The sequence below is a fragment of the Acartia tonsa genome, chromosome 7 (assembly GCF_053477335.1).
Source record: "Acartia tonsa isolate MP-2025a chromosome 7, ASM5347733v1, whole genome shotgun sequence".
Classification (NCBI taxonomy): Eukaryota; Metazoa; Arthropoda; class Copepoda; order Calanoida; family Acartiidae; genus Acartia; species Acartia tonsa.
The window spans coordinates 12,297,971-12,417,265 of NC_137266.1; the positions used below are offsets into that span (position 1 = coordinate 12,297,971).

The following is a 119,295-nucleotide window of genomic DNA, read 5'->3' on the forward strand; positions in this document are numbered from 1 at the left end:
TACTACTTCACAGCCGGCTGTGACTTGGGTTGGTTTGGTGGCTGGAAGATTACATATGTACTTTAATAAAATTTAACAAAGGGAAAAGTACCTTTCGCAAAATTCAGTAAAGTTGTAAGTAAGATTCCTGTCAAATGCACTTATTGGGTTAAACTGTTTTTAAATATGCGTTTAATTGTACTATGCGTTTTTCAATATTAAGAACAGTTAAACTTAATATGAGCATTTGACTGTACGCTTTCTCACAATTTTACGGAATATTGCAAAAGCTACTATTCATTTTATAAAGTAACTGGCATATCAAATCTGTTAATTTTTCAGAAAGGTTCGGCTGTTTTGGCCTATTTTACATAAAACAATAAATTCAAAAGTTGCGTTTCTATGCAAGCTTTGTTATGGAAAATGCAAGAATTCATTTGATATTTACACAATTTTGATATTCATACAAAACAGTCATTACTAAAATAATGATAATAGCCACTCTGATGTTTTGCTACGTGTTGATAATAATACAATAAATTCTTTCGAAGGTCCACAAATAGTTGTCTTAAAAGATTGCGTTATAGTATATGATATAAATAACAATAATGATTTTTTCCTCAAAAATATAAAATACTTAAATAAGCCGACTTTTTACAAATCAAAATTAACCTAATGTATTGTAAAGTTTCTTTTTGAGACAAAAAAATGTGTCCAAACATATTTTTGAAATAATGTTTGGAGTAAGATATTTTACTACCGGTTTTACACGGACACCTTAAAAATATCTTTTGTTTCCTTTATGCTTTTGTATTCATATTATTTTCATACATTTATAAAGATGAATAATGGTTGTAAATAGTTTCCTTATTTTAACTAAAATTTGATACTCTGTTATCTATAATACAAAGTAGTACGATGTCTATCTGTCTGTCTGTCTGAAGCTTAAGATCTCAGTAACCACTGAACCGATTGGGCTCTACTTTTCAGGGAATATACCTGCTGGTCCTGGGATGGTTTTAAGCTATTTTCTTGGGAGGTGGGACACCCCCAACCCCCCCCAAAAAATGAAAACCCTCCCCAAAACAAAACAAAAATGTTTTTTACTTTTTTTAAAAATCTAAATAAAACAAAAATAGGTTGATTAAACCACTTGGGGCAAAGTCCGTAGAGGCTAGGGGCGAAGCCGCTAGTCTTATATAAAGTAGTAAGGCTTTTTTGGTCTGAAGCTGAATATCTCAATAAATACTTAATCAATTTGGGTTTTCAGTCTAGGGAAGCTTCACATAGGTTTTGTGATGGTTTTAAGCTATTTTATATTTAAGTTTTGGAATGGTTTTAACCTATATTTCTGCCCATTCCTAACCCTACAAGTACAAAGCCCTAGATGCTAGGGCCCAAAATCTAGTAATGTATAAAAGAGGGCTATAACCATTTTACGAAAGCCGTTTGCACTAATGTACAATATATGGAATTTTGTACAGACATTCCCAAATTATAAAGAAGTTGCACAACAAAGATACTGTCCTTTTTGATGCAAATCTAAAATTAATTCATCAAGAAATCTCAAAAATTAATATTTTTTGACCTTAAGATTTCACAAAATGCAGAGTTGAATTAATAAAGCTATAGGCAAGAAAGGGGTTTGTTTAATTTTGCACAATATGCAGTTATGATTTAGGTTATGTAAAAAAAGAAACAAAAGATGTTTTATAATTCAGGAATGTAAAGGGATAAGACAATGGCTGTTAAATAGATGTACATCCCCAATGATGATACACAAAATTAACCCTTCTCTAGATTAAACTTGATAGTTAAAAGTTTGAACACTTGACCTTATTTACCAATCAATTAGATTCACTAAAGTCCCCAAAGCCAACGAATAAGAAAACGTTATTATAAATCTTTAGGGACTAATGTTATAAAGAGTCCATTGTCCCCCCTCTCTCTGTTTATAAACCCTTTACATTACATTGTTATTCTTTTTATAAGCATAGCTAATCTATCATTAGGGGATGTCGTACGCTTTTTGTGATTTAATCTTTACAGGGTGTCTGTAAAAAATGACCTCACTAAACGCAGAACCGATATGGTTTTCCTTTACAAAGTAGCTTCTCATAGGTTACCTCCACCCTCCAAACTTTAGAAATAAATGTTAAGTGGAGGTTCGACCCACCTCCTTACCTCAGGTGCTCCTGAAGGCCTTTAGTGGCATAGCCGCTGTTAATAACAAAAAGTAACGATTTCACTAGATGTACATATTTTTATTCTCAAATTTTACAATCGTTTTTAACTGTACAATTTTGTGTTATATATATTTATCCCTGTCAATCTGGTTTTTGGGGTTTTTGTAGTTTTGGTGGGATTAAGTTGGTATGTTGATAGTCAGTTTGGATTTATTTTAGCTAGGTGAAAGAACATTGTGGTTATGCCGAGAACAGGAGATAAGTTATTTTATAAATTTTATTATTTTACTAATTATTTTTGAATTTAAAATTCTATTTCGGATTTAATTCAATGTGTTGCACTTGTTTAACTAAGAAACTAAGGAAAGAAGTAAGATAATGTTTCCTTTTTAAAAATATATATATTGTGTGTGTACGAAGTTTATATGTAATTGTGTATAAATATTTATGAGAATAAACTGAAAAACCCTTGATTTTTATATGTTTTTAGTAAAAATTATCTGTTTAATGAAACGGTTAAGTAAATAGTTAATATAGATATTTTTACTTTCAAAAAATATTTTGTGTTTGTAAGGTGTATAGCTAAGCTTGAATAAAAGAAATTGTTGTGCATGATTTTTAAAAATTGTTTGATTAACCAAATTTTAAGCAAAAAAAGTTTTTCTTTCAAATTTGGGCTAAGCAGTCAACAAAAAATATTCTAGGATAATGATTAAATCTAATTAAACAAATCTAATGTGTTAAAATTTGTTATAGGCAATAGTGCAAGAACACAATTAAGCCCGGAACAAAGCAGTGAGCCGCAGGATAATTGTAGTGCTTCACAAGGACCTGAAAATCCTTTAAACATAGCCGGGGGAATGCCTTCCCTTCGTACAAGGTCTATGAGGGGGGTAAATACTGGTGGAGTTTCTGCAGGGACTTCAGGACGTCGTTCCAATAGGCGAAGACAAGATGTAAGCTATGAACATGCCCAGCCTATTTCTGACGAAGAAGAAAATTCCCATGAAAGCCTAAAAGCATTTTTAGCCTCCCAGGTTCAGAGCTTAAAAGTTAATCTTGAGAACCACGTCAAAGAAACCCAAGCACAGTTCCTAAAAGATATATCAGGGCATTTAGCGTATATGGACAAAAAGTTTTCTCAAAAAAGTGAAAGAAAAGTTTTGAATAGTGAATATAATCAAAAACATTATGACCGTTTACAGTCTTATAAACATTTTGTATTTGAAGCAAAGTACGCTCTAGAAAATGAAAATCTAGAAGGTGTACGCGTACATTTAGACGCTTGTTATGAAGCATTTTTGTCCTATGAGAGAGAGATTATACTGGCAGATAAGGCAGAGAAGAGAAAGACGTACGTTCCATAGAGAGACAGATATTAGAAGAAAAGCGATGGACAATAAAGAACAAATCGCCGCTATTCTAAATAGGTAATAATTGTTTTTCCAATGTATTGCTAGGGTTTATGAGGATATTTACAATAAAATATCATTATTGTCAAAATATTGAGGGCAATTAATGGAATGAAAAGGACAATGGCATATTTAGAAATTAATTGTGTTTTAAAAATAGATTTGCAAAGTTAGAATATTGATAATTTTAGTCTACATAATATGTAAGTTTTAATTAAGTGTATTTGTTGGTAATGGAAATTATGTATAATATATTGATAATAATTTTTATTTAGAAATGTTTCAATCTCTCAAACTAGGAATACTCTACTTCATAAGGACAGGGGGAAAAGAAAACTGATTAATCAGAGCTGCCACTTCCAAAAATGGCTAGGATACAAAAAGGTAAAAGTTAGAGTAGCTTTGCTCTTTTCTATTTATTGATATGTCTAGTATAGAATGAGTATACTGTATAGTGAATGAATTTAGGTTTTAAATAAGCTATATTATAATATAGCGTAGCTACTCTAAAGTCTGTTTCGAACACCCAACTAAAAAGAATATGGTAAATTACAATTTTATGAGGTTATTGTATAGATATTTATCAAGTATTCTTAACAGTAACTGAACGTCATCATAATGTTGGAATTTAAAATTAATTTTAACGTCTGGAATATGATCTTATATTTTATTAAAAAGGGAAAATACAATTTTCTGAGAACAGTAGTATTATGATAGATTACTGATTTTTTGGTTTTGATTACGGTTATTCTGGATTATTGTCGAGAATACATATATGTTGGTTGAAATAGCCGTAACTGGCCAGAATGAAATAAGATATATTTTCGTTGCTAATTAAACTCATGCTATTCATGTACATATTCAAATAATTTTAAGGATGCAGTTACAATCTTTTAAAAATTTTCTGTGCTTTTCTAGGTTTCAGAAAGAGTAACAACAGCAATATTTTTAAAATTGTTGAGTCTGAATTATATTTCTGAATTTTAAATTAATTTTAAAGAAATTTATATTTTTAGGGGGAGTAAAAGAATACCTGAACTTAATTAATTCAACAGGGTGTCCCACAGTGGATTTGGAGGAATTGGCCAGTTCTGTTGGGATAAAAGAATCGGATTTTGACTTGAGGTCAGCTACCGGATTATTGGATTACTCTGGAAACCTTGATTGTAGCATATTGTTCAAGGCAAGATTAAAGGGATTTGAATCTTAAAAATCTGGGATTAACGTATGGAAACAATTCGCTCTAGTTAATTCACTAGTTTTATTTTGAGTGGATAAAATTGAATTGTTTATTCGTCTAATAAATAAAGTAGAGAATGACAGCTCATGGTCTACTATTAATCAATATATAAATGGGGTAAAATTTTTTCATAGATTACTTTTAAAAAGTTTTGATAATCCTTATGTTAATGAGCAAATCTTGCAATTTTTAACGAAACATTTTCGTAAACCTGAGAATAACAGAAGGCCTTTATTAAAAGATGAGTTTGAAAGTATGATTTGTGTGCATTGGAAGCAAAATTTTTATAGTTTGATATTGAGAAATTTATGCTTAATGATTTTTGCTTGGATTGGGTTTTTAAGATATGATTATGGTTCTCAGTGAAATGGAATAATGTTACTTTTGTAAATAATGTGATAACTTTAAAATTGTTTGATGCGAAGAACAATAAGAAAAAGAGGGGCCAGACTGTTAGATTTCAATTGATAACTTTATGAAAATCGTACAAGAATTATTTACTGAAAGCAGGATTTTATGGTAAATTACATGGCGACTCTGTTTATCTATTTTTCTAAATAGATGATGGGTAATGTTTGTATAAGAAAAGATTATCTTATGCACATATGTATGGATTGTTGGTGGATTTATGTAACAGAGCAGGAGTGGACACCAACAAGATTATTACGCATTCTTTAAGAATTGGCAGATGCACAGAAGCATCATGGAATGGAATTCCGGACTATGTTATGGATTTTTATGGCAAATGGGCCCTTAAAAGTACATCAAGGGCTAGATATCAACGGGTTCTGGAATCTGAAGCAATTTTAGTTTCAAATGTGTTAAACTAATTTCCTGTTTTTACATATCATTCTCATCAGCTTTGTTGGTTTGGATTATCTATCTAATTTTGTGTTTGTTTTGAAAGCGTAGCTTCTCTATAATTGGTTCGTCAGGGAGAATTAGGTATAACATTAGTTATTTATTCTTAGGATAAATAATTTTGTGTTATATATATTTATCCCTGTCAATCTGGTTTTTGGGGTTTTTGTAGTTTTGGTGGGATTAAGTTGGTATGTTGATAGTCAGTTTGGATTTATTTTAGCTAGGTATCCCTCCCTCCCTCCCTGGCTTATTTAAATAAGGAGCTAGTCCAGTAGGCCATCAGCTGATCATATGATTTTATGTGTTATCTATTGATTTTTAATTGTATTGTATTTTAATTGTATGAATAAAAATGTGTTTTATGTTCACCTAGACTAAATATATGGATTATCTATCTAATTTTGTGTTTGTTTTGAAAGCGTAGCTTCTCTATAATTGGTTCGTCAGGGAGAATTAGGTATAACATTAGTTATTTATTCTTAGGATAAATAACATATAATATATTTTTAATGAACATTTCCTTCCTTAACAAAGAATTTAATCAAGGCCTTTCAAAATGACTTTGTAGATTTTCAAAATATGAATTGTACATTTTCCGTGTATATAGCTAGGATGAAATAATCCATAAGTAGCAAAGCATAAAATAAAACAAATATTTTATTAATACTAGAGTTCCAATCAAGGAGAATAAAAAAAATTAATGTTAAAACATTATCCTAAGAAAGCTAAACTTATATTTCAGTCAGGTAAAGTACAATCGTCCAAAAGATTATAAGTTTACATTATGGAAATTATTATGCGTCAAACAGGGCAAGGAAACCGAAGATGTTTGGATACTACTATGGGAAGTACATCATCAATGTTTCAAGTTTCTAAAAATCTGTGTACAATTGTTGATTTTATAAAAAGACAAACTAATTTAGAAAAGACAAATCTAATAAAAGTTAAAACTATTTTATATACATTAAACATATATAGATACTAAAACTTTATATATTTTCTTTTTTGAACAAGGTGTTGTGTGATATCCTAGATGCACCAACAACACCAAACCAGATATTTCTTTAACAACATATATTTACAATAACCACTCCAATACATGTAACAAATCAATGATGATGTTCATGGATCTAAAATAATGTTAATTAGACTATTTAAAAGATAATTAGATCAAAATGAAATAAACCAAATTAAATAAAGAAAATTCTTACTTTTTGGTGGGCTTCTAGTAAATTAACATATCACAAAGATATCACAAAATATATGTAGTTATGCACATTCAATTATAAAAAATGTGTAACCTATATTTAAAATACCCTTTCCCTGTCTAATTCTGGGTTGATATATTTACCCCTGAAATAGACTGGATGAACGGTTATTCAGGTGAAAAATCCCTGAATATAAAAGCCTTAAACTATAATTAAAATATCAGACGAGATTCTGATAAAAGTAAATTGAGTGTGCATTCTACTCACTGGTACAAAAGAGTTAGCCACACTGAATTGAAGGTGTGTACGATAGTACTTTATATAGCCAGCTAATGTTTTGATTAGAACTGGTTTTGAATAACTTAAATAAATAAAATATTATAATCAAAATATGAAATATACATAAAATGATACACTGCAAATTACTTTCAGTTTTAAGTAAAATGACGTTAAAATTAACTTTAAAATATATAAATAATATGTACAATTTCATAGACTAAAATCATAGACAATGTATATGTAACATAGCTCGGAAATTGTACAACACAAGGACAGTCATATCCTGCTATAGAAATTCAATAAATTAAATTCACAGAATGCCTTTTGTCTTTCTGTTTGTATAATATATCTATATTTGTATATGCCCGCTATGATCTCATAAATGGCAGAATGTTCTTTGCACAATTTTTAGGGAAGAATATGACTACCCCTACAAAGAATATGGCGTAAGGGATAATCCCGAACACAGTAATAGTGTCTGACTGATTATGATGTAACAAAAAAAATTAGCCAATGAGAGGCCGTTATTGACAATGGTAAAATTTATAGTGGCCTCTCATTGGCTATTTTTTTTGTTACGTCATAATCAGTCAGACACTATTACTGTGTTCGATAATCCCATCAATTTTTAAAATAAAAAAAGTAATTGCAAAGGTAGTGAAAGGGGTTGTTGGCATCCTTTTAAGGCTAGAGACTAGGGACGAAGCCCCTAAGCTTTTGAAAATGTATAGCAAGTCTTATTTTTTATACGTAGAATATATGTGGAATTTATACAGTAACAGGATCTGTTATGGTCTGTGTTTGTGTCAGTCTGTACCGAAGGATCTCTGTAACCGCTGAACCGATATGGTTCTCCTTTACAATATAGCTTATCATAGGTCCTGGGAAAATTTTTAATTTTTTTGGGGGGAGGATGGTACCACCCCACTGAGATAATTCGCTTCTAGAAAAAAAATAAATGAAAAAATAAAAAAACCTTTTTATTTTAAAAACTACAATTGGACCCTAGGGGCGTAGCCGCTAGTTGGATTAAAACAAAATAATGGAGTAGCTACGCTATTAGGAAGAAAAAGTAAGAAAGAGACTAGCTATAAATCTTGTCTTAACAGAAAATGTAAAAGTTAGATACACTTCGGATATTTCTTTGGCGCTGTCCCATTATTCTTTATTAGAATTAGTAATCATGATATTTGTAAAAGGGTCGCTTTTAGAGGATTATCTATTGATTGAAATTTTCAAAAATAGGTGTGGAGATATAAAAGTAACAGGATGTCTGTCTGTATGTGTAATCTCTCTAGCCGCTAAACCGATATGGTTCTCCTTTACAGTGAAGGAATTTATGTGAAAGTACAGCAGAGACAAAAATTTAAGTTGTGAAATCAGGCCAAAAATTGTTTACAATTGAGAAGATACATTTTCAGATTCTTAGTCCTTATTTCACAAAAAAAGTTTTGAAACCCAATTGCAGTTTATAAATTAGTTTTCCAGGACTCATTCTGGTTTTAATTTAGTTCTTTAGTTAATATTTAATTTTACTTTTCTAATGGCTTGTTAGTTTATTTTTAGTAGCGAGACTGTACTGTAATTTTCTTCCGTCCGTCAGTCTGACTCGCTATTAATGTGATTTACTCGGTTATAAAAGACAGACGGCTGAAATCTTTTGTAAAGAATATTTTTAACCATGAGCATCCAATATAAATTGATACAGGTCTCTAGGTCCGTCTGTCGATCTGTCATGCTCATGGACATTGAAATTCTAAAGGGAAAATGTGATTTAAGCTGTTCTTTCCAAAGTTAGACATTAACCATCAACTTTTCTCGGTCTGTCAATCTATTTTTAATACTCTTAAAAACTGTAACTTTATCGACTGAAATAAAAGATGTTAGCCCCTGCGGGGGGCTCTAACCCTGCAGGGCAATCTTTACCATTTACCTAACCTTACCTAAACTAAAATAACATATTAAAAGCAACTGTGAAAATACGACGAAACGCTTCTTAAAACCGACAATACCCTAAAATACCTTCGCATGGATATTGTCATACTTGTTTTTATCTTTTACAAAATTCCTACATAATTAAAAATTTTTTGAATAAAATATTCTTACGTTGACATAATACCGACACAACTTTTTGACATAGTATATATTATATACATTTGATGTTTGAAATCAAAAAAGTTTTTCTCTTTTTCAATTAATTTGGGCAAACTTAACAAAAACTGCACTAATTCGAAACTATAATAGTTATACATTTTTAACTTTTCCATTTAACTTTTTGATGTAGCCAAGGATTTTAAAAATAAAAGCGCAGCTACTCTTAAATCTGGATATTTCCCGAGATCTTAAAGAATATGAGAATAAAGATAAATAATACATTCTAAGTGATGCTAAAAAAACGTACCCTCTATATAGATTAAAATTATTTGTTAAAAAGTTGTTTAATACTAGTTTAAAACCTTCAGATTAAAGTTCAATAAAAGTTTTTTAGCCAATAAATAAGATAACGTTATAATTATAAAACTTTGGTACCAGTATAATATTCACCTGATGCTTTTTTATTGCTACGCTTAGTAATAATCCTATATTTTTTGATATTTAAATGATGTCTAGATAAAAAAAGGAAAACACTATCTACATGTCTTTTGTGGCATGAACGGCGGACCAAATAATATCCGAGAAAGCCACATTTCCTCCACAGCGTTACAGATTGACATACAGACAGACATCGTTAGCAAAACATATAATAATTCAGTGATAACATTTTGTGAAAGTGATAGTTCCATGAAGTGCATTTTATAAAAATGATTTTAAGCATTAGTTACAAGTATACCATTAAACATATAGAATTTTGTTTTATAATAAACTAGGGGCTTTGGGGTTTAAGAGGTGATTAAAAAAATTATGGCGAAAATCGTAAAGGACCATGGAAATCTCCTTCAAAAAAAAAAAAAAAAAAAAATGGGGGGGGATTTTTTGGTTTTTGGGGGGGTTGGGGGTGTCCCACCCCCCAAGAAAATAGATTACCACCACAGGACCAATAGGTAGATACCCTAAAGAGTAGAATCCGATCGGTTCAGTGGTTACCGAGATCTTAATGGACAGACAGACAGACGGACAGACAGACATCGTTCTACTTTGTATCATAGACTAGCGGCTGCGCCCCTAGCATCTAGGGGCGCTATATTGAGAGGGCAAAAAATAGTCTAAAACCATACCCAGACTTATTTGAAAAGAATAAATAAAGAGGCTTCACTGTAAAGAAGAACCATATCGGTTCAGCAGTTAGTGAGATCCTTCGCTACAGACAAAAACCTTATTACTTTATATTATAGGATAACAACAATTAGACATAAATAAATTTGTTGTCTTGTCATGATGTTTTTGTGAAAATAAGCCAGCTACACAATTTTATGGTAGAAAATTGAAATTCTTTCAAATACATGGCTCTATAAGTTTAGTTTAAACCATTTTGAACAGGAAAAAATATGCAGTTCACTACATTCAAATTTGAATGGATTTCGTGCAACTATCCATAGACGTCCAAGTGGGGATTACCCCCCCCCCAATTTTTTTCATTTTACTTTTACCCCCCCCCCATCTAAAATTTACCCCTACCCTGGGGGTGCCCATTTAGGAGGGGGTATTTACCCCCCCAAAATAAAAAATCTCTAACAAAAAAAATTTTTATTAATAAATATTTAATAAGATTCAAATTACTCCCCCAATTACCAAAAATTTTACTCCGGGGGTAAATTACCCCCCCCCCCCTTAAAAAAATTTAAACCCCCCCCCCCAAAAAAAAAGCTTGGACGCCCCTGCAACTATCCCTAATATCACATTACTAAGCTACCAATGGAAATATCCATTCTTGATATAAACCAATTTATATTAAAATTGCTGCATTTTTAATCTATTTTTGATTCTTTCTAAATTGTTATACAAGAAATGGATCAGTTATATAACTTTCAATATTTGTGACAATTGAAATTTTCTCTATTGTCAAAACTTTCTCAAAAAGTTTCCAGAACTTTTAAAGTACACTGGTGATTTTTATATAACATCTATGAAAAATCGGAGATAAATAAAAGAAAAACAAGAATGAACATTAAAACATTTTTTATCTGATGAAAAAAAGGCCAATAGATGCAAATATACTATATACAAATCCCAATTTACGGAACGACAAAAAGTGTGACACACAGTAATGTTTTCTTCGAAACAACTGTTTTATAGCTCCCTAGGGCCATAATAATGATAAGAACCATTTAAAAATAGATTGGGGAAAGAAGTATTAAAATAACAAAAAAGTAATAACATGACAAATACGAGGCTTCCCTGAAAACAGCAGACCATTTGAGATCTCGTTGAACAGACTTATAATTGTCTAATGGTTATGCCCCTAGAGGCCTGCTTCATATTCAATTTTATTTTTAAAAGAAAAAAAGGATTGATTAGTGATTACCTAGTTTGCTTAGCAAATGATATGACTATCTTATAACTAATTGCCTTCTATAATTATGTAAAAGTTTGAACTCAATAATTCAAAGATGATTCTAAAATATTATAAAACAAGGAAGACAACATCCATAAAAGCGAAGCTCTGAAACGGTAGAACAAACGGACATTAACATTTGTTTAGTGTCTGAACTGAATAATCAGAATATAAAAGTAAAAGAGTCAAAACAAAATTGTAAGTAAATTTGTTTAAAAACTTCCTTATACAGGAAAATGGAAAACTTCTAAAGGAATCACCATGCAAAGTTTGAAATTGATAGGAGAATTCTAACATGCCTAAATTAACGAAAAAAGCTATCCATCTGTGACAAACGGTCGTACGGACGGACGTACGAACTGACCCTAATTATAAAAAAGCTTCGCTTTTAAAAACTAAACCCTACATCCGGAGGGTATCTTGCCGTGGTTGGGGTTGTATACACAGTGCTGAAATATAAAAAAAATATTAGAGCATGTAAGTAGCGGGATTTGTCGTATTTTCACTGTAGCTTTTGATAGGTTACTTTGGGTAAATGTTAATGATTGCCCCGCAAGGATAAAGCCACTCACAGGGGCTAGAAATAGGAGAAAGGCTACTGAGAAAATACGACAAAACCAGCTACTTCGTTTTCTTTCCATGATCCAAATTATTAAAAACTTAATTTTTAACTAATTAAATCTGTTTGTAGAATTTATACAATCGATTTGTATTGCATCGTATTATAGACAGCTTTACGCGGATATTGAAATGAAAAATTATAAGATTAAAGATTATAAGAGAATCATTAGTATTAATATTGTCTCGCTCTCAATATAATACTTTGTTACTGAAGAAATCTTAAAGGAATCGACGTCAAAAATCATTAAAACGAATCTAGCATTCTAAAGTTTAGGGTTGTACAGACGGACATATCGTAATGTAGAAAAGCATCGATTTTAACAAGGACACATTTGCATAGCAAACATCTGGGAGGGAGCTGGTATTGGGCTGTTTATTACATTAGTCCCCAAAGATTTATAATAACGATTTCTTATTAGTTGGTTTCACAACTTTGGCGACTTTTCAAGAATTTTATTTGTTTCGTTCATAAATTTCAGTGTACCAACGTTTCAATCACTAATCGCAATTTACAGAAGGTGTACTTTTGTGTGTCATCATTGGGTATGTACAAAATTGTATAAGTCATTGTCTTATCCCCTATGATCCCTGGCAAACAATACTGACATAAACTGATTATAATTGACATGTGGCAAGTATAAATAAGTGTATATGTCACAATTATATCTGCCAAATTATTGACATGATAATTTATGACAAATTTGTTCTATATTTGGTGTCTAAATGTAAATATACCAAATTTACACCATATTAGAAGCATAAAACAAGGATGACAACATCCATAAAAGCGAAGCTCTAAAATTAGAAGGAATGATAACCGAGCAATAACTCTTGTTGAGTGTCGAACTTAATAAGCAAAACATTAATTTCTAAGACTAAACAAAATTGTAAATTTTGTTGCAAAATTGCAGGATAGAGTAAAAAGACATACTTTAAAAATTTTGGATTTGGCTTTAGAGATGCCTTTCCTATACTATTGTACCTTGTTGTCCTAGGAATTATTATAACAAAAATCAGTTAATTAGGATAATTATTATATTACATGCCAAATTAACTACAAAGTTATTTAATTATCTACAGCTAGGCAACTAACCCCTTGATTGTACGACATTAGACTGTAAGTCCTTACTGTGCATGCATGGTAATTAGTTGCGCATGTTCAGTTCATGGGCCAAAGCATTCTCCTTAATCTAACTATTTAAGTCATACGCCTGACATAGCAGCAGTAGATACCGTTTTTAACGTATCGTAACCCGGCACCTTTCCGAAAGCATTTAAGATACATTTTGTTTTAGTGATGACTATTTTTTCTTTCATTTCCATATCCCTGAATCTACTTCCTTTAATGTCAAACTTTATAGGAATTTGTATCAGACCTCTAATTAATGATTTTTAATAAAAAATAATGTGTTTTTAAAGAGCTAATTATAGGACCAGACGATTTAAAAAGGTGTTTCAGTATTGTCTTGTCCAAATTAAAGTAAATGATTATTGTTTCTTTTATATCCTTATTATCGATAGCATAACTACTCTATGATTCCATGGATCTAAATGGATAAGACAATGAGTGATAAATTGCTGTACATCCCCAATAATGACACACAAAATTATCCCTCGTGTAGATTACAATTAGAAGTTGAAACGTTTAGACACTCAACTATATGAACAAACCAATTATAATTCATTAAAGCCTCCAAGGTTGTTAACCAACGATTAAGAAAACATTATCATAACACTTAGGGGAGTAGTATAATTAAAAGCCCAATGTCCCATGCTATTATCCACATTTTCTTCGTTTTTGAAAAACAAAGCCAATCTATAATTAGAGTCTGTACGTCTAATGCAGGAACTTTTGTTAAAGGCATGAAAAAATTTAATAATGAATTTTAAAAAGGTAAGTCGCTTATTGTTTCACCTTAATAAACTTCGCTTTTTGTGAATATTGTCAACCTTGTTTTTTTTAAGCGAAACTTTTCTCTTAATTAGAGAAGGTCCGTCCGTCACTAACGGTTAGCTCTTTTCAATTTTTAAAATAATGATTCTTAGAACAACAAGGTACAATAATATAAGCAAGGCATCTCTATAATCAAATCCTAAACATGAAAGAATGTCTTTTTACTGTATCCTATTTTTTGAGCTTTGCTTTTATGGATGTTCTCATCCTTGTATTTTTGTTATTTATGACTGACCTTGTTTTGGGGGGAAGGTAATCTTTAGCTGGGGGCGTATACGCACTTTTAGGGGGAGCGGTGTAATCATTTTTTTGCGACAGCGGCGGTAGACCATATTCATTCTTAGGTGTGGACGGCGACCCATACTCCGGTTTCGGCGGGCTATAGCTCGGCTTTGGCGGTCCGTATTCAGGCGCCGGCGTTTTATATTCACTCTCAATTGATTTGGTTGGGATTGGCGGAGGAACATATTCTAATTTTGGCGTTACGTAATCACTAAGAGTCGGCGGAGCGTAATCCTCTTTTGGGGGCGGGCTGTAGGCGGGTTTTGGTGGCGGTCCATAGTCCTCTTTGACAGGCGGCTTGTAGACAGGCTTAGGTGATGGATAATCTTCGGCGGGAGACTTATATTCTGCTTTCGGCGGTGGGCTGTATAATTTTTCTGGCTGTTTGTATGTTACAGGTTTCGGGGCGTAGCTGACGCCATGTGGGGCCGTTGGGGATGGCGGGGGAAGGTACTCTTTCTTGGGTGGGCCATAGCTGGTGTCTGGGACGCCATATTCTGTTTTGGGGGGAGGAGGCACGGCGTAGGTGCTTTCCTGGGGAGGCCCGTAGGAGATTGTTTCCTTAGGGGGGCCATAGGCTGCTGTAGGGGTGGGGGGTGAATACCCGCTTACTGGTTCATCTCCTGACAATGAACAAGAACAATGACAAGAAAAAAATGATTAATGAAAATATTTTAACGTACATTTTTTAACGCAGAAAATCTTGCATTGAATTGATAATTTTACGGCCAAACTATCTCCAAACAACCTACCCTTTGATTGGAAGATAATTGTCTAGAAGTCCTAACTTTGCATAGTAACTACGACAAACGGATATATCCCAATTATAGAGTAGCTGTCCTACTGAAGAGTAAATTTTACCTTTAGGTGGTAGGTATCCTTTTTGGGGAGGAACATAGTGATCATTTGGGGGCAGATAGTTCCCTCCTGGTCCCTGGCAGTACAGTTTATATCATTTTAATGAATAAGATGGAATGTATAAGAATAACAACTATATTGCCTCTAAGTTTTTGGATTTTTTTTACAATGCTACCAATTGACCCAAGCTTTATTTTCCCATTAAGGGGCGAACATAGAGCCTTTGACACATTAAATCAAAACATACATTTATTTTGACACCCCCCTAAAACCAAAACTTAAAATGGAGGGAGGGGGGGGGGGGGACCGATTCCCAAAGCCAAGATTGATAACTCGAGACAGAAATGATATAAACTATTCCTGAGCTCCAACTACAACTTCATGATGACCACTGTGTGGACCAATATGCAACTGTGTATCTGGTTTGTCCTTGTTCTTGATTATGATACTGTATTATACAAATCATATTTTCTTCTTTCTATGCACTGCACGTATACTTCCTTGTTTTACGGCAACTGCAGCATATTATTTGTCGTTGTGAAGGTGATGGGTTCGAATCTCAACCCAAACTCGCCCCATAACTACTTTTAAAAATATGCGTACTGCTGCTATGTCAGATGCGCGACATTTAGAGTAGGAGGAATTACTAGATCTAAAACAAGATCAACTCTTTACCATGTATCAAGAAGAAAAAATAAGACTGCAGGCAGACAAAAATGATGCTACCCAGCATACGTAATAAAGCCTGGAATTTTATCCAAAATTGGACAAGAAGAGATGTCATGTACATAACTCAAATTCTAACAGGACATGCATGTGTTAACAAACACCTTAAAGAAATGGGGTTTGCTGACACAAAAGCATGTGAACATTGCAATGACCCCATTGAATCTATTGAACACATCTTAGGAAATTGTCCCAAATACAATCAAATAAGGGTAAACATCTTCGGTAACAACATTATATTAGCTAAACACTTTTGGGAACTCAATCTGAGGGATTTAGTAAAATTCTTCAAGAAAACCAAAAGATTTAGCTACTTTGAATAAGTATTAGCAACCATAATGTAAATATATATACACACTTATTTTTAGGTAAATACTGTATATACTGTAAGCTCTATTGAGAGAGGAGGAGTGAGAGAGAGCGGGGAAGGTGGAGAAGATGAGGTATGAGGTGACGGACCTAGAGTCTGGCCTTGGTGATCATCAAGTTGGCTGTGCAGCCCAGGAAGATCACCACCTCACCCGAGGTTATCAGGTTACCATGTATCAAAGGGTTGGTTGTCTGCAATAGTTATGATGCCTCTGCCTAAGGACCTGCTATTTAAGGTCTGGCGCAATATTGTTATCAAGAAGCTGTTGAAGAGGTATTAATCAAGTGTATACATACAGGTAGTTTAAGATCTTTGTAGCAGATCAGATGTACCTCTTTATCCCAGATATTTACACACAACTAATCCTATGTTTGCATGTAAATGAGTTACAGACAACAAACTCTTGATTGCACGGCCCTTGTGTGCAAGTCTTGAGTTTGCATGGTACTTAGCTAAGCCTCCTTTTTGGGCATTTCTGGTAAAAAAAACACCTCCCAAAAAAACACACAGCTATTTTTGTTAATTTTTACTTCAATTAAATAAGATCAATACAAAATAGCGTCATTGTTAAGAATCTTTGTTTCAGTCAAACTCAAAGTAAGTTTATGAGAAGATGCGCTGCAAATATATATACAGGGAAAAATATTAAAACAAGGATGACAACTTCCATAAGTAGCGAAGCACAAAAAATCGTCAATTGGAATACGTAGATTTAAAAGGTTTTTACTAAAATCAAGAATAGAATTATTGGATAAAAGAAACATGAAACCTTGTTTTATTTTGCATGATGACGATGGTCAAAGTAAATTATATTAAAGATGCTCATAACAATGGGAAAAATTATTTTTATACAGATATCCCATAAAAGTTTGAAAATTGCATCAAAATATACAAAGATATGGGGAAATATGTAAAACATATAAAAATAGCCAAAAACCTGATAAAAGGCAGTCTGGCCGTTATGGTTGTTTTATTAAAACGACAAAAAATTTAATTTTTAAATCCTTAACTTAAAAAATTTGGAAAAAAGTGTTAAATATATAAAAATAGCCTAAAACCTGCTAAAAAGGCAGTCTGGCCGTCATGGTTATTTTGTTTAAAAGACAGGAAATTTAATTTTGATATATATAACTGAAAAATTTTGAAAATAGGACTATAAACACTGAAGATATAGAGAAAAATGTTAAATATATAAAAAAACAGCCTAAAACCTGCTAAAAAGGCAGTCTGGCCGTCATGGTTGTTTTCTTTAAAAGACGGAGAATTTATTTTTGATATCTATAACTGAAAAAATTTTGAAAATCGGACCATAAACACTGAAGATATGGAGAAAAATGTGAAAAATATAAAAATAGCCTAAAACCTGCTAAAAATCGGTCCGAACGCCAATGATGTTTTATAGTCAATTGTGCTCCTTAATGATGGGAATGTTGTCAAAAAATTTCAGCATTCTATCTTTTATAGGAGCTGAGTAAATCCCATTTCCCCCATAGCGTTACGGACTGACGGACTGACGGACTGACTGACTGACGGACCGACCCTAATTATAGAAAAGCTTCGCTTTTAAAAAGAATATGAGAAAGACATTTTATGTAAAAACAGACAGAAAATTTTTACTTTCCCACAAAATGCATATAAAGCACTGATACCCCCCACCCGCCCTATGTTTGTAAAAACTAAAAATAAATTGAATACAAGTGGAAAGGGGGAGTAGTTTTGATAGGGATGCGGTGTCCCAACCCGGCAGGGCTAGCCAGGACCTAAACTAGCCTAAATTAAAGTAAGAAAGAATTTTTTTTATTTTAAATTAAATAACGGGGGGAGGGGAATGAGACACTTTTATGGAAATTGCTGAAAAAATTAGATGAAATATCTTGTTTTAGTTTTTACAGCATGACAATTTTATTCAATAAAAACACAATCTCCATAAATTGAAAACAAGTATATTTATTTACTATCTAACCAGCCATCCAAATATCAATAACTATTAGCTAGAAAAGAACGATCATATTTTAAGAGCGCAAAAGTAACAAGCTAACAATAATTCTAAAGCGAAGCTACTCTCTGTGTCTCTAAGTCTTTTTGTATGTCTTTCTCGAAGTGCAAGTACAAAATTTTCCTCCTTTTCTAAATGGATATAACTTTAAGCAATTATGTTGTAAAATCTATAAGTAAACTTATTTTAGACTTAGAAAAATCAGCTTTATCAACAAATGATCAGAAACTAGAATTAATGAGTAGCTGCGCATGTATAATTTTACACATACAATAGATTATTACGCAAGATGGTCAATCTGACAAAATAATCCATTCACCTTAAAAAGGAGTTTCTAGCAGACGAAGAGGTCAAGAGGAAAAAAAAGAAAGATTTAATTTCCCTGCAAAGCTTGTTCTAAGAAATTCAACTGTTTATAGCTTATTATTTGGATGAAATGAACAATTAAAGCGGTTTCTAACTAATAATGTTGTAGAAGTGTCCTTATATTGTGTTACAATTGGTTCAATTTAAAAATTGATCATCAAGACTTGCTATATTTATTGTAAAAACATTCTATATATTGTTTTCTGATTTAAGAAAGAAAGAAAAGTTTTTTCATATGTTTTGTTTCTGTGAACAGATTTATAAAATATTGTCAAACTATTTTAGATTAAATTTTGTCAAAGATAAAAAGATAGGTAAATGATAATCAACAGCTTATACCGACAACGAAATTAATTCGGACGAAACCTATACCTGTTTTTCAGGGCAAAACTTATTGGAATTGACGACCTTTTTACCTGACCCCCAAATATTATCTTAGATTTATTTCGCTTGTTGGCTATACCTTATTCATTGAAAATCAGTCTAGGAGTATTCTTACAGCTAATATAGTTTCAGTAATAAAGCTGCCTTATAACTATGGTATGTATGTATTATACCCACGACTGTAGTGTTATAAATCATAACTAAATACTTTTAAAATGTTTCCTGCTATGTCAGGTGCGACATAAATAGTTATAGTAGAGGGAATGCCCTGGCCCAAAATCGGCGCAACACATGCACAGCTAAGACTTCCACTCAGATGTCGTGCAATCAAAGAGATGGTTGTCTGAAGGAAGTTTGACCACATAATCATGCACATAATTAAGCAAAGTTTGATCTCTTGGTGTATCCCGTCCTCAAAGGCTATAAGAGGGTTTGTATCATTATTTAATCTTCCAAAGTTCTTCACAAATAAACTACTCTATTTTAAACTAGCGGCTACGCCCCTGGAGGCCCTAGTGGTACTTTATTTATAATACGATACCTATCTATGTTGCGTTTAAGTTTCTACGATACATTGCTATGTTGCGTTCAAGCCTCTATGCGTAACTTTTTGTGATTTATCTTGGGAGGATGGTGGTACATTCCCCCAAAATAGTTATAAACCTTTCCAGGACCTATGAGAAGCTACTCTGTTCAGGAGAACCCGATCGGTTCAGCGGTTAGCGAGATCCTTCGGTACAAGCACACAGACAAACACTAAGACAAACAAACATACATCCTGTTACTTTAGTATAAGGATTTGTTAAACAAATGGGATTGGGGGCTTTCTGTGATCGTTAGGCCCTTTTAGGGAAAGCATCAAGCTTATTTTTTTTTTTAGTATATTGTATAAAAATATGCTAACTGGGCTTCATTGCTTATTTGAAATTCAACTTGACTTTCTAATTTCAACTTTCATTTTTTGCTTTTCCCTAAAACTTGTATTCTTGGCTAGCTATATAGGTTACATATAAAAGTTTAGAAGGCAATTTTTCTTCAATAAATCAGAACAAAACGAGTAAAACTTTTTACCAGGGCTGTAAAGACTTAGAGTTTTTAAAAACGTTTTTTCATAACGTTTGTTTGGAACACATATATAAAGAAACACTTCCCTTTATTTTGAAATAATTTCAAAATAACGAGGTTAGTTTTTCATTTGTAAGAGTGATAAGTCTTAGGTTAGGTTATATTGAGTATTTAGTAGCCCCCGCAGGGTTAGTGCAACTCAGATGTAGGCCCAGAAGGGTTAAGGAACTTCCCCTGCTCAATACATAAGTGTGAGTAGGGGGTCCTGTGTTTGCTGAGCAAATTCTGTAAAAACAACAAGAAAGCATATGTAGATAATCTAGAGCTACGCTACTTATGTACTAAATAACCCTTGATAGTTTTTAAATAGGTTTGAACCTTATACCCCCTTGCCATTATTTCTCAGGGAGGTAGGGGACATTAAATTGTTTCTTAAACTAGTCCCCAAAGTTTTAAATAACAGTTTCTTACACGTTGGCTTAACAACGTTAAAGACTTTATTGAATTTTTAATGGTTGGTTCATTAAGTTGAGTGTCTAAACGTTTCAACCACCAATTGAATTTTGTGCATCGTCAATGGGTATGTACATCAGTTAATCAGCCACTGTCTTATCTCTTTAGATCCCTGGTTATTTCTTTAGTTTTGATTGTAGAATAATGATGCAATGAAAATATTAATTTTCCTGAATCTATGTTTTGGAAATGTTGGATTGTATTCTGTTTCATATAAATCTTTCGGAAATGTTGGATTTTCTTCCGGAGAATAGCCCTGAAAATATAGATTTAATTAGGTGCGGGTAGAGATGGGTCATCGGAGTGTAGCCAAAGTTTATTATTTACTTAATCCTCCGTTCTTTGGCTTAAAAACTTTGGGTACTTTTATTAAATATTGATGGGTTGCTTCAAACTTTTCAACCAATAACTTTGATATACAAAAGAGGCAATTTTGTTTGTCATCATTGGGTGTGTACAGCATTGCGTCGTCAATTGTATAATGTCCAGAACATTATTTTTGTATGAAGTTGGGTAATTACGAACAATAGAATCATTTTTTTAAGTAGCAAAAATTTTTTTTACTATTTATAATACTAATATGAAAAGCATTAAGGTTTTTGTCTCAACCAAAAGATCTCTGTAATGATTGAACCAATTAAGTTGTACTTTTCATGGTGAGATAAAATATCACTATTTTGATTTGTTAAGTGTTTTATATTCTCATTAAAAAGTAAATTTTTCTAAGGAACGTTTTTTTCTTTTTAATTTTTTTAAAATAAACAAGACATAATAACTCAAGGAAACTATGAAACTAAAAATCATGAATAAAATATGTTTTTTTTTATATCTTTCAATACTAATATTTGTTTTCTCATCTGTTTTGACATTTTTAAAATCTTTATTTCTTTCCCTGGTGAAATAAAAGTATGGAAGTTAGAAAGGTGCTAATATGATAAATTGATCTCCAAGTGGGAAGAAAAGTAATAAAAACAATGAGACATGTTTTTACTAAAAGCCATGGATAAAGGAATACGCGCAATTTAAACATGAGCGGTATGTACTCTCCCTACCTTGATAAACAAATTATCCTTCCAATAATTTAAAATTATTGGTACAAAAGTTTGGATACCTTCAAGTTTGAACCAACCAATCAAGATTTAGTAAATTTGATTTTATTTCCCTTTATCTAAGGAAATAAGGTCAATACAAAGATATAATTAAAATCCGGACTTTCAACTCTATAATTATATTTTTGTCTATAACTATTAACTTTTCTAAATTAAGGTTTTTTGTCCGTACGAACCTTATTCTAGGCGAATTAGAATCATCCTCTCAAATTCAAACCTTACTTTATTATTTCTGTGACAATAAGGAATAATATAAAGATATTATCTAATTTAAAAGCTTAAAAGGTCATACTTGTTAGCCAAAACTTTGTCTTTAAAATAGCTTTAAAAGTTAATTGATATCGTCTTGGCTAATACAATGTATAATAATCGATTACACTTATAAGAGAGACTAAACACGGATTGGTAAATTGGTTATTTATTAATCATCTCCCTATTTCTTATCTGTTATTCCGTCATTGCACTTTCCCTTCCGGGAAATAGAATATTAGGGATCATAAGTACTGAGGCAATTTCTGTACACTTCAAATTTTGATAAACAAGTACCCCTTCTGTAGATTAGAATTATAGGTGGAAAAGTGTGGACACAAAATTTGATAAAAGTCCCCAGAGTTTTTAAGTAAAAAATGGGGAAAAAGTATCTACCCCTAACTGAGATGGATTCTTAAAAAAAAAATTACCCCACTAATCGCTTTGTTATATTTTTGTAGATTTTTAATGTGATTTTGGTGGATTTTTCACGAAAACAATTTTGCCCCACTAAGCGATTAGGGGGGCAAATTTTTTTAAGAATCCGCCTCTGATCTAACTGGCATTGTCCTACCCCCTTCCTGATAAATAAAATAATATGCTTTTGTTCTTATTGTAGTTTATATAGTTTTATAAATTTAATTTAATTTAATTATACTATTATTAAAATATATATAAAAGAATTAAAAGCAAAGCTACTCAACAACTCAAACTGTCAATTTTTTTTCAATTTTGAAAATTTGAGTACTCCCTCCCGTCAGAACAACTATTTTAGGCTAGTTTTAGGCTAGGGAGCCTAGCGCTGCGGCTAGGAAGGCAAGGGGGCCGAGCGCTGCGGCTAGGCAGGTAAGGGTGCCGAGCGCCGCGGCCAGCGTTCATAGTTCTGTTGGGGGAAGTGGGGTTTTTCGAATTTTCAAAATTGAAAAAAATATTAATTTTATGATCTTAATTTTAATATTCGTGGAAAATTGTCTGTAACATAATGCTATGCATGATTTTTCAGCATGGCTGAGAACTGGTTCTAATACAGTGGATATTAATCGGTTTCGAATCCATAGTGAAAAGTAAATTACAAAGACCAATAGGCATATACTTTATATAGATCAATCTGTCTAACTACCTCCCGGTTTAAATGCGGTTAAAATCTTTTATGGAGTAAACTACACATTTTCTTGACTAACAAATGAGATAGGTATCTAAAATCTATCATTAATAGATCCCCTTTACCAATGAAAAACTTTGTATCCTTTATTGTCCGTCCGACTGAATCTTATTTTCACAATCATGACTTTTGCCACTCATGGATGATAGCATCCTTGTTTTAAATATATAATTAATCTACTGTAATTATAGTATCACTTTTCATGCGGTTTTAATTCCTAATAAAAGTTATTTATGATTTAATTATTGTATTTTAGTAACAATATGACATATAAAGCCTTTATTAATTCCTAACTTAAATTACAATTTGTAATGATTAACTTAGCACATTTCTTAAATATACTTTTTTTAAAAGTGTAAATCTCTAAGTTTTATGTAGCTTCATTTTTCCAACTATAAGTGTGCAAAATTGGGAGGGCCTGTCTACCTCTTTTTTTATACCCGTAAGAATACAACCCTCTAGCAAATCACTGTGCACGCCACTATCTCAAATGTTTTAATATGTTTGAATATTTTTTTACATCTTATATGATAAATCCTACAATATAAGGTAATAAGGTTTTTTTCATCTGAAGCTATCACTTTAGAAATTTGTACGTTTTAAAGAAGCTTGATAGATATCCTGGGGATGGTTTTCAGCCATTTTCTTGACTCCCCCCCCCCTCCCTAGGGACTCCCTGGGGAAGCAATAAGTGTAAAATAAAGAGCAGCTTTGATATAAAACTCCATCCTATGATAAACATCAATTTATCATTCTTTGAATACTTAAAAAAAGATTGATAGCATTTTGTTAAGAACTTCATTAAATTTTAAATGTTGCTTATTAATCTAAATGCTAAAACACATCTGCTATTATCTTGTGTTAATTATTGATCTAATATAATATATACATAAAAATGATAAATAGATAGTGGTTAATATAACTTTGGTTGTTGATTAAACATGGAACTGCGTAAAATGAGAATTTGGCTGAATGCGTGTATGTATTTGTGAATCGAGTAGAATATCTAAAACCTCTAAACCAATAGTGGATTGAAAACCCTGCCTTATTGATGATTCTACATCAACAGGTTTGTCTATAATGTGCCAGTCACTTGTATGCAGTACCTTACAGTCGACATAATATCATTTTCATATCAAAATTTGCCAGCTTTGACAGTAAAATGCTATTACGACCGGCTATCTGTTTATTGCTTTTTCTGGCAACTTTATTTTATACATTAGACTACTTTAGGGGAAAGAAGGTGATACTAAGTTGTGAATTTATGTAATATATCATTCTTGTTCTAATAATAATGATAAAAAAGAAGGAAAAACGTGTTAATAGTCTTTACATTTTGATCATTTAAGTTGTAAGAAATAATTTATTATTTTAAAATATTTTGTTTTCAAGGTTCAAATTCATAATTAATACACAGTTCCAACACGAAGAGAGGAGACTTTAGACTGTAAATTATGCTGGTACCCAAAGTTTGATAAGCATTTTGGTTAAAAGCTTCGGGTACTCATTTGAAATTCGAATATGTTGGAACAAACAACAGTGTCAAAACTTTTCAATTTCCCCTAATGTTTTTTTGTTTAAAGAAGGGGGGTAATCTTGATTCTCATTTTTGGGAACATAAACTCGTAAATTGTTTTACACATAAGCTAAAGATCTCAGAAATAGCAGTTTCAAATGGGACTTACTTTTCATGGAAGCTTAATAAATGTCATGGGGTGGTTATAGGATATTTTGCATGACATCCAATAAAGGCTAAATTCTGCTAAATTGAATTAACAAATGTAGATGTATAAATCAGACAACTTCTTTCCCCTAATGGCGGAGACCCTTTTCATCAGCTAGCAAATTGGTGCTTATTCTTTTGTATGGACTCAGCCGTGTTTATATTTCCTGGGCTAATAGCTGATTTCAAAGACGCAATTCAAAATCGAGACAGGGTCCCTGCCATGAGGAAAGAGTTACATATAGCGCCTGCCCCTCTATTCTTTTACTTTAATATTGACTTAACTAAAGTACAACACATGCTGGAATGATAAATTAATTCTAGCCATAAAGGTTAATAATTAGAATAAAGCTCCTTTTTGTTGTCTGGCGCGTGACAACAACAATTTATGTAAAAATAAATATTCTAAATATTTTTTCATTTGGGCGGGGGGGGGGGGACATTACCCCATAACCCGACCCCCCACCCCATCATTGACATTCTAGTTTGTTGCAAAGGGACTAAGACCAACGTGTTTTAAAAATCACCCATGTGACGTCATAAAAATAAGGGATTCTCCATATATTTTAGGGGTTTTCTTTCCCACTTTTCCTCTCATCTCCCTCATTTTTATGACATCACATGTGTGATTTTTAACACACTTTGGTCTTTGTCCGCAAAAGCAATGTGCCAAGAAGCTTCCACAAAAAATCTAGAAAAGGTCGACCTCACTCTTCGAAATGTTCCTAGAATCCACTATAGGCGCATCCACTATTCCTTTATATAGAAAGTAACAGGATCTGTGTAATTTCTCAAAGGTCCTGCACTGGGAAGGTTTATAAGTAATTTTGGAGGAGGTTAACACCACTCTCACAAGATAATTAGCCCCTAGAAAAAATACCCCCCTCCCTAAAAACATATTTTTAAAACTTTTTCTTTATAACTACAATTGAAAGTCGACTACCCCCTCTAACGGCCCTTACAGGCCTCTAGGGGCATATGAGGTAGTTATAGATAAATATATAAATAAATATAAAAACCTCTTAATGGAAATCTTACCTTTGGAGGCTTATAATCATAACCAAAAGGAATGCTTACTGCGGATAAACTAGGTTCCTAAAATAAAATAAAAATAATATATTTCTTGTGAAGGACATCTTCAACCTAAGGTCAGGTCAGCTGAATTTTAGTTTCCGATTGTATATGTATCACCCTCATCCTCTCCTATATTTATAAAAAAAAGCTTCAAACTTCCAAAAAAATCAAGTTTGAAAAATCAAAATTTTAAATGTATAATATATAATAAGTCGTCTTATTATTTATTTTCAAATTAATAATGATGTAGCTCAAAATAGCTTTTGCAATAGTTGGGTTATCTGTCGTACAACCTCGGAAATTAGGGAAGAAATAGTAATCAATGTTCAGCTGATCTAATGTCATGGTATTTTTTAGTGTCATCAAAGTTTTATTTTAGTTGACATGCTGGTTGAGAGTCTTTGCGCAAGGATTAGATACCTAAAAATCGAAATAATTGATTAAAAGTAATTAACCAACATTATCAATGTGTGTAGATTAGAATTTAGAATTAACAAATGATTTAATCTCGAAACAGCGTAAAGTGCCACCATAAAAAGACCTCATACGATAAAATAACCAATGAGAGGGCAGTATAAATTTTACCATTGGTCAATTACAGTGTATGCTGGCATCTCATTGGCCAACTTTATTGTATGACGTCATTTTTTTGGGTCTCTTTAAAAGGACTCTCCACAAGAAAATCAAATTTGGATTTTTGAAAATCTAAATTTAATTTTCTTGTGGAGAACCCTTTTAATCTGACTCAAAATATGCATTACAATGTAACCAATACCTAGGCATAAAACATTACTATGCATAGTTAAGACCTACAGAAAAAAATCGTTAAGTCAAAGGGTTGGTTTACTGATCAATGTTGTTATATAAAACGTCCCCTAAAATATTTATCATGTAAATAACATTTAATATGAAATTGATTTTGATATAAATAAATTTGCTAAAAAATAAACACTTATACTTAAAAATATACAATAAAAAGGAAATAGTTAGTTGAATAAATAAAAGAAAAATGTGATGTGGTCAAAATTTTATTAAATTTTAACAAGCTTGTAAATACTTTATTAATCTTAGGTTATTAGAATAGATGCTTGTCTACAATTATGGTACGTCCGTTTGTTCGACCCGTCATCGTAACGGATAGCTCCTGTTAATAATACATTTTTGATTTTATAAATAAGTGATTCCCATGACAATCTGGACCTAATTTAAAGCATAACATCTATAAGAATCTCTAAGGTACATAAGTTTAAATGAAAAATTAGCATTCTGTAAATTATTTTGTTATTTATCTATCAGTTAAGTGTGTACTCCATATTATAATGTTCGTTTTTTTCAGAGATTGTAATTCTTGTTTTTATATCTTTTAATAGTGTCTAGACTATCCTTTAACCTTTTAATCATTTATAATTATAAATTGGAAATAATAAAGCAATTTGTTTTGGTCAAATAAAAATATCAAGCCTTCCAGATATTGGAGGAGTGATTAATCCATTTACACAAGCACACTACAACCTTATACGTTAGTATGAACCTATAGGCCTTCCCCAAAAAAGTTATAAATCTTCCCATAATGAATGAGAAGCTATGTTGGAAAGGAGAATCATTTAGGTTCATAGGTTACAGCGATCCTTCGTTAAACACAGATACTTTGTACAATACAAGTGGATGCGCCCTTAGCGTCTAAGGGCTCTGTATTTGAAAATCTAAAAACCATCCCGTTACCTATGTAAAGCTTCTTATTATAGGATACTTCTTAAAATAGGATAAATTTTATTTCTAAATTAAAACATTTTGTTTTATAAAATAGAATTCAATTAGGTGACCAAAAACAACCATTAAACTTACATTGTTCTTTTTTCAATTGAAATTTTAAGGCAACACTTGTTGAGGAGTTTTCAACATTCTAATCATAAATGTATTGTTTCTGAGAATTAATCTCGAATCTCTATTGCAATTGAACTTAAATGACTTTAAAAATAAGCTTTGATATTCATATAAGAAAGTAGTATTAAAAATAGACATCAAATAATTTTGCGAAGATTCCTGACAAATCAAAATGACAGACACCCTTCGGTTGTCTGTCCTCTCAGATGCTATGTTAAAGCCTATTAAGATCAAGACAGAGAGGGGTCAATGGGCTGTTTATTACAGAAGTCCCCAAAGTATTGATGTTTTCTTATTTGTTGGCTTTACAACTTTGGGGACTTTAGTGAATTTTAATTGGTTATCTTATTAAGTTCAGTGTTCAAACATTTCAACCACTAATTTTAATCTACTTAAGGGGCAATTTTGTATATCATCATTGGTGATGTATATCAACTTATCGGCCATTGTCTTACCCTGATTAAAATCTCTTTTAGAGATTAAAATTATATTTTTGTTTTACTTTTTTTCATATGAATGTTGCCATCCTTGTTCAAATTTTGTTCTAACAGATATTCAAATCTAATTGATATGAATAACATACATTATACAAGAACAATTAATCCTTAAAATTTAGCCAAAGGGTAATTCTTGGTTAGGTATCAATTATACAAAATCAGTGTGTATACACTTCCGTATATGTGAAACATTATTAGAACTAAATATTATCATAATTGACCCTTCATGCAGTGATAAAGAGGGATAGCCCAATGCCCGATAAATTGATGTACATCCCCAATGATGATACACAAAGTTACCCCTTAGCCAGATTACAATTAGTGGTTGAAAGTTTGGCCACTCAACCAATCAAAATTCTATAGAATAGTCAAGATTGTTAAGTTAACGAATAAGAAAATGTTATTGTAAAGTGAAATAAACGGCCCAATGTGATACCCATCCATGCCCTTCATGCGTTACTTTACTATTGAACGTTTACTTGTTACCAGTAATTTCTTTTAGCGATTATGAAACACTGATTATGCACTGAAAATATGCAGAAGTTAATGCCAACGACCAACAAAACAATTGTCCTGTAAAACTGCAAAATATGTTTACTTCTCCGTATCACAGGCACTTTTTGGTAATCCGAGAAAGGGTAAAATAACTGTATCTCCCCATCGCAACTGCCTTGTGCAACCTTTCTATTGGGTCATTGAAAATCAACCAAAATGGTGATGCTTATGTGGTAATACGACACCCAGACGGACAGGCCGTTTACAGAGTTGCTTCGCTGTGACTTATGATAACAAACCCCCCGCACTAATCCTATTATATCACCATCCATCTCATGACCGCTGTTGACCCCGCACCCAGCGGTCAAACTAGCCTGCCTAAATGTGGGGAGGGGACTCAAACATGCAACTATCACGAGTCCCTCACGCGCTTATATAATCGGGAGGCGTTGCCTCCCCCTTTACCATCGCTGCCCCCACAGCCTGTCTACCGTCGGGCGCTAAGCCCTAGCGCCCCACACCCCCTTCAAACCTAACCATTGTCATATTTTGTTGTATATATATAGTAAACATAACTTGTAAATATTATTCAGTTTAAATATATAATTTCTGTATGATTGAATCCTGCTTGTTTGTTTGGTAGAATACTTAAAGGCTAGGGCTCGTTGAATCCGAACTCGTTACCCCGTGGGCCAAGAACGCACGGCTTACCAGAACTTGGTGTCAGCGTGTTTCAATCGAGCCTTACAGAAACTAGCCTATTCTACCTCTGATTGGACCCTTTGGCAAGTAAGGGGACAATCAGCCGCCAACTGACCCGTGAGACGGCCTTTTTAGGTCGAATTTCCATCATTTTGAACGCAATATGTGGGCCTCTGGCCTACGGCAAGCAGATTTAGCCTGCTAAAAGCGCCAGTTAAGACGCTTTTTCCGTGTCGTGTAGGAGTAGCGCTAGGTGCGCAGCCACGGCAATCGGATAATTTAGCTCAGACGGCTACAGAACTGAGTCTAAATTGGCAAGTGTAGCTGGGACAAGCCCCAGGACACCCAGGCCAAACCTACGAGACAGACAGCTGGGTGCTGGTCTCCCTAAGAAGGCAATGTGTGGCTGCGAAGCTTCAGCACACAAGTAAGCCCTACCACTGCGACGGATAGCAGATTTTGAGCCACAGGCACGGCAGGACGGGACATTCCCTGCCGCTGCCTCCCAGGATTCGAACCCGAGGCGCTGCAGGACGGGCCATTCCCTGCCGCCATTTTCGGGATTCGAACCAGCGGCGCTGTAGGACGGGTCATTCCCTACCGCCGTCACCCCTCTGAACCTTGCAGGACGGACATTCCCTGCTGCCAGTGCTTCCAGAATCACACCTAGAGCTCCTAGTGATAACAACACATAAGTGTGCATAAATGTCAACCAAGTGATAAAAAAATAAATATAAAATTGTTGACCAAGTGATAATTAATAAGCTCTAGTGATTCGAAGCTACAGTCAAAGCCACCATGGTAAGCGATACCACCATAGCTGCGGTGCGGCCACCACCAAAGTTTCTGCCAACCCCAGCCGAACGAGAGGCCCCCTTGTCTCAAGGGCAGGACCTCCACTTCCCCTGCCATGTCAGGGTGAGGTTTCCTACTCCTGACCCTGCCCAGCATGTACAGGTTGATGCCATGATTGATTCTGGCAACCGTGTACCAGGGTCTGCTGTAATTTCTGAGCACCTCATGCACGCAATGGGAGTGCAACGCATGTTGATTCCGGACAACACCCAGATCCTGACTGCTAATGAGGAAGGCCAGCCCCTCCAGGTAATCGGAAAATTAAAAGAGTTATATATGGCAGTCTCACACACTCTTATACTCCATCTATACCACGTGACTGTGGTCCGGAATCTCTCACACCCTCTGAACCTAGGAGGGTATTTTCTCAAGGAGTTCGGAACTAGGCTCTGTTTCGACATGCAACCACCTTGCTTGTGGGTGCGTGGGGAGTTTATCCCACTCCGTGGCGTCCCCATTGACCGGGAGACAGCCGAGAGAGAGCTAAGCTATGAGGGGCCTCTGCCAGGCCCCCTGCCTGAGCAGCCGCGTGTGGTTGAGAAAGGCACACACTGGGTGGACGCTGAGCTCAACGCACACAAGGGAGCTAACCTGCTAGCCATGGGGTTGCCCCCAGTGCCCAAGGTGCCAAGGGAGAGCCTGCCAACAACGTTTCCTGAGATTGCCAGCCCTCCAGAACCAATCTTCTCCGCCGACACCTTTATCAACGGCCAGCCGTGTCCACCTGGCCCCCTCTACCTGGGACCTCCAGCCAGTCCACCAGCCAAGCCCGAGTCCAGACCTGTCAAGTCGCGGTCTGATGTACCCGGAGCCACACTCAACTCTCAGGCCCCAGCCTCTCCCGGCGCCGTGCCCGTCAAGTCGCGGCCGGACGCCCACGGAGCCAAAGCTGGACCCAGCACTTTGGCCTCTCCCAGCGCCGAGCCCGTCAAATCGTGGCCGGACGCCCCCGGAGCCACACCTGGCTCCGACACGTCAGCCCCTCCAGAAGCCGAGCCCGTCAAGTCGCGGCCGGTGGGTCCCGGAGCCAAAGCTGACCCCGCACCAGCCACGTATAGGCTAAGCGCTGTCACTCCAACTGATGGCCAGCCACCCCAGCTCCGCACAGCCAAGCGGGTGGTCCTGCCTGGCCGCGGGGTTATGGCGGTCCCTGTTGAGCTAGTAGGCCATCGCACCAAGGATGCCATTCAACTAGCTGCCCCAGAACAGAGGTTTGGGGAGGATCTTGTTATTCCAGAGGGCCTGTATGCCCACAGGCCTGGCTCTGCCACTGTGTTTAGAGTACTGGTGGTCAATGAGGGGGAGGTGCCCCTCTTGCTGGATGCTGGCCTCCCAGTGGCAGGGGAGCTGGTCAAACCTGACATTTTAGAGGTCTCTGATACGCCTCCCCCGCGTCTCCACTCGTTCCAAGAACCTGCTGAGCCTATAGACATGCAGGAGTTGTGGGAGGTCCTGGAGATGGAAGACAATGAGTTCCTACGCAAGGACCCCTTGCTCAAGAAGGAGGTCTGGACTATGTTGTCAGAGTACAGGGACGTCTTCTCCAATTCTACCCCCGGCTGCACAGATGTGGTTGAGTTGCAGCTGCGCCTCAAGCCAGGGACCCAGCCGATCCGCCAGAGATTTAGGGATCTGAACCCGCGGCAAGAGGCTGAACTGGAGAAACAACTGGACACCTGGCTACAGGAGGGAGTCATAGAGCCGTCAGACTCCGCCTGGAGCAGCCCCCTGGTGCCCATCAAGAAGAAGGACGGGAGCACCCGCTGGGCCGTTGACTACAGAGCCCTCAACAAGTGTCTGGAGCTGGACAGCTACCCCCTGCCTAGGATCCAGCAGTTGGTGGAACGAGCTGGCGGGCACCGTGTCTACAGTGCTCTAGACGCGGTGGCCGCATACTACACCATCCGTGTGTCCGAGGACAGCCGGCCCTGCACCGCCTTCACCACCCCCAGGGGCTTGTATCAATGGAAAAGGATGCCACTGTGGGCTACAATTGAATCAAGACAAAAGTAAGTGCCGAGCCCTGGGACCTATGTAGGGTGAAAATATACATAAATCCTTGATGATTCCAGGTGGAGACAAAATATTTTAGCGGGGTCTTTTGGTTTTTTTTCAATTTAAAGTTCTGAAAAAAAATTGAAAAAAATATGAAAATCTTGAATAAAAAACAAACAAAAATTGATTTGTAATATTTTTTTTTATTTAAAGATACAAACAACTTATATAAATACTATAAGCTTTAAAAAAATCACAATTTTCAAATTTAGACTTTCAATATAAAGATTTGTAGAAAAAACCTAACAACAAATTCTAACATATTTCTGATCAACATAGCAATAAAACGTCTTTTGCAAAATCTTTATCATCAAAAATAAATAGCACTTACTAAAGACTTTTTTTCATTTAAACTTATACTTTTCACATTATTTAACTTTAAAGATTGATTTTTTTTAAAAGAAAGGTTGCGTGATTTTTTTATTCATAATTAATTGCATAATTTTGAGATTCAGATAAAAAACTTTACTATTTTATATTAATGGATAATCTTCTAGCAGCGGCTACGCCTCTAGAGGCATATGAGGCCCTTAGGTTGGGGGGGAAGTCGAACCCCCCCTACAATTACAGTTTTTTTTAATGAATAAGTCAAAAACATTTATTTTGGAGAGTTAATTCTCTTGGGAGAGTGGTGGTACCCTTTCCTAAAATAGTTATAAACCTTACCAGGACATATGAAAAGCTACCATGTAAAGGAGAACCATAGTTCACAAAGACTCACATAGAACGTGTTACTTTATTATAAAGATACATATATACACAGAAACTCTACAATCAGAGTATGACTGTTTGTTCATCCGTCTGTATAAAAACAATACAGAATATATTTATTTTGCTATAGCAGCTACGCCCTTAGAGGCCTTTAGGGGCACTTAAGAGGTGAAGAAGGGGTTGAATTCAACAACTATATTTTATTTTAGGCTTAAAAAGAAAAAGTTTTTTTTGTGTGTTGTGGTCCTTTTTTAAGGGGCGATTTCTCTTCTCTTTCTCAAAAAAAGTTATAAACCTTTCAAGGACCAATGAGAAGCTACATAGTAAAGTAAAAAAAGAACCATATCAGTTCTTAAGCATCAGAAAGATGGACAAACAGACATCAATCTATTTTGTACCATAAATAGTGCTTTAAAGCAGGGCGAGAAATATCATCTGGAAAAAAAAAAATTTCCTATCGTTTAAAAGTTATATCCCTGTATAAAAAAAAAGGTTGTCCGTGTGTTTTTTCTGTCTGTGCCTGAAGTTCTTGCTAACCGCTGGACCAATTTGGTTCTTCTTTATTGACCTATCTTTTAGACTGTTATAGGATTAACATATTAAGGAGTAGTTTAGTGTCTATTAATCCTTATATAAAAGTAACAGTTTCTGTGTCTGTCTGTTTGTGTGTGTGTGTGTGTGTGTGTGAGGGTGTCTGTCGGTACCGAAGATTCTTTGTAACCGCTTAACTGATATAGTTCTTCTTGGTTCAAGTTTTTCATGGTCCTGAGAACTTTTGAGTTTAGAAAAAATTAGTTCCTACCCAACATTTAAAAAAAACTTTTTCTTTTACATACTAAAACTGAAAGTAGGGGAGGGGTCAACTTCCCCCCACTTATCAAGGGCCCCTAGATGCCTCTAGGGGCAAAACCGCTAGTGATAAAATAATTTTTATCTTGAATTATGATTAAATTGTTCTTTTTCCATTTAATAAAATATAATTGTAATTATCAACCTCAAAGAATATCCAGAATTAGGTAATTGGATTTAACAAGGGAAAAAGACAACATCCATAATTAGTGAAGCTTCTAAGTCTAAAAGAATACAATAAAGAAAATAGCAAGTGTAACATACAGATACAAAGATGTATTAATCAGAGCGAGATGGGACAATAGGCTGTTTATTAGACTAGTCCCCATAGTTTAATATAGCAATTTGTTATTCGTTGGCTTAACTACTTAGGGGACCTGTTGCGATTTTTGTTTGGTTGGATTATTAAATTAAGTGCCCAACATTTCAACCATTAACTGAAACATACAGAAGGGTTATCCATGTATCATATTTGGGAATGTAAATCAATTTAGCGGTCATTGTCTTATCCCTTCAGACCCCTGAATAGTAATTAACAATGATCAATGGTTCTTTTTTTTCTATGTAGCTTCTCATTGGTTCTTGGAAGGTTTATAACTTATTTTGGGAGGGTAACTCCACCATCCTAGGAGAAATCAACCCCTAAAAAAGGACCCCATTTCACACACAAAAAATAACTTTTTCTTTTTAAGTCTAAAACAAAAATCTAGTTGTAGAATTCAACCACTTTTTCCCCTCTCAAGTGCCCCTAAAAGCCTCTAGGGGCGTAGCCGCTAGTACCAAATAAATATATTCTGTAATGTTTTTATACAGACGGATGAACAAACAGACATACTCTGATTGTAGAGTTTCTGTGTATATATGTATCTTTATAATAAAGTAACACGTTCTATGTGAGTCTTTGTGCACCAAGGGATCTCACTAACCACTGAACCAATATGGTTCTCCTTTACATGGTAGCTTCTTATATGTCCTGGTAAGGTTTATTACTATTTTGGGGAAGGGTACCATCCCTATCCCAATAGAATCAACTCTCCAAAATAAATGTTTTTAACTTTTTCATTAAAAAAAAATGTAATTGTAAGGTGGGTTCGTCTTCCCCACCAAACTAAGGGTCCCTATATACCTCTAGAGGCGTAGCCGCTGTTAGTAGAGTATCCAATGATATAAAGCAGTAAGGTTTTTTATCTGAATCTCAAAATTAGGCATTTAATTATGAATGAAGAATCGCGCAACCTTTCTTTTAAAAAAAATCAATCTTTAAAGTTAATTAATGTGAAAAGTATAAGTTTAAATGAAAAAAAGTCTTTAGTAAGTGCTATTTATTTTTGATGATAAAGATTTTGCAAAAGACGTTTTATTGCTATGTTGATCAGAAATATGTTAGAATTTGTTGTTAGGTTTTTTCTACAAATCTTTATATTGAAAGTCTAAATTTGAAAATTGTGATTTTTTTAAAGCTTATAGTATTTATATAAGTTGTTTGTATCTTTAAATAAAAAAAAATATTAAAAATCAATTTTTGTTTGATTTTTATTAAGGATTTTCATATTTTTTTCAATTTTTTTTCAGAACTTTAAATTGAAAAAAAAAACAAAAGACCCCGCTAAAATATTTTGTCTCCACCTGGAATCATCAAGGATTTATGTATATTTTCACCCTACATAGGTCCCAGGGCTCGGCACTTACTTTTGTCTTGATTCAATTGTAGCCCACAGTGATGCCCTTTGGCCTGGCTACGGCACCGTCTGTCTACTCCAGGTTTATTGCAGGGGTCCTAAACCCACTAGGCACAGCCAACCTCCAGTCATACCTTGACGACGTCCTGACCTTCCACCAGGATACCTGGGCCCACCTGGCCAGGCTCCGAGAGGTCCTGGAAGCCCACCGTAGGGGAGGGATCCGCCTCAAGCCAGCCAAGACCAAGTTGTTCCGATCCAAGGTGGATTACCTGGGCCACACCCTCAGCCGTGAGGGGATAGCCATGCAAGAGGACTATATTGACCGTATCTTGGACTGGCCAGCCCCTAGCACCCCCAAGGATTTGCTGGCGTTGCTGGGGTTCTTTGGATACTACCGCCTGTTCATCCCAGAGTATGCAGACCTCACCTACGAGATGAATCGGCAGAAGACGGCCAAGGCCCTAACCTGGACGCCTGAGATGGAAGCCCAGCTGCTGCAACTCAAGGACAAGTTCCGCAAGGCCCCCATCCGAGCGCCGCCTAGGTTTGATTTGCCAGCGGTGTTCCAGCTCACCACAGATTTCAGCAGCCGCGCCATCTCTGCCATACTGAGTCAATGCCAGGAGGGCAAGGAGAGGCTGATTGCCGCCGTGGGGCGCAAGACAACCGACCCTGAGACGCGCTACCCGTCCTGGAAGGGAGAGATGGCCGCCATCATGTATGGGATCCGAAAATTCCACGGCATCTTGTCCTACCGCAGCTTCCAGATCAACACTGATTCCTCTGCCTTGCTACAGATGAAATCACTGAACACATCCACAGGGATGGTGGCCCGCTGGCAGGAGGAGCTAGCGGCCTTAGACTTTACCGTCTGCCACAGGCCTGGCACCCAGAATACCAACGCCGACGCCCTCAGCCGCCGGGAAGATGACAACATGCCAACGGCTAGCGCCGAAGAATTAGCAGAGCAGGCTGAGTATATCCACAACCTTTGCCAGCTAGGGGAGGCCGCAGCTAGCCGGCCTCCTGCCGCCCGACTGGATTCAGCTAGAGTATTGGAGGCCCAGACACAGGACCCCCTCCTGCTCCGTGTCCGCCAATGGGTGGCTGATGGCAAAGCCCCAACCAAGGCTGAGCTGCGTGGCAAGGAACGAGACGAGCAGCAGTACGCCAGCCGCTTCCCAGCCCTGGGGCTTGACGAGCACGGCTGCCTCACCACCACTGACCAGACTCTGACAGGAGAGAGGACGAGATACCTGCTGCCTTCGGCCCTCCAGCAGGACGCGTTCTTTCTAGCCCATGGGACCCCCATGGCTGGGCACTTTGGGATGGACGCAACTATCGCCCGCGTTGCCATGCACTTCTGGTGGCCCAACCTGGCCCGTGACGTCCGCCTGATGGTACAAACCTGCCCTGAGTGTGTCCAGAAAGTTACCAAGGAGAGGCTGAAGCAGGGGATCCACGTGCCCTCCCGCCAGGGGTATCCACAGCAAGTCCTATTCATCGACCTGGTGGGGCCACTGCCAGAGACCCCAGCTGGGAACCGCTACATCCTCACCTGCCAAGATGGATTCAGCCGGTTTGTCAGCCTCTACGCCATCCCCAACAAGCGCACCCTCACGGTGGCTGAAGCCCTGTTGCACCGCCACCTGGCCACGTTCGGATGCCCCCTGAAGATCCATTCCGACAATGGAATGGAATTTACCGGCCAGGTATTCCAGGAACTGGCCTCCAGGCTTGAGATTGGCCTGACACATCCACCACCCTACAACCCGCAGTCCAACCGAGTGGAGAGGTTTCATAGGACGCTCAACACAGGCATGCGCCTGTTCCTAGACAGAGACGATAACAACTGGGAGCCACACCTGCCTGCCATCGCCTTTGCCTACAACACCAAGGCCTGCAGATCCACTGGCGTGACCCCGTTCCTGGCCTTCTTTGGGAGAGAGGCCAAACTTCCGGTGGACATGGTGCTACGGCTGCCAGAGACCGAATATGCTTCAGTTCCAGCCAACGTCCAAGCTCTCTTGCAGCGCTACTATGCAGTGTATGATGCCATCCAGCAGAAGGAGGAGGGAGCCATCAGGAGGAGCGCGGCAGCTTACGAAGGCACGGCCAAGTATGAGGTTGGAGACTTGGTCTGGTACCTGGCCCCCCGCCTGGTGCCAGGGAAGGCAGCCAAGATTACCAAGAGATGGACTGGCCCCTGGAAAGTAGTGAGGAAAGCTACAGAAGTCCATTATGTCATTAAACCTGCCTCTCCCGTAGCCAGGATCTCAGAAGTTACCGCGCATGTAGGCCGACTGCGCAAATACACTGGAGATGTGACTGCCCACCAGATCCCAGAAGACATCCAAGTTGACATGGACGGCGACGAGGATGCCACCGAGTTGCCAGTTGGAGCGGCGGCGCCCGCAGCTAGCAACCCAGGAGAGCTCCCAGTGCACCAGCCAGCCGCAGCCGCCCCACAGCCTAGCGGCCAAGATCGTGACCCAGTGGAGGAGAACCTGCAGGAGCAGCCCAACGAACCACCGCCGCCGCCGCCCGCTCCAGAGCCACTCAGAGATGCCATCTGGAACCCTGACGCGGACATGGAGAACCTGCCCGCCAGCAGCGAGCCTGTAGGAGAAGAGCCAGCCACTGCGATGGAAGAGGCCGCCCCAGAAGAAGAAGAAGAAGCCATGTGCCCCCTGCTGATGACAGCCATCCCCATCCGGGTAGGAGTTAGGAGACCAAGCAACCTGAATCAAGCAGGCGCCCCCATGGAGTTCTATGCACCCTTTGCCATCACCATTCCACCCCTAGGAACCACCAGAGTCTGCCTAGGCCTCCGTGTCCAGCTACCAGCCGCGGCAGAACTGATCCTGCAGACGAGGCAAAATTTCCAGCGGCGAGGCTTGGCCGTCGCCAACCCACGCCTAGAAGCCAACCAGGAGCTGACAATGCTGATCACCAACCACAGTCAGACCGAGCAACGAGTGTCCCAGGGAGCCTGTGTAGCCCGAGCTGTCCTCCATCGAGCTGTGCCCCAAGAACTGCCTGTCCGGCGCAGGCATAGGCTGTCGTATCCCCAGGTTCAAGGCCTGGTGGCTCAGGAGCCACGCAACCCTTGAAGGGGAGGTTGTGGTAATACGACACCCAGACGGACAGGCCGTTTACAGAGTTGCTTCGCTGTGACTTATGATAACAAACCCCCCGCACTAATCCTATTATATCACCATCCATCTCATGACCGCTGTTGACCCCGCACCCAGCGGTCAAACTAGCCTGCCTAAATGTGGGGAGGGGACTCAAACATGCAACTATCACGAGTCCCTCACGCGCTTATATAATCGGGAGGCATTGCCTCCCCCTTTACCATCGCTGCCCCCACAGCCTGTCTACCGTCGGGCGCTAAGCCCTAGCGCCCCACACCCCCTTCAAACCTAACCATTGTCATATTTTGTTGTATATATATAGTAAACATAACTTGTAAATATTATTCAGTTTAAATATATAATTTCTGTATGATTGAATCCTGCTTGTTTGTTTGGTAGAATACTTAAAGGCTAGGGCTCGTTGAATCCGAACTCGTTACCCCGTGGGCCGAGAACGCTCGGCTTACCAGACTTATATTAACACAGCCAAGTAGCAGAAAAAAATTAGAAGAAGACGAAAGAGGTCTTTGAAAAAGAAAGAGAGGTAGTTGTCTGTATATACATCTATACGATAGATCTGTTTAAGACACATATCTTATATTTTGGCAAATAGATATTGAATTACTGAATAGATTGTCCGTAAAATATTTTCTAATGCTTAGAAATTTTAAATTCGATGAAAATCAAATAAGATACTCAAAATGAACAGGGCACTTAAAAGTTTTACATCTACACATAGAGAAACTTTATTGAGACCATTGATTCAGAGGTCTTTTTTTATCAAACATAATAAATAATAATTTAAAATGTTTAAATAAGAGTAACCAATTTTATACAATTTCTATGTTTCTGAATATATGTTTAATCTTATTTTTATATTTTAAGACGATTTTAAAATCATATCTGTCATAAAATAGAAACAACTGCTGTATATTTAGCCTAGTGATTATAGAGTAGCTGTGTTCATATTCCAATGAACAGTACAAAACAAACATTAGTTTCGTCTAGTATCAAGTAAAAAGTATTGAGATCTTCTATATTCAATGCCAAAATATGTGCAATATGTTGCTTGAACATAGATTTCAGTAAAAGTACAGTACATATATTAAAGTAAGAAATATAGAGAACTCATGAGCTATATGTAACTATATACAAAGCTTTAAACAGCTACTGAATTTAGAAAGCAATGTTTCAAAAAAATCTTACTCGTCTGCTTGCAAAAAGTTCTTCAAGAAGGGGGTAAGGTAGTTGTCTTGAATATACATCTAAACTTATAAATCTATTATTTATATAAGTAATGGATTCATATTCAAAGGAATGAGTTGTCTATTGTCATAATTAGTGCTTTATTGACGATACCTTTAAAACATTAATTTACTGTTCATCTTTACTTAAACTTCTTGTAATCGATATACATTTACTTTTATGTTGCACCATATATTCGTTTACTGTAATGAAATGGTTATTCCAGCTGGCTAGTATAACGTTTTTACCTCCATTCGTTCCTTTCCCCTCAAAATATCACCTCCTACTGGAGGAAGCACTAACCAATAAATAAGGAATAAAGTAGCAACCTAAATTGACGACAAAATTTATTCTGTTATAACATCTACCTATTTTATATCTATTTTTGTACTGCTAATGTACAAATATTGTAAACCATTTTAGAGATCTTTAATACAATGCATGACATAAACAATTAATACAAAGGTCTGCTTTTGTGGTTTTAATACTATTATTTCTTGGATTTATGAATTTTACTCTTCTTCATAATTATTACTTATATTTTTTATCATATTTCCTTATAGTCAACATTAATTATTATAACAAGGATGACAACATTCATAAGTAGCGATGCACAATGGATGTTTCAGCCCTCTATCTTAAATAGGAGCCGAAAAAATCATGTTTCCCCCGATGGATCGATGGCAATTTGGAATTTTGAAGTAGCTTTGCTACTAAAAAACTTTTCCTAAATTTTATCAAAATATATTAAAAAGTGTGTATGTTATTTTTCTCAAATTTACATGATGTTTATTTTGGTTAGGTTAGGTCTAGTAAGGTTTAAACAGCCACACCGCAGGAATATCAGTCTTAGAGCTCCAACTATTTTTTTCAAATTAATTTAAAACCTTTCCTAATATTTACATAAAAACCGAGAAAGATATCTTAACTGACAAACAATAAAACCTTACTACTTTAAATTATAAAAGGATATGATTTAAAATCTTACCTCTTGATCATAGCTGTTATCCGAAGAATGAGGGAAAGTTGGATTGTCCGCCGGGTCATACCCAGTCGGAACATTATAGGTATACCCATCTGGGATGTTTTGGGATGGCACGTCATAACTTGGTGAGACAGCCTAGAAAAAAGTTTTATATTGTAGTATCATGCATATCTTGTCTGTCTGTCTGTCAATTTGTCTGTATGTCTGTCTGTCCGTCTATCTGTCTATATCTTTATCTCTCTGACTGTCTATCTGTCTGTCTGTTTGTCTGTCTGTTTGTCTGTCTGTATGTCCTGTCCATATGCCTGTTTGTCCGTTTATCTATCTACCTGTCTGTATATTTGTCTGTCTGTTTGTTTGTTTGTAGGTTGTCTATCTCTCTGTCTGTCTATCTATCTATCTCAGCTATCTACCTTTGGTACAGGGAAGGTAGGGTTGATATCTGCTGAATATCCTTTAGGAGGACTATAGTCATACCCACTTGGTAAATCTTACAAAAATCACAAATCAATTTCTTTTCAATATATATTGTAGGTCCCCCTTTTTTCATTTCTATATATGTATACTTGGGAAATTAAATCACAACTGATATTGAAATTTTTAATTGACTACTCTTTAAACAAATCGAGATATAAAGAGATGAGACAATGGCCAATAATTTGATATAAATCTCCAATGATGATACACTAAATTACCCCTTCTGTGGAATACAATTAGTGGTTAAATCATTTGGGCACTGAACTAAATGAACCATCCAATCAAAGTTTTCCTCAAAGCTGTTAAGTCAATACAAAAAGAAAAGCTTTATTATAAAATTTTAGGGACTAGTGTAATAACCCGCCTATATCCCCTCCCTTCCTTTGAAAAATAATTGATTGAACTTGTGATTCCTTGATGGGGGTAGTCAGTATCAACAGCTGTTGGGGGTAAATACTTCTTTCCCTGAAATTTTAGATATGGAATATACGTGGATATTATGACAATGGAAAAATTGTCTTAAATTTAGGTTGCTAACATGGACATAATTTATTGGTAAGTCAGTTCATTCAGTAAGAGGGGAGGGGAAGAATTAAGGGGGGTGAATTGGGGTTGACGTGTCATAGTTTTAGCCAGTTATAAGTTTTATTATTTTTACCTTATTTGGGAAAGTAGGATTAACATCTGGGTTATATCCTGGAGGAGTCTTGTAATTATAGCCAGACTCACTATCCTAAAAGATAGATAATCAGATATCTAGAGAAAGATATAGTGATTCACTATCCTACAAGATAGATAATTAGATACCTAGAGTTAGATATAAATATTCACTATCCTAAAAGATAGATAATTAGATAGCTAGAGATAGAAAGACAGATATCTGATAGAATAGAATGGAAATCAAGTTATTGAAATACAGATATAAAGAAAACAGTAGAATGTAGTACAGAAGTTTACATATAATTGATGTACCTTTATAGTCTCAGAGGCTTTGTATGCTGGGAATGTAGGATTTTCATTGGGATTAAAACCTGACGGTATCTTATACCTAGAAATAAACTTGATAATTTACTAGTTGCTTCGGGAAGGTCAGCAAAATAGCCTAAAACCATATCAAGACAATTACAAAGCTTATATAAAAATTAAAACCCATTCAGACCAACAATTTCCGAGATCTTTAGCTTCAGATAATAGATTTTAACAGTTGTTATTTATGATATACTGGTGATTATTTTCATGAAGATACCCCTTAACAAAGAGCATCCATCTTATAACTTACTTTGTCCGTCAGTCTGTCAGTTATGCTACAAAAGACATATGAATAGAAAAAAAGTTTGGTCATTTTACTTTTTTTACATGATCACTCTCTTTTGTTTTCTTTTTTTAATACCACATAACATCGCTTTTTGTCCATTTGTTCATTTATGATTTTTATTGTGTTTCGCTACTTATGCATGTTGTCACCCTTGTTTGTTCTTTGAAGATTAAAGGTGTAACCTGTAACCACTAGGACTGTCCAGTATGGCTGCTTCATACTTCACTGGAAAGGTTGGGTTCTCACTTGCTTTGTAACCTAATTGTACATTGGAATATTTTACTGTATTTATATTATAAAAGATCCAAACATATTAAAGTTTATTTCATGTTATTTGTATTTGCACTGAAATAAATTATTCTAAAAGTAACATAAAAATAGAATTTGTAGCCTTATAATCTTATAAGTATTCGGATGTCTGACTGTCTTTAGATTCAGATCCATGGTAACCGATGGACCGATATGGTTTTCCTTCACATTGAGCCGGCAGCTTTTAGGTCCAGGGAAGGTTTATAACTAATTTGCGAGAAGTTAACTTTCTCCTCCCAAGATAATCGCCCCTTCAGAAAATATCTCCATCCAAAAAAACTAGAATGGTCAGTGGATGTTCTAAATTTCCACACCATCTCAAATCAAGTGCCCCTAGAGGCCTCTAGTGGCCGTTAGTTTTTATAATAATGAATATGCATGAATTTACAGGGTCAAAAGTTGTACCTTTTGGAGCTAAATAATCATATCCTTCTAGATTTTTAGGAACAGCGTAGTTGAACACCTTAATAGGCTCCTCTACAGGAAAGGTTGGGTTGATGTCTGGATCATATCCATCTGGTACCTAGACAAACAAATATATGGTGAGGGTTGATGTCTGGATCATATCCATCTGGCACCTAGACAAACAAATATATGGTGAGGGTTGATGTCTGGATTACATCCATCTGGTACCTAGACAAACAATTATATGGTGAGGGTTGATGTCTGGATCATATCCATCTGGTACCTAGACAAACAAATATATAATGAGGGGTGATGTTTGGATCATATCCATCTGGTACCTAGAAAAACAAATATATGGTGAGGGTTGATGTCTGGATCATATCCATCTGGTACCTAGACAAACAAATATATGGTAAGGGTTGATGTCTGGATCATATCCATCTGGTACCTAGACAAACAAATATATGGTGAGGGTTAATGTTTGGATCATATCCATCTGGTACCTAGACAAACAAATATATGGTGAGGGTTGATATCTGGATCATATCCATCTGGTACCTAGACAAACAAATATATAGTGAGGGTTGATGTCTGGATCATATCCATCTGGTACCTAGACAAACAAATATATGGTGAGGGTTGATGTCTGGATCATATCCATCTGGTACCTAGACAAACAATTATATTGTGAGTGTCGGTGGTTTGTTTTCTTCCCTAAGCCTAATAACAGCGGAGGCCTATTTCTGCGGTGCTCTTGATAGTTATAGAGTACCTTCGCTACTTATTATAATTATTAAATTGTTACTTCAAATTTTATAGCAAAAACATTAGATTATATGGATAGATAGATACCTTATAATCATAAGAATCAGGAAGCGCAATAGCGGACTCTGGCGGTATATATTGGTACTGAGGAGCGGGTGGTGCTTCATATGACGATTTGGGGACCTCATACGAGTCAGGCTTGTTGGGGGGCCCATATGTGGGAGCTGGTTTTTCCGGGGGGCCGTAGCTGTCCTTGGGTGGACCATACGATTCTTTTGGAGTTCCATAACTCTCTTTAGGGGGTGGTCCATAGCTTTCCTTGGGAGGTGGTCCGTAACTTTCTTTGGGGGGAGGTCCATATGAAGGTTCAGGAGCTTTGGGTAGTTCATACGAGTCTGTGGGTGCATTGTAGTCGGTTTCAGGTATACCATATCCAGTTTCTAGCATTTAGTTTAGTTTTAATCAAGGATATTGGGATAAGACAATGGGAAATAAATCATTCTTCCCCTCAAATTAATCCTTTGGCAGATTTAACGTATTGTGGAAAGGATGGAGGAGGAAATTGGAGTTGTATTGTTCCCTTAATTAAACTGCTAATGGTAGAACAAGTTCATAAAGTTTGTGGCACGATTTCATTTATAAATAATTCTTGTTCTGGTTTTAATTTAATTGTCAAAGGTAGAATCAGTAAAATAAGCATAATAATTTTTTTTCTCGTATTCATTCGAATCCGGTTGATAGGAACCGGTTCTCATCCATACGAAAAAACTATGTCTAGCATCGAATTATATCCAGCTTTCTACGAATATAAAAATGTACAGTCATAAGATTAAAACCAGTTTTTTAACCGGTGCCTTAGGCACCTCGGGGCTAAAATAACTGGTTTTAATCTTATAATTGTACATTCTATATCCGCGGAAAGCCGTTTATAATACGATGCGAGAAATAACTATTCTTACTAATAATTAATTGAAAATACACAAAAACCAGGAATTTAAAGGGATAAGACAATGGCCGATAAATTGATGTACATCCTCAATGATGATACACAAAATTAGCCCTTCTGTAGATTACAATTAGTGGTTGAAACTTTGGACACTCAAATAAATGAAACAACTAATCAAAGTTCAATCAAAGATGTCAAGCAAACGAATAAGAAAACATTACTATAAAAACTTTGAGGACTTGTGTAATAAACAGCCCAATGAACACTGCAATAATTTGTAATGGATATGCTAACTTAAATTGTGAATAGAGTCTAAATAAATGCCTGGCTCTTTCTTTCTTGGTGGGATGTACAACTCTTCTGGGGTGTAGATATCATTTGGGGGAGAGTAAAGCTCCTCGGGTACTACATATCCTCCAACAGGTCTTCCAGATTTTACCTGGAAAAAATATTTAATTATTTAATGTTAGTTAATGTTTGTTGCAGGGATCTTAAGTGATAAGACAATGGATAATAAATCAGTGTACATTTTACATCCCTAATGTTGATAAACAAAATTAGCCCTAAATTATACCTAATCATCATGCAAGGTTTAAAACCAATAGGACAATTTTAACTTGTCTAACTGTTCCGGATGTACCCTAATCAAAGAAAAGCCTCGCTTTAAAACTATTTAATTGAAAGTTTTTTTTTATTTAATTCAAAATTTTCATAAAAATTCTTAAAAATATAAAGTTTATATAATTCTAAAAATGATGAAAAGAAGCAAAATTAAATTAATTTTAGTACAAGATTAAAGTCAATGAAAATTTTATTCATTTTAAAATTTTTAGATTAAAATATATTTTTTTTATGTTATAAGACAAAATATGTAAAAGAAGTGTGTTTAATTTTACAGATATTTTAATTCAAATCAATCATTTTTTTTTCTCACAAATAACATAAATATTAGATTCATAAATAATAATAATTCTTTTATAGTTTTTTATATTAGATTTTTAGTACAGAAATTTTCAAAATTGAAAAAATATTTCTGAGAGAATAACGCCAGATTTTCTTATTGTAAAGTTATTTTAGTCTTATTTTAGTCTCCATATATGACGTCAGACGTAGGGACAGACAACAGTTATAGATTAACTACGCTTCTAAACAAGGATGACAACATTCATAAAAGCGAAGCTCTGAAACGGTAGGACAAACGAACATTAACACTTGTAGAGTGTCAGAACTTAATAATTAGAATATAAATGTATAATTTTTATTTGTGTGGAAAAACTGCTTAAATACAGGATAATATTTAAGGATATACTTACATTTTTGAGAATTGATTATAGAATTGCTACCAAATTCAGGTAAATTGGATTGTTATATAACATAAAATTTTTTTGTTAGAATAGTTAAAAATCAACATGTTCAAAATGGACGTACGGACATTCTGGTAACGATTATAGAGCTGCTACGCTTTCTAAATCATACCTAACTATTACAGGAATAACCGTTCATAACGTTCTAGTATATGAAGTTGTATAGTTTGTTTATCTATGGCTTAAAATTTTGATTACTACTGAACCGATTGTCTTCTATATTTTAATAAACCTTCTTCAAATAGGTCCTGGGCTGAATGTAAGCTAATTTATTTCTAGATTTTATTTTTAGTATGGTTTTAGACTATTTTTCTGACCTTTCATCCCCTAGTTACAAAGTAGCTGTGCTACTTAAAGTTACATAATAAAAAAGCTATTAAAATGACATATTTTGTAATAACAACTGACAGACACATTAACTAAATGATTCTTTCTGAAGATTATTGGATAATTAATTAATTTTATTTTTACTCTTAATCCCAAGTTTCTCTTTAGCAGTTTTACTTTTTTTTCTTTTTACTTACATATTATATTCACTCTTTGTTTCTATCTTTTCTCTTTCTGTCTGTCTACCTTTTTCTGTCTCTTCTTGTCTTTCTGTTTGTCTGTCTCTTTCTTTCTTTCTGTTTGTCTGTCTCTTTCTTTCTTTCTGTTTGTCCGTCTCTTTCTGTCTTTCTGTTTGTCTGTCTCTTTCTGTCTTTCTGTTTGTCTGTCTCTTCTTGTTTGTTACTTCCTCTTTCATTTCGATGTATTAATTAGGATTATTCTTTTAAATATACCTTAACCTGTAAAAACTGTTCGCATTCTATTGATTTGCAATTTATAGAGTTAATGACACAAAACCGACATGATTTTGTCAATTTTTCATCGACTATGATATCTTGATAATTTTTAAATGCAAATTAGATAAAAAAAAGTTGTTATAATAAAAGACTATTAAATTAGGAGGGAAAATTTAAAAGTTTTTGTATTCGACTTTAAAAAAATTACCTGGTCGTATTTTTGTTCCTCTAAAGATGCCATATGATATAAAGTTTCATCTGGGTCTGGTAATTTGTAATCTAAATAGATGGTTGGATAGCAAGAATTATAGGTAATAATATCAGGGATAAGGGATAGGAAACCTGGCCATAAATTAGGTCTCGGCCTGGTTTTGAAAGGGATCATGCAACTTTTACCATTTGCCTAATTTAATGACCTTACTGGCGGACGGCTCATATTGGCTACCGCTCTAAACCAATAGTGTTCTGTGATTTGGGCTTATTTTGTATCAACCAATCACCAATTGGATTCACTATGGTTACGCATACAAATTTTTATAGAAATTCTGATTTAGGTTACATAATATTTCTTATTCAGAATACATGATGTAAGAAATGCCCCCCCCCCCTCCCTCTAAAAAAAGCTATAAAAATTAGCTCACCTGTAATTGGACTCTGGTATTGCTGAGGTTGGGGAGGACCATATCCGCTTTTAAACCTAAATAAATACATTTTAAATTTTGCTAAAAATGTCTGTAATTGGAAACGTATGCCCGACTGCAGAGCCCTGTGATATTTGTTTAATTTTAACAATTTTGTATTGATCTTATCTTTTGATAGTTTTAAAATTGGGATTTTTTATATAATTTTATTTGTTTAAAGTTACATTTTGGTTAACCAAAGGTTGCAATTTTAGTTGTGTGCAAAATAATTTTAATCTAAAATTATCAATGAAAAGTAGTAAGAAAGAAAAATTTAGAGTGAGAGAGAGAGAGAGTAATAAGAAGATTAAAGAAATATGTAGATAAAAAAATTTAAAAAAAGAAAAAGATGATAATTTACGAAACCAACAGGAAAAATATAATATAAATGAAAGATAGATAATAAAAAGTCTAAATGTATGTTGTAATATATTAATATTTTGAAAAATTGGCTCTTGATAATATTCGAAAAACAAACCAAGAAAGGTTGCAGAAGTTTTACTTTAACAGAAAAAAATGGTAAAACATAAAAATGTCTTGTAGAGCATATCCTTATTTAGAAAAGTTAAAAACAATAATTGGCAATTTTATATACGAATATTAGTTATTTATAGCATTGTATTATAGACAGCTTTCCGTGGATATTAATATGCAAAATTATAGGTTTAAAACCAGTTCTGTAAGCCCCGAGGGCCTGCGCATACAAAACTGGTATCAATTTTATGTTTCTTATTTTAATATTTGTGGATAATTGTCTGTAATTCGATGCTGTACATGATATTTATAGGGTTGGGCCGGATATCCGGTGTGGCCGGATATCCGGCCATTTTCAATATCCGGCCGGATAACGGATATTGAAACTATCCGGCCGGATATCCGACTCTATAATTTTTTATACTTTACACCAAAAATCTCTGCTTTTTAAAATCTTAAATGGCTATTTAATTTTCTGAAGAAATTTTTTTTACTACTTTAATATCTGGTAATTTGGCCGGTTATCCGGCCGGATATCCGGTAATTTGGCCGGATAACCGGATATTTGCCGGATATCCGGCCGGTTACCGGATATCCGGCATTTGAAATCAGCCGGATATCCGGTATCCGGCCAAAAAAGTATCCGTCCCAACCCAAATTTATAGTAAAGCTGGGAACCGGTTTCAATCCATCTGATATCGAAAAAAAATACTGGAAAAAAATATTTACCTGGAATAGTTTGCAAAGATGGACTCCAGTTCACTTTCTGGAATTGAAATCTTGGCGTCCAGCTTTATGGGGATATCTAAAGCTTTAGGCAGTCAACTTGACACTCAGTTTTTATAAAACACATTTTCTACCCATTTTTCCCGCAACTCTGCCTTATACGGTTAAGAAATTAAATTGAAATTATTATCTTTCTCTTTTTATCTGTTAAAAATGTTTACTTCTGAACCTAAAAAAGGGTTAAGTGCGTTAATATATTAACAAGGATGACAACATCCATAAGTAGCGAAGCACAAAAAATCGTAGATGGGAATACGTACAGGTAGATTTAAAAGGTTTTTACTAAAATCAAGAATAGATTTATTGTATTAATAAATATGAAACCTTGTTTTATTTTGTATGATGACGATGGTCAAAGTAAATTATATTAAAGATGCTCATAACAATGGGAATAGTTATTTCTCGCATCGTATTATAAACGGCTTTCCGCGGATTGTACATTTCTATATTCGTAGAAAGCTGGATATAATACGATGCTAGACATAGTTTTTTCGTATGGATGAGAACAGGTTCCTATCCACCGGATTCGAATGAATACGAGAAAAATTATTTTGATACTGATATCCCATAAAAGTTTGAAAATTGGATCAAAATAAACAAAGATCTTGGGAAATATGTAAAACATATAAAAATAGCCAAAAACCTGATAAAAGGCAGTCTGGCCGCCATGGTTGTTTTCTTAAAACGACAAAAAAATTAATTTTTAAATCCTTAAAAACTTAAAAAATCGGACCATATACACTGAAGATATGGAAAAAAGTGTTAAATATATTTATAAATAGCCTAAAACCTGCCAAAAAGGGAGTCTGGCCGTCATGGTTATTTCCTTAAAAGACGGGAAATTTAATTTTGATATCTACAACTGAAAAAATTTTGAAAATCGGACTATAAACACTGAAGATATGGAGAAAAATGTTAAAAATATAAAAAAAAACAGCCTAAAACCTGCTGAAAAGGCAGTCTGGCCGTCATGGTTGTCTTTTTTAAAAGACGGGAAATTTAATTTTGATATCTATAACTGAAAAAATTTTGAAAATCGGACCATACACTGAAGATATGGAGAAAAATGTGAAAAATATAAAAATAGCCTAAAACCTGCTAAAAAGGCAGTCTGGCCTTCATGATTGTTTCTTTAAACGACAGGAAATTTAATTTTGATATCTGTAACTGAAAAAATTTTGAAAATCGGACCATAAACACTGAAGATATGGAGAAAAATGTGAAAAATATAAAAATAGCCTAAAACCTGCTAAAAATCGGTCCGACCGCAAATGATGTTTTATAGTCAATTGTGCTCCTTAATAATGGGAATGTTGTCAAAAAATTTCAGCATTCTATCTTTTATAGGAGCTGAGTAAATCCCATTTCCCCCATAGCGTTACGGACTGACGGACTGACTGACTGACTGACTGACTGACGGACGGACAAAGTGAATTATAGAGTAGCTTCGCTACTAATTATTTAGACAAAGACCATTTGCTAAAAAATTGTGTCAAAAATCATCCATGTGACGTCATAAAAATGAGGGATTATACATCTCTTTTTTAGGGTTTTTCTTTCTCACTTCTCCTCTCATCTCCCTCATTTTTATGACGTCACATGGATCATTTTCGACACAATTTTTCAGCAATTTGGTCTTTGTCATTATTTATCAACCAATTTATTTAGAATGATTGTTTTTTCCATTATACTGTCTTTTTATTATATCTAAGAACATGATGTAGATCAACCATTATCAAATCCCTGAAAATATACATATGACAACGCAATAATAGAAAAATGAAGTTATTACATATTAGGCAAGTTATTTATGATTATATCTTGTATATATCGAAAAGGGGGTTTCAGAATCAATTTAGTAGAATTGACTTGACTCAACAGATTTCTTGGTATGTAAGTAAATCCTTTTCTCTAAATACTTTGAAAATCTAGACAATATTTTAGATCAAGTGTAAAATTGGATAACAATCCTAAGTAGATTTTAGATTTTATGGATTTATAGGTACAATACAAAAACTAATACTTTTATTGGGTAATAATTAGATGGTTGTTAGTAGATCTGTTACAATTGACTGACCATGGAAAAGCTCTTAAAAAGCCAAAGACATAATCCTCTTGTATTAAGGGATAACTCATAGGCATAAATAATCTAATTCTAAAAGGAAGTATTTAAAAGCAGCAATTTTACAGCTGGAATGTGATCTAGTTATTTTCCAGTATGGCTTGGAAACTGATTAATCTCAGTCACACTGTAAAATCTTGTATCGTATGTTTTATATACAGTTTTCTACGAATTAAAAAAAAATCATAAATTTAATACCAGTCTTGTTAGCTCGGGACTACGGCCCTTTAGTGCTAACAAAACTAATTTTTAATCTTACAATTTTACATTTCTATATTCACAGAAAGCTGATTATAATAAAATGCGATAAATAACTATTATCAAAGCAGCTGCAACAATAGCTGCAAATCCTTGCAGCAAAGTACACTTCCTTGGTTTTCATCTTAGTTTTTGGCACATAATAATATTGGTTTTATTTCATGTTCTTGCTGACTAATAACAATCCTAATGACAACAAATTCTAGAAGGTACAAATTACTGAACATTGTTTTAATTTAAACAATAGAGGAGCTAATAGTTTTACATAAATCATTCTTTGGAAATTTAGCATTTCCCCTCATTGAGAGGTCAGTTGGTTTTTTTATCATATTAATAGTTTTCTATCCTCAAAAACTACTTGGGTAATCTAAGTAGGCATTACATTGGTCTGGGTGTTTTAGACAATTCTATTCTAAAATTTAATTCTCGGATGGTTTTCAACTATTTTTCTAGACCTTCTGCTCTTTCGAATACAGAGCTTCTAGTTGCTAGGTGAGTTGCCAATAGTTTTTAATTATAATAAAAATTTATTATAAACAAAAGTTGATACTTTATTAGATCCTTTATGAAAAACTATTGAATATTTCATAAATGATATACTAAGCTATACTTCTATGATATAATTATTCTTGTTTTGCAATAATGATAGCTTCTGCACTATTTAAATAAATTATAAACAAACATACTAATTTTAATTTATTAATTGTTTGTTTGTTTTATTTAAAACAAGAATGGCAACATCAATAGTTAATTGTATATCCTATTATAAAAAGCAGTAAGGATTTTTGTCTTAAATTCAATAGTGCAGCAACTATTGAACACATTGAGTTTTCCATTTTAGATTTGAGGGTGTTTTATTTTTAGAAATAAGTCTTGGTATGGCTTCAGGCTATATATCAGCCCACTTCCAACCTCTTAAAATACATAGACCCTGGATGTTAGGGGTGCAGCCATTTGTCAAGAATAAGTAATATAAGTGGCTATAAGTAATTTTCTAATTTAAAAAGAAGTATTCAAATAACATGAAACCTCTTCTTTTAAGGAAGTAATGTTAAAATATATAATATTGAAAAGCTTTGCAACTAGAAAATAATATTTCAAATAGCACTGTACTTTTTATATTTCAAGTTTCAATAAAAAGTTAAAAACATTTTCAATCCATTTTCTTTCGTAATACAAACTTAATAACTAGATGTATGCTATTTTTTTCCTTTAACTATCAGTTCAAATAAATTTTGAAAACCATTTTTTTGGTATTTGTTTTATAAATACTAATTGAATATACAAACAAATTTTATATTCATATTATTTTGTATATTTTAAATGTTGTAAAATTTTTATTAACCAATTTCTCTAATTACTTGTGGTTATACTTAGTTGAAAATTTTTTATGTGTGTATTTAAAAAAAATGTTTTTCTTGTTGCCAGCAAAACTGAAACATAGTTGTCCAATAAACTCTTGATTCTGTGCACAATCAAAATCAAAATTGGCATTATAAGATCTAGGCTATTTATAAAGGTGTACCAAAAATTATAATCATCACAATTCACTTGTAGAATATCACAACAACAATCTTTAAAAATATTTGTTCATAAAAGTGCTTTAATACACAATGAAATGATAAGTTTGAGCCACAGCAGAAAATTCTCTTATGACACTAATACCTGTTGCTATATTCAATGTTTAATTTTGTCAATAAGATTATTATTGGGCCATGATGATACATTTCTACATGGGAAGTTAGTGCTTTTAGACAAAACCAGAGGAGTTTGTTGTCTGATTCATGTTGCTTTACATAGTATCCTGGAAGATGCCCTTAGTCTTTAGAAGGATCTAAAAATCTCTCTTTTTTTGTACACCTGTATAAAAAACTTCAAATTATCTAAATCAATGTATTGCAGCTAGTCTCAGCAGTTTTTTCATTCTACAAATATTATTGATTCAAGGTTGAATTAGCTTTATATAGAGTTAGAGTTTTGCAACCTATATTTAATTATTGATTCACGACACTGGAATAATTTTTGATTTAATTAAGAATGGCAAAGAAAAGGATCATATACTACAGGCCTACTACTTTTCAATTTTGTGGTTGTTCATTTCTTTAAGTCAGGTAATGTTAGGTTATATTGATTACTGGGTCAATTTATTAAATAAGGGAAGGGGGGTCTCATTGCTCATTAGTCACTTAGAGGGAGAGCACTATCATGTGCTCTTATTTCCTTTCCTGGAATAAACTTAACTAAACTAAAATCACTGGCCAGGTTAAAATTCATAGAGTTATCAATTTATGAGTTTAAAACTATTGAAATGAATCACATGTTGCACTTGCTTTTCAATGTTTAGTGACTTCAATATCAATTTAGAAAAACAATCCCCAAAATATTGGCGGAATAAAATCCTGAATTATATTTTTGTCTTTGTTGTTGGAAGTGTAGCTACTTTATGAATATATATTTTTTACCTTTTTGAACTTTAGTTATAAGAAAAAATATTTTTAGGTGGGTGATCCCTCTTGGGAGGGTGGTAATACACCCCCCCCCCTAAAATAGTTGGCCAATAAGAAGCTTTACATTACTGGATTATTGTATTAGCGGTCAGCGAGATCCTTTACTAAACACGCAAACAGACAAGCATTTTATTACTTTTATATAGGGATCATTAAGGATTTTTGATAATACCCTTTATCTATATATATTCATATGTACATATATGTAATGATTTTCAGTGCTGCATTGCCAAAAGTCATGATTGTATATCATTGATTTGTTTCCATTCAATTTACAAAACTATCTCTAACTCTAGCTGGGATAATTAGGTAAATAAATTTTAAACAGAGTAACCTAAAATGCCAAGCAAGGATGAAATTATTAATAGGATCACAGCATATTTATTATCTGGTGAGAAAGAAATTAAGGTCAAGAGACAGTTTTTCCTGTTGTGAAAAATTTTACAGAATTAATAGCTTTTGGCGATATAAATAAAAACAAGAATTTTAGATTAAGCATTTTATAATATTTTTCTCAAAGCTTTATTTTGGATACTTCTTTTACTTTTTTTCATATATAATTTAAGTGTCGAGTTTAACCTAGAATATAGTGTCAATTTTGTGGAGTTTACTGTTTAGATATTTCTCAATAAGATAATGGACAATTTTTACATTCTAATGATGATAAACAAAATTACTTCTTACCTATACAAATATTCCTACTTGTGGGAATATTTTGGATGTATGATTTATGTGTCAAGTTTAACCTAGGGTAGAGTGTCCATTTTTGTGGAGTTTGCTGTTCAGATATTTCTCAATTAGGGCATCATACACATAAGAGCTAAAAATAAATATATGCTTTTATATCATTTGCAATCTTTCAGTCTAGATATCTAGATGTCTATTTAATCATATATCTATCCATTTGACATCTGTCTATTTAGAAGTCTCTTTATTTTCCTCATTTGAATTCTATCTATCTACGTTTGTCTTCTTCTATCTCAGTATGTCTGTCTATAAGTGTATATATGAATGTTGTCCATATATATGTATTTCTTTTTTTGTTCCTCATCTGCTTTTTGATTGTGTTTGTATAATTATGTGTCTGTCTATTACTCCTAGTGTCTGTCTATCTCGGAAAGTTTGTCTATTTGTCAGTCTAAGTACGTCTGTCTTTTCTGTCAAGGTATGTCTGTCTATTAGTCTATGTGATTGTATATATGTCTTTTTTTGTTCCTCATCTACTTTATGATTGTATTTGTATAATTATCTGCCAATACCTCATAGTGTCTGTCTATTACTCCTAGTGTCTGTCTATCTGTCTATCTCGGGAAGTTTGTCTATTTGTCAGTCTAAGTACGTCTGTCTTTTTATGTCTTAGTATGTGTCTATTAGTCTATGTGAATGTATATATGTCTTTTTTTGTTCCTCATCTACTTTATGATTGTCTGTGTATAATTGCCTGCCAATACCTCTTAGTGTAAGTCTATCTGTATATCATTCCCTCATATTGTATGTCTATTAATCTCTCCTAGTGACTGTCAATTTGTCTATTACTACTTACTGTGTGTCTCTTACTCCTTGTCTATGTCTATCTGTCTCAATATGTTAATATTTCTATCTATTTACTGTCTTTCTATCCAAGATATCTATCTATCTATCTATTTTACATTGACATCTGAAGAGTGCAAACATTTACGAAACAATTTGTAATGTCTGAATAAATATGTTAAATTCATATTTTGTTTGTGAGTTAACCTCTTATATCTATCTATCTATCTATCTATCTATCTATCTATCTATCTATCTATCTATCTATCTATCTATCTATCTATCTATCTATCTATCTATCTATCTATCTATCTATCTATCTATCTATCTATCTATCTATCTATCTATCTATCTATCTATCTATCTATCTATCTATCTATCTATCTATCTATCTATCTATCTATCTATCTATCTATCTATCTATCTATCTATCTATCTATCTATCTATCTATCTATCTATCTATCTATCTATCTATCTATCTATCTATCTATCTATCTATCTATCTATCCATCTATCTATCTATCTATCTATCTATCTATCTATCTATCTATCTATCTATCTATCTATCTATCTATCTATCTATCTATCTATCTATCTATCTATCTATCTATCTATCTATCTATCTATCTATCTATCTATCTATCTATCTATCTATCTATCTATCTATCTATCTATCTATCTATCTATCTCACCTGGCATCAGGGTCATCTCTCTGAGAAACCAATCCATCATCAAAAAAATAATTCCAGAAAGTTGTTGTTTTTAAAAACGGGAAAGAAAAAAATAATTCTTTTATATTTTGATATAATAAAGTAAAAGGATCTATGTCTGCCTGTTTATTGTTTGATTGTACTAAAGTATTTCGCTGACCGCTGAACCAATTTGGTTCACCTTTATCTTCCCATAGGTCATGATAAGTTTTATAGCTATTTTGGGGGAGAGCATTCGCCATGAAAAAAATATAAAGCTGACCTTACCATAGATTGAAAAATCATAACAAAAAACTGACTTTATAACGTACAGTTTTTTTTATTTATTGAAAATTGTGTTACTTTCTTTTAACACTTCCTAGTAAATAATTTGACGTGATAAAAATAGTTAGTGTCAACAACAAAATATGTTGTTTAAATCTTTGAAAACAGAGTTCTAACAGATTTTGTTAAAATTTTAATATGGAGTATCTGAGGCTTCTATATTCGGGGGGAATTCTCCCCCCAAATCAAAGTGCACGATTTTGGTACATTCATAATATAAATTAGATTATCAGCATTCTAGTAGAGGTATCATTAATCATTATATGGAATTATCAAAAATAATTTCTTAGGTTAAGTTGTGCTAGGTGATTGCCCCGCAGGGTTAGATAATTTGCCCCTCAGGAGCTAGAAAAAGGGGAAAAGCTACTGTGGAAATACAACAAAACGCCCCTTAAGAGGCGTTGCCACGAAAAAGACTAAACCCATTTCTTTTAATTCCAACAAACAATGATGATATCCTTCATGAAAGGAAGTTAATCAAACAATTAAACAATCTGACTTATTATAAAAAAGCTTCTCTTTAAAAAGATCCTTTATAAACTAGCAAAATGAATTCGAAGTTTTCACTAGGATATTATCTAAAACTGTGAATATCAAAAAAGAATTCTTTTCTGCCTGCAAAGTAAGGCCATATCTAGAGTTTCTTAGGTTTCATAAGTCTTTTATTTTCGACAACCCAATTACTTCTTTAAAATTTAAAAATAAATACCTATCAAATATATTTTTTTTTTTTGGGGGGGGGAGGAATCGAGCACCCCTCATTTTTATTTTATTTATTTTAGTGGGGGCAATTTTTTCCTTGGGACGATTTTTCTTGGGAAGCACTAGGTACCCTCCATAAGTAAAAATAGATATAAACCTTTCCAGGACCTAAGAATAGCTATCATTTAAAGGAGAACCATATCTGTTTAGCTGTTAGCGAGATCCTTTGGTACAAACAGACAGACAGTCAGAGACCCTGTTACTTTATTATAGGGGTATCATTGGTAGGTGTTGTAGTTAAAAAGTGTGCTAATATTTATAATTATGTATATTGTAGAAACACTAACATACTAGCAAGCAACAAAACACATATGGTTAAATTTATAAACCTACCTATCATTTTCATATGAAAGGACACTCTTATGCTTAAATTTTGTTGGATTATTTATAACAAGATTTAATTTGAATGAAATTATAATATAAAAGAAAAGCAAGGTATGATGTTTATCTAATCATTTATATGTAGTAGTAGTTCAAGGACTTCAAACAGAAGGGGGAGAGGTATAGATTTTTTAACTTGCGGATACGCATCTAGGGGCTCTGTATTTTAGCCTAAAACCATTCAAGAACATAAGTTAAGCTTCCCTAAAATGGAGAACCTAGTCGGTTCAGTAGTCATCGAAAAATAAGTTACTGACAAAAACCTTCTACCTAATATTACATTTATAATGTTGCAATATTTTGTTAAAGAGTAGCTAGGCTACTGTAAAAAAATTAAACTAAAAGTGCTTATAGAGTAGGTGCACTACTTTGAGGACAATTTGACAGTTGCAAATGGATTGACACGGTGTTGTGGGAAAATATTTCACGACTTTGCTCCTAGTTATCTTTCTATCTCTTTATATTTGTCCTAGCGGCTGCGCTCCTAGAGGCACTTTTATGAAAAGGGGTTGGGAATGGGAGCCCAAACTTATATTTTAAACAAGGATGACACCATACATAAAAACGAAGCTATGATACAGTAGAACAAACGGACATTAACACTTGTATAGTGTCAGAACTGAATAATCAGAATATAAAATATAAGAGTCGAAGCAAAATTGTAAGTAAATTTGTTGAAAAACTGCTTCATACAGGAAAATGTTTCTAGACATACTTAAATTTTTAGGACTTGATTATAGAGTTGCTTTGCTTATAATATTTTACTTTGTTGTCCCGTGAATCAGTATACCACAAATCAGATCAATCGGAAAATTAGATCATATAAAAATTGGTGTTAAAACAGTAAAATAATCAACATGTTTAAATGGACGTATGGATTTTCTGGTAATTATTATAGAGTTGGTAGGCTTTCCAAATCGTACCTAACTACTACATGCATAGTTTGAAATCGATAGGAAAACTCTAACATGCAAAATTAACAAAAAAAATATCCGTTCCGGACGGACGTACGGACGGGCCAACCGTAATTCTAAAAAAGGTAAGTAATAAAACCTAGGGAAGGGGAGGAGGTTTTTTTGACTCACCTTCCCGAGTTATAGAGAAGCAAAGCGAATACCTAGAAAAACTACGTGGTAAAAATCTATTTCGTGAAAGTTGAAAGAGTAGCTATTCCCTAAACCTATGAAAAATTTGTTAATGTGTTGTAGAAACGAATTTCACGACAATTTTTGTATTTAAAGAAACACAATCAAGCTTTGAAACATTTAATAACAATAAGAAACAACAACACCAATTCATTTAATATATAAAACTTTTATCTTTTCATTCGATCTGCTGATTTATAAAAAAACGAGGTCTTTATATAATTGACTTTCAAATTTTAATTATGCCTATTACTATTTTATACTCTACTAGTTGCTACGCCTCTGGCCTCTATGGTAAGCAGGAGAGGTCAAAATAAAGTATAAAACCATCCTGAGAAATCTGGACCAGTATTTTCCGAGATTTTTAAGCGTTAGACGAAAAATCTTACTTATTTAAACAATAGTATAAGTTTATGTCCTTTACTTAGTGCTGCTTTACTTATGAGCACACCAACATAAAAAAAGCATAAAAGGGAGGAAACGTAGGTATCTTTATTATACAAGTCCCCAAATTTGTATAATAATGTTTTCTTATTCTCGTTGGCCTTAAAACTTTGGGGACTTTGATTGGTTGGTTGATTCAGTTGAATGTTTAAACGATTCAACTACTAATTGTAATCTACTGAAGGAGTAATTTTGTGTAATTGAGGATGTACATCAATATATCGGCCATTGACTTATCCCTTTAGATTCCTGGCATAAAATGCATATTATAAATATCAATGGTTTTATTAATCAATAGGCTTAGCCAAACATAATTAAGATTCCTTTGCCTAGAGCTCTCTAAATTTGGCATGTTAAACTAATCAGCTATTTTGTAGGGTTTCCAAATTAGTTAGATTTTAATCTTTATCATCGGTCCAAAAAGATCTTTTACTTCTAACATTTTTGAACAATACTGAAAAAACAGATATCGTATAGATTGGAAGGACTGATCGAGAGTATATTATAGACAATTTTTTCCCAATAATAAGATAAAAATGATAAACTTTATGCCAGTTTTGTGCTTCCGACCCATCAGAGCGAACAATTAATCTTATAATATTTCATTTTACTACCCGCGGAAAGTTGTCTATAATAAGATGCGATAAACTACAAATATCCAAAATAAAATTCGAATAAATTAATATACATCCCGAATGATGATAAACAAATTACTCCTTCTTTAGATCAAAATGATTAGTTAAAACGTTTGTACACTTAGAGTTTTAACCGGAATTTAAAAAGAACCCAAAGTTTATAAGACAACGAATGAGAGAACGTGTTGGTACCAGTAGCAATGGCTTCACCCTCCCTGATAAATATACAATGTCATATTGTATAATATAGTATAGAATAGACACATAAGCCATTGTGTATGTCAAAATGAAAAACTGCAACTGATTAATTAAAGAAATTTTAGCCTGCAGCTGGAAGTATGACTAGCAGAGAAATTTTTTATTATTCTTGTATTATACTCAATTTAGATTCAACCATCTGTGTTTTAAACCAGGGATCTAAAGGGATAAGACAATGTCCGATAAAATGATGTATATCCAAAATGATGATTCACAAAACTACCCCTTCTGTAGATTAAGATTAGTGGTAGGAACGATTGGACAGTCAACTTCATGAAACAACCAATTATAAAGTTCCAAAAGTTGTTAAGATTAAGAAAACGTTATATTAAAACTTTGGGGACTAAATAAACAGTAATAAACAGTCCCCTTCTTTCCTGGTTTCAAACACATACATATATCTTTATTTACTTTTTCTTATTTTAATTTTATGAAGTTGATTCATTTAATTGAAAATAAGAAAAATTGCTTAAAATGTACCATTTTAGTTTTTTAATTTTTTAAAACTATTTACTTTAGGCAAATCAAAACTTTTAAAGTTAAGTTTTTTAAATAAAGGAATAAGATTTTTGTCAGTAGCTCAAGATATAGATATATTCTGAATCGATTAGGTTCTCCATTTTATGGAAGGTTCACAAAGGCCCCAGGATTCAGCTTTTTAATTTGAAGATTTAAATCTTTGGTATGGTTTTAGGGTTTTTATTTGCTTTTTCCTACCTCTTCTATGCAGAGCTCGATGCTATATGATAGTGGCACAGCCGCTGGTTAAAATAATAGGAAGTTGCGTCATCGACATAGCATAGAACTATAATATCATACTTAATCATAAAATTAATACTTAAATGTTACACATTTTCATGTTCTCTAATAAAGTGGAACTCCTGTCGGGTTAAAATAACGAAACCACAAATCCACCCCCTTAACCACATTGGTCCCCTTTTTACTGGATGAACGAACTGACCAATATATGAGTTCCATGTTAGCAACATTAAGTGAAGAAAATTTTTTCCCTGTCCTAATATCCACGTATATTCTATATTCATCTTTGTAGATAGGTATACCTTTACGAGATGTAAACAACCTACTTATCTAACAGCAAGACGTATGACAAAGCATCTTTAAAACAATTCCTTGACATTAATTTTGAATCAAATTCAAATGGAGAAATTTCTTTTGTCTTTAGCAATAAGGCATGATTTTTCAAACTTAAATAAATTTTATTTAGCAGTGGGGGGGGGTGGGTTATAAAGAAAAATGTTTGTAATAGTTAAATTAAAATTGGGAATGCCTACCTTCCATTTTTTTTATCCTCAAATAGTTTTACACAACCGGAGTGAATCACTGTGCACGCCACTAGTTTAGAAATTAGTAATAAGTAATACATCTATAATACATATAATACATATAATATAATACATCTTGGTTAGTCGGTGATGCAATTAAGTATGATATAGATAATTAAGATGAATTGGTTCCTTGAAGCTTGGTTTTATTGTGTTGATATAGATTGGAAATAACGTGTCATCAGCCCTTAACAAAATGAATCTCAGTAATGGATATAGTAAACATGGATATCAAATTTTGTCGTCAATTTAGGTCGCTACTATATTTTCCATTTATAGGTCAGTATATTCTTCCATGCATTGGGAGAGAAGAAGGTAAAGGGTTGGATGGGGTTAATGTTATATTAGCCAGCTAGAACAATCATTTTATTAGGGTAGACAAGAATCTCCCATAATATCCACGTATTCTATATCTATTATCACAGTTATTTCCAAATTCATAATTGACAGAATTTTTATTATTATTGCAAGAATATAGATAAATAGGGAATAACAAGGACAATAATTACTAAAAAGACATAGCAATAAAAAGCAAGCAATTATTATGATACAGTTAAAATGAAAAGCACCAACAAACTCTAATATAGAAATACGTATCTATGGATAAAATATTCAAGAAAATATGTTTTAATTACAAATAGAATTCTAGAGGCACTTTAAGCTTAATGCATGTAAAGAAATGTACTTTTTAAAAATTTATTATACTTATTCAATCTGAAGGCTTGACGGAATAGAGACGTACAGACAGACGTACCTAACTATATATTAACTGTACTCTAAAAAAAATCCTACCTTTCCAAATCATCCAAGTTTTCAATAACGTAGAACAAATCTTCATTAATTCTGAAATATAGAAATCATGTTTAAATTATCAATTTAAACAAAATAGCTCTTTTTCAGATTTTCTAGGTGTAAGATTCTTGGAAAAAGTTCTAAGTGAATTATATCTTCCAATCCACTTTTATCTCCCAACTTAATAACGAAACAGCGTGAAGTGCCTCCAAAAAATGAAGTCATACAATTAAAGACAAATGTTAGGCAAGTATACATTGTAATTGACCTAAATGGTAAAATTTAATCTGGCCTCTAATTGGTGGTCATATTATTGTTTGACGTTCGGTTACATCCTATAATGACTAATCCAAAAACAGTATTCAAGTCTTCGGAAATTTCCAATTTCTGGTAATGATAATAAAATAGATACCGTTTCAGGAATATACCTATTTCTTATGCAAAGTTTTAAATCAATAGGTTGATTCTTTATTGATAACCAGAGCTTTTCCTTACAGAAGACCAATCATTTATGTAATATAATTGACAAAGCCCATATTATCCTGTTGTGACGTCATAAATTTCGGGATAGGGAAAGCAAAAGGGAAAGGAGAACCCCATTTCTTTCATCTCCTTTGAAGAGATTTTCCTCGCACCTTCCCTATTCCTATCCCGAAATTTATGACGTCATATCAGGGCAATATTGGCTTTGTAAAATTAGTAATTTATCATACCTTGAGCCACCACCTTCCAGATCCAAAGCTTGTACAGTCTGATTAATATTTGCCTGGTCTGCATAATCAATATCTATATCCTGATCATTATAACTATATTCAGTGTCAACAATATTGATATCATCATTAGGATCTTGTTCATGCGTATTTTCTTCCTCAGTGTTGTCGTTGTATAGTTTGTCTTCAGCCTTTTCAAATGAGGTTATTTAGAAATTGTTGAAAAAAACTACATTTTACATGTATTTTCGTGCTTTTTGAGATATCTAAAAATGGTGGCTACGCCGCTAGAGGCATCTACGGGTACTTGAGGGAAGTAGTACATGGATGGGGGGGGGGGGGGGAGTCGATTGTGAAATTTTGTGGTTGGGATTTCAGTGGCGATTACTTGTTGGAGGGTGAGGGTACCTTTCCCCCAAAAGATGTTGAAAACCTTTCCATGGCATAAACAAAGCTTCACTGTGATGGAGAACCATATCAATCGAGTGGTTAGAGAGGTCTTAAGCTACAGACACACAGGCATCCTTGGAAAGCTTAATTAAAAAAAAAACTCATTTTCCTTAATAGCTTCCATCAGTAATTCTTCTTGGCTCTTGTGAGCTTTGAAACCACTGTTGAAGAATTTCAACTGTGTGAAAACTGTATTTTCTTCTGATGATGACTCTGTTTGATCATTGTTAATAGTATTTATATCATCCTGGTTGTTTTCTTCAATTTCATCCTTGTTTTCCTAGATATAAATAAAGAATTTATTTGCTTCTTAAAAATGTTTTGAGCCTTCGAAAACATTGACAAAAACGCTTACAATAGCAAAAATGAAAACACCCCTTCAATAATACTTAAAGTGTTATGGGCCCAGAAGGGCTACCTAGTGTACAATATAACCTAACCTAACATAACCTAAAGTAATAAGCAAACAAATTAAAAACTCTCTCATCCCAAGTTTCAATTAATTTAAAATCAGGGTAGGTATTCAGTGCTCGACTAAGCACTTTGAGTAAAACCGACAATATCCTATTTTACTGCATAAATATATTTCAAGATTGTTAAAATTAGCTGTGATACTATTGTACAAAATTGTCATGTTATAATTTTGATTTATAACCTTTTTTTTTTTACAAATGAAAGCAGTTTACCTGATTAGAAGAATTTGTTTCCTCTACATCTTGACTGTGCACCATGGGGCTAAAATCATCAGAATTCTTCTGTATTTCCCTCTTTTTCTGTTCCAAAAGGTCGAGCACTTTTTTTCGCAGAATTTTGGTTTCATCTATCTCTGCTAATTTTTGGTGATTTTTGGTAGTAAATTACGAATCTTTCTACGTTTAATCATAAAAATTGTTACGAAATTAGTGTAGCAATAACTAAAGCTCTTCTAAGCAATTGTTTTGCATGCATTGCATTTAAAGATATTTATGTTTTTTATTCAAATCCATAAAAATAAAAAATAGCATACAAAATTAGATACTCTTCTTATAAAGTAGATGCGTACGTATAGTTTTTGTAAATTAAAAAAACTGATTTAAGTTTATTTTAAATTTCCAATTATCTCAAATTGATAACCATATATTAGTTAGAAAAACCACAAAAGCATAAATATTTTAATCAAACACTTTTTTGTCTTAAAATTAACTCCTAATATTTTTGATAAAATGTTCATATAATACAGAAAAAATTGTGGATTAGCTAATTATATTTGTTAATTATTAGAAACAGTTTAATTAAAATTATTATTCTTTCAAACTTCTTTTTATTACAAAAGATGTCTGTCTGTATGTCCCTTAAAACATCTTTAAGTCTTATTAAAGGAAGGCCTATAAAATACTAACTTGTCTTTTTAGACATATTTTAAAAAGAATCTAGTGGTGAAGGAACTAAATCATTTTGTCCGTTTGTTAATCCATGATTTTTTCTGCTTCGCTACTTATGGTTGTTGTCATCCTTACTCTTAAATTGTTGATTAGCTGATACCAGAAAAAAATATTGTTTATCTTGACTAAACCACAAAGCAATTTGATTAAGGTTAAAAATACAACAATAATATTTTCTAGATTATTAATTTACAGTTGAAACAAAATTTCATACATAAAGATTAATCAACTTTAATAGCTATCTTTAGTATCGTATTATAGGCAGCTTTTTGCAAATGATAAAAAAATTGTCTGTAATATGAATACATGATTTTCAAATATGACTCAGAATTGATTTTAAACCAGAGGATATCAATCCGTTTCGAAGCCATATGAGAAAATGATCCTATACTACGATATGTAAAATTCTGTCCTTGATAATCTAAGAGTCAATGTTATTTCACTCTTATTATAGATTTTTAAAAAACAAAAAAAGAAGCCTTTAAGGTTTAGGTTAGCTTCAAACAGAAATTTTACATGTGCCTTTAAGTCCTATATAGGTTTTACAAAGAAATCTTTTTTTGTTATATCTTAATTGTAAAAAACTTGATATAAATTTGAACCATTTATGAAAACTAATTGACAACTTTGAAAAGCCACAAAAGATGCAGTAGTACCACAAATAATAAACCAGCAAACGCTTTTTACAGATATGTAGCAACTCTATAAACAAATATATCCCTTACCAACTAAATCCTAGCTGTTAATATAAATATAATTAACAACTATAAAAAGTCAACAAAAATGCAGTAGTGCCACAAATAATAAACTACTTTATAATTTTTATAAATGCGTATCAACTCTATATAAACAAATATATCCTTTACTAAAAAATACCTAGCTGTTATACATATAGTTAATAAATAAAAATAGCCAACAAAAATGCAGTATTGTACCACACAAAATAAACTGACAACACTTTTTATAGATGCATAAAACTCTATAACAAAAAAATTTACGAAAGTGTAGCATTCAAACTTTTATAGATCATATTGTTCTACATTAGGTTGTCCGCAATCAGTTTTTTTCTATGGACTTTTTTTTATTCTTGTTTGTTGTTACCAAAAAAGGGTTTACCTTGAATTTGAAAAGGAACTAATTTGTTTCAATTACTGTTTATATTGTTAACAATTTGTATTTTATCAGTCTTTTATAAAATGAAAAACAAGGAACATATTTTCATATGCAGTGAAGCTGCTTGACTTGACAAGGGTTTGACACAATCTGCATGACTTTTGCTGTAACTTGTTCTAACACTTTCTGAATTACTAGTGACTACGCCCCTAGCATCTAGTGAAAGGATCATAGCGGGGCTTTAAACCATCCCAAGACTTACATTTGAACATCAGATAGCCTAAAACCATCACAGAAACTATAAGAACCCCATCAGTTCAGTAACTATCAAGATCTTAATAATTAGACAATAATTAAATTTTAAGATATAAAGTTTTTTTTTCATATTGCATAAAGTATTGTACAGAATAAACAGTCATGGATAACATTGAAATACATAATCAACAACTATTGAAAGAATAACTTGCTAAAGGCAAACATTTAGGTTTTTATGGTTTTGGTAAAAATCAGTTTAACCAAACAACAGTTGTTTTCTATTACTTAATACTAATCATCTATATTACAAAGTAGAACGATTTCTGTCTGTCTGTCTATCTGTTTGTACCAAAGGATCTCGCTAACCGCTGAACCGATCGGGTTATCCTAAAGAAAGTAGCTTCTCATAGGTCCCGGGAAGGTTTATAACTATTTTGGGGAAGGGTACCACCACCCTCCCAAGAGAAATCACAAAAAAATCAAAAACAATTTTTTTACGTAGAGACTTGAACGCAGCATAGTAAATAATTACATATTTTAAATAAAAAAAAATCAAACATTAAAAGTGCCACTAGAGGCCTTTTGGGGGCGAAGCCGCTTGTGGTATGCTAAAGTAATAGGCTGTATGTATGGCGGTTGGTATGACTAGTAAGACCTTGTTCACTGCTAGATACACCGCTCAGGTTTTAGGCTATAATATGAAGTCATTGGCTAAATTAAATTATTGATTGCATTTAATTAATTTTAAATTTACAATTCATTAAACTTAAGCATAAATATGCAATACATTTTGATGTCGTGGTTGAGCCCAACCTTACAAGAAAGTTGAGTTACGCCATGGTGTTACATGTCAAGGTTTGAAGTAATAAACAGGGAGTAAGGGAGGGGACAATGGGCAATTAATTCAATATAAGAGTTATCAAAGAAAGAGCATGAAATCCAGTTTAATCTAATAAATTTGTAGGAAATTATAAAGGGATTGTTAATTGAATAATAGATTTCCATAGCGTCATGTAAAGGGAAATCACAACTTGTTTTTGATGAAATATATTGAGGTTTTTTGGTGTGATTTTTATATTAAAAGATTATTGGACCCGGCCAGCTGCTAGCAAGAATATGACTGCCCCTTTTTATTCTGTTTATTTCCCTTGCCCCTTGCCCCCACCTCCCTTCTCCCTTCTCCCCGTCTGCTACATTCCAAACTAACACAACGAGTGTTTATTTCCCTTGCCCCCACTTCCCTTATCCCTTCTCCCCGTCTGCAATATTCAAAACATACATAACGAGTAGCGGCATTCTATGCGCATGTCCCCAAACTCAGTCAGAAACTGCTAAATTCTTGCACATTCCCTTTAAGCCAGTCCCCAAAGTCTGAGACTCCTAAAAATTGAATATTCGATCCATTGTCCCCTCCCTTACTCCCTGCGTAATAAATGTACAAGAAGTAAAATTGTTTATAGAACACGTGGTGCATATGAAAAGAGAAGAAACCTTCTATTAAGATTTTTTAGTCAACGATCGAAAAGTCTTTAACCCTTTACAGTCGGGCCCCTTGCCGCACCTTAATCAGTCGGGGGGGGGGGGGGGGGGTTCAACGCCCCCCCTTATTATCTCAGTTCCTATTAGAGCTAGAGGGCTAAATTTTTTTGTGCAAGTCCCCTGTTTGATAATGAATTTCCGACCTTTTATAAGTCTAAGTAAATTTTCGCTTCCTTCACCCTTTTATTTAACAACCTTTGTTTTCAGGTCTTTTTTTACTTAAAAATTTCAAACGGCTGTAATTTTCTTATTTTTGAAGCTAGAAGAAAATTTTTTTTCCAGAAAATGTTTATTTTTATGTAAATTTTACATTAGAAATATCAAAATATAAATTTCAGCGGCCGCAGCTGTACTTGGCACACGTTGTGTAGACATGTAAGAAAAGCTTAAGTTTAAAATTTGAAGTCTCTAAGTCAAAAATTGCGGCCACAGGAGCCTTTTAAAGATTTCTGGAGACCTGGAGGATCAGGACCTGGAGGATCATACCTGGAACCTGAAAGTGACTTGAACACCTGTATTTCATATAAGGATGTACTACTAGAGGATTTTTTAGTATTTTGGTATGATAAAATGCTTTGTTTTAGTCAAAAAAATATTTTTGCTCTTTACCTGGATGACCCTGCCATGTTTGCTGGCATCCTGTGCCCGCCAGGATGGAGATATTCAAAAAATTTCAACTCTCAGTTATGTGTCATACCCATACTTAAAAAGTCAAGCAGTTTGGGCTCTTTATCTTTCACACACAGAAAATGAGATAGAAAAAACCGGATGGGGGGGGCGTTCAACGCCCCCCCCCCCGACCGTTAAGGGTTAATAAGAATAATAATACAAACACAGTACATGCAAATAGACAAACAGGCATACAAAAAGAGTGTGTATCCTAATAGTATAGAACACATGTTGCATTTGAAAAAAACAAACAAAGAAATCCCCTAATAAGATTGTAAAGTCTCTGGTAACAAGATTAAAAACCTAACCATATGTGGAGAAAAAATAAAATTGGCTTGTCATATAAAACAGTTTTTATATAAAGAATAGCAACAATTTAAACACAAAAATCAAACCTAGTATTAAAATTAAAAAAGAAATGATTCATTATGGACAAAAAAGAAATACTTATATGCTTGATAATCAAAGAAATAAAATATTAAAGAATGTGGCAGAAATCTTTTTTGCAACTACATTCTAATTTTACAAGCATAAAATAAAAAAATGCTTTTATTAAAATTATAACAACAGGCCTCTATAACTTTTTATGACACAGTTTTCTAATATCAAAATTAATTTAATTAATTAAAATTAAAATATTTTGTATCTTTATCTCTTCTTTTTAATCAAGAAGAAATTGTTATATATTAACCTATACAAAACGAACAAAAAAACATTGCCGGTATTGTAGAAACAAACATATATGAAAAAAATATTAGTTCAGCATCGCTTTGTTATTTTTTTTTCATTCTTTCTTCCGGGGTTTAAGTAGATTAATTATTAATTATCTTTTATTTTAAATTATCTATTGATTTTTCAAAGGTAATTTATAATATAAATCTTAATTTTAATTTTAAAGTGCCGTTATAAAGTAATTATTGCTTAATTGTTGGTGACTTTTGGCTTACCCTAGATTTAAATTTAAGAAAAAAATAACCTTATAAAGTAACATACTTACTTTTTAGGACTATATTAAAGAGATTTTTATTTTTCTTGTTGTCCTAGGAATCAGTATCACAAGAAGAAAAAAATTGAATAAAAGGATAATTATAACATGATACAGAAATTGTTAGAAATTGAGATGTTTTTAATGATCTTACGGACTTTCTGATAATGCTTATAGAGTTGCTGCGCATTTAAACTATTACAAGAAACATACAAAGTTTAAAACCTAAAGGACAATTTTATCTATTACAGACGAACGTATTGACGGATCGAAATTAATTATAGAAAAGCTTCTTTAAAAAACAGGATAAAGTTAAATAAACAACATAGAACGAAAAGAATTTAAAATAGATTTTCTTTAGACAGGACCAAAGCTAAATTAATTGCAACATGCTGCGCTTTTTTATGAGTTTAGTGTGCATTCAAGAAAGCAGTAATAATCATATTGCCTTGACCAAGTCCCTGTAAAGAAAAGACTTTTACTGTTTACTAAGTTGACTATTTTTATAACTTAATATTATAATTTTCTCGTATTCATTCGAATCCGGTGGATAGGAACCGGTTCTCATCCATACGAAAAAACTATGTCTAGCATCGTATTATATCCAGCTTTCTACGAATATAAAAATGTTAATCTTATAATTGTACATTCTATATCCGCGGAAAGCCGTTTATAATACGATGCTAGAAATAACTATTATTGTCCTGATCTTAACCAACAATGTTCCTAGAAAAACTTACAAATGCCATTTAAAGTGATTTAAAGATTTTATGCTTTTTGTGAAAAATAGTATTATAGAAAATCATTTTTAAAGAAGCATACTTTAGATTACCATGCATTTGTACTTAAAATTATCTAATCTATTTTTAGAATAGATTTTGATAATTTTAGTTAAGATTTTCCATGATTGAATGAACTCTTAAGTAAACCATTTTGGATACGACACTTTTACATTGCAAGGCAAAGAAAATTGAAAAATAATTAAAAATAAGCAAATAGTTCCTTAGAAAATCAAAGCAAAAAGTAAAAAAAAGTAAATTCTAATCATAATCTTTTTCTGTTCTGTTTTAATATAACTTTTGATTGAATGAGAATATTAATCTCTGTCTTTGACTGCAAGGTCGCACAACATTTTTACTCATTTATTACTTTTTATCCGACAATTTTATTTATTGCTTGACTTTTCTTAAATAATTTTTTCAGCAAACATGTTACTTAATAAACAATGAGGATAACATCCAGAAAGGTGAAGCTATATATATTTGATTTAATCGGAATTGGGAACACTTTATATCCTCCTATTATATAACGTAGTAAGATTTTTTGTCTGTAGCTGAAAATTTCGATAACTATTAAACTGATTGAGCTCTCTATTTCCGGATAGATCCTGTGATTGTTTTAGGCTATTTTATTTTCAGATTTATGTCTTGGGATGGTTTTTGATTATTTTTCCCCTCCCTTCGATTTGTACGCCACTAGATTCTAGGTGCATCCGCTAGTATTGAAGAAAGATAGATAAAGGGTGAGCAAAAAAAAATGCGTAGATTTTTAAAATTAAAATTGCGCAGCTTGTGGTAATAGTAGAAAAATGTTATGCATACCGTTAGAAGCGCTAAGAAGTCTATTTTTAGGAAATATAAAGACGATTCCTGTGCTACGCATAGTTTAGGAGCTACGGGTTAAAATGTCCCAACTGACTTAAAATTTGACTTGCGAGTAAATTTTGGAACATTTACCACCTAGCTCCTAGATAATTTGTAGCACAGGAACCGTTCTTATATTTCCAAAAAGTACAGCTCATAGCGATTTTAAAGGTATGCGTAACATTTTTCTACTATTAACACAAGCCGCGCAATTTGAAATTTAAAAATGTAGGTATCTCTTTTTGCAAAATATCTTCTCTAATTTTTAGTTATATTTTAAAATTTACTCGCAAGTCAAGTTTTACATCAGTTTGGACATTTTAACACGTAGCTCCTAAACTAAAGTTAGCATAGGAATCGTTTTTATATTTCCTGAAAATAGACTTCTCAGCGGTTCTAACGGCATGCGTGCCTTTTTTCTACCATTAACACAAGCCGCACAATTAAAATTTTAAAAATCTACGCATTTTTTTTTGCTCACCCTTTAGTATTTAAAAGTCTGAAAAAATCCATGAAAATCAGTCTTATTTAAAATTGATTAAACTACTGTATGCTTAATATATATGTAATTACATTTTACTAACATTGAACCTAATCGTATCAGGAGTTACAATTTCTTGATTTAGATTAATAGGATGTCCATCATTTAATTTAGTGTTTAAGTGTATATTTGAAATTATTTTCTTTCTAAAAATAATTTTATATACAGGGTGCGGCACATAAATCCGGACTTTTTTAAAACGGCCATAGCATCAAAACTACTTGACCAATCAGGACGTTTGACCCCACTATAAAAAGCTTAAATAATGACCTTTTAGCACAAAAAAATCTTTGGACGAAGATGGACGTGTATTACGAGCTGGCCGCGCATATGTTCAACAAGGCAGATTCGAAATGCGCAGGTGGTTTAATCTTGATTCTTGACTAGGGCCCACTAAATCTGACCTCAGCCCATTTGTAGTTGAGATAAGCATATGAAACTTGCTAGAGATACTGTTAGATGCATAAGTAAGACACTAGAAAAGGCTGGAGCTCGCAATCTAAAATGGCTTGTCCGTAGTACTCCAGCAAAGTGAAACGTGTCAGATTTTAAGATGTAAAAAACATCAAAAATCGTGAAAAATTGTTAATATTTCTCGGTTTTCGATTTCAGGGACCCGTATGGAACTTTAAAATTTATTTTAGACTATGAATTGCGGTTACAACCCTAGCTGAGTTGTCATGCCATTTCCAAAAAGGTAAAAAACGTCGTTATAGCTCAACTGTGGTCCAAATGAGAGCCTCCGTGTCTAAGGGTAGCTTGAAAGTTGTGTTAATTTGGACCCTGCTGTTACTCACGTTTCTAAGGAAATGTGCCCTCCCAGCAGCCTGATCTTAATTCAATGGACTTTTTGACCTACAGCTACTTTGAAGCATGGACCAATAGACGTGCCCATATCACAAAGACCTCCCTCATTGCCACTATCAAAGAGAACTTTGCCAGCTTGGACAGGTACATTTTGACCTGGGCCTGCCGGCGGTTGAGGAGGCGGGTACAGGCAGCGAATGAGACTGGCGGCCATTTTTTTTGAATAATCTAATAGTCAAATACCTATCCTGCCTCTCAGTTTTTAAAATTCAATTATATCTTTATAATTGACGATTTTATGTTCATTTGTTTAAAAATTAGAAAAAGTCCGGATTTATGTGCCGCACCCTGTATAATAATTACAATATGTCAAAAACATAAAAAATTGGAGATTTACTTGGAAGCTGCTCGTTGTAAATCGTAGTTTTGATTTTTAGGTTAACTAAATAAGAATATCCGGATAAAGTCCCTATCGTGGGAACGCCCCTTAAGGGGCGATTCTTCGTATTTTCAAAATGGCTTTTGATAGGTTATTTTAGGTTAGGTTAGGTTATATTGAGTTAGGTGATTGCCTCACAGGGTTAGGCAATTGGCCCCTGTAGGGTTAGATCCCCCCACATGGGCAAGAAAGGGGAAAGATGCTACTTTGAAAATTCGAAGAATCGCCCCTTAAGAGGCGTTACCACGAAAGGGACTATACCCGAGTATCCATTTTTTAAACAAGTGCTATTGAATCCATTTGCTATGATGAATTACTACCAGAATTGTATAAGCTATAACAAAATTGAAATTCAAAACTATTGGTTAATGAAATTGATATATCCTATTCCTAACTTTTCAAAAATTTGTTTTTCTTTCTATTTTTAGTTTTTATTCTTGTATTGTGTAATAAAATTCTTTGAAATAATACAAAATAGGAGCCATGATTAAAACACTCATCTTCCTATACCTTTATAATACCTATACTTGACTTTATAAAATCTATTGTTAGCAAGAATATAAGGATATGTAAATTCTTTCAATATAAGATAATCTTTACAAGAATCATTTCCAAAAACTTCAAAGTTTTTATTTAATTTTGATGGGGTTAAAATAAGTAGTTGCAAAATTGAGGAGGGGTAATCTAATGTATTTTTAAAAAATTGAGGGGTTAAAATGGGAGGTTTCAAAGTTTGAGGGGGTAAACACCCTTTGACCGCCAACCTCGGACGTCTATGATCATTTCTTTATTATTGGTTTTCCTGTTTTGTGGCTTATCAGTCATACAATTATAAAAATCCTCAAAAAAAATTAATGTAACAGGAACAATTGAGGTGATGGGGGGTTGAATTCGACCCCCCCCCCCACATTTATACTTAAGTTTTGAAAAGAAAAATATAAAAAATATGAGAAGCTACATAGTTAAGGAGAACTACATCGATTCCATCTAATTTTCCCTATATGTCTGATTTTTATGAAAAGATCAAAAGCATATTCTGATCAAAGTCTTTGTCTGAATACTGTTTACAATATTATTCAAATTTAACAGATTATAAGACGTAATTTTTAAAAATCATTTGTATACAATGGTACCTACGGCTGCTTTGTGAGACGTGTGATATTTATGTATCGACATAAACCACTATCATAGATTTATATATTGAAAATAAAAAACAATGGGAAATAAATGTATAGAAATATATAATCCATATAACTACCTGGATTCAGTGTTGGGGACATTTTTCGTATGCTATGAAATTGCTTTCTGCTCTTTCGAAGCGACTTGGCTGTGTTAAAAATTCCGACTATGTATGTTTGTGGATATTCAAAGACCCAATTGTAAGTCGGCAGAGGGTCCACGGGGTTGGGACAAACATTTATACAAACCCTTATCCGTCTATTGTTTTACTTTAATTAATGTGCAACCACTTTATATACAAATCTGACCCATAATTTACGTTCGCAACGTTTCCCGTGATCGAGTTAGATATAACTAAATATTTTATTAATTTACCTATATTTTATAAATTCGCCGTATGTAAACTTAAAGATCACCAAACCTTTGGGTCCATGTTCCAGTAGTCCTGGATTTTCAATCTTGTAACCATGGAATATCTGGTCATATTTGTCAGTTACAGGTCCGGGGGACATGGGTTCCATCCTGTTCACAAAATACTTTTGTCATTTTATTTGTAACTAGCTGCTACGCCCCTAGAGGCCTCAAAGGTGGGAAGATAGTAAGATTTTGTCAACCCTCCCCCACTTTTAATTCTCTTTTTTACAGTAATATAACAAATTGTTTTAGGGGGTCATTTTTTCTCCCAGCGATTTTTCATGTGAGGGTGGTGATAACCTCCCTAAAATATTTATAAACTTTCCCAGGAACTATTAGAAGCTACACTGTAAAGGAGAATTATATCGGTTCAGGGGTTAGCAAGATCTTTTGGTAAAAACATACAGGTAGACACATAAACTCCCCTCTTTTTCTTTAATATAAGGATTAAAGAATCAAATTATCAATACAATACTGCCTTTGAAAGTAGAATTGAGTAGAAAATTGAGGCCTAAATTAAACTACCGTATAATTTGAGTTTTTAATGATCATAAATTATGATAAATGTTTAAGGTATTTTTGCCTGTGACCAACAATAGTGTCAGAATGTTTTGGTGATGGTCCAGAGTTGTGTTGGTTCGAATCCCCCATAGGAAAGTTTACTTTACTTCCTTGCCTAATTAAATGAATCTATAAAATTGTCTGAGAATGATAAAAACTGTAAAACATTTCTTTTGATTGTAAGAAGGATTAGCATGTTTACAGAATGGATGTAAACAAACAATAATACATAATAGAGCTTTTGAAATTATGACTTTTTACAAAAATTTCTTTGATGGCAAGATAATGTGAAAAGTTTGACAAGAACGTATTACACCCATAAATCTTTTACCTTAATGCACATAAATGCATAATAGCTTAAATGCCTTTATGCCGTTCTATTATGTGTAACCTTAACTTGTCTTATAAAATAAGTGAATGCAATTTTTATAAAACAAGTTTAATTATATTCAATTAATAAAATATCAACAGAAACTAACGACAACCAAACATAATTATTTTGATTAAGAACTACGTATATCATCTTACTTGTTGATTGGTTTCCAAAGGAGAAATTCTTCATGTCCATCTCCTTCTCCCGAGGGTTGAGCTTGGTTTTCTTCGGGTTTTTGGGGTTCTAAACAAGGATAGTAATGTTCATAACAGAAAAATATATGAAAATTTTCAGTCTTTATTTCCAATGAAATAGGGGAAGTTAATTTTTTTAACAGCTTTTAAAGCAAACATGTCTTTCGTCTTAAAGGCCACTTTCTTTGAAGATTCATAAAACCACTGAGAATCTACTCTATAACATATTATGTATGTTTGTCTGTCTGTTATGCTCACTTATTCCTTTCATCTGCTTGTCTGTGCTTCATACCTTATAGTCATGAGAACAGATCTATAGTACAGGTGCATATACTGATAACCACCTCCCTCCCTTTTCCAATGACCTTTTTCGTCTGCTACCAAATTGTTTACTTTGGCTGTGGTAATATTCCAGACGCCATTATTTAATTTTTAAGGCGTTTCTAAGAGGATATTACCATTTTTAAAAACCCAATTGAGAGTCGGCACAGTTGAGTTGGCACAGTAGGCACAAGGTCACTTGAATGGGGAGGTACAGTTATTTAACCCCTTTTCCCTTCTAGTGTTTTACTCAAATGTCATGAGCATCATTGTATGTATGGTAGTCATAAATATAGAATGTAAATTGTGCAAAATTAGGCAAGGGACTTCAATTAATTACAGCTGCGACTTGTGGCAGCTGTAATTGGATGCCTAGCCCTAATAAGAAAGTTTTTAAGGCATGTTCTTTACCTGTGAGTGTGTTAATCATATTCTTCTCCATATTATTCAGTTGCTGGATTTTATCAAAAGCTAGGGGTGGAGCTGAAAAATAAATTGAATAGTTACCAGGGATCTGAAGGGATAAGATAATCTCCAATAATTTGATTTCTTGTATTCATTCTAAACCGATTAATATTTGGTGGATTAGAACCTGTTCTCGTCCATACGAAAAATTATGTCTAGCATCATATTATTTCTAGATTCAACGAATATAAAAATGCACATCTCGGGGCTAAAACAACTGGTTTTAATCTTATAAATTTACATTTTATATCCGCGAAAAGCTGTTTACAATACGATGAGAGAAATAACTAATACGAATCTACAAACATTCTCTTATATCTTTAGATACTATTTGAAAACTTTTTCATCTATAATACAAAATAGAACGATGTCCTTTTGTCCGTCCGTCTGTCTGTCCGTATGTCTGGCTCTCTGAAGCTTTTGATCTCGGTAACCACTGAACAGATTAGGCTCTAATCATCCGAAAATATTGATACTGTTACTGGTTTTAAGCTATACCACAAAGAAAGAAATAATTACATACCAGGTAAAGGTCTAAATCCACTCTCCATTCGCTGGCTTGTGACATTACTAAAACAAGGAAAATTATAGTTATGAGTAGCGCAGCGTTGTAAATTTATACTAACCTAGATGAAAAATTAGTATACTATTATTTGAAGAAGAAAAAACAGTAAGTGAAGCAAAAATGACGTCATAATAGAATATTCCATGATTATAATGTGACGTCATTCCAAAAGTTTTAAAATTTATGGGCAAAATAAACTTATAAAGCGCTTCCCAGAAAGTAAAATAAAAAAAATATTTTAGCATTTTATATATTGTGATTAAATATAAAAAAATATTTTGAAATCTTGTAAGCTACAGCTATTTTACATAACGACGGGCGGACTTACGGACATAACCTAGATATATAATGGTTGTGCAACTAAAATGAAAAGGGATGAATGAACGTAATATTGTCAAAATATATACAGAAACAAGGATGAAAAAATACCAAGTAGCAAAACTGCAATAGGCAAAAATAATGAGAAAATTATCTAACAAAGCAATAAATTTGTTTATCTGAATATTCAAGGATCTAAAGGGATAAGACAGTGGCCGATACATTGAGGTACATTCCCAATTATGATACACAAAATTACATTAAATTAGATTTCAATAAGTTAAAACGAGAATATTTTATTATGAAAAAATATTAAAGTAAGACAATAGAAGGAGGGTCTAGATAACTGTATTTCCCCACCCCATGGACCCTGTGTCGTTTTTCAATTGGGTCTCAGCCAAACAACCAATAACGTCCCAGCGGACAAATATGCGATTTCGCCAGGCAAAATCGCGAACTTTAGCAAGGGATTAAAGCCGAATTAGCAGTTTTTAGCAAAATTTTTGTATTTTTTGCGAAAAATTTCGAATTCGCGAAAATTTTGCGAAATGTAAAGGCTAAAAATTGCGAATTAGCAAGCTAAAAGTTGCTAAAAATTGTGAATTAGCAAGCTAAAAGTTGCTAATAATTGCGACTGTGTTAATTAGATTTTTGAGAGAACGAAAATATGCAAATTCGCTAATTTTTAGCGAAAAAAAATAGAGAAAATTCGCGAATTAGCATTTTTCGCAAAATATTTGCGATTCTTCGTCATCACCTTTAATAAATTCGCCTTTTATAAATCGCAAAAAATTCGCAGATAAAACTAGCGAATTTGCGGCTTTTTTTCAAGAAATCCTTGCAAATTCGCGGATATTCTCTATATTTTTCCTCAAAATTCTTGCAAATTCGCGACTTTTATCTTTTTATTTTTGCAGCTATTCTCTTTTTTCCTCAAAATCATTGCGAATTTGCGGCTTTTCTCTATTTTATTCCCTCCAAATTCTTGCTAATTCGCGAATTTTGTCTATTTATTTTCGCGGCTATTATTATAGCTCTAGCTTACGTATCATTGCAAATTAGCAGTCATTCTCCTAATCTACCCAGCGGATCCGAATGTTTATTTGCAGATTTTTCACAAAATTTTACGTCATATTTAATCTAAACATTGTAAGCTCTGGCTCAAGAAGTATTGCAAATTCGCCAATGTTTTTCTAGTCTTCATTGCAAATATTGGCGGATTCATATTACTTTACTTGAGATATGCTTAACTTTAACCTCTGGTTCAGAAGTTAAGTATCGAGAATCTCATATACTTATTCTTAGGTGACAAAGACTATAATACATTCCATCGTATGCTGAAAATTTTCAAATTTTGTATACTGTTGTCTGTTGTTCAGATTTTGTTATTCTTTCTTACAAAAAATTTCAAAATACCGGAAAAAAATGAAATAGGAAATTATTATAAATATGATATACTTATTTAATTTTTAAACAACCATACTTATATCAAAAATACCAAAAAAAAATTTTATTTTCTAAAATGTTAGAGACATCTAGCGGCAAAAATTAAAACTATATGAAGTATAAATTTGTTGAAATCCAATTTAAATGGCAAATGTAAAGAATATAAAAACAGCTCGCCACAATTTTATCACTAATTCTAATCTACAGAAGGGGTAATTTTGTGTGTCATCATTGAGGATGTACATGAATTCATTTGCCATTGTCTTATCCCTTTAGATCCCTGTTTTCTACACCTTATATTAAGTGAATTTCAAATTCAATGTCAATTTTAATTATCCGTAAATTTCCATATACAAGAACAGACAAATATTTAACCGGTATGGTATTGAATCTGATAAATTTATGCTGGATTAGAACCGGTTCTTGGGTCATGTATCACAATAAACACTTTTCCGCATAGGGTAAATAAAATCAATAACACTGGAGTTTTCATTTTACTATCCGCGGACAACCATCTAACGATGAAATAATCTATTCCTTTTAGGATTTGATGAAAATAAAGATTTCAACCTATAGGGACAGAAAGCTTTGCTATATATGTATACTAGCGGCTGCGCCCCTAGAAGCATCTAGGGGCACTTTACTTAAGGTAGGGGGAGGAAAAGTCGACCTCATCCCACTTAAAATTTGAGTTTCAAAAAGATAAAGAAGATATTTTTTGGGGGGAGGGGGGTGAAGACACCCTCTCCCAAAATAGTTTAAAACCTTCCTAGGACCTATAAGAAGCTTTACTGTAAAGGAGAACAAAATCGGTTCAGCAGTTAGCGAGATCCTTCAGTACAGACAAAAAACGCTTACTACTTTATATAAAAGGACTAGCGGCTACGCCCCTAGAAGCCTCTAGGGGCACTGGTAGAAGGGGGAAAAGTTGACCTTATCACTTTTTAAATTTGAGTTTAAAAAGAATTTTAAAAATATTTTTTTGGGAGGAGGGAAGTGAAGACACCCTCTCCAAAAATAGTTTAAAACCTTACCAGGACCTATAAGAAGCTTCACTGTAAAGGGGAACAAAATCAGTTTAGCGGTTAGCGAGATCCTTCGGGACAGACAAAAAACGCTTACTACTTTATATAATAGGATATATAAAGCCTCTAGGGGCTTTGCACCAAGATGTTTGATTAACCTGATTTTTCATTCGGTGGGGGTGTCCCACCCCCCAAGAAAATAGCTTTAAACCATCTCAGGACCAGTTGGTATATTCTCTGAAGAGTAGAGCCCAAACGGTTCAGTGGTTACTGAGATCTTAAGCTTCAGACGGACAGACACACATCGCTCTACTTTGTATTATAGATTTAAATAGTTAGAATTGTCATATTTTTCGTCAATTTAGGCAGGTTAGAATTGTCCAATCGATTTAAAACTTTGCAAGGTGATTCCTGTAGTACGTAGGTACAACTTAGAAAATTTTTAACTATATAAGTTACTTTTATTGAATTTTCATTGAATGGTTCACTAACTTGAATATCATTTATTTGTTAGTTTGTTCTTCCAGTAGGAGGGGAGGGGTGGGGTAAAGTGGGTGGATAAGAGCGTTTGTTCTTTTAGCCAGCTAATAGTTTCAATTTATTAAAGAACATGATAATCTTGTGTAAAATCCATGTAATAATAATGCATTATATAATACTAGCGGTTACGCCCCTAGCTTCTAGTGGCTCTGTATTCAATCGGTTCAGTAGTTATTGAGATCTTAAGCTTCAGAACATAGAACCGGTTCTAATCAAGGGGATAATAGTCAGTTTTTAAGCCAAACTGGAAAAATTTTAATGAACAATTGAATAAATACAACTACTCTATGATTAAGTGTATGTTATACAGGGATAGGAAAATGGCCGATAAATTGATATACAAAATTACCCCTTCTGTAGATTAAAAATTTGTGGTTTAAAAGTTTGAACACTCAACTTAATAAACCAACTTATCAAAATTCACTAAAGTCCCCAAAGTTTTTAAGTCAACCAATAAGAAAACGTTATTGTAAAACTTTGGGGACCAGTGTAATATAACCATTGTCCCCTTTCTCTCTCTCTGATATTTATTGTTTTTTTTTATCAGTAGCGAAGCTACTCTATAATTTGAAATGTCCGTCTGTCTTAGTTTGGGGGAAACGTGATTTTCTCGGCTCTTATAAAAGATAAAAGATTGATTTTTTTTGACAATTACCCCTTATGAACAATTAGATTATTTGTTGGAAAAGTACGAAGAGAAAGAGAAGACAATGGGCTGTTTAATGTACTAGTCCCCAAAGTTTTATAATATTTATAGTAATATTTTTTTCTTTGGAGAATTTTGATTGGTTGGTTAATTAAGTTAAGTGTTCAAACGTTTCAGCCACTAATTTTGATAATATAAGGGGTAATTTTGTCATTCAATGTCTTATCACTTTAGATCCCTGAGTTTGCATTAAATTTTCAATTGCTCTTTAACAAGGATGACAACATCCATAAAAGCGAAGCACTGAAACGGTAGGACAAACTGACATTAACACTTGTATAGTGTCTGAACTGAATAATCAGAATATAAAAGAATCGAAACAGTCAAAGCAAAATTGTAAGTAAATTTGTTCAAAAACTGCTTGATACGGGATAATGTTTCTGGACATACTTACATTTTTAGAACTTGATTATAGAGTTGCTTCGCTTATACTATTGTTCTTTGTTGTCCCATGAATCAATATACAAAAAATCAGATCAAACGGATAACTAGATCACATAAAAATTTGTTGTTAAAAAAGTAGAAAAATCAACATGTTTAAAATGGACGTACGGACATTCTGGTAATGATTATAGAGTTGCTACGCTTTCTAAATCGTACCTAACTACTACAGGAATCATCATGCAAAATTTGAAATCGATAGGACAATTCTAACCTGCCTAAATTATCGATTAAAAGCTATCTATCTCGGACGGACGTACGGACGGACCGACCCTAATTATAGAAAAGCTTCGCTTTTAAAAATATATAAATATACATACACAACTATCTCTCTCTATACACAACTTATGTTACATACGTAAAATCATTCTTATATGATGAATTTCCCAAGTTTTAAGATTTTTTGGATAGTCCTCCAGGTTCCGGAGCTCCAGGCCTCCAGGTGGTCTCTGTACAGGTAAAAGTTAAAAATCAACTTTTTTTGATGAGTTAGAGGTCAACTTATAAAACAAAATATGCATCTTTTTGAATATTATTCACATATTGGAAGAAAAAACATAAAGATTTTATTTCATAAGCTAACATCGTATTATAAACAGCTTTTCGCGGATATTATAATGTACAATTATAAGATAAAATTAATTAGCCCTGAGAGGCCGAGGATCATAAATTGATATACATACATTCCCAATGTTGATAAACAAGATAAGATGATAAACTAAAATTGCTTAAAAACGGACCTATGGAATCTTCCCTAAAATGAATTACTTAATCAGTTTAATGATTACCGAGATCTTAACGAACAAACACAAAGTTATCAGCGAAGCACCACTGTTTTTTTAATTTTCAAATGTTAAGCATCCTGTATTTGATTTAGTTTGAAATAAATATTTATATAAATTTTAGAAAAGTATCCAACTTTTAAAAGCCAACCAAAATGAGCAAACGTTTTATAAAATTTAGGTAGCAGCATATTTTAAATTCCAATCCCCAATCCCTCCCTGTTTATTACGTGTCCAGTTTGACCGCTCATATGCTCTCACATGCACCTCATGTAACTGCTATTGGTCTAGTGCGCATATTTGACCGACAATGCTCGTGCGTTTTCATCTTTGAACTAAATAATGGGTATATAAGAAAGACAATTCACATCATCCCTATTAATACCCAAAAACATCAATTGTCTATCTAACGGGATATGTTCTCAATAAAATCTAAATGGATTTGCATATCCTCAATGGTGACACACAAAATTACCTCTTCTGTAGATTAGTTTTCGTGATTGAAATGTTTAAACACTCAACTTAATAACACAACCAATGAAAATTCAATAAAGTCCCTAAAGTTGTTAAGCCAAGGAACAATACTAAGACTTTGGGGACTAGTGTAAAAAACAGCCCAATGTCCCCTCCCTCCCTTTGTATAAAATTGTGTAGAGCTGTCTTTTCCATTGCACATTTAAAATAGAGTTAAACAAATTTTTACTTTATATAGTTCAAATATTTGCCGCTAGGTGTCTCTTACTTTTTAGAAAAACTTTTTTTTAGGCGTTTTTAATATATGTATATGTATGCTAATTAGCAAGATGAAAATTTTTAAATATTGGCGAAGATATGCAAAATTGCACTAAATCTTATATGCTAAACTTGCTAATTAGGGAAATTGGGAACTTAAAAAAAATTGGCAAAAATATGCAAAATCACACTAAATCTCATATGCTAAACTTGCTAATTAGCAAAATTGGGAATTTAAAAAAATTGGCAAAAATATGCAAAATCGCACTAAATCTCATATGCTAAACTTGCTAATTAGCAAGATTGAAAATTTTAAAAAATTTATGAAAATACGCAAAATTGCACTAAATCTCATTTGCTAAACTTGCTAATTAGCAAGATTGAAAAGAAGTTGTATCAACTATTTTGCTTTTTATTTAAGATAGCTAGCCGGTTCTTTCAGTAAGTAGTAGATGTAAAATTTTTCATAGAATTCAGATATGCAATCGGTTTTTTTGTAGACCTCTTATTTTTTAAGTAATTTAAGTTTTTAAAAAAAATAATTAAGTCGGTTTTAAGGTACTAAAACGCAACAAAATAAAAGAAGAAAATAGCCAGTATGAACAAAAATAGTAATATCTTTAATTTGACACCTTACTTTTAAAATTCTGTTGAGTAATTGTTGAAAAATCTATTTTTTTAACTTCGGTTTAATCAAAGCATTAAACCTAAATATTTTCTCATACAGACATAAAAATATGGGTTCATATATACCATTAGAATGAGAAAAATAATATGAATCCATTCTAAGCAAAATTAAAAAAGTTTTAAAAAATTGTAATAAAAAATAGAAAAAATAAAAAGTTTATTTTAAGAATTGTAACTACTAAACTAGCCAATCACAAATCGCAAAAATTGACGAATCGGGAAACTCAACCTATAAAATTAACCTTTAGAATTGCCAGAAAAAAAGGAGAACGTTCATACAATATATACAATAGATACTACAATAAATATAGTGATATTAAAGAACATGTAAAGAATGAAAAATTGTGAACAAATATGCATCAGTCTGTTTATAAACTTCAAAACAATGCAGTTAAAAATACATTATTGTTTCTTGTGTTTAAAAAATATCTGCTACATTGCATTGTCTTTTGTTTAGGTTTAGTTCAGGTTTGGTTCAAGCTAACCCTTTAAAGCCGAAAATTATGATTCTTAAAATAAACTTATTTTTTTATTATAGTTTTATAAAACTTTTTCAATTTTGCTTAGAATAGATTCGTAATATTTTTCTGATTCTAAAGGTATATATGAACCCATGTTTTTTATGTCTGTTTGAGAAAATATTTAGGTCTAAAGTTTTTATTAAACCGAGGTTAAAAAAATAGATTTTTTCAATAATTACTCAACAGAATTTTAAAAGTAAGGTGTCAAATTAAAGATCTTACTATTTTTGTTCATACTAGCCATTTTCTTCTTTTATTTTGTTGCGTTTTAGTACCTTAAAACCGACTTAATTATTTTTTTAAAAAACTTAAATTACTTAAAAAATAAGAGGTCTACAAAAAAAACGATTGCATATCTGAATTCTATGAAAGATTTTACATCTACTACTTACTGAAAGAACCGGCTAGCTATCTTAAATAAAAAGCAAAAAAGTTGATACACCTTCTTTTAAAAAATTGGCGAAAATATGCAAAATTGCACTAAATCTCATATGCTAAACTTGCTAATTAACAAGATTGAAAATTTTAAAAAATTTTTAAAAATTGCCGAAAATATGCAAAATTGCACTAAATCTCATATGCTAAACTTGCTAATTAGCAAGATTGAAAATTTTTAAAAATTGGCGAAAATATGCAAAATTGCACTAAATCTCATTTGCTAAACTTGCTTATTAGCAAGATTAAAAATTTTAAAAAATTGGCAAAAATATGCAAAATCGCACAAAATCTCATATGCTAAACTTGCTAATTAGCAAGATTGAAAATTTAAAAAATTGGCAAAAATATGCAAAATCGCACTAAATCTCATATGCTTAACTTGCTAATTAGCTAGCTTGAAAATTTTCAAAAATTTGCAAAAAATATGCAAAATCGCACTTAATCTCATATGCTAAACTTGCTAATTAGCTTAAGATTGAAAATTTTCAAAAATTAGCAAAAATATGCAAAATCGCACAAAATCTCATATGCTAAACTTGCTAATTAGCAAGATTGAAAATTAAAAAAAATTGGCAAAAATATGCAAAATCGCACTCAAAAATATGCAAAATCGCACTTAATCTCATATGCTAAACTTGCTAATTAGCTTAAGATTGAAAATTTTCAAAAATTGGCAAAAATATGCAAAATCGCACTTAATCTCATATGCTAAACTTGCTAATTAAGATTGGGAATTTTTAAAAATTTGGCAAAAATATACAAAATCGCACTAAATCTCGAAATGTGATAAACTAGCTAATTAGCAAGATTATAAATTATAAAAATTAGGGAGAAAATAAGCGAAAAAGTTTTTTTTTGGCGAATTTTTAGGGTTGATAAAGTATGCAAAATCGCAAATATAAAGCTAAGATAAAAGTTGCAAAATCGCACTATATCTTAAAATTTTCTAAAACTTGCTAATTAGCAAGATTGGGAATAAATCTAATTAGTGCTAATTTGCAATCATTAGCAATTATTAGCAAGATAGGTAATTTGGAAGTTTTCATTTTAAGTGAATTAGCAAGTTTTAGCACATTTTAAGATTTATTGCGAATTTGCAACTTTTATCTAATTTTTTTTTTTGCGATTTTGTATATTTTAGCAACCAAAAAAAATTCGCCAAAAAAAAGCATTTTCGCACATTTTCGCTAATTTTTTTTGCATGTTTTGTCGTGATTTCGCAAGGTTTCGCAAAATATGCGATTTTGCAAACTTTCGCTGATTTTCGTCACATATAATCGCAAATATTTCGCGAATTCGCCATTTTTTCGCAATTTATTTGCGAAAGTTGGCGAAAATTTCGCAAATTTGTCGGCTGGGGTCGGGATTATTAACACAGCCAAGACGCTACACAAGAGCAAAAAGTAATTTGCTAGTAGAAGAAAAGGGTCCCTCACACTTAATCCAGGTATTGTCTGGGTTATACATTTATTGAAAAACTGACAAAATATCATAGATAAGCTGCACTACTAATATCAATATTATTCTCTTCAGAACAAAATAATTCCATATATATGTAAAAATGGTAAATATATTCAAAATATTTTTTCATGAATAAATATCTATGTAAAAAAAAAGTTTTTTTCTGTGCCCTGCATTTTCCTTTGTGCTGACACGGATAAATGTAAAAAACAATGATTTTTGAAAACTTCAGACAGACAGACATTTCCAAGTTATAGTTAAGTTATACTAACACTCATACAACAGGGTACCAAAAGTAGTACTGTAGTTTTTAAAACTATTTTTTGTCGATTTCTTTGGGGAGGGTGTCCCATAGTGTAGTGGTTAGCACACTACGCTGTGGTTGGGAGGAACCGAGTTCAAGTCCCCACATAGACTTTGCACTTGGTTGACAAATGTTGTCGCAATTTGTCAGATTATGATCACGCAACCTTCCCTAAGATGCCCTTGGGTTGTAAGAGGGGAGATTTGTAGGAAGTTAGGATTCTACCAATCATGCAGCTCTAATCATGCTTTCCCTCGTCCATGCTCCTCGTATGAGAGTGCCATTAATTAGGGTGGCTTAATATGGACCCCATGCCAAAACTCTAGGCCAGGATGATGTAATAATTGAGTAGCTTCTACGAGAATTGCGATTCAGCTTGTAATGTAACATAGAATACAATCAGCTACCAATCTAAGATTGGCCAAAGGATTCTCACTTCCAGTCTCCGTGTGCATCTGAGTCCTAACTTCAACAACAACAACCCTCCCCCAAAATAGTTATAAACCTTCCAGGGACCTATGAGAAGCTACCCTGTTAAGGAGAATCCGATCTATTCAGCGGTTATCGAGATCCTTCATTACAACAAACAATTAATCAAACAGACAGACAGACATCGTTCTACTTTGTATTATAGACTAGCGGCGGCTACGCCCTTAGAAGTAGGTGGGGGAAAGTCGACTCCCTTTTCAATTTTCAGATTTATGTTTTAAAAAAAAGTTGTGGTGTGGGAAATTTTTTTGGGGGGTGATTATTCTTAGAAATCATCCACGAAAATAGCTATAAACCTTCCCTGGACCTATTATAAGCATCACTGTAAAGGAAAACAATAACGGTTAAGTGGTTAGCGTCAGCGAGATCCTTCACTACAGACAAAAAATGCTTACTACTTTATATAAAAGATAGATGAAACCTTTTGAATTTATTGGAGATTAAAAATTCTTTTGAAAAACCTAATTCTGTAGTATAGATGTAATACCAGACAACTACCTGGATTCCCCTGTTGGGGAACCTTTTCGTCTGCTAGAAAATTGCGTTCTACTCTTTTTAGTGGATTGCCTGTGTTGATATTTTCTACGCTATTGCTTGATTATCAACGACCCAATCAAAAGTCGTACAAGGTCCTCAAGAAGGGGACATACATTTTTTTAACCCCCCCCTCCTCTATTACTCTATAATTTACTCTAATATCCTAATTATAAAGCTGTTTAGACTACTTAAACTTCTCACCTGGATGCCTTAAAAGTGTTGAGCATTTTAGTGAACTGTTGTAAAACTCCATCCAATTCCCTTTTAACATTTTTATCAACTCATTTCATTCTTTTATTCGAAGATTTTTTTGCTGTATTTTTGAAGATTTTTAAGCAGAAGCAGCACATAGTACCTATTGAAAAATGACGTCATACAATACAAATATTAATGATAGGCCAGTATATATATTACCATTGGTCAAATACAATCTCGTAAACGTCTTTGGCGGTCGCGTAACAATTTAAGTTAATGCATAGAAATGACCCTTCGGTAATAGGAAAATCTCCCCCTCGCACCAAAAAAGCGGATATAATGAATTTCCCTTATTTATGGATATATGGATAATTTTATAAAATCTTAATTGGTTGAAGGAAAATTTTGTTTCTCATCATTGGAGATTCTTTATAGATATAACTAAACACTCTTTGGGTTATATGTATGTATATGAAGCTTTAAATAAGATGAAGTTGAGCTGATTCCTGTCAGATAGTTTGGACACTTCATATTTGTATGGAAAACCACTGGATCCCCTAAAATGAAATTATGTTATTTTGTTTGATTCTTAATCAGCAATGTATAAACCTGTGCATGTGACAAAATATGGCTTTATAATCCTATGTCAAACGCCTTCAGACCATCACGATCCTTTGATTGCACGACCTTTGTCTGGAAGTCCTTAATGTGTATAGTAATGATTTACGCCTGTTTTGGGCAATGGTATTCCCCCCACAATAACTATTTTTGATAGGCACCTGACATAGCAGCAGTAGAAAGCATTTTTTAACGACATTAGTTATGGTGCGGTTTTAGGCCGAGATTTGAACCTATCACCTTCACGACAACAAGCGGATACCAGAGTCGCTGGCTTGCTCTATCCAGGGATCTAAAGGAATTAGACAATGGCTGATAAATTGGTGTACAACCCAAATGGTGATACACAAAACTACCCCTTCTGTAGATTAAAATTAGTGGCTGAAACGTTTGAACACTCGTCTTAATGAAACAACCATTCTAATTCACTGAAGTCCCTAAATTTGATAAGCCAACGAATAAGAAAACGTTATTATAAACTTTGGGCACTTGTGTAATTAATAGCCTATTGTCTCCTCTCTCTCTTTCTCTGGCTCTATCCCTACACTCCAGATAACTTTGAACCAGGTCATCCTTGAGTTTTTACCCTTACTTGTAAAAAAAACTTTTCTTTTGATTGTTAAGCACTTTTAATTTTTCTTTCTCGTATTTATTCGAATCCGGTGGATAGGAACCGGTTCTCATCCATACGAAAAAACTATGTCTAGCATCGTATTATATCCAGCTTTCTACGAAAATAAAAATGTTGAATTATAAGATTAAATATAATTGTACATTCTATATCCGCGGAAAGCCGTTTATAATACGATGAAAGAAATAACTATTCCTTCATTTTCATAAAGATGTTTGAAGTTTGAATGTGAAATAGATAGATATGTATGAAATAGCTTATAGTGCTTGATAAAAAATGACATCATACAATACAAAAAAAAACAATGAGAGGCCATGAAACATTGTAATTGACCAATGTTAAAATGTATAATGGCCTATCATAGGTCAATGTACTGTAGGATGTCATTTATTATTAGACCCTAATAAGATGCATCGATACGATTGATAATCATTGTGTATGTTTATTGAGATGTTATATTGATTTAACTTTTAACTATATCGGTACTCTAAAATATAGCCCGTTCGCACGTCTGTCACTTAAAATATCTGTTTTTTGTTGTTTAGATTCCTTTTTATAATGTGGTATATTTTTTTCAAGCTGCTCTATGACTGATTATTAGCCGTTTCTAAAGAAATAATAGTACCTAATAGTACTTTTTAAAAATAATTTCACATAACACTATAAATTATATAGCCATACAAGCTAAAACAATTATTATCATTTAATGTGAGTTAGGTATAAGTTTTCTTAGAATTAAATCTTTTAGCAAGTCAAAAGTAAGAAATGGTCAAATATGTTAATATTTCAACATACTGCTAAATTCGTTGCTACCAAAATAATAGAATTGTACAGTGGATCGTTATTTTAGCCAACTACAAGTTTCACCTTTTTAGATTACATGATAATCTTTGGAAAAGAATTTTTAGATCTTGGTGTAAAAAAATATGTTATAATTAAATTACATGATTTCACTTTAAAATATTTATAGTGTTAATTACAAAATCAGATTTTTATAATACTCGTATCTTAGTTCTGAATAAATTCTAATTTAGGATTAAATCAAGAAATTTCTATAAAACATTTTTTCTATAGAAGAATTATCCACAATCTTTAACTAAAGATTTGAGAAACAAAAATTATATAGGAAAGAAAAACACATTGAAAACAAACAATAACAAGCATGGTTTTAATCAAAGACAACACATTATTTAATATAATAATCTAATATATTTTCTCGTATTCATTCGAATCCGGTGGATAGGAACCGATTCTCATCCATACGAAAAAACTATGTCTAGAATCGTATTCGTATTCTCCGAATATAAAAATGTACAATCATAAGAAAACTTATATCCCTCCCCCCCCCCCTCCTACAGTTAAAGGATGAGAGAAGTCAAAATATTTGATTGCGCTTCGCGCTTTACTATGGCAATACCCTTTGCACGCCGTTGTTGGGGCTAGGAAAACAGGAATGGGCAAATTGATTATAAAACAAAGTTGAATTTAAAAACCTTACTCTTATATATAATTACTGAAGGAAACAGTAAAACTGTTAAGATTGGTTCAATTTATAAAGTAGTATGGTTTTTTAGTCTGTAACTAATAAACCGATTGACTTCTCCATTTTATGGAAGCTTCAAATAGGCCCCATTATGTTTTTAGGCTATTATATTTTTTTATTCGGGTCCTTTATTTCTTACCCCCCCCCCCCCCCTCTTTCAAATACGGAGCCCCTAGATACTGTGGGCGCAACCGCTAGTTTAATTATAAAGTAGCCACTCTTCTTAATCATTAAAACTCACACACATGTAAAGGTGAAAAGTAAATTAATCATATTTGTCTGATAAAATAAATATTTTTTAGATTTAAAAGTTCTCCGAAAAACTACTAAAATGATCAGTTTTTGATTTGCATTTTATTGTATATTTTATTGATATTTTAATTTTGTGGTACAGAAATTTTAGAAGATTTCTTTGCAGATTTGAAAAAACACCGTTTTTACGTTTACTAATTTTTATCTCATTTGATTGGGAGATTTTTTCTGAAAATTCTTATTCCAATGTGATATACTAACTTTTTTTCTCGTTAGTAAGCTTCCTAGTAGTTGGATAGACACATGGTTAGATAGACGGGTATAATTTGGATAGATAGATGAATAGACAGATGAATGGATACTGATAGACAGACGGATGGATAGACAGATGAATGGATAGGTATAATTTGGACAGATAGATAGATAGACAGATGGATGATGATATATAAATGGATATACAGATGGATGGATAGACAGATGGATGGATAGACAGATGGATGGATAGCCAGATGGATGGATAGACAGATGGATGGATAGACAAATGGATGAATAGACAGATGAATGGATAGACAGATAAATGGATAGACAGATGGATGCATAGACAGATGGATGATAGATAAATTGATAGACTTCTGGATGGATAGACAGATGGATGGATAGGCAGATAAATGGATGGACAGATGGATGGATAGGCTGATAAATGGACAGACAGATGGATGGATAGACAAATAAATGGTTAGACAGATTAATGGATAGACAGATGGATTGATAGACAGATGTATTGATAGGCAGATGGATTTAAAGACAGCTCGATGGATAGACAGATGGATGGATAAACGGATAGAAGGATATATAGTATGAATAGTTAGTATAGATAGATAGATGGGTATAATTTAGAGAGATGGATAGACACAAAGATAAATGTTTAGATGTAGTTACTTACTTTGCATTAATAAGCAATGGATGCAATAAGGATAAATTTCAGGTAGGGAGGGGACATGAGACTGTAAATTATACTGGTACCCAAAGTTTTATACTCAAAAACTTTGAGTACTAGATTGGTTGGTTTAATCTAGCAGTGTCCCAACTATTAAACAAATAATTGTATTCTTTATAAGGGGTAATTTAGTTTATCTAAATTGGGGATGTTCATAATTTTTGGTATATGAATATATATAAAAAAAAACTTTTTAAAAAATAGTTTTAGTCAGACTTTTAGATAGAAAAGGAGATAGATAATAGTTATTACTCGCATCGTATCATAAACAGCTTTCCGCGGATATAAAATGTACAATAAGATTAAAACCAGTTTTTATATTCGAATGGATGCGATCCGGTTCTAATTCACCGGATGTCAATCGGTTGCGAATAAATACGAGGAAACATAATTATGAAATATAAAAATCTACTTACTTTTGATCATTAAGCTTTCTGGAACCTCTGTTTGTCTCTCTTATGCTGCTGAGAGGCTCCACAGAATTTGATGGAGGGGAAGGCCCTGTTTTTAATGTTTGCCATTTAGATATTTTTTTATTTTGAATTTTATTGTCCGTTTTTAAGAGCTAAGCTTTTCTATAATTAGGGTCGTTCCGTCCGTCCGTCTGGAACTGATAGCTTCTTTCGTTAATTTAGGCATTTTATAATTTTCCTTTCGATTTCAATGGTGATTCTTGTAGTAGTTGGGTACGGTTTAGAAAGCGTAGCAACTCTATAATCGTTATTAGAATTTCAGTTTTAACAACAAATTTTTATGTGATATAATAATTCAATTTATCTGATTTCTAGGACAACAAAGTACAATGTTAGTAGCGAATCATCTCTATAATCAAGTGCAAAATATTTTAGTATATCCTTAAACATTATTCTGTATTTAAGCAGTTTTTAACAAAATTTACTTACAATTTGTCTAATCTTTTTATCTATCTATTCATTTATATCTCAATCTATCAACCTCTTTATGTATCTTTATCTATTAGTCCACCTACCTAGCTATCTAATTTTTAGCAACCATTCCTAAATGTTGGATAGGAAAATCAGGAAGAACTCTGACTTCATGAATATTGGATCCAGCTCCTGTAATTTCATTATTCTCTAATTTATTGTTACTGTTTATTTCACTAATTGTATGTATAGTTGTAGAATGATTATAACAAGAAAAAATTATTTCAAATTTCTAAAGCTAAAAAATGGTTAATCCTAATATTTAAGTAACAGGATCTGTCTGTCTGTTTGTTTGTCTGTCTGCATGCAACATTGGATCCCTCATAGGTCCTGTAAAGGTTTATGAATATTTTGTGGTAGGGTACCACCATCCTAACGAAAGAAATCGTCACAAGGAAAACATTTTCCCCTATAAAAAAAAACTTTTTTTTACTGTTTCTTTGTAAATCTAATTTAAAAAATTGGGTTTTCGATTTTAACCACTCCCCTCATCAAGGGGCGTAGACGCTAGTTAGAATTAAGAGAAATACCAAGAATGCTTAGCTTGGCTTTAGTTTTGTTAAAAAAAACGCAGCTTTACCTTAGCTATGGAATCCATATTGCTGATTATTATGACTTATTTACCAATAAAAGGACGCTAGTTTGATGAAAAAAAATGATGGGATCATTAACTAGGGATGAATTCACCTAAATGTCAATAAAATTACACCCTTTCTTTTGCTTTCTTTATCAACATTTTCTTTTGATTTTCGCGATTTCTCTTGGGAAGGTGGTTGTACCGTCCCCATAAATAGCTATAAACCTTTCCAGAAGTTACACTGAATCATATTAGTAAACTGGTTAGAGAGATCCTTTGGTACAGACAAATAGAGATCCTGTTACTTTTTACATAAGGATTAACATGAAGGCGTAGAAAAAAATTATTCGGGGGCTGAAAACGGTTGCAATCCTAAACAATGTAACAAGAACTAACTAGATTATATTGTAGTTTCTCTACAAAAGAAACATGACAACAACTCTACATCCCTGTCACTAAAGCTACTGTCACTAATATCTTCCTTATTATCAACAGTTTTATCATCTATTGTCAATGCTTCACTGTGTTGGTGTACTGTAGCACAGATTATTAGAAGATAATGCCAATGGAAGTGCTTCATTCTTGTTTTATTGTTTTTGTCTTTTTAATTCACTAAATTTTATAAAAAGGGATACTTTAGTTTTTAGATTATTTTTAAAGTAGAGTAGAAAAAAGAAAAGGAAGAAAATACAAAAAAAGCCAAAGAGAGAAAGATAGATAGATAGATAGAGAGAGAGAGAGAGAGAGAGAGAGAGAGAGAGAGAGAGAGAGAGAGAGAGAGAGAGAGAGAGAGAGAGAGAGAGAGAGAGAGAGAGAGAGAGAGAGAGAGAGAGAGAGAGAGAGAGAGAGAGAGAGAGAGAGAGAGAGAGAGAGAGAGAGAGAGAGAGAGAAAATTAGAAATTAACAGATAAATAAAATAAATTTTTTTGAAAATGTTGATAAGCCAAAAAATACAAAGTATCCCTTTATAAATTCACTAAATAACTTTAAATTTTCTTCTTTATCCAATTATTTTAATTATTTTCATTGATTTGAAGTAATTTTTTTCTCATAACTTGCTTCATTGTTAATACAATTTTTATTGATTTTCACTTCCCATCAAAACATTTTTTTAAGAATCTGAAAATTTTCATTATATTTTTTTATCAATTCAATAACATCAAGGTTAAAATCGAAGATTTTTGTAGAAAAGCTACTATGTTATTCTCGGTTATCCTTATAATAAAGTAACAGGATGTGTGTTTGTCTGTCTGTTTATACCGAATGATCGCGGTAACCGCTAAACCGATCGGGTTATTCTTAACAGGGTAGCTTCTCATAGGTCCCGGGAAGGTTTATAACTATTTTGGGGGAGGCTACCACCATCCTCCCAAGAGAAATAACAAAATTTTTTTATGCAGAGAGATTTCAACGCAACGGTAGGTATCGTAGAGAAATGAAAGTAACATAGATAGGTATCGTAGAGACTTGAACCAAAAACCAAACATTTAAAGTGCCACTAGAGGCCTCTAGGGGCATAACCGCTAGTTTAAAAAAGAAAGTAGGGAGCAATGCTTGTAAGTAAAAGAAATATGTCATTCCTTTTTTTCACCCGGCCGTAACTATCTCAGCCGAATTATCTCAATATGCAATTATCATGTACCCGAAAAAGGTAAAACTCCTTTCTAGCAAAAATAACGATAACCCCTCCCTTAATGCCGGATGAACGAACTGACCAATAAATGATATCCATGTCAGCAACCCAAACTGACGACAATTTTTACCCTGTCATAATATCCACATAAATCCTATATCCATTAGCAAAGTGGTCAAGACTGTCATAATATCCACGTATATCTTATATCCATACTATTGACATAATTAAGACAAAATTTTGACATGGTATCCCCTAGCAAATCTCTGTGCACGCATATGCAACAACAAAGAATATTTATATTTATATTCTAAAAGTGTTCATTGGTTAACTTTTAGAGTAGCTTTAATAAATAAAATATCAGTAATGCGGAAGTTTCCCAAAAAGTGTTTTGTTGAGCTCAGAACCCCTCTTTATATATTTATATTTGAAATAAATTAAGAGTAAGGAAGATGGGTAGTTTTTCATTTGTTTGATTTCCTCGCAGGGTTAAGGCACCTGAAGTTGAGTACCCGCGGGGTTATGCCCTCTCAGCACAGGTTAGGCATAGGAAAAAACACTTTCCCACTTACTCAATTTTTTTTTTAAAAAAGGGGGGTGTGGGTTGTACTTTGCTGAGAGGCAAACATCAGTTTGATAAATTCTTTTCTAAGTATATTATTTCCTAAAACAACATTCAATCATTTAGTCCAATTTATTTTCTGTGGTTTTTGTGATTAACAATGTGTTAACATATGTAGTGTTTACAGAGATCTAAAGGGATAGGACAATGGCCAGTAAGTTAATGTACGTCACTAATGATAATACACAAAATTACCTCTTTTGTAGATTACAAATAGTGTTTGAAACGTTTGAAAACTAAACTTAATAAACCAATCAAAATTCAATATATTTCCCAAAGTTGTTAAGCCAATGAATAAAAAAATTATCATAAAACATAAGGGACCAGTGTTATAAACAGCTCGATGTCCCATCCCTCCCTAAGTATTTGGTTCTAAAAAATATAATTGTAAATACTAAATAGATTATCACATACTATATTTAGCCGTATTATAGTATGTATTATTCTGTTCTATCATTATTCAGAACTGCCTTTAAAACCAACTTTTGCTTGTTATAAATATGCATGTTGCCTTTCAGTTTAGCTACACTATAAGCTCTACCCACTGGACCGATTTGGTTCTCCATTGCAGTGATGTTCCTTGATTGTTCCAGGAAAATTTCTCCCCCTTACCTCAAGTGCCCCTAGAGGCCTGTAGTGTGTATATACATAGGGATTGTATGGAAATATATGAACCTTTTAATGGCTGTAAAATAACATAATTTATTGAATTCAGAAATTTAAATTTTTATATCGTACTAAAGAATGATTATTAGAAATATTACTGGACAAGTTATGAATAAAATTATTCTTGATTAACTATGGTTAACAGTATAAAATAGTACTAAAATAACTTGGAAACCAAAGGTATTTTTTCATGGTCGACCAATTTGTTTGAAATCTTAAACATCAGTATTTTTATTTATGCTTGATAATCAACTTATAAAAGCAATGTTTTTATATGAATATAGAATATACGAGGATGTTAGGACAAGGAAAAAATTTAGGTTGCTAACATGAAACTCATTTTTTGGTAAGTTCGTTTATCCAGTAGGAGCGGAGGGCATTGCGTAAAATATGTTATTTTAGCTTGCTGCGAGTTTCACTTTATTATAGAACATGAGAATCCAGTATTATAAATCCATTATGATTTGTTGTAAGTTTTTAAATCAATAAATATGCATGTCTAGATGTTCAATTTCTTTATTTGAACTATAGGAACAATCCAAACACTTTGTTGGTGAGAAACACAATTTGGTCTAAAATTCATATTTTATTCATATACTATGTCAGTTAAAGAAATGGATAGATTATTACTTGGAACATACACAAGATTAACATATTCTCTAATAAAGGGAAACTTGCAGCGGGCTAAAATGACGATTTTCCCCTTCCACCAGCTTTACCTCATCCCCTCCCCTCCTACTTGATGAACGAACTGGTCAGTAAACGAGTTCTATGTGAAAAAGCTAAATTAAATATATTTTCTCCCTGTAGACAAGACATAATATCCACATATACTCTACATCCATTGATATACATATAATATACAATTTCTTAACACAATGCTTTTTTGTGAAATTATACCATCCAAAATTTGTTTCGCCCATATTACATGATTGAACCCAGAGGCGTCGTAGCTCGGTGGTAACGCACTGAGTTACTGTGATGAGAATTCGAGTTCTAGTCCCCATGTAGAAACTCGAATTTCTCAGTTGAATACATTCACGCAACTTCCCCTGGTTGTGTAAGAAGGGGATTATTGAGCAAGTTTGGATACTTAATAGTCAAGTACATAATATCAGTACTACCCTTATCCCAAGCTCCTCTTCGGAGAGCGTCATTCATTACGGTGACTTAATTTGGGACACCTGCCATACTCGGCGAGGGTGAGGTAATAATGAGTAGCTCTCATGAGATAGCGGGTCAAGTCATAATGTGCTTGAACGTGGAGCTTGATAGCCCTAGTGGCTATACAAAAGGGTCTCAGCCTACTCCATGACTACTTAGGTTCAAACCCTAAGAGACTATGGCTAATCAATCAACCCTAATTACATAATATTATTTTCCTATAAAACTGTAGTTTTTTTTGTCCTATAAACTTCTACTTCTGTTATGTATATTAATTTTTTTATTAAAAGGAGAAAAAATGTATTTTGATTATAAATTGTTGACAGGAGAGAAAGTAAAGTAATATGAAAGCAAAAGTGTAGCCCCGGGGCTTTTGGTAACTCTAGATTAGTTCTAACCAAACACGAAGGTCTGTAATATGTCACAGTTAGAGGCGAGGACACGTATTCTAAACTCTAAACATCATAATGATTAAATATGTTGCAGAACTGCTCAAAAATACAATATATAAGGACATACTCACATTATAGCACTTGATTATAGAGATGCTTCGATTATAACATTATGCCTTGTCCTAATATAAGTCAAATGAATAGGATAATTAAATCTGATTGTTTTAAAAGATTTTAAATCAACATGTTTTAAATGGACGTACGGACATATTGTTAATGATTATAAAGTTGCTACGCTTTCTAAATAGTATCTAACTACTACAGGTATCCCCTTGCCAAGTTTGAAATCGATAGGACAATTCTATAATGCTTAAATTAGCGATAAGAGCTAACCATTACGGACGGACGAATCGACCCTGATTATATGAAAGCTTCATTTTGAAAAGTGACAATTTCTTCTTTTTCTAGTTCAGTTTTAATCTAAATCATTCTTGTAGATAAAATTACAGTACTATTTGCGTAAAGCATTGGTATCATATTCATTTGTGATACTATGCTCTAAAAAGATCAAGGAAACCGTTAGATAGTTTTGACTCCCAGAAAACTTGGACATATGTCTGTCAGTTACAAATTTTCTCTTCTACTTATCAACTTTTTAAATATGTTTGTACATTCCAGATAATATTATAAATCAACATAATAGTCAATATACTATTAACTTTGAAAAGGAGCAATAAAACTGACCTACTCAGACATACATACGGACATGCAAATAAAAGAACAAATGAAATAACTTACAGTGCATCTTCGCTATTTAAAACTTTAACTACTTTGCATAAACGTTTTATTATGAAGTTGATTAAACTGTAAATACATAAAGAAAGCTTCCACTATAAGCCTAGGGGGAAAAAACAAACATATTAAATACAGCTAATACTAAGGACAGTTATGTCCAAAGCTTAAAGCACAAATGCAAATTTAACCCTTAACAGTCGGGCCCCTTGCCGCACCTTAATCAGTTGTGGGGGGGGGGCGTTTAACGCCCCCCCATATTATCTCAGTTTCTATTAGAGCTAGAGGGCTAAATTTTTTTGTACAAGTCCCCTGTGTTAGGATGAATTTCCGACCTTAAGTAAGTCAAAGTCAATTTTCGCTTCCTTCACCCTTTTATTTAACAACCTTTGTTTTTAGGTCCTTTTTTACTTAAAAATTTCAAACGGCTGTAATTTTCTTATCTTTGAAGGTAGAAGAACAATTTTTTTGCAGAAAATGTTTATCTTTATGTAAATTTTATATTTGAAATGTCAAAATATAAATTTCAGCAGCCGCAGCTGTACTTGGCAGTTGCCAGCCGCCGCAGTCGGCGGTCGGCGGGAAAACGGCGGTAGATCTTTATGAAATTTTAATACGTTATGTAACATGTAAGAAAAGCTTAAGTTTAAAATTTGAAGTCTCTAAGTCAAAAATTGAGGCCACAGGAGCCTTTTAAAGATTTCTGGAGACCTGGAGGATCAGGACCTGCAGGATCATACCTGGAACCTGAAATTGACTTGAACACCTGTATTTTATATCAGGATGTACTACTAGAGGATATTTTAGTATTTTGGCAAGATAAAATACTTTGTTTAAGTCAAATAAGTCAAATATTTTTGCTCTTTACCTGGATGACCCTGCCAGGTTTGCTGGCATCCTGTGCCCGCCAGGATGGAGATATTCAAAAAATTCCAACTCTCAGTTATGTGTCATGCCCAAACTTAAAAAGTCACGCAGTTTGGGCACGCCCCCCCCCCCCGACCGTTAAGGGTTAAGATAAATAAAATTAAAAATATAATAAAAAAAATCGAGCTTTTTATAAACTTTCTTTAGATTCTTCTCATGTAGAATTTATACAAAGTTGCCCTACTTGACATGGATCTAATGGGAAAAGACTATGGCTGATAAATTGATATATATCTCCATTTATGTTACAAAAACTTATGTAGATTAGATTAGTGGTTGAAACGTTTGGACACTCAACTTATTGGACCAACCAATCCAAATTCAAAAGAATTTCCTAAAGTTGTCAGGACAACGAATGAGAAAATTATAAAACTTTGTGGACTAGTGTAATAAACAGCTCAATGTCCCCTTCATCCCTGCCTCCTTAACCCTGGATCATCTGGTGTAAAAGAACCATCACAAATTTACTCTTACTTTTTACTATTGATTTCACGGAATGTTTTTTAAAGCGCAAATTTCTGTAATTAGAGTATGTACGTCTGTCCTAGTTTATAACGGTTAGTTTTTCGTTAATCTAGACATGTTTGAATTTTCTATCGATTTCAAACGTTGGATGATGATTTCTATAACACTTTTTACATACATTTAAAACATGATATTTAAGCTATACATCTCTATAATCAAGTCCTGAAAAAATGTAAACAGAATTCTATATTAAAGCAGTATTGCAGCTAGTTTTATAAAATTTTGTTTATACATTTAAATTAATTATAATACTCTGTTTAATAAGTCAAAAGTGTTAATAATAGTTTGTTCTACAATTTATATTTGAGCTTTGCTTTTATGGATGTTGTCATCCTTGTTTTAATTATAGTGTGAAAATCAAATTATTCTGTAACAATATTCTCTGTTAATTTATAATTTACAGTTCTTAGAAAGAGAAATAAAAGTGAAAGGTTTGATGAAACTTTCAATTTTTAAGATAAAACAAGAATAATAATGACCATAAAAGTAAATCCCTTATATAAAGTAACAGGATGTCTGTTTGTCTGTGTGTTTGTATGTTTGTACCGAAGCATCTCGCTAACCGCTGAACCGATCGTGTTCTCCTAAACAGGCTTCGAATAGGTCCCGGGAGGTTTATAACTATTTTGGAGGAGGGTGTACACCACCCTCTTAAGAGAAATCGCAAAAAAAATTTAGCTTAGAGACTTGAACGCAACATAGACAATTATTTCTCAATAACATTTAAAGTGCCACTAGAGGCCTCTAGGGGGCTTAGCCGCTACTCCTATAATATAAATAATATTAAATACCCGTCGGCCAACAAATTGGACATACATACATAGTATAGCAATAGAGTAGCTACGTTTCTAACAAGAAGAAATAAAAAGTAACTTTCATATTTATCCAAAAATATCATTGACAGTTATTTCGGAAGATTTTTCTTATTTTTGATTGATTTTTTCCTAGGTAATTTATAGATTAAGATTTACGTAATTATTATTCAATTTTCTATATCATAATTTTATTTAAAAATATTCTGACAAATAAAAGTAAAAATATTTCTCACACAGGGTGTGTAAAAAAGGTCGTAAATATTTTTTTGTGTTAAATGTGATCCACCCTGTTGGACTGTGAAAAATTATGGGCCCCAAAGTTTTATAACAATTCTTAGCGTAAATTTTGTGTACCTTTTATGAAATCATGGTTGGTTGATTCAAGCTAGCTGTGTCCAAACTTTTCGAATTTTACTTTAAAAATGTATATTTATTCTACATTATTGGGAACATACATCATTTTACTGTCCATTGTCTTTTCCCTGAAGACTCATGTGAAAAATAAAGCGAGATTATAAGCATAAAGTAATTTGTAAATTTGTAAATGAGAGGAGGTGAAAGCATGGGATTTTTTTACATACATAAACGCTGTTATCCTAGTTTTTCCTTTAAAAATTTACTTTCATTTGGAAAATTATCACTTTCATTAACATTCTAGGAAAAAAGTAATTCAGTGATCTAAAGGGATAAGACAATGAATGATTTAATGATGATATACAAAATTACCCCTTATAATAAGTGGTTTAAATCTTTGTATGCAAGCGTGCAATCACTAATTGTAATCTACAGATGGGGTAATTTTGTGTATCATCAATTTATCGGTCATTGTTTTATCCCTTGAAATTCACTGTATACTATAAGAATAAAATTGCGTTTCTTTAAAAATTAAGATTTAAAATTTGTTGAACAATCGCTATAATGACATACGAGTAGGTTTGCCATATGAAACCGATTTAAATCTAATAATTTTCCAAAAGTCTAGCCAGATTTTTAAAATAAAAACTGACCTTAATCATTATGAACTAATAAACCTAACCATATAACTGCTACAAATAGACTAATAGATTTTAATTTCATGAATTTTTTATTTGCATAATATTAGATGATTTTAACTCTTTAACAAAATAATAAATGTATAATTTTAGATGTATAACACAGACAACTACCTGGTTACAGTATTGGGGACATTTTTTGTCTGCTAGAAAATTCCTTCTGCTCATTTGTAGCGACTTGACTGTGTTAATATTTCTGACGCTATTGGCAGATATCAAAGGACACAATTGAAAGTCCCCACCTCGTGAGCATGCAGTTATTTTGCTCTAAAAACAAAACTTGCGTTTTATTATTAAGAAATTTTTGCCTGATGGGGGGGGGGGGGGAGGGATTGCTAGCGTGGATTATATTCATCCTTGTTTTTTTTTAATTGGTAAAACTTGGTTTTAAAAGGATGTAATAAGTAGAAACTTAAATTAAACACTACATACTTAAAATATAAAACTTAGGATAAATGAATTGCAAATGAAGTTTAAGAAAGTTTATGTGGGCTGTATGATACTGTATAAATGTGGTCAGGGCTGACATAACATCTACACATTTTTATGTAAGGCTAGCTTTTGATGAAATGTAATTTAAAGTCTGTCAAAGACCATCCACAGTGCGTTTAAAGGGGCTTTGACTTTTGTGTCAAAACCTAAATTGGGACGTAGTGCATTTCATTACCCTAGGTTAGGTTCCGACACAAAAGTCAAAGCACCTTCATACGCATTGTGCATCATTTGAAAGATATGTTAGGAAGCTACCTACAACTGCTATGTCGGGCACGTGATGGGTACATGTAAGGAGGCAGTAAAGTGTCTTACTCAGCCATTTGAAGTCATAGAAATGAGGAAGATGAGAGGAGAAGTGGGAAATGAAGCCCTCTAAAAAAAGATGAATAATCCCTCAGTTTTATGACATCACAAGACTGATTTTTTAAAGATACTTTGTCCAGGTACTCTATCATATGCAGTAGGAGATAATTGATTTATCGTCCATTGTACTATCCATGAATCCTTTGGTTATTTCTTAAAGGATATGATGTGGTTAAGGATGTATAAATAAAAATCTGTAAACTTAATTTTAAAATAGTCTTAAAATAATTTCTAGTGGCGTATCTACTTCATGACTATGATATAAAAATTTTTCAAAACATAAATATAAGCGACAGCCACGCACCCCCTCCCCTATCCTGTCGGACCGTTAAGAGTTTAAAAATGTTAAGGTTACTATTCAGTTACCTATTACTTTCAAAACTGATAGAGAACAGTGAAATCTAAGATTTAAATTAATTCTATCTCTAGTTTTTGATTACTACACGAAAAAGTTAGATTATTGACCAATCAGAAAATTACAGGGATTGTAACTTGCATAGGCGTCCAAGGGGGGGGGGGTAATGGGGCGATTACCCCCCCCCCAAACGATTTTGGGGGTTCCGTAGGCACCCCCAAAAAATTTTTCATTTTACCTCCCCCCCCCCATTTAAAATTTACCCCTACCCTGGGGGTGCCGTAGGCACCCCCAACCAGGGGCGTCCAAGCTTTTTTTTTGGGGGGGGGTAAAAAATTTTAGGGGGGGGTAATTCGTGTTTGGGGGGGTAAAATGGCGCGCGAATCGCGCCGAAATTTTTTTTACCCCCCCCAAAATTTTTACCCCAGGGGTAAAATTTGCTTATCATTTTTGAGTACGTGAATTAATTCATCGTCTATTGTCGTATTTATTAGGATCTTTAGATTCCACTATTGCATTGACAGTCTTGCGTTAATATTAATTTAAATTTGGCTTTGTTTTTGCTGCGCTACATATCAACAAATTATCCTTGGTAACTATAATGATCAGGGATAAGACAATCGTCAATAATTTGAGAAACAGTCCAAATAATGATAAACAAAATTTAATCTTCAGTAAATCAAATTTTTGGAGTAAAAAATTGGACTCTAATATATTAGAACCAAGGAAACAAATTTCATTAAAAGTAACCAAAGTTTATAATAATTATGAAAGGTTATAAGAATTTGGGTATCAGTGTTATTTACAGTCCAATAAACCCTCCCACCCTGATAATGAAATTAAAGTCTAATATAAACCCACAAAAAAAAACATCTTTTGTCCTCTAAATTTCCCCCAAAAATAAAGTTTCTCATTTATAAAAAAAAAGTAAAACATATGGGTTAGTGTTTATCCAGTACAACAAAACAACTTTAAAATTTATTGTAAATACATAACAGTTTAAAATGGCGCGCGAAGCGCGCCGCAAATTTTTTTTACCCCCCCCAAAATTTTTACCCCGGGGGTAAAATTTCCTTGGGGGGGGGGGGGGTAATTACCCCCCCTGAAATCTGTTGTCAGGGGTAAATTTAGTTTACCCTCCCCAAAATTTACCCCCGGGGTAAAATTTTTGGGACACCCTGACATCCTCCCAAAAGAAATCGCCTATAGAAATTCTTTTTCATTATTTAATGAAATATTTAATTTAGTTAGGTATCTATTTTATGGAATCTTCAGTGCTTTACAATTACATCATAGATCCCTGGGATGGTTTTAGCCCTTATAAAGGCCCAAGCAAATAAAACATGATCAAACTATTAAATTTTTTGTTATCATGGTTAAGAACTGTTTTAACTGGTTGGACAGTAAAATTTTTTTTTTAAGAACATTTAATTTGGGGGGGGTAAATACCCCCCCCAAAAAATTTTTTTTAAAGAACATTTATTTTGGGGGGGGTAATTACCCCCCCAAAATGGTTTGGGGGGGGTAAATACCCCCCCTAAAATCGTTGGGGGTGCCTATGGCACCCCCAAGGTAGGGGTAATTTTTTTTTGGGGGGGGGGTTATTGTTCACAAAATTTTGGGGGTGCCAAATGGCCCATTACCCCCCCCCTTGGACGCCTATGCCCCCAACCATTTAGGAGGGGGTATTTAACCCCCCCAAACAATTTTGGGGGGGGTAAATACCCCCCCAGAAATAAAAAATATCTAATAAAAAAAATTTGGCGCGCTTCGCGCGCATTTTTAATACTATATATTTAACAAAATTTAAATTACCCCCCCCAAAAATTTTACCCCGGGGGTAAATTTTGGGGAGGGTAAACTAAATTTACCCCTGACAACAGATTTCAGGGGGGGGGTAATTACCCCCCCCCAAGGAAATTTTACCCCCGGGGTAAAAATTTTGGGGGGGGTAAAAAAAATTTGCGGCGCGCTTCGCGCGCCATTTTACCCCCCCCCCCTAAAAAAATTTTACCCCCCCCAAAATAAAAAGCTTGGACGCCCCTGATTGTAAGGGATCTGACAATGGACTATAATGTTTCTCCCTATGTATGAAAAAGATCACTATATACAGATTCTAATTATTGGTGTAAATGATTGGACATTGTTATTTTGTAATAAAGATTTCATATTTCTCCCAGCCTTTAATCTTAATTCTAAAAATAAAATGATTTTTAAATAAAAAACATCGTTAAACATAAAATTTTAAAAAATATTTGCAAGAAGTATTTTAAACTGTTATGTATTTACAATAAATTTTAAAGTTGTTTTGTTGTACTGGATAAACACTCACCCATATGTTTTACTTTTTTTTGTAAATGAGAAACTTTATTTTTGGGGGAAATTTAGAGGACAAAAGATGTTTTTTTTTGTGGGTTTATATTAGACTTTAATTTCATTATCAGGGTGGGAGGGTTTATTGGACTGTAAATAACACTGATACCCAAATTCTTATAACCTTTCATAATTATTATAAACTTTGGTTACTTTTAATGAAATTTGTTTCCTTGGTTCTAATATATTAGAGTCCAATTTTTTACTCCAAAAATTTGATTTACTGAAGATTAAATTTTGTTTATCATTATTTGGACTGTTTCTCAAATTATTGACGATTGTCTTATCCCTGATCATTATAGTTACCAAGGATAATTTGTTGATATGTAGCGCAGCAAAAACAAAGCCAAATTTAAATTAGTATTAACGCAAGACTGTCAAAGCAATAGTGGAATCTAAAGATCCTAATAAATACGACAATAGACGATGAATTAATTCACGTACTCAAAAATGATAAGCAAAGCTTTCAATTCTGTAGATAAAAAATATCGGTTGAAAAGTTTTAACACTACTAGTTTAGAACTAACTAATCACAATTAATTGAAAGTACGCAAATTTTTAAGCTCAAAAATGTTCCTGGTAAGAAGCACATAGAAAGTTTCTCTAAAGAAAGATGCTTAAATTTTTTTTTTCGCGCAATAATAGCTATGGCTATTCCAGATTATTTGCAGGCTTTCTTTTGTGTTTCGAAATTTTAAGCGAGCATGATCTATACGTTCAAACCGTTTGGTCGTTAGTAGCCTTTAAAATTCACAGCTTTTAGGAAATAATCGTTTTACCGTGAACTGCACTAGATCCGAGAAAAGTAATAAAATTTTAATGTAAAACTATAAAACATTGCACAAGAAATAACTTGACGAAATACCTCTTTCACCAAATGGTACATTAACAATTCTAGATTTTTTCCATTAAATTCTTAAAATTATCATTTAAAAAAACAGGGAGAATCGAGAATATATCATGAATTAGCCAATCACTTTTTCATTTTTCACTTTCCCGTAAAAATATAAAAATAACATTTTAGTTGATAAAATACTGCCTGAGATTTATATAATATTTTTTTCCAGGGTGGGATTGGATATTGGGCTGTTTATTATACTAGTTCCTAAAGTTTTATAATAACGTTTTCTTAACAACCTTTGAGACTTTTTATTTAATTTTAATTGGTTTGATTCTTAAACTGTTTTTAAACTATTTTTAAAAGGTATATTAAAAATATACTTTGACATCTGTAGAATCATACTGCAAAGCCCAAAATGAGAACAATTGCCCACATCAATTTTTATTAGGATTTTAAAGTTTATTTTTTACTATGGATTAAATAATTTTTACTGAATCGTGATGTTTCTTCCCTTTGTAGGTAAAATACTCAGCTTTTAGAGTGTCTTGCTTCGTAAATATTGTATGCTAGTATACAGTAAAGTTAGGTCTTTTGATTTTATCTATCAATACTAATTAAAAATTAATTCTTTACAATATATCAATGAATTAACATAAAAATGTTTCATGTTTATTATACATTAAAACACATAAAAATTGGCTGTAAAGGGTTAAATAAATTAAGATGGATAGCCTGATATCTAGTTGCCGAATGTGTACGCAGTTTCCTGGGTGTTTCCTCATCCTAGCTCAATATTTACTACTAGCTAAAAAAGCTTCAAACTTCAAAAAAAAAAAATCAAAATTTAAAAAATTCAAATTTATAATGTATATTGTATAAATCGTTTACACATTCAAATTTTGATTTTTTTAAGGGAAGTTTGAAGATTTGTAGCTAGTAGTAAATATTGAGCGAGGATGAGGAAACACCCAGGAAACTGCGTACACATTCGGCAACTAGATATCAGGCTATCTTAAGATGATAACAAATGTTTATGCAATACAACAAATTTTTTTTTGTCACATATACAAATATGATATAAAATAAGATTATTCAAACATATTTTTAAAAATATTTTTAAAAAGTATGTATCTTTTATGAGTAGGGTTTTCATTCTTTTCATTTTTATTAAATAGAATTATTTAACTACGTTTGAAATAAGTCACTTTGTGAAAACACTCTTTCGGAAATTCTAATTTCTAATTGGTTTAAATTCAGCATTATGTTTTTTATTGTATTATGTCAGATTTTTCAATGAAATTAATTGTTTTAGAAAAAAAATTATTTCCATTGAACAGAGTAATGTTTTTTTTATTGTATCAGTATAAAGTGAATTATATAAAATTGTTCACTAAGTTACAATATTACACGAAGTAAAAAAAGACCCTTTGATGTGGTAAAAATGACCAGAGCAACAGTAAAAATTAATTTTTAAATCCCCCAAAAAAAGTTTATTGGGGACTTAATTCAAATTTAGGCTCTGCAGTCTGATTCTATAGGTGTCCTAGTATATTTTTGACCCCCCATTCAAAAATAGTTTAAAAACAGTTTAAGTGAGTTTATTAAATTGAGTGACTAAACGTTTGTAATCTATAGAAGAAGGGATAATTTCGTATGCCATCATTGGGGATGTACATCAGTTTTTCGGCCATTGTCCTATCCTAGATCCCTGTTTGTTCAATTTCTTAGGAGTAAGCAAATTGTCTAGAAAAGTGTAAAACTTTCCGTTTTAAATTATTTTTACATTTGTTTAAAAACAACAGATATAGCATCAAATACTTAACATACATAATATTTTCACTATTTTTTTTCACTTTCATTTGAACCAAATGTTGAAAGTAGCGCAACCATAATGGTATTAGCGCGCCACCGTCCGTCTTAGAGTTTTCACTCTTACTAACATTGGTAATAAGAACAACATAAGGCACAATTTTAGTCTGGTGTTCAGTTGCTTCTACCAAAAAGACTTGTTTTTTGAAGTGAAGAAAATATTCTCAGAGTGGAAGGGGACGTTGGGATGATTATTACACTAGTCGCCAAAGTTTTATAATAACATTTTCTTATTTGTTGGCTGAACACCTTCTGGTATTTTTAACGAATTTTAATTGGTAGGTTCATTAGATTGGTTGTTCAAACTTTAAATCACTAATTGTAAATTAATGAAGGGGTATTTTTGTCCGTCAAGAATATACGGGAATATTATAACAGGAGAAAAATGGTCGTCAATTTAGATTGCAATTTCCCCTCCCAATCATCGGTTGGGCTGTTTATTTAATAGTAAAGGAGGGGATGGGGTAAAGATTGGTTATGGGGGAGATCGTTATAGTAGCCCGCTACAGAGTTCACTTTTTTTTGAAATCTCGTGTAAGATCCAAGTAATAATAAATCCATTGTCAATATGAATAATTTTGATGATAACATGTCCTCGCGGACGCGTATGAACACTAATTTTGGTAAGTGTAAGTGAAAGTTAGCGTTCAATGTAACAAATTCATACTTAAAGAAGCATAGCTTATATACAATAGAGCTTCGTCCGTTAGTTTATTAGTCTGATTGTATTACTTACTTACTATTAGAAGCCATTTATTATTGTTTTAAATTTCATTAATATGTAAATGTTACGTGCTTTTAATTATTTTTGAAGCATAGCTAATTGTTTTTAGAACCTTAAATGTCACCTTTCCATTATTTTATGATAATAATTGTTTATTACACAAGTTCCAAAAGGTTTATAATAACGTTTTCTTATTCGTTGATTCAACAACTTTGGGAACTTTTATTGAATTTTGATTGGTTTGTTTTTTAGCTAAGTGTCCAAAGGTTTCTACCACTTGTAATCTAGAGAAGGGGTAATTTTGTGTATCATCATTAGAGATTTACATCAATTTGTCGGTTATTGTAATTTTATATGTATAAATGCTTTAAAAGAAATATTGTCTGTAATGTATAAACATAACATTTTGTTATAGTAGATGTTTATATGTTGTTGTGTGTGTGAGTTGACTCTGTCGGACGGAAGAAAAAATTAAAATTGGTCAGGGGAGAAAAGAAAAGAGCAGTACATTTAAAACAAAGGTCCAAGATTTTGTAATCATGGGTATATTTTGTTTTGGTAGATATTTGCAATTCTGAGGAGAGAGATTAGCTAAGGGAAAGTTATGATAAGTGAAGTTACGTGAAAGTTATGAATTGTTATTTATCACATCGTATTATAGACAGCTTTCCGCATAAATTAAAGTGAAATATTATAAAAGTAAACCTCGTTTGTTTAGTCCCCAGTGGCAAAAGGGCCGGTCTAAGAAACAGGTATTAAAATAATGTCTAGGATCGTATTATATCCAGTTTTCTACGAATATAAAAATGTACAATCATAAGATTAAAACCCGTGCCTTCGGCACCTCGGGGCTAAAAACTGGTTTTAATCTTATAATTGTACAATTTATATCAGCGGATAGCTATTTGTAATACGATGCGAGAAATAAATATTATTTCATTATGCAGCTTTTACATATAATATTTTCATTTATGGTATTACTTTACTTTAAAGTGCTTAATTAATTACAAAATAAATAAAATTATTGTCATAACTTCAAATTAGAATTTTTAAGAACTCTTCAAATTCCGAATATTTTTTATTCAAGTAAAATTTTAAAGCTTTTTAAACAGTTATTTTAACAAAATAATATTAGATACCTATAGGGACACATTAGGAAATGTAGGGGAAGTCGACCCGACCCTCTACTTTTAAATCAGAAGTATTAAAAACTTTCCTTTATTTTTGTTTTTGGGAGTGAGGGGATTTTTCTAGGGGATATTTCCCTTTAAAATTGTTATAAATGTTCCCAGAAGCTGTAAGAAGTTTTTAATGAAAACCAAATCGGTTCAGTGGTTAGCAAGATCCTTTGCCACACACACACACGCGCGCACATGTACATATCCAAAGACAGATAATTAGACATCCTGTTACCTATATATATAAGGATAAACTAAAACAAATAAGTTTCTATCTAAATGTTCATGAAGTGTGCAAAACGTATAAATAAAATCTGGTTGGAATAAACTTGCGAATTTAGTCAAATGTATTTTTATATACATATGGATAGGGTTAGGTTTTCACGAAGAAAACTAATTATGAACAAGGTAGCTTAATTGTTTGCTTTATCAAATTAAGTAATGTAATCATAGGATAAAGTTGGTAGATTTAAACTTTATGAAGGAATATACATCTCTCAAACTCTATTCCCTATTCATTATCTACTATATTCAGTATCTTTCATTCAAAGTGTCTTGCGAACACATAAATCCCCCCTTGTTTTACATAAATCCTTATTATAAAGTAACAGGTTGTCTGTGTTTCTGTACATAGGATCTCGCTAACCGCTGAACCAATCTGGTTCTCCTTGACAGGGTAGTTTCTCATAGGTCCCGGGAAGGTTTATAACTATTTTAAGGGAGGGTACCACCACCCTCCCAAGAGAAATCACAAATAATCAATTTTTTTATGTATAGAGACTCATACGCAACATAGCTAGGTATCGTAGTAACTTATAAGCAACATGGTATCATATTATTAAAAAAAAAACATTTTACGTACCACTAGAGGCTTTAGGGGTGTAGCCGCTAGTTGAAAATAAATTGGGATATCTTTTCATTATATTGCATATTCTATCTGTTGAGCCTAATGTTGCGTGGCCTATGTCGGCAGTGCCCTAACCCTTCAGGGCTACCCTGTTCCCAAAATAACTTAAACTTACCTGACCTAAAGAAAATAAGCTACAAAATACTAACTTGTTTTCAATTCATTCCAAATTAGGGGCGGAAAGGGAGTTGTCCTTGAATAAGAACTTCGAGGGAAACCGCATTTTCATATTAAGATGCTAAAGCTTTTTTGTGACGCTTCGCTTCTTTTCGAAATTTTATACAGAAAACACGCCACTGTTTAAAACCCAGGAATTGCAGAAATTAAATTGCAGATTGTAAAACAAGATATAAAAAAGATTAGGTTGTAAACCATCCCCTTATTAGAAAATTAGAAAGATAAAAAATGTTTGTCTGAACTGGTCATACTCTTCAGGAAAGTTTTATATGTGTCTTTTGGTAGTTTTAGGCATTTTAATCAACCCAATAGCCCTCCCCTAAGAGGCTAGGTACGAGGCATCAAGAAATAAAGAAATAGCGTAAAAAATAGGATATACAATCATTTATGTAAATATGTAGTGTAGCAATAAGAAGGAAGACGAAGAAAGTCCCTCAATGACGTCCTAAAAATGAGGGATGAGAAGGGAGAAGTGGAAAAGAAAAACCCCTCAAAAAGAAATGGATAATCCCTCGTTTTTATGACGTAACATGCTGTTTTTGAGGGACTTTCTTCGTCTTTATGAGAAGTTATTATTGTTATATTTGTTGAAAATATCTTATTTTGGGCTTAATGGTACTCTATCTGTTATAAAAAGAGAAGTTAGTTATAAAAAGTATTATGACTACATTTATACTTTAATTAATATGCATTACGTGCATATGTAAAAGAGGTCAGTTGAATTTGAGTTGCCGATTGTGTACACAGTTTCCTCGGTATTTTCTCATCCTATCTCAATATTTACTACTAGCTAAAAAAGCTTTAAACTTCCAAAACAATTAAAATTTGAAAAACTATAAGTTTGAATGTATAATGTATAAATCGTTTATAAATTCAAATTTTGATTTTTTTATGTTTGAATATTTTTAGCTTGTAGTAAATATTGAGATATGATAAAGAAACACCGAGGAAACTGTGTACACAATCGGCAACTCAATTCAGCTGACCGTAAAAGAGAGATAAGAAATCTTATCAACATATATTTTCTATAGAGATATAGCACACAATTCATCAACGATACAGCGAAGAGCCAATCAGGTCCTAAACTGCGCGCTAGATCTTAACAAAAAATACCCTAAAAAACTACTTTGAATAAAAGAACTAAGAAGTTAGAAATATTTCTGTGAAGAGAGTCAATTAAAGAATATCTTAACTTCAGGGCTCTGCAGCCGCGCGTCCGCTGTCGTTAAGAACCAGGGAAATCAACCATTTACAATAATAAAAGTCATCTCGAAGTCTAAACCTGACGTAAATATGGCAATCCCAAAGATTTAAAGCATCCAAACTGGTTAAAAAATGGGATGTCGTCGTGGCTGATGCGCAGCTGCCGAGCCCTGCTTTTAAAAGTATGAGGAAGCAACACTTTAAGACGGTATCACTAATTACAAGGTCTGTTTCTTTTTATAATTTCTCATCTCATGTGTCAGTAATTTTATTTTAATAACGCAGCAACTCTATAATTCTCATAATTACAACTTCAAAAGGTCTGCTCTAAGTAGCGCAGCATCTCTATAATCACATACATTCTTTCTCTTGATCTTTCTCATTAATTATCAGATTTCATTACCAGAATCATGAGACAATTGTTTGGCTTCTGGTGGTCTGCCAGTCAAAAGTGCAGAGATAGATAGATAGATAGATAGATATATAGATAGAGAGAGAAAGAGAGAGAGAGAGAGAGAGAGAGAGAGAGAGAGAGAGAGAGAGAGAGAGAGAGAGAGAGAGAGAGACAGAGAGAGCAAGGGAGAGGACATTTGTCTGATAATTAAACTGTTATTCAAAGTTTTCTTATTCGTTGGTTCTAAACTAATAATGCTTAAACTTTTCAAACATTATTTTTTTAGAAGGGATAATTTGGTTTTCCATTATTGGGGATAAACATCAATTTATCGTTCTTTGAGTGTTGATTCTCTTAGATCTGTATAAACTTGTAATTTCTAGATTGTCTTAACTACTACATAACTTATTGATGTTATCAACCTTGTTCTACACTTTTCTTCCTCTTATAATTTCCAAGACATTAAAATCATGTTTTTGTGGTTGTGATAATTTAGGAGACACAAATGTGTTTTTGTGTTTTTTGGCTCGTGTTGGTATAAAAAAAGTAACAGAGCAAAAATTTGCACACTATTATTACAAAGGCTGTATAAACTATTGGGAGAGGAGACATTAAGCTGTTCTTTACACTAACCCCCAAAGTGTTTCAATAACGTTTTCTTATTCGTTGAAAAAGTTTTGGAACTTTTATTAAATTTTAATATACAGAAGGGTTAATTTTGTGTAATATCAAAAGGGGATGTTCATCAATTTACCGGTTATTTTCTAAGTTTCTGGCAAAAACACAACTTCTTTATTTTCAGGGAATATCCAAAAGACTTTTCTTGCCCATTTTTTTTTTCTATTTTGTTCATTTCTTTAGGACATATTAGTTTAAACTTTATTAGGTACTCGGTAGTTCCGCAGTCAAACAGGCATTTCTACAAAAAAAACCTTAATTACAAAAGACCTTACTTACAAAAGACCTAATCCTACAAAAGGCAAAATAATACATAAAATCTAATTACAAAAGCCCTAACCCTACAATTAATTCTTTTGTAGTATTATATCTTTTGTAACTTAGGTTTTTTTGTGGCATTAGGCCTTTTGTGGCAATAGGTCTTTTGTAATCTAGATCTGTTGTTGGATTAGATTTTTTTTGTAAGTTAGGTCTTTTGTATCAACACCCTGCAATAGTAAACATGTTGATTGTTGTTTTTCCAATTTACATAAGTATAAACAACTATTACTTTCACATGGTGACAAACAGAAACTGTAGAGCAGCTGTGCAACAACAAAGAATAACAACGACAGAAAACGTTGTTCTCTCAAATGCTGCAGAGTATATAGCACGGCTATAAATTTATATAGAAAGTAAATAAATCTTTACAATATACAGAATTTAGATGTAGAGGGATAACAATCATAAGCGATAAAAAGTATCAAACACTTATAATTAGAGTAACTGGTGTTTTGTAGGTAATAACTATCTATCTATATCTAACATATTTATTATTGTCTGTATATATCTAGTTCTAACATACTCTTGCACTCAACTATCTATCTATATCTAATATAGTTATTATTGTCCATATATATTTAATTGTAACATAGCCTTGCAACCAACTATCTATCTATATCTAATATATTTATTATTGTCTATATATATTTAATTGTAACATATACTTGTAACCAACTATCTATCTATAAATAATATATTTATATTGTCTATATATATTTATTTGTAACATATACTTGTACCCAACTATCTATCTATATGTAATATATCTATTATTGTCTATATTTATTTAATCGTAACATATACTTGTAACCAACTATCTATCTATTTCTAATATATTTTTTATTGCCTATCTATATTTAATTGTAACATAGCCTTGCAACCAACTATCTATCTATATATAATATATTTATTATTGTCTATATATATTTAATTGTAACATATACTTGTAACCAACTATCTATCTATATATAATATATTTATTATTGTCTATATATATTTAATTGTAACATATACTTGTAACCAACTATCTATCTATATCTAATATATTTATTATTGTCTATATATATTTAATTGTAACATATACTTGTAACCAACTATCTATCTATATCTACTATATTTATTATTGTCTATATATATTTAATTGTAACATAGCCTTGCAACCAACTATCTATCTATATCTAATATATTTATTATTGTCTATATATATTTAATTGTAACATATACTTGTAACCAACTATCTATCTATATCCAATATATTTATTATTGTCTATATATATTTAATTGTAACATAGCCTTGCAACCAACTGTTTAGATTTTTTTTATAGAAAGGGCACTCTTAATGTTTATATAATGTACTATCAATAATTTTGCCTGTTGTTGTTTACGAAACTTTATTTGAATTTATGAGTGGTTTTAGGCTATTTTAAAAAAGATTGAGACAAACTGATTAAACGATTAAAGTTTATCTTTTACTTTTATAAATACAAGCAGCTATGCCCCTAGAGGAGCTCTTGAAGTGTTTGTATGTTTGTAAATATAGGATTTAAAAAAGGTATTCCATGCCATTTAAGCAAAATTAATTTATTATTAAATTAATTCTAATTAAATTATTATTTATTTTTTATTTATTCTTGTTTATTAATTTATTGGAGTGCCCCTTTAATAGTTTTATTAGCAACAATGTTGGCTTATATGACTCAAATAATTGTTTGGTTCATATTAGAAACATTAAAACTCTAATTTCTTATCAATTAAAGTTATAGCGATTTTAAATTTTCCTGTATAATTAACATGGGTGCATTTTTTTTATTAAAAACTATAATTGAAAAATAAGTAGCTCAATGTTTTGTAAGATCTATGTACCTATTTTCATTTATTTTTGGAAATACTGTAAATTAATCAATTCGAACACAAACTCTGTATTCTACCTTTGAGATAGAAAATGAATTCGTATTTGTATTATTTAAAAAATGTTTAATGATAAATATTACAAAAATTATAGAATAACAAACATTGGGGTTTACACACAAAGTTCCTTGTTGAGCACTAATAACCTACCCCCCCTCCCAATACATTATTTTTAAATAAATAGAAAATAGAGGGACGGGTAGTTTTTCGTTTGTTTGTTTTTTATTTTAGGTCAGGTTAGATTATAGTATATTGGGTCCTGGGTAGCCCCTAAGTGTTAGTGGCTACACAGTTAAATTTATTTCGGTGTTCAATAGCATTTTCAACCCTTTTTATGTCGGATCTTATCATTGGTTTAGTTTTTTTCCAGTAATCTAAAGGGATATGACAATGGCTTATAAATTAATTACATCCCAAACAATTATTCACAAAATTATCCCATCTGTTGATTACTTTTAGTGGTTAAAACGTTGAACACTCAACTACATAAACAAACCAATCAAAATATGTTAGTCTCAAATAATGCGCCAGCGAATAAGAAAACGATATTATAAAACTTTTAGGGGTATTGTAATAAACAGCCCAATGTCCCCTAGCTAGGCCCTATCTCTCTCTGCCTACCTTAGGTATACCATACATTAACATTAACATATATTAACATATGTGACAAATATAAGAGAAAATAAAGAAATACAAATGTAATATAACTTCTACTTTCCTTTTGGTTTTGTAAAGGAAAGAGTTAGGAAAAAGTTTCAGCTATTATTAAATATTCATTATATCTCTACCATATCAGAAACATAGTTAAAGATGTATAGAAAAAACGTTTATAGCCAATGTAGGGTTTACTCGGTAGCCACTCATTTATAACAAGTGGCTAGGCTGTGAAAATTTAAAATATAAAATAGTTATTTCTCGCTTCGTATTATAAACAGCTTTCCGAAGATATAGAATGTACAATTATTATATTAAAACCATTTTGTAGCCCCGAGGTGCCGAAGTCACGGGCTAAAAAACTGTTTTAATCTTATGATTGTACATTTCTATATTCGTAGAAAACTGGATATAATACGATTCTTATGGATGAGAACCGGTTCCTATCCACCGGATTGGAATGAATACGAGAAAAACAAAGATTAAAATTTTAACAAGAAGCGAAAGCTGAAGAGCTCTTATGACAAGACGCTGGGTGAGTGCAGGTATCAATATAGTCATTAATTAAGCCTTTACTTTATTCTCGCATAGTAAGTTTGTAAGTTTGTTGTGTCTTGGTAATCTTGTATCCGCAGAATTGGAACCGGTTCTCAGCCATACTGAAAAGTCATGTACATATAACTTCGTATTACAGAAAACAAAACTAGTATTAATATTATGATTTTTCATTTTAATATCTGCGAAAAGCTGTCTATAATACGATGCGATTAACAACTATTATTGTTACTAATTAATTGTCCTGCTTTTTAGTTTCGAGAACAAATAAGTTTACAAATGTGCACTTTGATTTTTCAGAGAACATGTCTATGTTGTTAAGTTATCTTGAAAGTCAGACTAACCTAATCAATATTTAGCCATTAGGAACATTCCAAAGACTTTTAATATACTAGTGCTACATTACACTTTTCGTATATGTAAGGATTTTGCAATGGATCTAAGGGGATAGGATAATGGCCAATAAATTGATGTACATCCCAAATAATAATACACAAATTTACCCCTTCTGTAGATTACAATTAGTGGCAGAAGCAATGGGAAACTTAACTTTATGAACCAATTAATAAAAATTTTATAAAAGTCCCTAAATTTGTTAAGCCAACAAATAAGAACAAGTTTTTATGAAACTTTAGGGACTAGTGTGATAAACAGCCCAATGTCCCCTTCCTCCCTGGGATTTTGCCCTGATACTTTTACTTTATGCTAGCGGTTACGTCCCTAGAAGCCTCTAGGGGCACTTAAAGTTGGAGGGGGGAAAGTCGACATCATCCTATTTTAAATTTGAGTTTCAAGAGAGTAAAAAAATAATTTGTTTGGAGGTGAGGGGGTAAAAACACCCTCCCCTAAAATAGTTTAAAACCTTCCCAGGACCTATAAAAAGCTTGACTGTAAAGGAGAACAATATCAATTCAGTGGTTAGCGAGATCCTTCGGGTCAGACAAAAAACCCTTTCTACTTTATATAATAGGATAGTAACTAAGAGGGCGTACCTCCACCCTCCCAAGAGATACCTCTCATGGAAAAATATCATCTTCCGCCAAATTATTAAAAAAATTAAAATTAAAAGAAGAGGGTCAACTTACCCACCTCCCTTTCATCAATTGCCCCAAGAGGCATATAGGGGGCGTGGTTTCTAGTAATTTATAATTGTCTTGTGATACAGAGAGTGTCATGTGTGACGTCATAATAATACGTCTAAAAATACGATGAGCGGATGAGTTGGAAAGGAATCGCCCAAAAAGAGATAGATTTAGACGTATTTTTATGACACTTTTAACATCTCCTTAAAGTATTCAGTTAAGATAAGATTAGGCTACTCTAATGTGATATTACAAAAATATATTAGGCTTAGAAATCCACTTTAACTCTAGACAGTATTATATATCAGGTATCATCAGGGATCTAAAGGGATAAGACAATGGCCGATAAATTGATGTACATCCCCAATGATGACACACAAAATTACCCCTTCTGCAAATAAAAGTTAGTGGTTGAAACGTTTTAACACTCAACTTAATAACCAACCAATCAAAATTCAGTAAAAGTCTCCAAACTTATTAAGCCAACAAATAAGAAAACGGTATTGTAAAATTTAAAAAAAAATTATAAATCATTATAAATTATAACAAAGATTGATTTATCATCCATTGTCTTATCCCTGAATACAATATATATCAGATATCATTAAGTTTATACAGTAGATGGGTTTTGTTTTCAGCTTATTTATAATTTTGGTATCTCTCTCAAGGCTTTTCATATTTTAATTAATTTTTACAAGCGAAGCTAAACTATCATTGGATTTGTCTGTCTGTCCATCCGAAACGCACTTTAATGTGAACATGATTACTCGATTACTATAAAATAGTCGGCAGATTGTTTTAACTACGGTTTGTCCGGATATTGAAATAGCAAACCAATTTCTTCATAAAATGTCATAAAAATCCGCCGCCATTTATCTGCCGACCGCCGGTTGCGGCAGATGGCATCTACTAAGTACAGATGCCGCCGCCAAAACTTACTTTTTGAGATTATTAATATAAAATTTATATACAGGTAAATATTTTCTGAGGAATTTGTTATTCTTTCAAAAAAAGAAAAGAAAATTACAGCCAATTTATATTTTAAAAGCAGGAATTTTTGTTGTTTAATATAAAAGAT

At 33.0% G+C, this 119,295-nt stretch overlaps 3 protein-coding genes and 2 long non-coding RNA genes across 6 annotated transcripts in view; 1 reads left to right on the plus strand and 4 right to left on the minus strand.

Moving 5' to 3' along the window:
• The window catches only part of LOC145324179 (uncharacterized), a 19,745-nt gene extending 3,498 nt beyond the window's left edge, over positions 1–16,247 (minus strand). Inside the window, exons 1-4 of the mRNA XM_080166805.1 lie at positions 16,206–16,247; positions 15,379–15,451; positions 14,471–15,140; positions 12,067–12,109 (exon numbers count right to left, since the gene is read on the minus strand). Coding sequence (XP_080022931.1) covers positions 12,067–12,109; positions 14,471–15,140; positions 15,379–15,451; positions 16,206–16,247 — 828 coding nt within the window. The remainder of the gene's footprint in view (positions 1–12,066; positions 12,110–14,470; positions 15,141–15,378; positions 15,452–16,205) is intronic.
• LOC145324848 (uncharacterized) lies at positions 2,295–6,080 on the plus strand. 2 transcript variants are annotated; one of them, XR_013881339.1, is made up of 3 exons: positions 2,295–3,595; positions 3,853–3,961; positions 4,594–6,080. It is a non-coding gene; the product is annotated as an uncharacterized LOC145324848 (long non-coding RNA). The 2 variants fall into 2 exon arrangements; XR_013881340.1 differs by having other exon boundaries at positions 3,896–3,961.
• Positions 16,248–20,919: 4,672 nt separating the features above from the next.
• Positions 20,920–56,638, minus strand: LOC145324180 (uncharacterized). Its single transcript, XM_080166806.1, has 16 exons — positions 56,623–56,638; positions 55,146–55,219; positions 49,456–49,531; positions 48,214–48,269; positions 47,781–47,851; positions 45,751–45,865; positions 44,568–44,920; positions 43,716–43,833; positions 43,184–43,259; positions 42,659–42,734; positions 42,345–42,419; positions 42,100–42,151; positions 41,623–41,699; positions 41,213–41,344; positions 26,077–26,133; positions 20,920–21,051 (listed from the first exon to the last, which is right to left on the minus strand). Exons 5-16 carry the CDS (start codon positions 47,811–47,813, stop codon positions 20,920–20,922), a joined length of 1,296 nt encoding a protein of 431 aa, XP_080022932.1. The 5' UTR covers positions 47,814–47,851; positions 48,214–48,269; positions 49,456–49,531; positions 55,146–55,219; positions 56,623–56,638.
• Positions 56,639–62,064: 5,426 nt separating this feature from the next.
• LOC145324128 (uncharacterized) lies at positions 62,065–63,622 on the minus strand. The gene is made up of 3 exons (XR_013881192.1): positions 63,438–63,622; positions 62,725–62,775; positions 62,065–62,119 (listed from the first exon to the last, which is right to left on the minus strand). It is a non-coding gene; the product is annotated as an uncharacterized LOC145324128 (long non-coding RNA).
• A 350-nt stretch (positions 63,623–63,972) lies between these two features.
• On the minus strand, positions 63,973–88,052 carry LOC145324181 (uncharacterized). Its single transcript, XM_080166807.1, has 8 exons — positions 87,997–88,052; positions 77,327–77,373; positions 76,750–76,821; positions 75,979–76,066; positions 75,473–75,565; positions 74,897–74,997; positions 64,571–64,713; positions 63,973–64,164 (listed from the first exon to the last, which is right to left on the minus strand). The coding sequence occupies exons 1-8, from the start codon at positions 88,020–88,022 to the stop codon at positions 63,973–63,975; spliced, it is 762 nt and encodes a 253-aa protein (XP_080022933.1). The 5' UTR covers positions 88,023–88,052.
• Positions 88,053–119,295: the final 31,243 nt, after the last annotated feature.

Excerpts from the sequence above, each read along its gene's own strand:
- LOC145324180 (XM_080166806.1), bottom strand. The coding sequence starts at position 47,813 with ATGGCATCTTTAGAGGAACAAAAATACGACCAG. Across the intron at positions 41,700-42,099 it reads TACTGACTACCCCCATCAAG|ATTTACCAAGTGGGTATGAC; the intron begins GAATCACAAGTT and ends GATTTTTGTAAG. Across the intron at positions 41,345-41,622 it reads CTACCTTCCCTGTACCAAAG|GCTGTCTCACCAAGTTATGA; the intron begins GTAGATAGCTGA and ends ACTTTTTTCTAG.
- LOC145324181 (XM_080166807.1), bottom strand. The coding sequence starts at position 88,022 with ATGCTCAACACTTTTAAGGCATCCAG. Across the intron at positions 77,374-87,996 it reads AACACTTTTAAGGCATCCAG|TAATGTCACAAGCCAGCGAA; the intron begins GTGAGAAGTTTA and ends TCCTTGTTTTAG. Across the intron at positions 75,566-75,978 it reads CTTTGGAAACCAATCAACAA|GCAAGGAAGTAAAGTAAACT; the intron begins GTAAGATGATAT and ends TCATTTAATTAG.